This window comes from Neovison vison, chromosome 9, assembly GCF_020171115.1.
Source record: "Neovison vison isolate M4711 chromosome 9, ASM_NN_V1, whole genome shotgun sequence".
Classification (NCBI taxonomy): Eukaryota; Metazoa; Chordata; class Mammalia; order Carnivora; family Mustelidae; genus Neogale; species Neogale vison.
In genome coordinates this window covers 98,568,720-98,712,299 of record NC_058099.1, presented here as the reverse complement: position 1 = coordinate 98,712,299, position 143,580 = coordinate 98,568,720, and the positions used below count along the sequence as shown (strand labels likewise).

General features: G+C 48.6%; 2 protein-coding genes, 1 non-coding gene and 1 pseudogene across 6 annotated transcripts; 1 reads left to right on the top strand and 3 right to left on the bottom strand.

The window, feature by feature from the left end:
* Nucleotides 1-17,408: 17,408 nt before the first annotated feature.
* LOC122917816 lies at nucleotides 17,409-17,554 on the bottom strand. Its single transcript, XR_006386473.1, has one exon. It is a non-coding gene; the product is annotated as a U4 spliceosomal RNA (small nuclear RNA).
* LOC122917835 lies at nucleotides 17,555-17,631 on the bottom strand (annotated as a pseudogene).
* A 34,351-nt stretch (nucleotides 17,632-51,982) lies between these two features.
* Nucleotides 51,983-104,194, bottom strand: PTPDC1 (protein tyrosine phosphatase domain containing 1). 4 transcript variants are annotated; one of them, XM_044266064.1, is made up of 11 exons: nucleotides 104,152-104,194; nucleotides 97,096-97,259; nucleotides 81,414-81,501; nucleotides 68,869-69,040; nucleotides 66,803-66,883; nucleotides 66,466-66,584; nucleotides 65,301-65,438; nucleotides 61,546-62,786; nucleotides 58,300-58,485; nucleotides 56,127-56,237; nucleotides 51,983-53,806 (listed from the first exon to the last, which is right to left on the bottom strand). In XM_044266064.1, exons 3-11 carry the CDS (start codon nucleotides 81,493-81,495, stop codon nucleotides 53,687-53,689), a joined length of 2,250 nt encoding a protein of 749 aa, XP_044121999.1. In that variant the 5' UTR covers nucleotides 81,496-81,501; nucleotides 97,096-97,259; nucleotides 104,152-104,194; the 3' UTR covers nucleotides 51,983-53,686. The 4 variants fall into 4 exon arrangements, with proteins under 4 accessions (XP_044121999.1, XP_044122000.1, XP_044121998.1 ...); XM_044266065.1 differs by having other exon boundaries at nucleotides 51,983-53,803; XM_044266063.1 differs by lacking the exon at nucleotides 97,096-97,259 and having other exon boundaries at nucleotides 56,127-56,252; nucleotides 104,152-104,185.
* A 34,947-nt stretch (nucleotides 104,195-139,141) lies between these two features.
* Nucleotides 139,142-142,086, top strand: BARX1 (BARX homeobox 1). The gene is made up of 4 exons (XM_044264349.1): nucleotides 139,142-139,367; nucleotides 141,012-141,303; nucleotides 141,386-141,470; nucleotides 141,869-142,086. The coding sequence occupies exons 1-4, from the start codon at nucleotides 139,142-139,144 to the stop codon at nucleotides 142,031-142,033; spliced, it is 768 nt and encodes a 255-aa protein (XP_044120284.1). The 3' UTR covers nucleotides 142,034-142,086.
* Nucleotides 142,087-143,580: the final 1,494 nt, after the last annotated feature.

Here is a 143,580-nt window from a genome sequence, read left to right as displayed (position 1 = left end):
ATACCTTAAATCTAGCCCAGGGCTTTGTTCTAGTCTCCAGCCTGAGAAAATTCTCTCCACTTTCTTTTTCTTTGATTTTGTTATTAATTGATTTATATAGTTGGCTGCTCCCTGTTAGGGGCATAGATATTTAAAATTGTTAGATCTTCTTGTTGGACAGACCCTTTGAGTATGATATAGTGTCCTTCTTCAACTCTTATTATATAAGAGTATGATATAGTGTCCTTCTTCAACTCTTATTATTATAAGTCTTTGGCTTAAAATCTAACTTATGTGGTATAAGGATTGCAATCCCAGCTTTCTTTTGATGTCCATTAGCAGGGTAAATTGTTTTCCACCTCTTCACTTTAAATCTGGAGGTGTCTTCGGGTCTAAAATGAGTTTCTTGTAGACTGCATATTGATGGGTTTTGTTTTTTTATCCATTCTGATACCCTGTGTCTTCTGATTGGGGCATTTAACCCATTTACCTTCAGGGTAACTATTGAAAGATAGGAATTTAGTGCCATTGTATTGCCTATAAGGTGACTGTTACTGTATATTGACTCTGTTCCATTCTGGTCTACTACTTTTAGGCCCTCTCTTTGCTTAGAGGAACGCTTTCAATATTTCCTGTAGGGCTGGTTTGGTGTTTACAAATTCTTTTAGTTTTTGTTTGTCCTGGAAGCTTTTTAGCTCTCCATCTATTTTCAATGAAAGTCTAGCTGGATATAGTATTCTTGGCTGCATGTTTTTCTCATTTAGAGCTCTGAATATATCATGCCAGTTCTTTCTGGCCTGCCACATCTCTGTGGATAAGTCTACGCCAGCAAATTTGACAATCTGGAAGAAATGGATGCATTCCTAGAGATGTATAAACTACCAAAACTGAATGAGGAAGAAACAGAAAACCTGGAAAGACTAAGCAGTAAGGAGATTGAAACAGTCATCAAAAATCTCCCAACAAACAAGAGCCCAGGGCCAGACGGCTTCCCAGGGGAATTCTGCCAAACATTTAAAGAAGAATTAATACATAGTCTCCTGAAACTGTTCCAAAAAACAGAAATGGAAGGAAAACTTCCAAACTCGTTTTTTTGAGGCCAGCATCACCTTGAACCCAAAACCGGACAAAGACCCCATCAAAAAAGAGAATTACAGACCAATATCCTTGATGAACACAAACGCGAAAATTCTCACCAAAATACTAGCCAACAGGATCCAACAGTACATTAAAAAGGATTATTCACCATAACCAAGTGGGATTTATTCCAGGGCTGCAAGGTTGGTTTACATCTGCAAATCAATCAATGTGATACAATACTTAATAAAAGACAGAACAAGAACCATATGATAACCCTCAAAAGCATATAACAAAGTACAGCATCCATTCTTGATCAAACTCTTTAAAGTGTAGGGACAGAGCATACATACCTCAATATCATCAAAGCCATCTATGAAAAACCCACCACGAATACCATTCTCAATGGTGAAAAACAGAGCTTTTCTGCTAAGGTCAGGAACACAGCAGGGATGTCTACTATCACCACTGCTATTCAACATAGTACTATAAGTCCTAGCTTTAGCAATCAGACAACAAAAAGAAATTAAAGGCATCCAAATTGGCAAAGAAGAAGTCAAACTATCACTCTTTGCAGATGATATACTTTATGTGGAAAACCCAACAGACTCCACTCCAAATCTGCTAGAACTTGTACAGCAATTCAGTCAAGTTCAGGATATAAAATCAATGCACAGAAATCAGTGGCATTTCTTTACACCAACAACAAGACAGGAGAAAGAAAAATTAAGGAGTCAGTCCCATTTACAATTATAGCCAAAACCATAAGATACCTAGGAATAAACCTAACCAAAGAGTCAAAGAATCTGTATTCAGAAAACTATAAAGTACTCATGAAAGAAACTGAGGAAGACACAAAGAAATGGAAAAATGTTCCATGCTCATGGATTGGAAAAACAAATACTGTGAAAATGTCTATGCTACCTAAAGTAATCTACATGTTCAATGCAATCCCTATCAAAATGCCAAAAAGGTTTTTTTTCCAAAGAAATGGAACAAATAATCCTCAAATTTGTATGGAACCAGAAAAGACCTTGAATAGCCAGAGGAATGTTGAAAAAGAAAGCCAAAGTTAGTTGCATCACAATTCTAGACTTCAAGCTCTATTACAAAGCTGTCATCATCAAGACAGTATAGTACTGGCAAAAACAGAACAAAACAAAAATCACCAGACACACAGATCAATGGATCAATCTCTATTCTTAGAGAGCCCAGAAATATACCCTCAACTCTATGGTCAACTAATCTTTGACAAAGCAAGAAAGAATATCCATTGGAAAAAAGTCTCTTCAACAAATGGTGTTGGGAAAATTGGACAGCCACATGCAGAAAAATGAAACTGGACCGTTTTCTTACACCACACACAAAAACAGATTCAAAATGGATGAAAGACCTCAATGTGAGGCAGGAATCCATCAAAATCCTTGAGGAGAATAGGCAGCAACCTCTCTGACCTCAGCCACAGCAACTTCTTTCTAGAAACATCACCAAAGGCAAGGGAAGCAAGGGCAAAAATTAACTAGTGGGACTTCATCAAGATCAAAAAGCTTTTGCACAGCAAAGGAAACAGTCAACAAAACCAAAGACAACTGACAGAATAGAAGATGATATTTGCAAATGACATATCAAATAAAGAGGTAGTATCCAAAATCTATAAAGAACTTAGCAAACTCAACACCCAAAGAACAAATAATCCAATCAAGAAATGGGCAGAGGACATGAACAAACACTTCTGCAAAAAAGACATCCAGATGGCCAACAGACACATGAAAAAGTGCTCCACATCACTCGGCAGTGGGGAAATACCAATCAAAACCACAATGAGATACCACCTCACACCAGTCAGAATGGCTAAAATTAACAAGTCAGGAAACGACAGACGCTGGCAAGGATACAGAGAAAGGGGAACCCTCTCTGTTGGTGGGAATGCAAGCTGGTGCAACCACTTTGGAAAACAGCATGGAGGTTCCTCAAAAAGTTAAAAATAGAGCTACCCTATGACACCACAATTGCACTACTGAGTATTTACCCTAAAGATACAAACGTAGTGATCCGAAGGGGCACGTGCATCCGAATGTTTATAGCAGCAATGTCCATAATAGCCAAACTATGGATAGAACCTAGATGTCCAACAACAGCTGAATGGATAAAGATGTGGCATATATACACAACGGAATACTATACAGCTGTATACTATACAGCAACAACATGGATGGAACTAGAGGGTATGATGCTATGGGAAATACATCAATCAGAGAAAGACAAGGATCATATGACCTCTCTGATATGAGGAATTTGAGAGGCAGGGTGGGGTTCGTGGGAGGTAGGGAGGGAAAAAATGAAACAAGATGGGATTGGGAGGGAGACAAACCATTAAGAGACTCTTAATCTCATGAAACAAACTGGGGGCTGTTGGGGGCAGGGGGTAGGGATAGGGTGGCTGGATTATGGACACTGGGGGAAGGTGTGCTATGGTGAGTGTTAGGAAATGTGTAAGCCTGATGATTCACAGACCTGTACCCCTAGGGCAAATAATACATTATATGTTAATTAAAAAAAAAAAAAAGGAAGGTAAAAATAATAGCCAAAAACTTCCAAATCTGGGGAAGGAAACAAGATATCCAGGAGCACAGAGAGCCCCCAACAAAATCAATCCAAGAAATTCCACATCAAGACATGTGGGGATTAAAGTGTCAAAAAAAAATGGTGATAAAGAGAGGATTTTAGGGAGCCTGGGTGGCTCAGTGGATTAAGCCGCTGCCTTCGGCTCAGGTCATGATCTCAGGGTCCTGGGATCGAGTCCCGCATCGGGCTCTCTGCTCAGCAGGGAGCCTGCTTCCTCCTCTCTCTCTCTCTGCCTGCCTCTCTGCCTACTTGTGATCTCTGCCTGTCAAATAAATAAATAAAATATTTTTTTAAAAAAAAGAGAGGATTTTAAAAGCAGTAAGAGAGAAAACATTTGCATACAAGGGAAACAGCATTAGGGTACCAGCTGATTTTTCAGCAGGACTTTGCAGGCCAGAATGGAGTGGCATGATATATTCAAAAGATTGAAGGAAAAAAACATGCAACCAAGAATAATCTATCCAGCAAGGCTATCATTCACAACAGAAGACAAAAGAGCTTTCCCCCATGAACAAAAGTTAAAGGAATTAATGATCACTAAGCCAGCCGTACAAAATATGTTAAAGGAGAATGAGTGGAAAAGAAAAACTGCAAGTAGGAGTAAGAAAAGTAGAGGGTACCAAAGCAGTAAAAATAAGTATCTCTGTGAAAATCAGTCAAGGGATTCACAAAATAAAACAATGTAAGGTATGACATCATATACCTAAAAAGGGGTGAGGAGATGAGTAAATAATGGGTTCACACTTAAATGATCATCAACCTTAATACAGACTGCTATATGCAGGGATGTTACATATAAACCTAATGGTAACCACAAATAAAAAACCAGGAATAGATATGAAAAGAATAAAGAGAGTGAAAAGAAAGGACAGAGAAGAACTATAAAACAACCCAGTCAGACAAAATAGACTTTAAAAACAAACAGACTTGTAGTAAGAGAGAAAGAAGCACACTACATAATCATAAAGGGAACAATCCAACAAGAAGAAATAACAATTATAAATATTTATGCCCCTAACATAGAAGCCCCCAAATACATAAAGAAGCTAATGATAAATATAAAGAAATTAATCAGTAGTAATACAATAATAGTAGGGCACCTTAACACTCCACTTACATCAATGGACAGACCATCCAAACAGAAAATCAACAAGGAAACAGTGGCTTTGAATGATCCACTGGACCAGATGGATTTAACAAACATGTTTAGAACGTTCCATCCTAACAGAGCAGAATACACATTCTTTTCAAATGCACATGGGTCATTCTCCAGAACAGATCACATATTAAGGCACAAGTCTCAACAAATTCAAGAAGGTCAAAGTCATACCATGTACCTTCTCTGACCAAAATGCTATGAAACTAGAAGTCAACCACAAGAAAAAAATCTGGAAAGACCACAAATTCATGGAAGTTAAATAACAATCTATTAAAATATGAATGACTCAACCAGTAAATTTAAAAAATTAAAAACAAACAAAATAATAGCACAGATCAATGAAATCAGCATCCTGTACTTTCAAAAGATCAAAACTGATAAACCTTTAGACAGACTCATCTAAGAGGGAAGGGAGGGAAGAAAGAGAGAGAGGACTCAAGTAAATAATATAAAAAATGAAAGAGGAGAAATAACAGGTAACACCACAGAAATTGAAAGGATTACAAAAGAATATTTTGAAAAATTAAATGCCACCAAATTAAACAACCTAAAAGAAATATATAAATATCTAGAAACATATAACCTCTCAAAACTGAATCAGGAAGAAATTGAAAATTTGAACAGACCAATTACTAACAATAAAATTGAATCAGTAATAAAAAAAAAAACCAACAAACAAAAGTATAGGATAAGGTAGATGCACAGGTAAATTCTACCAAAGATTCTACCAAAGATTAGAAAATTAATATCTACTTTTCTCAAACTATGCAAAAAATAATAATAATAATAAGAAAAAAATTAAGGAAAAAAAAAAAAAGATGAGGCCAGAAGGTTTCCAAATTCATTGCATGAGGCCAGCATTACCCTGATACCAAAATAAAAACCAGATAAAGACACTACTAAAAAAAGAGAACTACAGGCCAGTATCTCTGATGAACACTGAACAACAAAGTATCATTAGCCAACTATATCCAACAATACTTTAAAAAAATCATTCGCCACAATCAAGTGGGATTTATTCCTGGGATGCAAATGTGGTTCAATATTTGCAAACCAATCAATGTGATATGCCATATTAACAAGAGAAATGATAAAAACCATATGATCATTTCAGTAGATTCAGAAAAAGCATTTGACAAAGTATAACAACGATTCATGACAGAACCCTTAACAAAGTCAGTTTAGAGGACCCACACCTAACATCATTTTCAATGGTGAAAAACTGAGAGCTCTTCGACTAAGGTCAGGAACAAGATAGGGATGTCCGCTCTCACCACTTTTATTTAACATAGTACTGGAAGTCCTAGTCATAGCAATCAGATAACAAAAAGAAAAAAAAAGGCATTCAAATTGATAAAGAAGAAGTAAAACTTTCACTATTTGCAGATGACATGATACTATATACAGAAAACCCAAGACTCTACACACACACACACACACACACACACACACACACAACTACTAGTACTGATAAATGAATTCAGTAAGGTCATAGAATACAAAATCAATATACAGAAACCCATTGCATTTCTAGACACTAATAATGAAACAGCAGAAAGAGAAATAAAGAAAACAATCCCATTTACAACTGCACCAAAATAACAAAATGCCTAGGAAAAAACTTAACCAAGGAGGCACAAGACCAATATTCAGAAGACTATAGAACATTGAGGAAAGAGATGAAGAGGATACAAACAAATGGAAGGATATTCCATGCTCATAAGTTGGAAGTACAAATATTGTTAAAATGCCATACCATCCAAAACAATCTACAGATAATAATGTCATCCCTATCAAAAGACCAACAGCATTTTTCACAAAACTAGAAGAATCTTAAAATTTATATGGAACCACAAAAGATCCCAAATAGCCAAAACAGTCTTGAGAAAAACAACAACAACAAAAACCAGAATTATCACAATCCCAGATTTAAAAATACACTACAAAGGTGTAGTAATCAAAACAGTATGGTATGGGCACAAAAAAATAAAAGACACACAGATCAATGGAACAGAATAGAGAGGCCAGAAATAAACCTACAATTAATCTTCAATAAAGGAAGAAAGAATATACAATGGGAAGGGTCTTTTCAACAAATGGTGTTGGGGAAACTGGGCAGCAACATGCAAAAGAATTAAATTGAACCACTTTCTCACACCATACACAAAAATAAACTCAAAATTTAGATGTCTGAGCTGAAACCATAAAAATCCTTGAAAAGAGCACAGGCAGTCATTTCTCTGCCATCAGTCATAGCAACACTTTTCTAGATACGCCTCCTGAGGCAAGGGAAACAATGCACGACTGGGACTTCAAGGACAGGAGGGGAGGGAAGGGGAGGAGAGGAGAGAAAAACTTCTGCACAGCAAAGGAAACAATCAACGAAACTAAAAGATAACTTGCAAAATAAGAGAAGATATGTGCAAATGATGTATCCAATAAATGGTTAGTATCCAAAATATAAAAAGCTTATACAACTTAACACCCCCAAAACAAATAACCCGATTAAAAAATGGGCAAAAGACATGAACAAACATCTCTCCACAGAAGATGTCCAGATGGCCAACAGAAACCTGAAAAGATGCTCAACATCACTGGTCATCAGGGAAATGCAAAACAAAACTACAATGAGACCTCACACCCATCAGAATGGCTAAAGCTGAAACAAGAAACAAGTGTTAGTGAGGGTGTGGAGAAAGGGGAGCACTCCTGCACGGTTCGTGGGGATGCCAGCTGGTGCAGCCGCTCTGGAGAACAGTATGGCAGTTCCTCAAAAGTTAATTAACAGAATTAACAAATGATACAGTAATTTCACTATTGGGTATTTACCCAAAGAATACAAATTTGTAGAGATACACACACCTGGATGTTTGCTGTAGAATTATTTATAGTAGTTAAGATATGGAAGCATCCTAAGTGTCCACTGATAAAGATGAAATGGATAAAAGATATGGTATCTTTATACAATGAAATATTACTCAGCCATAAAAAATTAAAATCTTGACATTTACACCAATATGAAAGGATCTAGAGGGTATAATGCTAAGTGAAATAAGTCAGAAATACAAACACCATCTGATTTCACTCATATGTGGAAATTAAGAAACAAAATAGGTGGGGGCGCCTGGGTGGCTCAGTGGGTTAAGCCGCTGCCTTCGGCTCAGGTCATGATCTCAGGGTCCTGGGATCGAGTCCCACATCGGGCTCTGCTCAGCAGGGAGCCTGCTTCCCTCTCTCTCTCTGCCTGCCTCTCCATCTACTTGTGATTTCTCTCTGTCAAATAAATAAATACAAAATCTTTAAAAAAAAAAAAAAAAGAAACAAAATAGGTGAACAGAGAAAAAAAAGAGATAAACCAAAGAACATTTTTATCTATAGACAACCGACAGGGAGGGGGGTGTGAGGGGTGAACTAGGTGAAGGAATTAATCACTTATCATGATGAGCACTGAGTGATGTATATAATTGTTTAATCACTATACTGTACACCTGAAACTAATACAACATTGTATATTGTATACTGGAATTAAAATTTTAAGAAAACACACAGGGGACTTCAATAGCCATTCTCTAAAGAAGACATAAAAATGACCAACAAGTACATAAAAAGTGCTCAACATCAATAATTATCAGGGAAATGCAAATGAAAACTACAATGAAGTATCATCTTCCACCTGTTAGGACGGCCATCATTAAACAGCAATAGATAAAATTGCTGGCAAGAGGGATGCTTGGGTGGTTTGCATCTGCCTTCGGCTCAAGTCATGATCCCGGGGTCCTGGGATTGAGTCCCACATCTGGCTCTTTGCTCAGTGGGGAGCCTGCTTCTCGCTCTGCCCCTTCCCATTCATGCTCTCAAATAAATAAAATCTTAAAAAAAAAAAAAAATGTCGGCAAGACTGTGGTGAAGAGAGAACCCTGTGCATTGTTGGTAGGAATATAAAATGGTGCAGCCACCATGAAAAACAGTATCGTGGTTCCTCCAAAAATTAAAAATAGAAATATCATATAACCCATCAATTCCACTTCCAGGTATTTATCCAGAAGAAATGAAATCAGAATCATCAAGAGGTATCTGTTATCCTAGGTTCGCTGTAGCAATATTCACAATAGCCATGGTATGGAAACCACCTATGTGCACTGACAGACGAATGGATCAAGTGTGGTATATAGGTCATGGACCATTATACGTGAAAGGAGGACCATTTAAGATAATGTGAATTACTAGACAACATTATGTTAAATAAAATAAGCTAGATGCAGGAAAACAAATACTGCATGATCACTTATATGTAGAATTTTAAAAAGTTGAACTTAGAGAAATAGTATAGAATGGCGGTTCTTAGGGGCTGGGACATGTAGGAATGGGGAAATACTGACCAGAGGGTTAACTTTCTTTAACTTTCAATTATAAAATGAGTAGGTTCTAGAAATCCACTGTACGCATGGTGACACTTGATAATAATTTATTACACAGTTGAAATTTGCTATGAGTAGATCCTAAGAGTTTTCAACACACACACAAACGTAAGTCTAGGAGGTGAGGACTTAGCTAGTTTGTGGCAATTGCTACAGAAGATCTGCTTCCATCACACCACCAACTGTACACCTTCTATGTATGTAATTTTGTGTCCCTCTCCGCCATAGGTCATGCTCCTATTCAGGTCTTACCGCAGCCTCCATGAGATCCAGTCTTTAGCATCCTCCGCACAGCCCCAAGGCTCCTCCCTAGCAGATGATCTCAGCACCGTCACTCCTCCCCAACAGGTAAGCACATTTGGGGGCTTGCCCTGGACTTCCCTGAGCTAGGTGGGATCCTGTGAGGGAGCTTTCCTCTCCAAGTAACAGCACACCCACTCACCGGGGCGGACTTCATTCTTCTCACGTAACTCAAGTGTGGAGGTGGCCAAGTACTGGCATTGTCCCCAAAGCTCAGTGATGTCTGAGCTCTAGGCTGGCATGGCATCCCTCGCTCTCAGGGTCACAAGACGGCAGCAGCCGCCCTGGTCTTCACACAACCGTGTCTGAAAATAAGCAGCAGGACACAGCACGAGAGTTTCTCCTCCACAGCCTTCTGGAAGGTACCCTCCACCGCTCCTTACAGCTCACTGGTGGCATCCAGTTAGGACTATCCCTAGACCAAGAGCTACGGTACCTTTCCAGAGGTCCCAGCACCTCCCGTGGGGTAGCCACAGCTCTCCTCCGGCCTTCAGGGCTGAAACACCACCTTGTATCTAGGCTTCCCTGGAAGTTTTGTCTTCTCTCCAGGCTGCACTCTGGGGAAGGGCAGCAAACCTGCCACCCACTGGCCCTAGGCATCCATCAGGCCTGTCCCAGAGAGAGGAGCCTGGGGACTCCCTCCCCAGCACTTCCCCCTACTCTGGCTACACGACTCGTTGCCCTCAGTCCTCCAGGTCTACCTCTTGACAAGTTGATACAAAATGCCAAAGAATAATTTCAAGTACCTGCTTTTGCCACTTACTTTCCAGTGGACTCTGGCATTCGCAGCCATGAAATCTGCCCTGGTCCTATCACTGTGTTTCTGCTTCCATGAGGCAACAAGCTAAGCTTCTGAGCCTAATCCCAGGGGTGGAAGAACTTCCCGTAAAGGGAGAAACAACAGGCTTTAAGGCCTAACACAGCGGTCCGAGTGTCGGGGGTAGGAAGGTCTGGGAGGGGAGCAGCAGTGTATACGTGAACTTCCTACCTTCTGCTTCATTTGCTATGAACCTAAAACTGGCTTTTGGTTTGTTTTTTACAATTTTTTAAAGTATTTATTCGACAGAGAGACAGCGAGGGAACACAAGCAGGAGTGGGAGAGGGAGAAGCAGGCTTCCCGCTGAGCAGAGCCCAACTCCGGGCCTGACCCCAGGACCCTGGGATTATGCCATGAGTTGAAGGCAGCTGCATAAGGACTGAGCTACACAGGCGCCCCAAAATGCTTTTTTTAGATTTTATTTGAGAGAGCATGAGTGGGGATAAGTAAGAGAGAGAGGAGACTCCCGGCTGAGCAGGGAGCCGCAGGCGGGAGAGGGCTCCATTCCACAGCACCAGGATCTCGACCCGAGCCAAAGGCACGTGCTTACCCAACTGAGCCACCCAGGAGCCCCAACCCTAAAGCTGTTCTAAACAAAATGTTCATTTAAGTGGGAGTAAAAGCCTTATTAGCTCTAGTTCTGTACGAAACCAAAAGAACTACACCACAGGACCCACCCAGGCCTCCTGAGCAGCTGGGCTGCTCCCTGGAGAGGTGGAGGCCCCACGGCCCTTCCGACTGGACCTCCTGCCTCAGCTGGAAATCCACTGTCCAGGCATTAATGACAGGCGTGGGCCAGAGCCTGCTCACCTTTTCCACACCCCATTCCCTCCTAACATCCTCTGCTGCGGTTCCCCACACGCCTCCTCCCCCATCTCCTCGCTGGGGAAAAAGGACTGTTTGGCCTGGCAATGGGCCTGCCCTTGCGACCCCACCCGCTGTCAGCAGAGGGATCACCAGGAGGCACTGCCCAGTCATCTTCAAAAGGCTGACGGACAGTTTGTAACCGTCTTTGTGACAAAAAGTGGACATCTGGAAAAGGGAAACGATGTCCTGGAGATGGCAAGAAGCTAGAGCTTTTAGGATGTTGGTCAAGATGCTTCCGACAGGCAGTGGGAAGCCTCAGCATTTCTGACACGGACTTCCCTAACCCACACTCTTCTGGTACTAATAGCGGCTCACAGCCATTACTCTACCCTACAACCCTCTTACTTAGGGAAAACCAGCCTCTAAGTCCAACTAAAATTGTCAGTTACAGGTTTCAAACAAGAGGCAGGACCCCGGCATCCACACCCAGCAGATGGCTCAGGCGGGCCACCCAACTAGCCAACACTGCTGAGAGCACTGCTGGCCAATGTGCAGGGGGCCGGTCCCTCAGCTCCCCTCCTGCCAAGACCTCGACAGAGGACGGCAAACTAAGAAACCCAAAATGGGGGGAGCAAGAACACATGGAAGTCAGTTCAGTGGAATGGAGGAAAAAATGAAGTCTGGTTGATATGGCCCAAGTGTTTCAATGAGGATGGTTAGAAAAGAATTTAGAATACTTCTGGAAGCATAACTAGCAGAAATCTGAAATGTTAATGAAAGTATCACCTCTAATCTTAGTATATAGCCAGTATCAATTCCACTTTCTCGCTCTTTCCCAATGCATTTTTCACTCAAATCAGTGCACACAAAATTTATGTAATTTTGCCCATCAACCGGAATCCTTCAATTTTAAAAGGATATACAACATAAAAAGCATCTTAAGAGCCATATCCAACTATCTCAATCTACAGAGAAGTTTAAAGCCCCAGTCAGAGGTGTGGACTATGCCTGGAACCCACCTCCTCACCCTTCCTCCAGGATGTGAAACTTTAAACTACTGTTCACAGTAGTATGGAGTAAATTAAATCTAGTGCTGGGATGTGAATACACACATATCCCAGTCTCAAAGGATGTTTGAGCCAGACTGGGGGATCAGAGGACAGCAATTTTTGCAAGGTAATGTCCGCTTGAGTAGATGCGGAAAAATTACTCCCAAGAAAGTGGAGGCACCCTGAGCATAAATAACTGTGTGCGCAGAGACACACAAGCGCTTGTACAAATGGAAGTGTTGGATATGCAAGTCAGCTTCATTAATGCACATCTGTGAAGAGTATGATCAGCAAATCACTGTGAATAAAACAATGATCTTAACATATCTTAAAACAAGTCTTCTACAAGGATGGAGATGATTTAAAAATGATTTTAAAACCACAAGTTTTAAAATAGTATTTTATTGAAAACTTAGTGCCCATGTACACATTCAAGATTCACTCACAAGGTTACATACCAGAATGGAGCTCAATGCCAACGACGGGTTCCCACAATATGCAACACACTCTAGAGCCGCCCAAACTTCAAGTCCATCTCCAGACCCTTGTAAGCTAAGTATTTACAAACAGTGTAGGAAACAACAAATATTTTGAGAGCCTCGTTCAATGCCTTCATTCAAGTTTAACACAGGCTACAGAGAGGGAAACAGCTAGTGGTTTCTAGATTAGAAACAGGAACTTGACCAAAACCAAAAAACCTGTTTTTCGAAACTGTCCTGTGACCTCAAAGGGAGACTCATAAGCAACCAGGTCCTCTTCAGAGGCCTACGTGCTCACTAGCTGACCTGTAGTAACCAACACCGGCGCCGCGGTGTGCTCTGTAAATCACGAAGGCGAACACTGCTTCCTGTGGTATTCCTGCCATGTTTTCATTTCTAAGAAAACCCGCAGGAAGAACCATGCTTATACCCAAACAAGACGACAAGAACAGGTTACCGAGGAATAATAAGGCCCTAAGAAAGGCAGCAGGTCGTATAGTTAACTCCTTGTGGGCAAAATCCCTGCCCTAAAACTATGCAACCTACTACCTCTTCCTAGGAACCCATTTTTTCCCACGCTGGTCTTCTACTTGGCAGTTGTACTTCAAACTAACCTGTTAAATCAGGTCATATTATTTGGGATTTATTTCAAATTCACATCAATTAGACTTTCTTCACTGAGGCTATTGGCCATGACCTTGGTAATATTCACAAAAGCATTTGCTTAAAACCAAACCTCTTGTTAAAAAGAACAAAAATGCATTTATATCAGAAGATACAAATCTTAGAAGCACCAGTACCTCCCAGCCCATTTGTATTGCTGGAGCCAAAGACTTTCAAAAACAAAGTATTACCAAAATTTAAATACCTAATTTCACAAAATCTCCAGCCCCTCTTGAGCCACTGGAAAATGAGGTGACACTGTATGCAAATGCTGCTTGCCACCACCCACGGAAGCATTTTAACTTACCAAGTTCCCTTTGGACACCAAGTGTTTCTTAGTTCCAGGCCCCTACTGGGCCCCGGGATTTGAGTTTTTGACCTAAGTGCTTTTACAGAATATATCAGTTCTCTACAACCTGATTTACTTATTGGGCTTGGCTAGAAGATACAGATTCCTCTTCTCCAGACCTTAATTATTCCAACTGCAGAGTGGCCAGGATGTCCACAACAGGGGCAGAACGTGTGTCACAAAACCACCACCCACAGTGAAGAGAAATACCCAATTTATCCGCTTCAGAAAAATAAAGCCAAAGAGAATTTCTTGAACATTCCCACTTTTCTTTGGCACATCAAAAGGCAATGAACATAAAAGGCCCACCCAAGAGAACTGGACATTTTCTCTGTACAAAGTTCCTGCTGCCAATGGCAATGTACTAGAATTATCTTAGACAGTAAGATTCAGGACAGATGGAGGAAACATTTGGGAGGTAACCTCTTCCTCACCTCCATGCATTACCTCTTTCTCTCCTCCCAAAACAAGACAGACAGCAAGTGCTTTCAACGGGAGCTTTTACTGTTCTTTTGATTCTAAAGGCCTAAGGTAGGATATGGTTTGGTTACAGACGAAGGATGAAACGTGGGCCTTTGGGGGTGTTAAAACTCAAGTAGCCCTTTCTAGCATGATCCTTACATTTTCCTTTAAAACAATCAACTATGGATTTCCCCATCTGACAGCTTCGGGGGATTCCCCTTTGTGACAAGGGCCCCTTCAGGTTTGGGGAACAAAGCTGAGGTCTTTGTGACTTACCAGGAGCAATGGTAGGACCCTGAGCCCATCTCTCATTTCCCAGGCTGGAGGTGAAGCTGTCCAAGTCAACATACCAGTGAAACAGTGTTTACTTACAATGTCGCAAAGGCCACCCAAAACCCCAAACTAGGAGTGATAAGCAACCCGAGTCCAGTTCAGCTCAGACAGTGCCTTTCCAGTCTGCATTTACTGCTGGCCCTGGACCTGGCCCTGAACACACGCAGTGGGATGCAGAGCCATCAACCTATTCTTAATTCCAGAGGGGCTTAGTCCCCTGTTAAGATTTATTCTTTCCACTCTGAGATTCTCATTTAAATTTAAATTCCCAGAACACACTATGTGAAATGTAAAAACTACTAGATCACTATATGTACTGTAGGTACACTATCCTACCACAGAAAAAAACAGCAACTGATAAAACAGAATACAAAATCATGTCAAAATTAATTCTTCTGCGTTTTAACATCATCTAGATAAAGACAAAATGCAGCAAGTCTACTCCTCAGGGAAGGCAATAGATTGTATAGTTATCTCCTGAACAGGGTAAAATCACTACCCCACAACTATACAATCTACTACCTCACTCTGACAGAGCAATCTTTTCTTCTGGAATGGAGAACACAGTCTTTTTCAAAAGAAAAATACGACATAAAAATTTTAGCATCAAATTAAAAATACACACTTGTCCTTCTATGTAAGAAATGAGAAACAAGTATCCCCACTGCCATCTGGTCTACTTGCTCAAGTTTTTAATCAGTAAATGAGTCAGCAACCTGCAAAACATAAAAAACGCTGCACTACAGCATTTTTACACAAGTTAGAACACTGTATAATAGTTATCAACTGTCTGTGAAGCCGTTGGGATGTAGATGTTTCTATCACGTTAGGAAAGACAGTAGATTGTATAGTTATCTCCCAGTGGTGGGTGTGACCCTAAAACTATACAACCTACTACCTCATCCCACAGTGAAGAGAAGGTCCGGGGTCAGCTGAACACCATGCGAAGGCGTCCTCCTCAGTCATCCTGGTTTCCCTGTGTGATGAATGGAGAAAAAAATTTCATTCACTCACCTTGAACACAAGTTTAATGGAACAAACCTTCTAAAACTAGCATTTTAAGTTCTAGTTTCATTTATGATCTATGCAGTGCTTTCATTTCCTACTATTTGGTTAGTATTAAATGCTTATTTATCTGAATCTGCTCCTAATGCCGTATGTTTACAAGATACAGAAAGTATTTTCTTACATTATCTCTTATTTGACTATCATCCTGACTTTTTTGTCAAAAATGAAAATTCATAAAATCACCCATCTTTCCATGAGAAACAAAAAAAAATCCATTATAAAGAACCTCTAATGAAATCTAATGCCCCCAAAACCCAGCAGTGCTATACACCTTATAATCTATGATTAAATGCATTAATATATGCAAGAGGATGATATAAAAAAATACACAAAGAGAATCTCTCTTAATCATTCATTCATTCATTCTCCACGACCAGCACGGAACCCAATGCAGTGCTCAAACTCATGAGCCTGAGATTAAGACCCAACTCAGATCGGGTCAGGACACTAACTGAGCCACCCAGACACCCCGAGAACTTAATTTTAAAATTAACTCAATGCTGGGGTGCCTGGGTGGCTCAGTGGGTTAAAGCCTTCGGCTCAGGTCACGATCTCGGGGTCCTGGGATCAAGCCCCGCATCCGGCTCTCTGCTCGTCGGGGAGCCGGCTTCCTCCCCTCTTTCTCTGCCTGCCGTCTTGCCCGCTTGTGATCTGTCAAATAAATAAATAAAATCTTTTAAAAAATAAAATAAACCCAATGCACATAACTCCATGCCAACTAACACTAAGTAGTCTTTTTAACAGAAAATTAACTGAATCGGACTCAGGACCAGCAACCTTCCTCTAGCCAGAAAGGTGCTGTGAGGGTGTCAAAGGTAGAGACCAACATATTTAAGACCTTAGTACAGTACGGGGACGCCTGGGTGGCTCAGTTGGTTAAGCAGCTGCCTTCGGCTCAGGTCATGATCCCAGCGTCCTGGGATCGAGTCCCACATCGGGCTCCTTGCTCGGCAGGGAGCCTGCTTCTCCCTCTGCCTCTGCCTGCCTCTCTGTCTGCCTGTGCTCGCTCTCGCTCCCTCTCTCTCTGACAAATAAATAAATAAAATCTTTAAAAAAAAAAAAAAAAAAAGACCTTAGTACAGTACTTTTGCACTAAGCAATATGATCCCATTAGTTACATTAACAACAGTGCCAAGACAATTCAATGGGGGAAAGGATAGTTTTTTCAACAAATAGTGCTGGGACAACTGGCTATATACACGTGAAAGAATGAATTTAGACCCCCTATCACAAACCATATATAAAAGTTACTTAAGACAAATAACCTATTTTAAAGAAGGGCAAAGGATTTAAACAGGTATTTCTCCAATGACTAACAAGCACTAATGGCCAAGTACACGAGACACTCAGTATTACTTATGAGGCATTAGGTACACCTAGACCAAAGCCACAATAGGATGCCACATTCAGATCCACTCAGATAATTATGATCAAAAGGACAAGTAAGTGTTGGTGAGGATATGGAGAAATTACAATTCCAACCCTCATATACAGCTGGTGGGAATGTGAAATGGGGCCAGGCGCTTTTGGAGAAGTTAGTTGTTCACTAGGAAGTTAGTTACCAAATGACCAGCAATTCCAAATCATAGGTATATTCCCTAGAAAATTAAACACACAAACTTGTACATGAATGTTTCATAGGAACGATACTCATCTGGAGTCATCTAAAACCCAGATTCAAATTCTGGCCCTGCTCACTCACTGTTACATCAGTATACTGGGCTCAACGATCTGTGAGAATAAGAGGAAGATTTATCATGCACCCAACACACGTACAAGTGCCACGTCAAGACCTTCACATGTGCCATCTTCACCTTATTTAACAGTCATCTCTATTTCCATAAGTGGGAACTTGTGCTAAGTGTAGTAACTTGCCCCAAATTACAGAAGATTGCACTGGATCTTCAATTAGCAATAATCGCGCCTCGGATAAACCTCATTGGCTACGATACTGCCACTGCACAAAGCTTGCACTGGATCTTCAATTAGCAATAATCGTGCCTCGGATAAACCTCATTGGCTACGATACTGCCACTGCACAAAGCTTGCACTGGATCTTCAAACTTACTGTACCTGAGCTCATTTCCATTCTATAAGGCCAGATGATCCAAAGTATGAACATGCAGATGACTGTCCCTAAAAAGCCAAGCCTTTATAAGTCAAAATCTTTCCTTAGAACCAGCATGGTTCTTTTAAAAAAAAAAATGACAGCCCCGGGGGTGCCTGGGTGGTTCTGCTGGTTAAGCAACTGCCGGAGCAACTGCTCAGATGGTGATCCCAGAGTCCCAGGGTCAAGTCCCTCATTGGGCTTCCAGCTCCGTGGGGAGTCTCCTTCTCCCTCTGACCTTCTCCCCTCTCATGCGCTCTCTCTCAAATAAATAAAGTCTTTTTAAAAAATAAATAAACAATAAACAATACAAAATAAAATAAAATGACAGCCAACAGTTAGCAGTAAAACCAGCTGGTAGTACTTCTACCCCAATCCTCAACTCCAATCAATTTTTCTCATCTAAAACATGTCTGAGGGTGCCTTTGGCTCAGGTCATGATCCTGGAGTCCTGGGATCAAGTCGTGCCATCAGGCTTCCTGCTCAGAAGGGAGTCTGCTTCTCCCTCTGCCCCTGACCTCACTCTTGCAGCTCTCTTAAACAAACAGAATCTTAAAAAAAAAAAAAAAAAAAAAAAAATTCTGAATCCTCATCAAACATAGGACTCTAAAATGAAATAATTTACTATCTAGGGGTGCCTGGGTGGCTTGGTGAGTTAAGCCTCTGCCTTTGGCACAGGTCGTGATCTCAGGGTCCTGGGATCGAGCCCCGCATCGGGCTCTCTGCTCAGCAGGGATCCTGCTTCCCCCTCTCTCTGCCTGCATCTCTGCCTACTTGTGATCTCTCTCTCTCTCTGTCAAATAAATAAATATTTTTTAAAAATTACAATCTAAAATGTATTCATTTTTCAACTCACCAAGTGTGGCATGCTTACTTTGTACTATTTTTCTTGATCCAGCAATGTCAGTAAGTACCATATTGGTAGAAAGCAATCTGGCCATTTAGACACCAAGGGCTATTAAAATGCTGTCAATTTGAGGGGAAACATACATGAATATAATCCAAATGCTGGGTGTTTATGAACAAGGGGAAGAAGAAACAGCTATTACATAGCATTACTATTTATATAACAGTGGTTCCACCTTTCCACAGTCCACAGCAACTAAAGTATTTCGTATTTCTAAACCAAATTCATGTGTCTATAAATCGGTAATACCAGTACAAAATATTAACATTCACAAACGAACACCATCCCTCACTCTTATATTTTCTATTATACAGAATAAATTGATTTTATGATCCACTGATGGTTCTCAGCCTCAGTTTTCTAAAACACACTGAGAAGTGCAAAATTTGGGAAACTAAAATCTAACACCTGAGAGGAGGCAATTTTTAATTAAGCAAGCTTTCAGAAACAAGAACACAATCCATGTACTAGAACTTATGGATTATAAAGACCCATGGAAATGTTCATTAAGAAATAAGGTTAAGTCGGGACGCCTGGGTGGCGCAGTTGGTTGGACGACTGCCTTCGGCTCAGGGCGTGATCCTGGAGTCCCGGGATCGAGTCCCACATCGGGCTCCCAGCTCCATGGGGAGTCTGCTTCGCTCTCTGACCTTCTCCTCGCTCGTGCTCTCTCTCACTGTCTCTCTCTCTCAAATAAATAAATAAAATCTTTAAAAAAAGAAATAAGGTTAAGTAAAAACGCTACCATGTACACAACCACAACTATAAACTGCTCGGCTACTAGGCATGTCGCTAGCAAATTTTCAGCTGAGATTTTTCCTTCCGTAGTGGGTTTCAGAGACCTGACTGGAATCCCAGCCTTTTATTTTACCATATATTTACTTAATTTACATCAGGTAATCTCTGGGCATTTATTATTTGAACTTATAAAAATCTGACAAATTTTACAGGGCTGTAAGAAGGATAGAAATAAAATACAAAATGCACCAAGTACCATGCTGAGTACAGGGCATGCTCTGTATCTGGCAGCTGCAACCCTCAATTATTAGATTGTTCACTAAAATATTCTTCGACAAGGGGCCCCTGAGTGGCTCAGTTGGTTGAGTGTCTGCCTTTGGCTTAGATCATGATCTTGGGAGTCCTGGGACTGAGCCCCACATTGGACTCCCTGCTCAGTGAGTGGAAAGTCTGTTTCTCCCTCTTCCTCTAACCCTCTCCCTGCTCATGCTGTCTCAAATAAAGAAAATCTTAAAAAAAAGTTCTTAGACAAGATCCTCTTAGTTAAAACTATCTGAATTTATCTTTCAGATAAAATTTTTAGAATGTAACACACTTTTATACCCACTTTCAATGCTTATTCACATACTATCCCAATTTGTAGCCTGAACTACTCCTCACACATTAAAAATTGTAGTCATTAAAAAGTTACAACCGAATTTGGATAAATGTATCATTAATAAACTGCTATAACCGTATAAGAAAGAAGTTCAGGCCAATGACTTTGGGGTTGAGCAGGTACCTAGTGGCTGTTCTTGGACAAACATAACCTCCCCAAGATTTAAGTTCTCTCATTTCAGATTAGGGAACTAACAGGCACACCTCACAGGATCATTTTAAGAACTGGGAACATAGGCAAAACACCTTCATGACCCAGAAGTACTCAACAAATCCTAACTATTCTTCTTACTAAATTAAATCAGTTTAAGAAACTGTCTCAGACAATAATTTTCCTTGCCCAGATTTACTTGTGATAGTCAGAAATACTTATGTTCAATGTAAAACTTGCTTTGTCAACTTAAAATGTACTGTGAGGAGGCTAATTATTCATTATTAATAAGCTTGTCTGCCTGTATCTGTACTAATATTAAGGTTCCAGAACTACAAGATTCAATACTTAATACATTTTAAAATCCACTTATATTTTAGTAAATCATACTATATATCAAAATAGTTAACATACTACTTACACAGCCAACACTGTGGGTTGTTTTGGTTTTGGTTTGTTTTTTTTTTTTAATGATGAGTTAGCCAACATACAGTTCCTCATTAATTTTTGATGTCATGTTCAAAGATTTATTAATTGCGTGCAGCACCCACTGCTCGCCACAACAAAGTCAGAGTTCTTAACCCGCACCCACAGCAGGCTTCAAGAAGCATTACAGTAACCTCCAGAAATATTTTTCTGCAATAATCTGTAACTTTTACCACATTTGCAAGAAAGTCTGTGGCAAACAGTTAAGTATCGTGGTTCAAAAAACACATTTGAATATACATTTGAAGCTACATGTTAATGAAGTAAAATATGTAAATTTCACCTTTCTATTTCACAATTTTACAAAGACCCTATTTTACACAAACTAGCTTCTAAAATTCTGAAAATATACTAAACTTAGTCCAGTAGCAGTCATGCTCTACCTTCAATACACTTCATACTTATTAAGAGTTCTGGGCAAAAATGCTGATTTTCTAGAAGTCTAGTTTCTTAGACTTTACATTAATTTACATACTCCTATCAAAGTAGCTCAGAAAGTTTATTTTTAAAAATCCATACTCATATGCCCTTCTATGTATGGTTGAATAAATTTCACTTTTGACAAACTTCCAAACAAATAAAGTAAAACATTTCCTTCAGTCCTGTCATTGTTTCACTTGCTGGTAACCAAAGAGAATACCGGCTACTTTGCGAAGATTTCCTTCAATCTCAAGTATTCAGTTGAATATCAATGAAATCATTTATTTGTTGATGCTGGCTGAATAGTAAAACATTTTCATTTATTTGACAGAGCATATTGCACTATTTTCAAGCAAAGAATCAACTCCAATATAAGCTGATATAAAATCGACAAAATATTTTCAGATATAAGTAAGTTTTGCTAGTGAAAGTTAACCCAATTCTAAGATCTCAATTTCCTACCCTACCAAACACTGCGCTGAGGATCCATGTCAAGTATTAAACTGTGAAGTACTGGGTCTTATTTTCCAAAAGGACAATTTCCTTTCACTCACTTAAACATACAGCAGGTACATAGATGCTTTTTTTTTTTTTTTCCAAGTAGTCTCCACAACCAGTGTGGAGCCCAACACAGGGCCTGAACTCAATGATCCTGAGAAAAAGACCTGAACTGAGTTCAAGAGTTGGATGCCGAACCGACTAAGCCATCCAGGCACTATGACATGCTTTTAATTAGACAAAATATGTCAATTCTGAAAATTTTTAAGAAAGTAACTAATACCAACTCAATTCCTGGATTTCCTTTGTAAATTTTCCAGTGCTGCATGTTAATTTGGGGCCAACCTCTCTGCTAGCACAAGTGCATTCTATGGTACCCCTGTATAACTAATAAATTTCTGCTACAAACACTACAATGCATTCAAATACTAAGAGTGAGGCAATGTTCCACTTGGGTGACTTATTCTGCTTAACAATCCTCATATATACACCATTACTTCTCAATCCTTTAAAATCTCTTCCGACCTTTCATTATATTGATATGTCCCCAGGTTCAAAAATCACTACATTATCTACACATCCCTAAAAACGAAGAAGTAGTAGGTTCTGGTTTTTAAATCTAGATTCCAGTTTACTATAACTACCTATATTCTAGTAGACAATTCATAGCCTACACTGTACAAAAGTGAATTCTAAGAAAAATCCTCCCTTCCATACATTATATCATGTAACTGACCAAATAAAAACACACCTACCAAGTGAGCAGGAAACTGGTATAACTTCCTAATAAATACTGACACAAAGTAAAAAACGATGGTTTCTTAACAGAACAAAATACTCCCAAATCATATTCATCCTTAATATGTCATTTTAAAACAGATCATCGAAAATCTCCTAAAATATTTCTAGAGAAGCAAAAGTAACACTTATCAGAAGTGTAGTTATCAGCTGCTCCCGAATACTTAAATCTTAGACCTAGAAAGAGCCTAAGAAATCACCTGATGCAATTTCCTCACATTTGAGATGAGGCTATAGAGACAGGGTACATTTCTGATGATAATATGAAACTGCCAACAGCTAGAGAAAGCTAATGTTTAAAAAGCAACCAGACAATCCACTAGAATTACATTATCCACTCAGTAGCCATTAGCAACCTGTCACTACTGAGCACTGGATTCCAACTAGTCCAAAGAGAAATGCGCTGTAACTGTAAAATACACTCTAGACTTCAAAGATCTGGCACCAAAAAAAGGAGGAGTGGCTTTCACTGTATCTGGTTATTTAATGAAGTCCACTCTTAGGTGATTGTGCAATGCTTAGAACACCCACACAGGCAAAGGGCAAGAGTGACCAGACCTCCTTGACTCCGATCTTAAGGTCACATGAGGCAATGTTGACAACTCATTACTGGGGATCCAGATTCTTCTACACTTATATAGACACACACACACACACACACACAGATCACTGGAATTAATATTCTGGGACCCTTTACTGTCTAAATAAAAGCTGCTCAAAATATTAAAAATACTAAGTGATAAATTAACAGGGCTTATAGTATTCCTTGCAGAAGACCAGTACTATAAATGAGAAAAATACCCTTTAGAAGCGCTATTTTTCGAAGTTTTTTGACACGCCAGAAAAAGAAATTTTACAGGAATATATGTGCATATAAGTGAACCAACTTTCATGTAACACCCTAATATTTTCTATTCTGATTTTTAAAAAATTCTAGCCATCACCCACTAAAGTGATTTCATGACCCAATGAGTCAAGACCTACAGTTTGAGACAACGGAGTAGAGCTCTTAATAAAGAGTATTTCCCACTATTTGTAAAACTATTACTGTATTTGCTTTGAAAAGAAAAGGCACAAATAGCTAACATGCTGTACTCTAAACCAAGAAATTCTAGTTCATGCTAACAGGAATAAAATGCTCTTAAGGTGTAAAAAAGACCAACTTGTAAAATATTGATCTCTTCGTTCCATAGGTCTGAACTCATTTACAAATTTCCTTTTATTTATGAACAGGTGTTTTCCCTTACACCTCCATAATTCTTGAATCTCTTAAATTTAACAGTTTGAACTTAGTGGAGAGGAGGGAAGGACCTACAGCCGTTCCATCATTAAGAAAAACACTAACTATCCCTGCAAAATATCCAAAAAGGGTTAAATTCTTCCCCCACATTAACTGTAATTGCCCGTACCCAAGCGACACATTTAAAAATACTATTTAGGGGCGCCTGGGCGGCTCAGTGGGTTAAGCCTCTGCCTTCGGCTAGGGTCACGATCTCGAGGTTCTGGGATCGAGCCCCACACATCGGGCTCTGCTCAGCGGGGAGCCTGCTTCCCCACCCCGCCCTCTCTGCCTGCTGCTCTACTGGTGCTCTCTGTGTCAAATAAATAAACAAAATCTTTTAAAAAAAAATTTTAAATACTGTTCAGTCATACCTGAACCCAGGAGAGATCAACATTTGTCTACTCTCAAAAAACTCAACAAGCTTCAAGACTGTATCAATCAAATCCTCACAAAACCCAGAGTAACCGCAAGTCTTTCCTTCCTTAACTACACATACTCCCTGAATGCACAGTAAATGAACCTAAAGGCCAGCCAGCGGAAAAAGCTGGATTCGGACAAAACTACATACCAATCTAAAATCCGACCTCAAATCGCATACTACTGCATGGCTTCAGGGGCAGGGGCAGCTCAGTGAGCGGCTAACTTGAGGAACCGAGCGCCCAGAAAGCAGCACGTTCGTCCGGTCTCCTGATTTGCTGCGGGCATCTCACCCCCGCGGCCTGGACGCCGTCTTTCGCGGGCCGACCCTCCCGCAGGGAGAAGTCCGCCACAGGAAGGGCCGGAGCACCGAGCACACCCTCCCCTCCCCTCGGATACACACGGCAGGGGGCCAGGCCCTACTGTAGAAGTTGGGACACCCAAGGCCATCGCGGGCCAAGGACAGAAAGGTTACGCATTCCTCACCCGGGGCCCTTCGGGGACGAGCCCTGGCCAGCCCGCGTGCAGGGCGAGCGGCCCGGCTTCGGGGATGCGGCCGCCGGCGGGGGCCCGGGTTGCCGAGCACGAGTCCGTCCCCCGGGATCCCACTTCCTCCCGCCGCCCGCCCCGCTCCCCTGCCAAGGACAGTCGCGGCGGCGGAGCCGGCCGCACAGCTGCTCCGGGACGGAGGTTGCGCTTGGCCGGGCGGATTAGGGGCAGGGAGCCAGCCCAGGGCCCGCCTGCACCCGCCCGCACCGGACCTCCCCCAGCACTTCCTACCTTCCCTCCTGCATCCCAGCCCCCAAGGCCAAGGTCTCCCCGGCCCACAAACCTGATAGCGGAAGTGACGTCAGGGGGACCTGGCCGTTCCCACAACCAGTCACGCCACAGCGAGAGGCGGCGCCGACCAATGGGCGCGGTCCGGGGGTGGGACTTCCCCCGCCCAAGTTTGATTGAGGCGAGGGGGAGGGGCGGGGTGAAGAATGTGAAGAATGACCCCTCCCCCCGGTCCGTGAGGCACTGGGCGGGAAGCAGAGGGGGGTTGGGGCCGGCTGACCGCGCCACGCGGCGCCCATCCCCCGCTCGCCCGCTGCCGCTGCCTCTGCCACCCACGGTCCCCGCTCACCACCCGCCCGTTCCGGCTTCAGACCCCCGCCGGTCTTCCCGCAGCGCTCCCATCTCCCACCGCCACTAGGGTTCGGAGGGAAGGAAAATGGCGACGGGGCTGCGCTTGCCGTCCGTCTTCGTACCCACCTCGAGCTCGCAGAGGAGGCCGCCGCCCGCCGCCGCCGCCCTCCGCGAGGACCGCCCAGCCCTCGCGCCCGCCGCCCGCCACCGCCCGAGAGCCGCGCGCGAGGACCCGGATGGAGGCGCAGGCGGGCGGGCCGCGGCGGCCTGAGGGAAAGCAGCGCGGGCGCCGGGAGGCCGGGGCGGGGGCGGGCGCGAGGACAGCGCACGAGGGCATTGGCCGGGCCGCTTGACTGACGTGTGCCTCGCCCTTTCGCCTCGGCCGAGACGGGCTCGCCGGGCCCCCACTGGAAGGCGGCGGCTGGGCCCGCCCCGCGCTGGGCGGCCGGCGGAGGGACGGACGGGCCCGCCTACCCTGTCCGTAACCCGCTACCTATTGGACGGGCCGGAGAGTGGCAGAGGCGCCCCGCCCCCTGCGCGTGATGGACGGGCGCCGTCACGTGGCGCCGACCGAGCGCCCCGCGGAGGCCGGGCTCGGCCCATGCCTCAGTTTACCCGTTTGTGGCTGAGGCAGTCGTGTCTGCGGGCTGTCCCAGCTTTCTTAGATTCTTGTCTTCGGACGCTTCTCAAAGCGAACCTTAATCGTCCCACTTTCAAGTTAAACCTTCAGCGGAGCTGCCCCGCGCGCGCGGCGACTTTCTCGGGCCGGGACCCGGGGCGCGCGGTGCCGCTGCCCACGCGGGCGGGTCTGCGCTGGGAGCCGCCCCCGGGCCCGCGGGGCTCCTTCCCGCTCGCGGGAACTCGGTGCGCACGGTGTGAAACGAGCGGGTCGCCTCTGCCCGGTGCGTTCACACCTCCCAGCTCCCGCAGAGCTGCCCGCCCCACGTGCCGGAGGCGGGGGACAGATCCGTGGGAGCCTAGGGGAGGGCACGCTTGAGCTTGGGCAGCATTCCGGGAGGACTCCTGGGAGGAAGAGGTGCTCAGGCCGGAGCGCGAGCCCACTGAGCCGGCTGCATTCCTGGCGCCCTGATGCGGACGCCCACCGGGCACCCAGTTATCAGGTGCGGTGGGCTTCAACCGCGTGGCCCAGGCTGGACGCCCAGGTGCTGCCGGGGACGACTACTAGGAGCCCCATCGCACTAGGAGTGTGCCTGACATTTTCTCCACTCCCCTGAAAGTTCTCAGGAACTTTGGTAAAGTGCATATGAAATACATTACTCTCTAGTTTCCCGTCCGGGCCAACCAAGCAACTCCAAAGTCCATGATGGAAAAGATTAATTGGAAAAACCAATAAAGAAAAGAACTTACTGTTAAAAGACCAATGACAAATTGGAAAAACGATTTTGTAAAATCTATAACTGCCAAAACATTAATTAAAATGTCTAGCAGTTACGAGCAGGAACCTGAACCAGACGTTGCGTTTAAATCCCAATTCTGCCTTCCCCGACTACACCACGACACAGCATTGGCCACACTGCTTACCCTTTCTGTGCTTCGGAAGATAAAATGGGGATTCCAGTAATACTGAGCTTACAGAACTGTCCTAAGGTTTAGGTGAACCTACATTACCAGTACTTAGAACTGGTGCACATAAGCACTATAGAAGTGCTAACGTGTTATCCTTAATATGTAACCTGGATTTTCTTTTCAGATCAATAGGAATAAAAGTGGACAGTCCATTAAAACAGAGACAAAGGATATGAACTGGCAATTCACAGAAGAAATAAAAATGACCAAAAAATGTGAAAAGATACTGGCCTTCACTAGTAGTCAAATAAATACAAATCACAGCCCTTTCCAAGTTACCACTTAAGTGTGCCATGAAAAACTATGATGGTAATGTAGGTCTCTACTGATTCAGGCATTACCAGGGTTATATTGTTAAGCAGGAAGTAAGGGTACAAAATCATGTCTATGGTATGACCCCTTGAGTCTTAAACATCAGTTAGCTCTGGAATTACTGGTGGTCTTTATTGTCTTCACCTATTTCTGATTTTTTTTTTTTTAAGATTTATTTGTCGGAGAGAAAGAGAGAGCTGGGGGGAAGAAGGGACAAAGGGAAAGGAAGACAGAAGCTTAAGCAGATTCCCTGCTGAGCCTGGAGCCTGGCGCAAGGCTCCACACAGGGCTCCATCTCACGACCCTGAAATCACTACTTGAGCCAAGACCAAGTGTCCGACACATCGGCTGCACCACCCAGGGGCCCCACCTATTTCTGGATTCTTAGCACTATGTGCTGTTTTCATACTCAGGAAAAAATATAAAAATTATCCAGACATAGTCAGTTGTTCCCCAATATCCATTTTTCTGCAATAAACAGGAACCCGGGTTTTAGGTAACGGAAGCAGTAGAGTGTCCCAGGATGGAGCCACGTGACTATGTTCTGTGTGGTGAGATGTGGGCAGAAGGATGGGTGAGGTTTCTGGGTTCTGCCCTCCAAGGAAAGAGCTTGCCTCTTCTCTCCCCCTCTGATTCCCAGTGGGCTGGGTGTAGTGTAGCGGAGAGCCACCTGGGGTGAACCCCAATCCGCCAGTGGTATCACAGGGCATCCTCCACAAAACCTTGGACTGTGACAGAGACACGACTTCCATCTAATTTGCGCCCATCAAGTGTGGGGACACTTCACAGCAAGCCAGCCTGAGCGGGTGGGTATGCCCACCCCGTGTCTCGTTCTGCAGGTGGGTCTAGGGAAGGTGGAGAGGGCATTTTGTAGAAACACCCTGCAGCTTTTGGGATAGAGCAAGCATGGGTGAAAGTCCTGGTGTCTGTGTCCCAGGGCTCCCTCAGGCACAGACGCTGCATTCACTTAGATCTCAGCAGGGGAGCGCTGTGGAACACCTCAGTGACAGACAGACAGGGGGGAAGAGGCAGGAGGAGCACGTATCACGGGACACAAGCAGAAAGAGCTGCTGGCAATGCAGACCAGCCTGCAGTCATCCTTGGGTCCAAGTGGGAGCTTGTGCCACGGCCTGGCCTCAGCCTCCCTCCCCACTCCCCATGCCCAGGATGACTCAGGCTCCTTGGAATGCTTGTCCCCCTCTGGCAGGTCCTGTCATTCAGACAGCGCTTAAGTCTGGCCTGCTCAGAGAGTCCTCTCCTGACCACGCAGACTGAGCCCCCCTCTTTGAACACACCTGGCCCTCTTCACGCTCCCTGAACCTGGCCTGCTTGTCTGCATGTTCGTGGATGGGTCCCCGTCTCCTAGAACAGGGCCCCATGCGCACGGTAGGTGCTCAGTCTCTTCGTGTGGAATCCAAAGGGAAGCGACAAGGGCAGTTCCCCGTGCCTGAGCTTGAAGGACACCAATGGTGGAGAGGTCACAGTGCAATCCAGGTCGTGGGGGCCACAGCCAGCAGACAAGGTAGAAAGGCAGACAGAGTGAGCAGAAGACACGGAGTTCTGAGAAGACCTACAAACTCCCATGGGGCCCCCAAGGCCCAGTGTCCCTGCAGCCCTGCTGTCCCGATCCCACTGCTGGCTCACACCTCTCTGCAGGCAGCCTCAGAACAGAACCCACTGTCCACCCTTGTCTGGCAGCCGAAACTTGAACTAAAACAAACACAGTCCTGGCAGCTCCCTGTGACGCCGTCGGTGCCCAGGTGAGACTGGGGGTGTCTTGGGCTCCCCTCCTCTGCCCTGACACTCAGCCGGGTGCAGATGAGCAGCTTGTCTCCGGGCTGCCTGTTCTTCAAAGCTCAGTCTTCTCACCCTTATACGCCTGGGTCCCCGCCAGCAGAGCTCTGGTATGTGTCCATCGGGAGGAAGATGTCTGGCCAGGGCCTCCTGAGGGCCCCCTACTCTGCCTGCCTGTGGCTCCAGGGGCCTCCTGCTTCCTTGCACACCCCCTGGAGAAGTGCTGGCCTGGGAAGTCACGGTCAGATGGGGCAGAGCCTTCGCTTGGCCAATGCTCCCCAGAGTCCCTGGAGGAGGGGCAGCTATGAAATTGTCCACCTCCACCAGAGGCTGCAAACTGGTAATGGTCGGGAGGTCCCATCTGGTCCACAGAAGGGCTTTGTTCCACCCACGCGATGTTTTAAATCTATTTTTAATTAGCTGACAACTTTCAAAAGAATCAAGACATTTAACATAAAAAATCTGGATTTCTTGCTTTTCTCAAAAAAACCCGGGATCTCTGGCTACACTCAGCCTACATTCCAACAGGACAATCTTTTCTTTATGCACAGAGTGGGCTCTGCTGTTTGTCACAGTAAACCACCCGCCCTGCCCCCTGCCTGCTTGATTTTTATTATGAGTCTGGCTCCTCTGAGGTCAGCAAAGTTCACGTCCCCACCGCCTCCTCTGTGGGGCATGGCTCAGGCCCGGCTTGGGTCTAGGCCGAGCAGGATCCTTTCCTGGTAATGTATCAAACAGGAACAGGAGGAAGAGACCTCACCCACCCACCCACAGCCTCAGCCCCAGTCTGTAAGGAGGGGAAAAGTCATTCTGCAGAAAATACACAAAACAAGTATCGAAAACAGAGAAAGAAGAAAGTCAGGGCTGAGTCTCTGTCGACTGCCATCCTTGAGGCCACCCCACCCTGTGCTCGTGCGTTTCAGATGTCCCCGGCCAGGAGGCAGTGGAAGCAGGCGGCTTGAGAAAGACCTCTGGAACACAGGCGGCCAGCTGTGGTTTTGGACAAATCCACAGATCTCCGCCCTCCCCCAACCCCCTGTCCCCAGCCCCGTTTCTTCACCTGTGCCATGGGACTCTGCTGCTAACCTTCCCAGGTGGATTATGTCATTACATGAAGCCTTAAAGGCAATGGTCGTACATAATTGGGGTTACCAAGGATTCCATAAGCACTTACTTTTAGGGCAAATGTTTAACTAAGCACAGGTGGGCTGGCATTAAGAAGCGCCCCCTCCCTCCTGAAGAACAGCCCCAGAGTCCTTTAAGGAGACATTTCTGGGTCAGCATGGCGTTTGAGGTCTCTGGGGTGGGCTGGAACCAGCCAGGCCTCCTCCTGCTGGACTGGGATTCACATTACGTCCCACCCCTCCAAGCAGTGTGTCATCTTGGGCTAGTCATCTCAATTCCTGGACCCTGAGGTTCCTCCTATGAAGCAGAGATAATAAATCTCATCTCAGTGACTTTGAGACTGGAAATAACTCCCTTGCAGAAAGAGTGCCTCGTAGTGATACTAAGCATTCAACAAATTGTGGTTATTATGATGGACGTCAAAAGGCCATGGGCGAGAGCCAGCCAAAGACTTCACTTCTGGAGAATCACTGCCGTTGTGATTTCTAGTATCCGAGGCGCAACAGAGCCAGGAAAGTCATCAGAGCACAAAGCCGTTCTGTTCAGCTGTGCCAAGAACTCCCTCGTGCAGCATGCACCCCACAGCCAAGCAGGGGCCCCCGCGATTCAGAACCTCCGAAGTGAGCTTCAGGCAACAAGCTGTTACAGCAGATTTCCACTTAAAAAAAAAAAGAAAGAAAGAAAGAAAGAAAAGGAAAAGCTTTGGATGGTCAACTAGCAATGTAAGTCCCCCAAGTCAAGAGAGAAACCACAATGCAGAAAGAATCTTTTTTTTCTTTTTAAGAAGTCTGGCAACTTTCAAGCTGCAGCCAAAATGACGAAAGCTGCCGGCATTTTGAGGCCACAATCCTGTGCTGTGTGGCCGATCCCCGCACCCAGCCTCACTCCCCTGTGCACGGGGGATGGGGAAGAAAGCGGTCAGATGGGCTCTCGGGAAGCTTTGTCTCTTCCTCCGGTTTTGGCCCCACGCCTGACCTGCCTGGCACAAAGTATCCTCAAACACTTGCTGGGATCGGTGGCCCTGGGTGCCGTGGCTCGCCTGCCAGGAGCTGGCCAGCACGGGGTCAGTCTCCGGGGGTGACAGAGGCAGCCGGGTCTGTTCCTTTGATGACCTCTTTGAAAATAACACCCGAGGGGCACCTGGGTTAAAGCCTCTGCCTTCAGCTTGGGTCATGATCCCAGGGTCCTGGGATCGAGCCCTGCATCTGGCTCTCTGCTCAGCAGGGAGCCTGCTTCCCCCCCACCCCTCTGCCTACTTGTGATCTCTGTCAAATAAATAAATAAAAATCTTAAAAAAAAAAAGAAAAAGAAAAAGAAAATAACACCCGATGGAAACAGTGTCCGCAGCGGGGTCCTGGGGGGGCACAGTGCCCCCCAGTCTCTGCCTGTCCACCTTGAGCCTCTGGTGCTCACGGAGAAACCGCACCGCGCTCGAGTGTTGCCGCCGGGGCGTCTTTGTCGGTGGCCCAGCGGCCGGGCTGCCCCAAGTTCCCGGGCAACTATCTCTAACATCTCCGACTTGGAGGAGTGCTCGCTCCCCAGCTGCCTTTTCCAAGTGGCTCTAGGGCACTCCAGTGGCACAGACTGTGGCCCGCGTGTCAGCGGTCCTGGCTCGGAGCTCCCGGAGGAGCTTCTGCCTGTCCTGCAGGGGCAGCGTGAGCGCGTCCTTAGGAAGGAGCTCGGGAGGGCGGCCGTGGGCACTCTTCATGGCATGGTCTCCGCCGCCATCCTCCGTGGACCACGGCCTCCTCAGGTGTGGCGGGCACCCGTGGTCCCCAGCCCAGCACCCATTTTTCACCTTTCCTACCCAAAGAACCCTGAGCCCTGCCAGCGGTCTGTAGGAACTAAAAATACTACGTTGGTTTCCTGCTTCCCTTGCAGTTAGGGGTGACCAGGCGTGCGACCGAAGCAGAAGTAGGAGTGGCTGGGTGGGGCCTCTGGGAAAGCGGCTGCAAAGTGGGCAGATGCCTCTGGGACAAGTCTCGACCCCTGCCCATCCCCTTCCTCCGGCCGGTGCCCCTGTGGGCAGCATCCTGTGACTGTGTGACAAGGGCGCCCCCAGCATGGCCGAAGAAGAGGGCAGAGCCTCGAGGGCACCGAGCAGCCTGGGCAGGCTCCCCAGCTCTGACATCTCAGTCAGAAAACAGAACCCTTAGTTTTTTTAAAAAAATCATCACTCTTGAGCTTTCATTACAATCAAGGGCAGATCCTTGTGGAAAGAATGGCCAGATCGAAGGATGGCCTGAATAACTTCGAGGGGAATGAAATCTCAGACCCGCCCACTGGGATCGTTCTAGAAAAGGTCAAGATCTCCTGCCCTGGACTGGCCATGGCCACAGCCCCTCCGTCTTGGCCCACCCGCCAGTCACCCACTCCTCCCGTCGAGCTCAGCTGCCGCCAGCTCTGTGGCCCGCCGTCCGCCGCGGGAGGCGCGGTCCCATCCTGCAGCCCCCAGCGTCTTCTCGGCCCTGACGGCTGGAGAGCCCCGCCTCTGCGATTCCTGCTCGCGGAAAAGGGACCCGGGTCCTGCAGAGGACAGAGTGAGAGGTGAACAGCCACACCCGGCACGCAGCAGGCCCTCGGCAGACCGGGCTCGCCCTGCCCACACCTCCTCTGCTCTGGGGAGCGACCGGTTCTTCCAGCCCTGCGCGTCCCTGCAGTCCTGCACGTGTCACCACCGGTCACCATAGCACGACAGGAACACATCCCGACCTTGTGAGCCGACCTCGAAATGACACCACTCTCCCATCCCACCCATATCAGGAGTCACCATTTCCAAAGCCATCTTCAAGTTGCCAGTTTAGTTGAGAAACAGACGTGGCTGCCTCCCTCATCGCCCCGAGGGGCCGGCCCGGCGAGCGCCGAGACGTCTTGTTTGGCCACTCGAGTGAGCGTCCCGCGGGCAGCCGACGCAGCACGACCGCCACGCAGCAGAGCCCGCAGCACAGACAGACACGCCGCCCGAAGATGAAGGGACGTGGAGCGGGGTGGGGGCAGGCGGCCGTGGGCTTGGGGCACCCCAGGAAGGCATCTCAGAGAAGCTGTCCTCAGAGGCTAGGACCAAATAATGGTCAAGCCCTGGTCTTCGGACACAAAGCCCGAAGGACGTCCGAGAAGCAGCCTGCGCTGAGGCTGGGGCACAGCAGGGCTCAGAGGGGGGGCCTGGCGGGGGAGCGGCTGGGGGGAGCGGGAGGGGGGCCAGGCCGCGGATTTCTTTATTCGCAGTCTGTGGACCCCTGCCACCAAGTGGGGATTTTGATTTTGAACAAGGGAGTGGGATGAGTGAAAGCGCTGGCGATTAGTGGGGAGCCCCCGTGGGAGCCACTGCAGCGTCCAGGCCCGAGATGAGGAGCGTGGGACCCACGGGGAGGCCTGAACCCCGTCAGGGCCGACACAGAACGCGGCACCGCTGACCAGGGACCCGGGGAGCTGCACAAGTGGGCATGGCCAGGAGAGGCCATGGCCACTCCCGCGGGGCCACAAAGGGTTAGAGCCACGGAAATGAAGGTGTTCTGGGATCGTGGCTCCCACAGGCAAGACAGAGCAAAGGGGATGAAGAACAGGCCGGTGAGCTCGCCCGTACCCTTCCCCCACCTGGGCCTTGCAAGATGTTAAATATCTCTTTCTCTATAAGTTTTTAATGTTAGTTTGGTGGCTCTTTGGCTTCCAAGAAAACTTACAGTTCTGTGCTATATAAGAAATGTTAAACACTACAAATTGTGGACTTTTTTTACACTTGTAAAAGGATCTATTTTGTGATAAATATAAAATGATGTATTTTCTAAGTATTTTAGGCTTTGTAGAGAGAACAGAACCACAAATACAACAACAAAAAATTTAACACAGACTCCAACACTGAGTGAGTCATTTGAATTCTGTTTCTATGATAAGGAATATGTGATGCAGTGAACTTACTTTGTACTGTGACAGCAACTCCCATGGAGACACTCACGAGAGAGGGGACTTGCTTATCTCCGAGCCGTGGATCCCATTTAAAATACAGCTGGCTTCTCGGACCCCGGAGTGAGCTGGGAGCGAGATGAGCAGGTGGTCTGGAGCGGAGCCCTCCCACTCAGCGGGGCCTGCGGGGTTGGTCGGCCCCTGAACTTCCGTGTAACACGTCCCCAGGCCTTGGACAGAGCCAAGATACTAATGACCCCTGCCCACCGGTCCATCCCGCAGGGCCATGAGTTCACGGAGCAGGACGCCTGTGTCACTCGCCGTCGGACACCTGGGGCCTAGCACCCAACAGGCACCCAACAGGCACCCAACAGATACAAACATCCAAGGGAACGAAAGAAGGAGGTGGCGCTTCGTTGACTGATGACGCCCGAGGCTCGGAGGAGTGCCATAAGCCCAGCTCTTCAAAACACTCTAAGTTTTTAAAACAACTTTAGTGCTTGTAACTAACATGCAAAAAGCATACAATTTGATGGGTTTCGAAGCTTAGAGGGCGAGGGGAAGCCATCACCGCAGCCAGGGTGGGGAGCGCAACTGTCCCGCTCGCCCTTGGCCGCAGCCTCCCTTCCACCCCACCATGGCCTCCCAGCAGACCCTGCCCTCCCTGCATGTGATGAGGCAGTTTCCAGGATTCTGTATAAATGGAATTGTGCTCTTTTTTGTCTGCCTTCTTCACACGGCGATTTTCAGACACATTTACAGGTTATGTGTACCGTTGTTTATGCATTCATCTGGATGTCTGCATTGTTTCCGGTGTTTATTACAATAAAGCAGCTACGAGTGTTTGTGGGCATGTCTCTGTAGGCATCTATATTTCCTTTCCTCTTGGGTATTGAGACCCAGCAGTGGAATGACCTGATCATATGTTAACTTTTTAAAGAAATGGCCAAACTGTTTTCAAAGTGTTTGCACCATTTTACGTTCCCCACAATGATGTACGAGAACCCCACTTCCTCTGCATCCTTACCAACACTGATGTGGCGTGAGCAGGATCTCATTGTGACCAGTGACGCTGAGAATTCCTTCATGCGCTGTCTGCCATCTGTATACCTTCTTTGGGGAAGAGTCTGTACAAATACTTTGCCTTTTCAATTGTTTTCTTGAGTTGAGGGGCGCCTGGGTGGCTCATTCAGTTAAGCCTCTGCCTTCTGCTCAGGTCATGAGCCCAGGGTCCTGGGATCGAGTCCTACATCCCCCTGCTTGTACTCTCTCTCTCTCTCTCAAATAAATTAAAACCTTAAAAAAAAGAAATACTAGAGAATTACAATACTATGAATAACAAAATAAAATTCTTATTTACTAAAATAACACAAAACAAAGCACTGAATAAATAAATCAAGAAAAAGAGAGAGAAAATAAAAACATTAAATCAGAAATGAGAAGGGAGAAATAAATTGAACTGAATCCAATGAATATTTTGTTAAATAGACGACTACTTTTTTTTTTTTAAAGATTTTATTTATTTATTTGACAGAGAGATCACAAGTAGGCAGAGAGACAGGCAGAGAGAGGGAAGGAAGCAGGCTCCCCACCGAGCAGAGAGCCCGATGTGGGGCTCGATCCCAGGACCCTGAGATCATGCATGACCTGAGCTGAAGGCAGAGGCTTAACCCACTGAGCCGCCCAGGTGCCCCTAGACGACTACTTTTAATTAAATGTAAAATCCAGATGACATGGATAATTTCCTGAGAAACAATAGCTTAACATGATTGACCCCACTGGAGAGAGACAGCTTGAGCAGAAGTTTCTGAACAACAAAATAAAGTTACTGAGGAACGAGCCCACTCAAAATCGCGTGGCCCCATTGTTCCCAAAGAATTCTACCAAATCTTCAACTTGTTCCAGAGCATGGGACGTGAAAGACTTTGGAGTGTCTTTCATGAAACAAGAAGGACGTTGAGACACAGTTCTGAAAAGATGGTGTCAAAAGAAGAAAATTTACAAACAAACACGACTTACAAATATCAGTGCAGCTCCAGTGGGTATCACACTAGGGGAGAAACTACAGCAGCACATTGACGTAACACCGTCCCGTGGCCAAGTGGGATGTGTTCAAGCGTGAATGTTGTGTTTTCGCTTCGATCCCGTTCAGAACAGCTAGTGGTTTCCATTTTGGTTTCTTCCTTGATTTGCGGGTTCTTTAGTTTTCAAATACGTGGAGTTGTCCCAGAGATCTCTGTGGTTGAATTCTAACTGAATTGCATTACGGCTGGAGAAGCACTTGGTGTGGTTTCAAGCCCTTCAAACAGGGGGACTGTCTTCACAGTCTGTCTTGGCGAACTGTGCGCTCTGCGGCTGCTGGGCAGCGTCTGGTCTGAGTCTGCGAGACACCTGCTGAATTCCCGCCTACTTGCTCTGCCAGCAACTGGGAGAATCATATCGAAAATTACGGATTTGTCTATTTCTCCTGGGACTTCCATCAGTTTTTGCTCTATACATTTTGAAGTATTAGATGCACAAAGATAGGACCACTATGTCCTCTTGATTTGTTGATTCCTTCATCAGAGTGAAGTGACCTTTAAGGCACGGTGGTGCAGTCGGGTGAGCATCCCACTGTTGATTTCAGCTCTGGGCATGGTCTCAGGGTGGTGAGATCGAGCCCCAAGTTGGGGTCTGCACTCAGCAAGGAGTCTACTTGCGGTCTCTCTCTCTGCCTCTGCCCCTCCCTGCCCCCTCCTTTTCTTTCAAAATAAATAAAAATCTTTTAAAAAATGAAGTGATCTTCTTTACCTCTGGTAATACTCTTTGGTGTGAGATCTCTTTTTGGACTTGTTCCTTCCCATTTTTTACTTTTAACCTGTTTTTGTGTGCCTTCCTTTTTAAAGTGTATTTATCACAGGCAGCATATGGTTGTGTCTTGATTTTTTAATCCATTCTGGCAATCAGCATTATAATTGGAGGATTTAGATCATTTTCATTGCATGTGATGTGACTAGATTTGAGTTTCTTCATCTTGGTATTTGTTTCTATTTGTCTAATCTGTTTTTTGTTTCCTTTTTCCTCTTTTTCTACCTTCTCTAGGATTGAGTATTTTTCTGTGATCTTGTTTTGTTTCCATTGCTGGTTTATTCTGTATAATTCTGTCTTTGCCAGTGTAGTGGTTGCTTTAGGGGCTGATCCAATTTGTCTTTAACTTGTCCCATTCTGCCTCGGAGGGATGTTGCCGCCCTTCACACACACACACACACACACACACACACACACACACCTGCCCTGCCCTCCCACCTTGCCCCGCCTGGCCTTTGTACTCTTCTTGTCCTGCATTTCACTTTTACATATTGTAAACCCCACGATATATTGTTGTTTTTAAACCAATTATCTTTTAGAGAGGTTCAAATAATATAAGAAAAACCTTTGAAAGTTGTGTTGGCTTCGGGTGCTCTTCATTCCTAGGGGCAGATCCAGATTTTCCTTCTGCCTAACGGACTCTCTTTAACACTTTTTGAAGTGTGGGTCTGCTGGTGAGGAATTCTTTCAGATTTTGTGTGTCTGAAAAGACTTTTATTTTGCCTTCCTTTTTGAAAGATATTTTCAGTGGATATAGAATTTTAGATTGACTACTTCTAAAATTTTGCTCCACTGTCTTCTTGCTTGGATTGTTTCCAATGAGAAATCTGATGTCATCCTTATTTTTGTTCTGTATGGAGCATCTTTCTCCCCCCTTTGGTCTCTTCTAAGGTATCTTTCTTCATCACTGGTTTTCATCACTTTTTTTTTTAAATTTTATGCATTGGTCACCTGCTGAGACTTGTGGTCCCCAAAGAGGCTGCATATCTACACATTGGTTCTCCATCGCTGAGGCACGTCTGATTGACTCATTACCCCATGTCCCAGCACTATGTGCTCAGGACCTGCCATGTCCCTGGCCAGTGACACCTGCAAGAAGCATCATTCTTCGGCAGGTATCAAGGGCCACCTGCCCAGGACACCCTGGAAGGTGGAGGACAGAGGTGATCGTAGTCCAGGGATGCTCAGCTGGTCGTTCAGCAGGAGCACACGATGCTGGGTCCTCTACGGAATCCTCACAACGACCAGGTTAGATGGTAATTGTGCGAGGAAGCTGGGAAGCTTCCAAGATGCTAGGTAATGTGCCCACATTACTTAGACACGCCACCAGGAAGGGGCAGCACTGGAATTAGAAGAAGAGCAGAGTCCCTTCCCGTCTGCTATGCCAAGCCTCCTGGGGCTTGTGAGGAGGCCTGGCTGCGGCGTCTGTAGCCTGCCTGGTGAGACGCCCGTCAGCCCATGGCATTAGGCACATTAGACACATACGCCTCCACAACGTCAGGCCCGCTATAGGCTTGAGGCAAGCACAATGTGGGTGGAAGGAAGACCCTTCACTTTCCCTCCACCAGTGGGGGTCCAGGACGAGCACTCACGCCTCGGCAGGGGAGATAACCACTGACCACGCTGCAGAACCACTGAGAATTTGTGGCAGATGAAACTGACTCTCAGAGGCATGAGTCCAAACAGCGATGCCAAACGGCACACTCTTCTCTCGGGCCTCGCACTGGTGCGGCCGGCCTGCTCAGAACTGCCACGATGCCCTCGGAGGAGGAGGGACAGTGGAAGGAACACAGCAGAGGCTGGAGTGGCCTGGCAGCCCAGGAGGTTGGCTGAAGTGGGGGGTCACAGGGACACCCTGCTCAGTGAGGTGGAAATCCAGGACCTGCAGTGGAGAGCCGGGAGCCCCTGGCACCATGAGACTGTGTCTTGGGGCCGCATCTGTGCTCCTGGAGTTGGCTGCAGAGCTTCAAGCCGGAGCCAAATTATGAAGACCAGGGAATCATCCTGACTTCCTTCAAAGAAATCACTAGCTTAGTTCACGCCCTGCAGTTAACAAAGCCGCCGAAAGCTGGTGGGCAGTGCCCTGGAATCGGGGGACAAGGAGCACCCCAGCCCTCCAGGGTCGTTGAGGGGCTCAGATGCGCTACAACTGAAGCCGACTGGTGTTATGTCCAAGTCACACCTGAGTTTCAACTGACACGGGTTCGTCCTCAGGTGAAGGGGACCTGGGGAAGACTACACGCATCGAATTACCTTTAAGGTCCCTTGACTGGGATCTGGGATGCAGAGGACACAGAGTTTTGCCTGGGTCGTGTGCAGACACGTGTGCTCATAAGCGCATGACCTTCTGAGTGTTGTACGGAACACAGCGAGGGCTCTGTGCTGGCCGCTATGAACAACATGCTCAGCTCTCCAAGAGGAGCGGGAAGCAGCAGGAGGACTGGCAGATTCGCTGGTCCCCCTCCCCCACCCTCTGTCACTGGGATGACGGGGGGGGGGCAGCCAAATCCTCAGAACATCAGACCAACTGCTTGAGTCCCACTCTCTGTGGTCCCCTAAATCCTGCCGTGGGCTGCGTGGCAGATTGACATGCGCGTCCCGTCCCTGGGCTCCAGTGTGAGGAGCGAAGGGTCGTCAGCGCGGGTGTGGAATGTTTTTGGAAAGGAATCTGATGCTATACTCCTCAGCAAACACCTGATTTCAGCTGTAAGGCTGCTGAGTGATTTTGGCCATTGGGCACCTTGGCAAGAATAAAGTTGTAACTGGGCACCGGGATGGTGGCGTCCCCATGCCCTTCGCACACTGGAGCGAGCTGGCTGTGCTCCATGGTGGGGACTGTCTCTGGCACCTCCTCAGACTTGCCCTGCACATTTTCAGCCAGCATGTCCCTCTGCAACTCTTTTCCTCCCCTTTCCTTCAGAGAGACGAGCTAAAACACAGAGGCGCAAGCCTGTGGCAAGTGCCCATCACCAACTGTGATGTCACCACGGGGAGGAGACACTGCTCTCCAGCCCTCTCCTGGGTAGCCTGTGCCCCGCCCATTGCTGGGAACGCTCCCAGGTGACGAGGACGCACAGGGGAGCACGGGTGGGGAGGAAGCAGGGCGCCTCAACTAGGCACCGAGGACCCAAGTGTATTAACTGCATCTCTCATTTGCCACGTTCGGTCTGGCAGACCCTGGAGAGACGGGCCATGCCTGGGGATGGTGGAGGATGCACCTGGGGGCTGCCTGCACGTGCAGACCAGCCCACACGGAGCCACACCACAGCCTCGGTCGGCGCTCGCCCCCCAGTCAGTGCGCCTGCCCTGGTCGCCCAGGGTCACCAGTCCCTGGGCCCAGAGCCCGCTGAGGTCATTCACCCACTAATCCCAGACCTACTGCACTCTGCCTTGCCTGCTCCCTCCCGTGGAAATAAGGTAACTCGCCGGCTGACGCCAGCATTTCACCATGTGGCCCCCTGTGGCAAAGCCACCCCTCAGGGGACTGTGGGTAGCGAGCTACCTTCTGATCTGACGGCCTCCTGCCACCTGCCCCCTGACTAGTAATAAAACAGGTTTTGAAGCACAACAGATGAGCCGGTGCCACCGTCACAGTCCAGCATCTCAGAACCCACCTGCTCAGCACACTTTCCCTCAGGTGGGCTATATGGGGAGTGAGAGGGGAGGGGACGGTCACCCCGGTCCCCCTCGGGGCGGGGCTCTGAACGCTGAGGAGGACACACATGCCACACAGCTACCCTCGGGTCTCCAGCCAGACCAGCAAAGCTGCTCTTCCCACCTGCGCCACTTGGGAGTTGGCGTGAGCGAGTACGTGCTTCTGCGTCTCACCGGAGGAGATGCAGTAACGGAGCCCGGGGTCGGGGCGAGCTCGAGTCAGGAGGCAGTGGGTAGTGGGTGTGCGCGCACGGGGGCCCGGCAGCGGGAAGAGGAACGGCTGAGACAGCACAAAGAAGCCGAGAAAGACGTTGCGTGGAAGAAACTAGTTAGAAATAACACGTGCGCGTGCCCCGGCCGTCTGGGCTAGCCCTGCTCCCACGCTTTCCTCTGGGGGACATCCCACACCCAGGCTCAGCGTGGGCACCCTCGATTTTCCAGAGTCTGGTGGACAAACATCGGCGAAACCTTGTTTTACAGGGAATCCCTTTGTCCCTACTGTTCAGCGTGTGGCTTAGACCCACATCAGCAGGACCAGAGGTGGTGTGAAGCCTCCCGGACAGGCGCTCAGCTGGCAGAGGAAGCCTGCACCAGCCACGCCCACAGCTGGCAGTGTGGGACATTAAGGACTGAGCACACTATTTAGTACTGTGAGGTACCACAGGAAGAACTCTCTAGAACAATTTCCAAGGAGATGCCTAGGTAGGCCTGGGTGGGGGAAGGTAAAGCAGAGGCCATGGCTTTTGCTCTCCATCTTTTCTAAGGTTGACTCTTCAGCCTGATATGTGCTACTTTGAGAGAACTTTAAAACAAATACAAAATAAGTGAAAATTCCAAGTTGAAAAATGAAAAGCATAAATAAATCCAAGCATCTGGTGCTTTGCAACCACTGCCCTGGCCGGCAGCCTCGACCCCTCCCCCATGCCCGACTGATGACTATTGAGGGCCAGCCCCCGTCTGCAATAGGTCGCCCTCTGCTCACGGGTGATCCGTTCCATCTGCCTTTCTTCCTTCCTTCCCTCCACAAATACCGAAGAGATCTGGACAAGCCCCATTCGTGGTTCCTGTGCTCCAGCTCGGGGGAGAGACGAAGATCGGGTCCCACCGGATGTGTGGCGTGGATTATGGTTCCCAGGTCCACACTGCTGGCTCCCCACTGCCCACAGGACAAAATACAGAGTCCACAGAGGGCCTCACACCTCTGTCTCTCTGACCCCAGGACCACAGACTGTGCCCTGGTACCCGCCTGTGGGAGTCAAGAAGGAGCAGCACAGGTGTGAACAGCGCCACACACACGGGGCAGGACGGCACGGCGCCCGGGGCCTGTCCACCAGGCCTCTACATCAGGCCACGGACATAGCCATGAGAGACACATCACCATGCACATGCCAGGCTTCCTCCAGGGCTGTCCCCCAGATGCCCAGGGCACCAGCACGTATCGGGGGCAAACTGTAGCCCACCTGCAGCTTCCTACTGTATAGCTCGCTGGACGCAGGTGCATTTTGTATTTTTAAGACACAGTAAGAAACAAAAACAGGAACACACACTATGTAACAGAGAACATATGTGGCCTGCAATGTCTAAAATACTTACTTTTAGCTCTTTAGTGAATCTATGGACCTCTCTGATGCAGAAGAACACCGCGGGACATACCCAACCTCGTGTGCACGGCTGGCTTGCTCTGGCTCCGGCTGCTGGGGTCCCGTGCGGGCTTTCCCCTGGCCTCTGACACGCCGCACTGCTCACGAGTGAGGCCTGCAGACGGGGGCGTTCCCGGGGAGATGCACGGCCTCCTCCCACTCCTGAACGTGCTTGCAGGACCACAGGCAGCGGGGAGAAAGCCATGGAAACCCACCGTAAGCCCTTGGCCTTCATTCGACAGGCACAGAGCTGGCGCCCAACATGCAGATGTGTGACGGCCACGTGGGCTCCATGGTGCTGCCGCTCTGCGGGCTCTCCTCTCTCCTGCTGCTCCTCTGCCTTCAGCCCTTAAAGATTTACTTGTTAAATGGATCAAGAAGATGGGGTATATATATATATACAAGGGACTGATACTCAGCCATCAAACAAACTGAAGTCTGGCCATCTGCAGTGAGGCAGGTAGATCTAGAGGGTACTTTGCTAAGTGAACAAAGTCAGTCATGATCTCGCTTCTATGTAAAATTTAAGAAACAAAACAGAAGGGGAATGGAGGGAAAAACAAGATGAAACCAGAGAGGGAGGCCAACAGTAAGTGACTCTTAGCTCCAGGAAACAAACTGAGGGTTGTGGAGGGGCAGTGGGTGGTGGGGGATGGGGGAACGGTGACAGGCATTAAGAGGGCACGGGATGTGACGAGCAGTACGTGTTACAGGAGACCGACGACCCAACAAACTCTGCCTCTGAAGCTAATAATACAGTATATGTTAATTGAATTTAAATTTTTAAAATGAAAAGAATTATTTATTTGAGGTGGGGGAGGGCAGAGGGAAAGAGAACCTCAAGCAGACTCTGCGCCTAGCACGGAGCCTGCCGCAGGGCCGGATCCCATGGCCCTCAGATCATCACCTGAGCCCAAACCAAGAGTCAGGACGCTCACCAACTAAGCCACCAGGTGCCCCTGAAGTGGCCGTTTGGGCCATTTGTAAGTGCACAGCCATCCACACCATCTGTCTCCAGGACTGTCCCGTCTTCCCAAACTGAAACTCTGTTCCCCACTGAACAGTGTGTGGAGAAGGCTGGACAGCCTCCAGGACCGAGTCACTCAGGGGGCATCCTGGGGGCTGGAGGGGGTGGGTGCAGCAGAGTGAGCCCGTCCGGGCAGGCAGGGTCGGGGAGACAGAGCACCAAGGAGAGAGGGCAGGGGTCCATGCTGCCTCTGGGGTGCATGGGGCGTGGAGGCCAGCAGCAAGAGTGTGCACTGCGGGGACAGGCCCAGGTGCCAACCTAAGAAAGGCCAACCCCTTTCTGCCCCTCTGTCCTCCCTCCTGCCTTGAGGCATTCTGGTTTGTGGGGTTTCCCTCTGCCCCTTCGGTACACCAGCCCCTTTCTGTGGCATAGACTTCCCTGTGTTCCCCTTGGATGTGACCACCAGGTGCCTGCCGGTCTGGGAGTCAGATTTCAATCAGAAGGTGCCCTGCTTTCCAAGACCCCAGAGTCTAGGGGGGCACCAACACGCAGACCCCCAGGCCCTGCCGCAGCCATGAGTGTTGTCCTAGGAGAACCGGTCCAGAGGCCACTCGGCCTGGAGCCTGGGAGGCTATGCAAGGAGTCGGGGTGGGGGTCCCTGGGATGGGCCCAGGAGGATAAATGTCACGGGAAGAAGGAAGGAGGGACTCAGAGGTGTGGGGGACTTGGAAGGCGATGCAGAGGATGTGATGAGACTTTCTTTAGAAAGGCTGAGTGTGTGGGGACGGGCACCAGAGGATGGAGCACAGACCACACGCCACAGGCCGGAGAGGAAATGGATGGTGGTTGTGGACGAGGAGCGAGGCAGGGGCCACAAAGACATGGAGCCAAAGCCCCGACTTTTCACCAACAGAAATGCAGGCTGAGCTCCCAGGAGAGCCTGCTGGGGCTTGGCTAGGGCATCGTGTCCTAGTCACAATTGCCCAAACTGGCACCAACCTGAGGGTTCCTGGGAGAACGGACCCAAGGCCGTGGCCAGTTCATGCAGCAGGAGCTTCTGAGCCACAGACGGAGCCACTGCCGATACACGCGGTGGCACAGGCACATCGGTGGGGGCTCAGAGCCTGCCGCTGTGTGACAGCTGAGAAGGCAAAGCCGGAGGACAGAGCGGTGAGCTGTGTGGGGACAGCGGGGACCTCCTGCACCAGCCGCTACCGTGGTCGTGGCCACAGGACTGCGTGTTTGCAAAACTCGGAACGTGAAAGGGCATTTGACTACATCATCTCAATATACCTGCCTTTAAAACAAGCAGTCCCTGGGTCGGGGGAGGTGGTCGAGCTACGGAGCTGAGGAGGGGCTGGACCACCAGGCCCAGCTCTTGGGGATGGCGGGGAGGGGCTCCTCCAGACCGGCTTGGCCCTGGGAGCTGGGCAGGGACACACGCTGGTGCTCCATCTCCTCCGGTCACCCTGTCAGCGCTCCAAGCCCATAACATCCTCAGCAAGGCGGGCCAATGTTCCTGCCCGCCCCCCTCCCCAGAGTGCCAAGAGCCACCTCCTTATCTAGCCTCGGCTCGGGGTCAAGGGAGGATCCCAAGTGAGAAGACAGGCCCCACCTGCCTGGAGCCCGTTCCACATCACTCACCCCCGTCCATCTGGATTCCCCGGTTCCTCGGGGAGGGGACATGCCCTGGCCTGGCCGGACGGCAGCGCCCTGCCTGCTAGCGAGGGGCCGGCCTCCAGGACACACTTCTGTATCTTCAGGGGAGACATGTGCCCGCTCCAGGCTTGCGGAGCCCCTGTGGCAGCTGGGGGTGGGGCGCAGGGGGCCCAGGACTCTCCAGGACCTTGGGCACAGTCAGGGGCCCAGCCTGGGGAAGACGAGGGCCTGGAGGCCACACTGAGGAAAGAAAGTCAAGAGATAGGCTGTTTGTGCTCCCCTGTGCTTGTGGATTTAAAATACTGGACAGGGTGGGGAGACCCCTTTGAAATTTGGCAGCAGAATGACCCCAGGCCCTCCAACAGTCCAGGGACAAAGAAGGATTTTTTCTCAGAACAACGGGCCAGAAGCACCTCTGCACACTGCCACCTTGTCCAGAATTCCCGTCCCTCCATTTCCCAACTTTCCGTGGGCCAAGCCCGTGTCCTCCCTCTTCCCAGAGAAATTTGGCTCCGAGGGCCCACCGCTCCCCAGAAGAGCCGGTCCTGCCTCCCGGGGCCACCTGCATCCTCAGGGGGACGGCCTTGGATCCGTGTCACCAGGGCCAGGGCTGGAAGGGGCCGCGGGGAGGCCCGCGTGAGGGACGGCAGGGGGAAGAATGAACATGGTCCCGTGTTAATTCAACTTCCTCCTCTCCCGCGCAGACACAGAACTTCTCAGGAGCCATTTCTTGTCTGCCAGCAATTTCTTTTGCACACGGGGTTTCTTCATGACTCACAGTCCCTGGGCGGCGGCCAGGAGGCTGTCAGAATTCCCGGGGGCGACTTCCTGGGGCACCGGCAGTGCCCTTGGGGCGGGGGGCGGCAGCCCGAACCCGCTCCAGAGGCTTCGGAAGCTCTGTGGTTAAACCGCGGGTTCCGTGTCTTCACACCAGTTTGCGGATGCCAGCTGCCAAAGCTCTTAACTGTTGAAAAAGTAATTACGTGGCTAAGGCTGCGAAGTCTCCTCCGAACCTTCACCCAGAGAAAGCAGGAAGACAGACATCTGGCCGGAGAGTGCGCTCCGAATGGGCGGCGGCCGAAGTCCATGCCGAGCCGGAGCCGAGCCAGAGGCGAGAGTGGCCTTCCCCGAGCAGCCGCGCAGCAGGGAGGCTGGGACATCTGTCAGAGAGCAGATTTCCCCAAATCAGTCCTTTAGAAATCTTCAGGAAACGCATTTCACTTCATGCAGAGCTAGTTTCAGGTTGCAGAAACAGAGCTCCCCTGCAAAAACACGGCCACTCCGAGGCTCTCAGGTCCAGCTCCGCGAGCGCCAGAGACCCGCTGTGAGCGAGCCGCTGCTTCTCACGTGGAAAATGCAGCACGGTTCCGCTGTGGGCAAACTCGTGTTACAGAAATTCAAGTACAGTCAGAGCTCCCGTGCCCCTGGAACGTGATGGCCCGTGTGTCCCCTCCCAGAGAAAACGCACATGACCATGCCAGTGTTCCTCCTTCCAAGGCACTGTTTCCTCTTTTACAAACGTAGTCTATTTTCTGGAACAGAAAAATTGGCACACAGTATTTAAAGTGTGCAACTTGATACCTTCTGACATGAAACCGTGAACTTCACCCACGAACCCAGGGGCGCAGTCACCACCGTGACGAGGTGCATCCCCCCACACTCCCGGGCCACCCCTGGCCCTGGGCGGCCGGATCTGTGCCTGGTCACGACACACTGCTCTGCATTCCCTAGTTTTGTGTACAGGAGGTCACATGGCACGTACGCCTTCCGACCGGCTTCTTCCGCTCAGCGCCATGAGGCTGAGTCATTCCTGCTGTCGCATGAATCAGAGTCCGCTCATTGTATTGCCACATGGCGTTCCACATGTGGATCTGCCACGATGGGGTTTTCCACCTTCCTGTTCATGGACATTTGTGCTGTCCCAGTTTCTGGGTATTCCACACGCAGCTGCTACAGACACTGCTGTACCAGTCTTTGTTGGGATGCACACGTGTGGGAACGGAATGGCTGGGTCACCCCCCGCTGAAGCCGCAGCCAAACTGCTTCCAAAGTGCGCCCCACTATATGTCCCCACTCACAGTGTGAGCTCCCACTTCTCCGTATCCCTACCAACACCTGGGGTACCCCGGCTTCTGCACTGTCAGCATCTTACAAGGTGTGTAGTGATATCTCTTTGTGGTTTTCATTTGCATTTCTTTTAATTCCAGTACAATTAACATAGGGTACTCTGCTAGTTTCAGGAGTACAATAAAGTGATTCCACACTTCCTTACGTCCACTAGTGCTCATCACAAGTGCTTCCTTACTCCCCGTCACCCGTTTCACCTACCCTCTCACCCCGCTCTGGTGACCAGCAGTGTGTTCTCTGTAGTGAAGAGTCTATTTCTTGGTTTGTCTTTTTTTCCTTTGTCCTTTGGTTTTGTTTCTTAAATTCCATATGAGTGAAATCGTATGTTATTTGTCTTTCTCTGACTTATTTCACTTAGAATAATACTCTCTAGATCCATCCATGTCGTTGCAAATGGTAAGATTTTGTTCTTGTTGATGGCTGAGTAATATTCCATTGGATATGTATGCCACATCTTCTTTATCCATTCATTAGTCGATGGATAGTTGGGTTCTTTCCAGAATTTGGCTATTGTAAATGGTGATTCTATGAACATAGGGATGCACATACCCCTCTGAATTAGTGTTGTGTTCTGTGGGTAAATCCTTAGTAGTGCGACTTCTGGGTTGTAGAGTAGCTCTATTTTCAATTTTTTGAGCAACCTCCATACTGTTTTCCAGAGTGGCTGCCCCAGTTTGTTTGCATTCCCACCATCAGTGTAAGAGTGTTCCTCTTTCTTCGCATCCTCGCCAACACTTGCTGTTTCTTGTGTTGATTTTAGCCATTCTGAAAGGTGTGAGATGGTATCATTGTGGTTTTGATTTGTATTTCCCTGATGCCAAGAGACGTTGAGCATCTTTTCATGTGTCTATCTTTTGTCCATTTTAAAATTGGATTATTTGTTTTGCTGTTGAGTTATATAAATTGTTCATACACTTTAGATACTAACCCTTTATCAGATATGTCATTTACAAATATCTTCTCCCATTCTGTAGTTGTCTTTTAGTTTTTGTTTCCTTCGCTGTGCAGATTCATTTGGCTTTCTATGACTAATATATTTTTTAAAGATTTTATTTATTTGATAGATAGAGTGAGAGAGCGCAAACAGGCAAAGCAGCAGAGGGAGAGGAAGAGGCAGGCTCCTCACTAAGCAGGGAGTCTGATTTGAGGCTCGATCCCAGGACCCTGGGATCATGACCTGAGCTGAAGGCAGATGCCCAACAGAATGAGCCACCCAGGCGCCCTCTATGACTAATATTGCTTAGTATCTTTTCATTCACATATTTGCCAATCCTGTAATTTTGGTGGGTATTCAGATCTTTGGCAGTTTTGTAAGTTTGGGTTACTTTTCTTTTATCTTGTTGAGTTTTGAGAGGTTTCAGATAGTCTGTTATCAGACACATGCTTTGAGAAAGAGTCTCCCCTAGTCTATGGCTTGCCTTCATTTTCTTCACGGTCTTTTGAAGAGTTAAGTTTTTTAATCTTGGTATAGTTCAGATTATCAGCTTGTTCTTTAATGGACCGTACTTTTGGTGTTGTATCCAACAAACTTTTGATTAACTTAAGGTCACATATATTTTGTCTTAGAAATTTTATAATTTTAGACTTTACATTTAAAAGTTGATTTTTGTAGATAATGCAACATATGGATCCAAGGATTTTCCATTGTTGTTATTTTGCTTATAACTGTCCAATTGTTCCAGCACCATTTGTTGAAAGACTGTCCTTTCTCCCCATTGCCTTTTCAACCTTTGTCCAAACTCAGGAGTCCATGTGTGTGGGGGTCTCTCTCTGGACTATCCTGTTCCACTGATGTGTCTGCCTATTGTTGTATTAGAATCACACAGTTTTGGCTAGTCCAGATTTATAATAATTCTCGAAATCAAGTAGTGTTACCCTGCCAACTTTGTTCTTTTTCGAAGTTCTTTTGGCTGTTCTAGGTCACTTGTCTTTCCATACGGAATTTCAGAATCGGTTTGTCAGTTTCTTCAAGAAAAACTCGCTTGGACTTTGATTAGGATTGTATGGACTCTAGAGATCAATCTGAAAGGAACTGGCATATTAACAATCTTGACTTCTCCAACTCACGGACAGGTGTATCTCTCCATCTTTTTAAGTCTCTCTTGGAAATATTTTGTAGTTTTCATGTGTAGGTGTGGTGAGTGGAATCACGCCACCCTCCTTCCCCCTGCTCCATTATGTCTGTGTCCTAGTCCCCAGAGCCTGAGACGGGGACGTTATCCAACAGGGACAAATGTGAGCAAGTCACAGAACACACACTGCATTCTGTAATCTGTATGATGTTGAGAGACATGCAAACCCACGCACTGTGCTGTTTGAGGTGACGTGACAGAGAAACACACACAAGGGATGGCGGAAGCACTGAGGACTGCACTGGTCCACTCGGGCTGCTCCAACAAACACCACAGCCCAGGCTGACCCAATAGAAATTTATGTTCTCATGGCCCTGGAAACGGGAAGTCTGAGGTCCAGGTGTGGGCAGGAGAGGTTTCCCTGAGGCCTCTCTCCTGGCAGGTAGACGGCCATCTTCCCTGTGTCCTCATGTGGTCATGGTCCTGTGCATGTCTGTGTTCTCATCTCCTCTTCTTCAGAGGGACACTGGTCATGCTGGATTAGGGCCACCCTAGTGACCTCGTCTTCCATCTGCAATGACCCCATCTCCAAATACAGTCACACTATAGGGTATCAGAGGTCAGAACTTCAACATGAATTTCAGGACCTAATCCAGCCTGTAATACCCCTCTGTCTCCTTGGGCTGTATGTCAAGTAGCTGAATTTGACTACAATTAACACATTCTGTTCCAAGGAATTAGAGATGAGTTTTGAAGGATGTTCAGAATTAAGTGAGTGACAATGTTGAGAATTAGGATTCCAGTACTAGTTCCAAGCATATGCTAAACTTGGGTCCTGACAGAGGACGAATGACTGAATAAAGGACCCCGTGTGTCCCAGCATCAGTGGAGCACCACGCACAGAGGAGGCACGGCCTTGCCTGATGAAAGGAATTTCACGTTGGTCTCTTCCACTTGTTTTGAAGCCCACTATGAGCATATAGAATATTGTTAGACAATAACTGGTCGCCTAATTAAAACTTTGTTAAAGTAATTCAGGAACTGTCACCTACTTGTCTCAGGAGCATTAAATTTAATATTAGGTTGGACCACAGAAAATGGCCACATTTGATCATTTTTGACCTGCAGGTTATTTCACATGGTTCAGTTTAATTCAATGTCTGAGTAATTTTAATTTAATTTAATTTTTAAGAGAAGAAAGAAAACAAGAAAGCAACTCACTCAATCAAAGCCAAGGAGTATTTTCGGGCTGTAATCAAATGGCCATGTAAATAGGAAACTATTCCAAAAATATAACTTCTCCCCAAAGCAGGCACTCTTAAGGGTCAAAAAAGTCTTTTCAGTTTAATCAACAAAGCCAGGAGGCAAGCACATACCAACCTTTTGTTGTGATATGCGCTGCCGTGGACACAGGAAACTTTTATTTCCAGTGCACGACAAGGCCTTATGATCGCAAAGTCTGGTTTGGACATGGTCTTGCACGACTGGATGTTTTCAGCGATGGCTGACAGCGAAGGTTTACCCAAGCCACGCTGCTCAAGGCCTCCATCATGATCACTCACAAGTCAGTTTTACGGCCAGTATTGCGCTAGTCAAAGGCCAGCTCATGCCTAAAAGCATAACTAAAACAGAACATACAACTGCGTCCCAGGATTTGTTAAATTTTTCTCTTGCCACATTGTCTGTAAACAATTTTCAACCATCTAGCATTGAGAAGGCTCCTTTATTTTCTTTCAAATTTATCTACTTAAGAGAGAGGGAGAGTGAGCAAGAGAGAGAGAAATAGACGGGGGCAGAGGGAGAGGGAGCAGCAGACTCCCTGCTGAACAGGAAGCCTGACACGGGGCTCGATCCTGGGATTCCAGGGTCATGGCCTGAGCTGAACGTAGATGCTTAACGACTGACTGAGCCACTCAGGCGTCCCGAGTAGGTTCCTTTAGAGAAGGTGATACTCTTGAGCCATATTCATAAAAAGCACCAAAGGGAATGTCATTCTTGATTTACTTGCACTGAAAATATATCAACCCTTGTTCATGTGAAGCAAGAACAAAGATGTCCTAAGTAAACTGTCAGATTTAATCGATCCTGAAAATCACCTTCAGATATTGGGAACTTGGGGTGTGCACTCTGTCTGCAGTGTATCGTGTCCAGAGATGTCCTGAGATGTCTAGAGAACTGGTTGAAACCGCAGGCAAGCTCATGAGCAGGAGTCCTCCATTGATGAGAAAACAGAAACTTCTCTGAAGCATGACACGTTGTTTTGCACGGACTCTGGCATGATGGAAGCACACGCGCTTCCGGAGATAAGACTGAGGAGCTGGCCGAAGACACGACCAACCATATCACAGGGCGTTTCTGAGCTCTGCAAACAGATAAAGCAACCTCAGAGTCAGCAGCACTTTGGCGCAGAGGGCATCAGCGAGCTCTCAGATAGAAGGAAAACCGTAAGTGGCCGCAAGTCCCGCACTTCCTAAGTGAGACAGGTTGAGCTCATGCGACAGTAACACAGCAGCTCAGCTAGCTCCAGAGGACAGAGAAGATGGGTACTCTCACTAAGTGACAAAGAACACGATGCTCTAGGGAGCCACCACAGAGCCCAGGGGTGACAGGGCCCATTGTCCCAGCTGGGCCCTCTGTCGGGAGCACCAGAGGCAGGCAGGTGGCTTGGGAGGGAGACAGGCAGGACTGGAGTCGTCAGTCTGGGACTCCTTCAACAGGCACATATGAACAACACTTCTCCCCGGTATGGAAGGAGCCCAGACAATGCACAGGCGCACCCATGGCCATCAGTTCTGAGTGTGTGCTCCTGACCCTTCACACTTCTGTTGAGCTGAACCCCGAAGTTCTTCTGGAACTATCCTTTGGGCTGCAGAGAACTCCTCACCCACTCAAATGTAGAAAGGCAGGAACCCTGCTGGCCTTAAATACTCCGCGCACCCGCTCCTCCTCGAGCTCGCCTCTCTCCTCCCGTCCCCACCTGCTCATCTGGACAACAGAGCTGGGACCGACCAGAGCCTGGCTGACGTCCAGCCCACGACCCAGTCCGCCCGTCAGGACCGTCCCGTCACCAGCCACAGCTGTGTCATCAGGAGCTCCAAGCTAAAGATATACGAGGGTTGTGGGTTGTTCTTTTCACTTTTATTCCAATACATACAAAGCCTGCAGACAGCCTGAGTCACTGCTCCAACCAGCTCTCTTCCTCAGTCTGGCGCAATGCCATGGTCACATCGGGGCTGCACGGGACCATCTCAGACACACAGGCCAACAGCCACCTGTCCAATGAGCCGTGCTGGCACCTGCCCATGTGAGACTGACAGAAATGACAGTGAATATCTTTTTGGGTAAAAAACCCATTTTTTGTAATGTACCTTTGGATAAAATGTAATCTTTTCTTCCTTTCCCTTTCAGGCACTTAAAAATGAGACATTTCAGGAATGGGTAACCAGTTCATTAAAATTCACTGGATCTGGTTTCCTAAGAAAACTGAAACAGTGTGGGAGGCAACAGCACTTGCCACCAGAGTTCCTAAGACCGACAAGGATGACGACATTCCCGATGCGCCAGCGCCTGATTAGGAGGTGCAGGGGGTGGGGAGACTCATCCGTGGTTAGCCTCGCTTCCCCCGAAATTCTGTCTCTAAAATTAAGTCAATGCCTTAGTATGAAATCAGTTAGATGAGTATCACATTTACTGGGAAAAATGAGGGCCCTCCTTGTGACCTGACCTCTGGCACTGCACACACTCATCACAGCTTCCACTGCTGAAAGACCGTTCAGTCCACAGAGAACTAGTTAGGCTGTAACTAGTTCACTTGTTTCTTATCTCGGGCCCAAGGGTGAGTGCGGTCTACACGCACCACATTTAGTTTAAGACTCTTAGTTCTCCGAGTGACAAGTGGCCGCAGACAGGGCCCTGAGATGACGGGGTCCACGGAAGGGCAGACGTGGGAGGTGTGGGCTGGTGGTCACGCTGCGGCACTGAGCCTGTACCCGCCCAATGGTCCTCCCTGCGGAGTCGAAGCAGCTGCCCACACTGCCCACTGTGGCCTCTGTTCCTCTGTGAAGATGCTGTTTGGTGGCCATCGGGCTGGATGTGCTCAGAGGCGCTCCTGCTTCCTGTGACAGCGGGGTTCGGCACGGGGGTCTGGAAGCCTAACCAGGAGCAAGTCTACTTCCTGTGGTAAAAAATCCCACCACCTCAGTCAACCTTCAACACAAAACTAAATCACTAAATCACTCTGAGAAATCCTGTGACGTGTTTATAAAAAAACAAAAAATCTGTAAATTAAAAAAAAGCCTTAAAAAATGTCGTATCAATAGCCTTCTTATTAACAAATACAAAACAGCTTAAGACACTTTGTGACGTCCTTAGGTCCTGGATCAGGCGGATGGATCCACAGTGAGGTTTTACTACTAGAATCACCTATTTGGTAAAAGCTCCAGCAAGGATTCCACTGACAAAATAACTGCTTTGGAAAAAAAGAGTTACAACTGTTTCCAAAATGTCAAAAAGAATAAAGATGTAAACACCACATACTTACATATTAATAGAACAATATTAATTCAGTTAAATAAATATAAAAAAGTGGCACCAACGTTACGGCAATTTTTCAGCACAAAAATGTAGCTTGAGGATATTTTAAAATAAATAGTTGTTTCCAACAGAAATGAGCGTTCTTAGCACAAACCAAACCAAGAGCGTCTGAGATAAAGTGCTATGAGACGAAGCGGCCCCAGGCTCCAACCTGCTCATCTGTGCGCAGAAAAGCCATCTGGGTCCCCGGGTCTGAGGTGTCTGCCAGTCACCAAGGAAGCGCCGGGAAGCGTCACTAAACATCAGGCTGAGGGCCATCTTTCATCATTTTCCTGTTTTCTTCCAGTGTGTGCTTAAATATTTTCTTCAGGGTGTTGTAAACTACTGGTCCATTTTCAGAGTCCAAATTAACCTGCTGACAAAGAATGAATAGACTCAGGACACAGTAGCAGAATTTTAATCAGCTGATTTGGGGAGAAGAGAAAGGAGGGTGGAAGGGCGCCTGAGTGGCTCAGTTGGTTAAGCGACTGCCTTTGGCTCAGGTCATGATCCTGGAGTCCTGGGATCGAGTCCCACGTCGGGCTCCTTGCTAGGCAGGGTGTCTGCTTCTCCCACTGACCTCTCTCTTCTCATGCTCTTTCTCAAATAAATAAATAAAATCTTAAATTAAAAAAAAAAAAGAAAAAAAGAAAGAAAGGTGGAGAAAAACTCTGACTTCCAAACACAATTATATACAATGCACAGCATACACAACACAGCTCACACATCAACACTAACTGAAAGACTGTATTAGAACTGCCAATCACGTCAATACCAAACTTATGAATGAAAACTCAAAAACTGAAACCCCCAGCCTAGATATGTGTCCTCATAGGTTGTGATGAAGCCAGGCAGCTGTGAGGGCAGAGTGTAGAGTCTGGAGACTAACGGCCACGGGCACAAGGGAAGGCATCTATCAAAACAACACTCACCAGCTGTAAGGGCTGCCCTGTGGCAACCCCCGCCCAGAGCCCCGCTTTCCGCCAGCCCAGTTCACACCCAACCTCTGTGACATGCACACCACAATGCCCACCGCCTTGGCGTTTCTGGGAGCTGTGAACATGAGAGGCTCACGTGTTTGTTGGCCAAAGAGAACTTTCATGGAAGTTCGTTGCTTTGCTCTACAGTGGGGACACCCTGAATCCCTGTATTTGGGCTGTTGGCCCAAGTTCAGCAGGCTGCAGGGTCGAGTGATAGGAGGACAGAGAAGCAGAGCAATTCCCACTTGTCTGCGCACTCCCACTCCCAACAGAAACTGTGGCTCCCTGGGCAGTGCTGCGGAGGGTCTGGGCCTGGCCAACATGTTTGTGGACACAAGACAGCTGGGTCAGAGACAAACAACTCTATGACACCAGACAGCATGTGTGTCACAATCACACGGTCGTCCTCGCCCTCCAAGGCCCCCATCCCCCGAAGAGTTGTGGGCCGCACAAGCAGGGGCTCTGCAATCTAGCTGGTCTTTCCGAGTGCAGGTGACCCCAGTGTTTGCTGAGGGGTCGCAGGCCTGGGAAGCTCTGGCCGAAGGGAAACAGGACCCTTGTCACACTGGAAGCAGCTGCTGTACAGCCTTCTTGAAGAGCTGGCCCAGAACGAGAGTGGCCAGGCCCTCTGTTCATGAGATGTGTTACAGGGCAAATGGCCATAAATGTCTCCCAATCTTTTCAAAGCTGGATTTGGACAACTGCTATGTTGAACTTTCCATCAGGATCCCCCTAAAAGGCCAACAGAAATGAAAAAGAATTCCTACCACATTCAGAGAAACCAATACTAAGGATTTTTTCAGTTAAATTCAGAAATTTCAATACATTGTTTATCCTACCTGAAAAACCTCTCATTAACATTAATAATGGTGTGAATCAGTCACTTTGCTAAGCACCCAACCGCAACCCTCCCCAAGGGCTGGTGGCCTCGCGGTCTGTGACGACATCCGTGTAAGGTGCAAAGGACAACTGAGCTGCTGGCTGTGGAAACTGCTGAGAAGAGACCTGGAGCCGCGAAGCTCCCGAGAGTGACCCCGAGAGTGACCCCGACGCTTGCCGGACGCCTGCAAGGGCATGCTCTGGAGTGCTGCGGGGAGCCGCGGCCAACTGCACGAACCGTCAGCGGCAGCATCACTCCTGTTTACCGCAGACGGGGAGAAGCTGGGCTCTGGGCCCCAGGACAGGGTCACGTTCCCTATGAGAGGAACCAGACTGAAAGGCTGACGGGAGCCTTTTCTCCCGGCACAGCCCTGGTTCTTGCTTCAGCCACGACGGACTGCTGCAAGCCAAAAGGTGCGCACAGAAAAGAAACTCGTTTATTACCTTCTGCTTTGATTTGCCAACTAGGGCAGGGTCCCGGGTCACTGATACTGAGTTCTCAGGGGTCAGTTATGTGTTTAGGCCCAAAGTAGAATGGGCTCACCCAGAAAAGAATCTCTCCTACTTGGCACATGATTTAAAATCATTTTCTCCATATCCACTTGTTTCTGTATGAAAGCTCTTTGTTTCAATGTTCCCCTTTAAAAACCCCACAGTTCAGTTTTTTCTAATATCACTGTTGAGAAACTACTATTTTTTGGCCAATGTCTACGACTACGTTTGAGAAGAGTCCAACACATTTCCATTATGGAAAAACATACTGAATTTTATTTTAGAGCAGATGAGGGGCCTCTGGATTCTGATCTGCGCTTATGCCGACAGCAGCATGTGACCCACCTTGGTGAAGGCTTTAATGGCGCGGGCGAGGATGGCTTCTTCCACGTCGGCAGGGATCGCCTGCAGGCTCACGACGCAGTGCAGCACGCAGAGAATGGTCTGGTGCTGGCCCTGTGTTTGCAGAAACTAAAATCAAACAAGTGGTTTGAAAAATGCCTTAAGACATAAGCTGAAAGGAACTGCACAGCCGGGAGCTGATGTGCGACCAAGTACGCGTAACCACAAATACCAAACTCTCTACCAAGGGCTCCCCCAATGCTTCCTGTTAGGTGTTCATACAATCTGAAAAGCTTTCGGGGAGATACAATCAAAGTTGCTTAGTTGGTACATAAGGTACAACTGGATATGAACACAAGTGCAATCTCAAAGCAAACGTCTTCCTTGCACTGAACTGATGAGAGGACCCACCCGTTTCTGCACACACTGTTTCGGGTCCGCTGACAGAGGCTGACGTGCCACGGCGGTACACGGACTAGTGGCGGGTGGCCAGCGTCGGTACGGGCACGCCCTGCCTATGGCAGGAGCTGCAGACGGAGGACAGAACTTCAGGGGAAGGTGCCCGAGGAACGTGTCCGACTCGACGCCCAGTGCTGATTTAGAGAAGCAGAAGAAACCCTTCACCTCTGGAGCCACCACGTGTCGGCACACTCGCCCGAGCGCCACTGACTACGTTTCTGGGAATCTACTCTGAGGGCCTAACCGGAACCACAGAAAACCTGCAAGCACAAGCGGTCACTACAGGGACGGCTACCAAAGTAAAAACCTGAAACGATGTAAACACCCCACGTGTGGGGGTCGGGGTAAAGGATGGGGAAGGTGCGGTGGGCGCCTTGTGCCAGATGGGTGTGAGGTGTGCAGAGCCACCGGAGTTCAAGTCCTTCTCTCACACACACTGCCTGCCTTTCCTGAGAGACGGCCTCATGCTGGGCCGTGGAGATGAACGGAAGGGAAAACAGAAATTATGACCTGACGAGGGCCTGGCCGCTGCCCCAGGGGTGACCTCTCTCATTCCCTCACACAGGGGAGAGAAGGCAGACTACGAAACAGACTCTGGATCCAGGGCATCCTCATCTGTGAAGGCACATGCGCATGTGTATGAGCATCTGTGTCTGTGTCTAAAAAATGAAGCATACGAAATGTAGTGATCCGAAGGGGCACGTGCACCCGAATGTTTACAGCAGCAATGTCCACAACAGCCAAACTATGGAAAGAACTTAGATGTCCATCAACACATAAATGGATAAAGAAGATGTGGTATATATATGTAACGGAATACTATGCAGCCATCAAAAGAAATGAAATCTTGGGGCGCCTGGGTGGCTCAGTGGGTTAAGCCGCTGCCTTCGGCTCGGGTCATGATCTCAGGGTCCTGGGATCGAGTCCCGCATCGGGCTCTCTGCTCAGCAGGGAGCCTGCTTCCCTCTCTCTCTCTCTGCCTACCTCTCTGCCTACTTGTGATTTCTCTCTGTCAAATAAATAAATAAAATCTTTAAAAAAAAAAAGAAATGAAATCTTGCCATTTGCGACAACGTAGATGGAACTAGAGGGTATTATGCTAAGTGAAATAAGTCAAAGAAAGACAATTATCATATAATTTCCCTGATAGGAGGAAGTTGAGAGGCAACATGGGGGGTTGGGGAGGTAGGAAAGGAATAAATGAAGATGGAATCGGGAAGGAGACAAACCATAAGAGACTCTTAATCTCACAAAACAAACTGAAGGTTGCCAGAAGGAGGAGGGTAGGGGAGGGTGGTTGGGTTATGGACACTGGGGAAGGTGTGTGCTATGGTGAGTGCTGTGAAGTGTGTGAACCTGGCAATTCACAGACCTGTACCCCTGGGACCAATAATACATTATATGTCAATAAAAAGCAATAAATCATTTAAAAAAATGAAGTATATGGTTGTCCTTGACCATAGTAACAAATGCACTAAGTTTGACAGAAAGGACTTGCAGATGTTCACGGTGGGGCCGCTGGGATTACGGGTGTTCTCATCCGGCTTCGTATCTTCAACATGGGATGCTGGGCGTGCATTTCTACTTACCTTGGAAGAACCTAAATCAGGCCCAGATATGGGATTCCATACAAGTCCCCTTCTTTAGAATGGACTTCTGTGCACGAAGCCTATGCTAAGGCCCTTGGTTAACTTTAACCGCCCCACAGCCTCTTTACCTTCTCTAGCAGAGAGAGCGCATCCGCGGTGTCCGAGCGGCTGCCGAGCAGCGTGTCCACATCCTGTTTGGTGATCACGGGCTCCTTCAGCTGCTCCACCCAGGACCACATCAGACTGCACAGGACGAAAGGGTCCCTTTCGCCACATATTCTTTCCCAAGCTCCATCTCGGGAATTTAGTTCTTTCTACAAAGAAGGGAAGAAAAAGGAAAATGAAGAGAAGGAGAGGGGAGGGGAGGGGAGGGAAAGGGGAGATGGAGGAAGGAGGAGGGAGAGGGAAAAGGAGAGAGGGAGGGAAGGGAGAAAGGGGAGGGGAGGGGTGAGGAGGAGGGAGAGGGGGAGGGACAGGGAGGCAGCACCATTTGAGGTTTGATAGCCCTCAGGCTGTCCACGAGTGACAGTCTTAGGCTCAGCGTGGACAGGGACCCCTCCCAGTGCCCCCAAACTCCAGGTGGCACATAGGCTGAGATGCTGAGTCTCTCCAAGCCTCAGTTTCCCTCTGTGAAGCTGACCCCTGCCCCACGTGTGCATTAAAGCTCCCTCAGAGAGAGGGCTCCGTTGGCCTAAATGCTAAGCTCTCTACCCCACTCTGAAACCACAGATACTGTTCAGGAAGAGGGAGCCTTCGTTTTTAGGTTCCTTGGAACAAAAACAGACATACTGTGAGGAAGCAGAACGGCAGACAAGAAGGCATATGTAAGGCAACATTCACAAATTACCCTGGGATGAGGAAAAGCTGACTAAACCTTCAAAACGGGCCCCAGAAAAGTGCTGAACAGTCTGCCGCTGTGGCAGACACACCTGTCTCACGTTCCTTTCCACAGTCGCATGCAGGCCCGGACACAGAGTCAGCCCCACACCCTGAGCCTGGACAGCGGAGGGGACGAGCAGCAGTCCCCTGGCCCATGTCCCATGTCCCAAATGCTCGAGACAAGTTAAAAGCAGGAGGCCCTAACAATTTACCTCGCAGAGAGCAGCAAACAGGAAGAATTCTACCTTCTGATGGGGCTCAGCTTTATGCGTTAGTAAATAAAGTGCATGTGTGCGACAGGAATAAGCACCAGAATCGCACATTCATTCATTCACGCTTCGGGTCGTTTCACAAGACTCAGACGGGGACAGCCTGTAGCAGGCGGCCTATCCAATTCCTACAGCACCGCAGCAGGGCCCTGACGGCAGAAGTGTGGGCCCAGGGAAGAGGGTACCTGGCCAGGAGCCCAAAGCAGCACGGGGCAGGCGGCGTTCCCTGGGTTTTGCTTGACCCCTGACGTGATGCTCCTGCCCTGCTGCCAGGGTCCTCTGGCTCTGGGTTCCTCTGGTTCCTCTTTATTCTCTCATAAAGAAGCCACTGTGTTTAGCTGTGTGGAGGCCCCGGTCCCCACGGGTCACACAACAGCCGATCGGCTCTGCCGTAACCAGAAGCTCGGCAGAGCAGCACAACTGAGGCCCTCCCAGGAAAATGCTGGTTACTCTGATTTCTGAAATCCTCTGGGGCCTGAGCAAACCGTTAAACCCATGAGCTGCATCCCGGCCCGGCCACATTCAGGCCACATGATCCTGAGCACGTGTCTGGACCCCTGTGACCCTCAGCTTCCCTATCTGTGATCCTTAATTCATAAGGGTTGTGAAGATTAAGGAAGAATCTTAGGGTATCCTCTGCTCTCCGGGTCAGAGAGCAGGTGATGCAGGTGATGCAGCAGCCAAGAGAGGTCCCAGCAGGGGCACGGGCAGCGCGGTGCCGCCCAAATCATAGCTCTGGACTCCTTCCAGAACTCAGCTAGTTTTACTGCTGAAAGACCCATAATAAAATCCAGAAAGTGAAACAAAGGGCAAGCCTATCCAAACCAAAGGGTCATGTTCATCTCTGGAAAATGCTTTTGTATTTTGTGCTCCAACGGTCCCACCCACTAGGCTGACCTCTGAGGGGTCCGACCACTAGCTCTCCTGGCTACGGTGTTGCAAGGGAAGGGCTGGCAGACTGAGCAGCCAGAAGGACCCAAAGTCCTGTTCAGTTTGGAATAAGAAAAAATACTTCACGTTGTGGGAAGTCAGTATCTGTACGTATTTGCTTAGCGAACACCTGCCGTTCTGACAGACGTGCACGTGCTCTGCAGTCCCACAGCTGTAAGTGGGTGCAAGGCTCTGGCCTAGTTTTCCCACCTCTGCATCTGGAAGGTTCTGACCCTCCTGGAAAGTGTACATGCCTTGCTTAATTAATGCAGAATACAGAGGAGCAGAAACACAGATAATTCGCGGGACATTACAGACTGACGAGTCCAGATTTCACTGAGCCAGGCCTGCCCAGGTCAGCCCCACATTTGGGCAGTTGACTAGTTTCTGGTAACTAGGTGGTTAAGGCCTTTTGGGTACACCAGTTGTTCATTCAGGGCGAAGAGCACAACTGATTTAAGACTGTTTCGAATGAAAATACACCATAAAGAGGGGTTAAAATTTACAAATGCACATTCTAATGTAAGTAAAAGCCCAGGAATGGACCCCAAAGACACAACTTTGGGTAAAACAAATGGCACAGGCGTGCCTGGGTGGCTCAGACGGTTCAGTTTCTGACTCCATTTCGGCTCAGGTCGTGAGCTCAGGCTCATGAGACGGAGCCCCAGGTCAGGCGTGGTGCTGAGTTTGGGACCCTTTCGCTCCCTCTGCCCCTGCCCCCACACCTCTCTCGTTCGCTCTATATAAATAAGTAACATCTCTTTAAGAAAACTAACACCACAAAGGTACTCTGCGGCTCGCCCCCAGGGCTTTGTGGAATCTGACCGTTGCCACACGGGAGCGCCGGGAGGTCTGCAGGAAGGGGAGCCCAGCGGACAGCAGCCATCGCGCGTCCTGACCTCATTCAACACTTGCGTTGGGGACTTTGGACGAGAGTTTTCTCTGATTTTACTCATGTCTCTCGGTCAGTGATTCTCCAAGTGTGGCTCCCCACCAGATTCAGGTTAGAGATGCTCAAGTCAGTTCCTGTGTGGCCTGTATGTCCCACAAAGCCAGCAGGAAAGCAAGAAGCTGCCACAGGCCTGGGCATCAGTGCCCTGCTCGGAGGACCCGGCTAAGTGCCAAGCACTGCGCGCTCTCTTTCACACAGACACTGAGAAACCCTGGGGTTCCGAAGTCAGGTATTACGGAAACAGATCTTCAAATTCCCATAACCCTTCAATTTGGTAAAACGTATTCCGTTTTTGCTCTGACATAAGTACCCCCCTCATGCATAATTAAATGAGATACAAGTACCTGCCACATTTCTACCTTCCTCTTCACCTCCTCCTTCTCTGCGAACTCATCTAAGCTTGCCAGGGCTTTGGCTGCCAGTACTCTCCTGGCTTCGGCACTCAGTCCCGACTGCACAACACCGTATGCAGCAGCTGCGGACACATCTCTACCGTCCTGGGCTGGGCTGCGTCCACCAGAAAAGGGTGCTTTGGAGCTGAAGCCACAGTCCAGGGGTCTGCGGGGTGTGTCGGAGCAGCAACCGGCGGGAGTTTCGTACTGACAGCGGGGCGCTTGCTGGGGAAAACTGTCTGATTCCGTCAGGCTATCTGCAAGGTTCAGTGTAACTGGCTCCCTAGGGTTGTATGAACCTGAAACACCCGACGAGAAGGTTCTACTCCGCTGTACTTCCTTTGCAACAGTCTCCCTATGGAAAAGCGGTGACTCCTCATCTTTGAGTCCTTCCAAGCCTCCAAATTTAGCCTGATTCCAGAAAGAGAATGTATTTCGGACAAGCGTTTCCTTACTTGGCTCAAGCTGTGGAGACTGGGGGGTGTAACAGTGGCTTACGGGCTTCTGCGGCCCAGGGTTATGGCCAAGCAAGGCCTGGGCAGGCCCCGTCCACGGAGTCTCCCCGTGCTCCAGAAGCGTCTCAGCCCTCTTTAAATCCGAGTCGCTGTAGCTGAGTCGCCTTTTCAGGTGAGTCAGGGGCTGAAGGCACTCGACATTCCGCCTCTTCCAGAGAGGGTCAATCCCTTGCTCGCTGGAAAGAATCACATCCTGATTCTCAAAATCCGTGGCCACCGCGGTGGCGGGGAAGCAGTCGGATGCGTCGCTGCCCTGCCTCAGCAACTCCTTATCCAGCTGCAGGGTGATCATCTCAGAAACCGTCTTCTCAATCTCGGCGGACAGGCTGGGCACTTCTGCCACCTCTGCCGTCACCACTGGCCTGTTCTCGGCTAAGTCCAGCAGCAATTTGCAGACGAGGTGGATAATTTTGGGTACGTGTTTCAGGAGTCGGGCCTCATACCCGTGCAGCAGATGCCGCTGGCGAATAAGATACTGTGCTAAAGTCACGGCATGCGCTTTGGGGTCGCAGCAAGAGAATATATTGCGAAGAGGAATCAGAAACTGAGTAAACTCCCTTACGCAGAGCAGCTGTCCTCGAGTTTGTATGGAATTGGGTCGCTTTGCCCGAACAAATATAATTGCTTGGTCAGCGGTCATTCTTGTTGCAAAAACCAAGTAACATGCTATTAAAACGCCTAGGGGTGAAGAAGAGAAGACTGGTATGAAAAAGTTTATAACTTATTTATTTACCACTCTCTAAGATTTAGATTTTGAATATGCATTAGGAAACCATATAAAGGACCATTTTAAGGACAATTATAACTTACTGACTTCTTGTACAAGTGTTTATTCACTTGTCTATATGTCCCTTCTCCCCCAAGAACCCACAGTTATCTCTGTACCCTGAGAGGGAGTGAGTGTGCACGAGGGGATGAAGGAGTAAGAAGGGGTGAGGGGACGAGGGAGAGAGTGTGGTGAGGGGGATAAGGGAGACAGTGTAGTAAGGGGGATGAGGGAGTAATAGTGGGTGAGCGGATGAGGGAGTGAGTGTGGTGAAGGGACTCGAGAGCAGTGAGGGGGATGAGGGAGTCAGAGGGGGTGAGGCAGTGGTAGTGTGGTGAGGGGGATGAGGGAGTGGACAGGGGTGAGGGGGATGAGAGAGAGAGTGGTGAGGGAATGAGGGGGAGTGTGCTGAGGGGGACGTGGGAGAGAGTGTGGTGAAGTGTTGAGAGAGAGTGTGGGGGGGGATGGGGGAAGGAATATGGTGAGAGGGATGAGGGAGACAGTGTGGTGAAGGGATTCAAGAGTAGTGAGGGGGATGAGGGAGTGAGCAGGGGTTAGGGGATGAGGAAATGAATGTGGGTAAGGGGGATGAGGGAGAGTGTGGTGAAGTGTTGAGGGAGAGAGTGTGGTGAGGGGCTGGGGGTGAGTGTGTGGTGAGGGGATGAGGGAGTAAGAGGAGGTGAGGGGATGGGGGAGAGAGAGAGAGTGGTGAGGGAGAGAGTGTGGTAAGGGGGATGAGGGAAAGTATGTGGGTCAGGCAGATGAGGGAGAGAGTGTGGTTAGGGGGATGAGGGGTGAGCAGAAGTGAGGGGATGAGGGAGAGTGTGGTGAAGTTGAGGGAGAGTGTGGTGAAGTTGAGGGAGAGAATGTGGTGAGGTGTTGAAGGAAGGAGTGTGGTGAGGGGATGAGACAGAAAGTGTTGTGAGGGCCTGAGGGAGTGAAAGGGGGTTAGGGGAAGGTCCAAACGGAGCGTATGGATTGACCGGAAGGAATATTTTAAAAGCAATTCAGAGCAGGAAATAGAGCAGGATTTGCTTTCATCCCTGTTAAAGTTGGTCTAAAGAGGATAAGGAGCCCAAGCACAGTTCACTCCATTACCCACCCTGACTGCACACTTACTTTCCACTTCTGCCATCTTTGCAGAATTGTTGCCACATTCCCAGCCTGGCATTCTTCCTTTTCAGGCATTTTTTTCTTTGGGGATTATTCATATTGAAGTTTATTTCTGGACTTTTGTCTATACTAACAGTGCTTTTCTCCAGACCAAGATATAACTTTATTCTATAAATACTTTTTACTAAAGGAGACAACCTTAATGTTATAAACATTATTCTTGTTAATTAATGTTAAATTAAAATGAATAACATAATGGTGATGATTAATCAATTAACCCAACTTTGACAGTTAACTAATATCAAAGTGAAAGGCAAATCAGCAGACATCTGTGTGATTCACCGAGTTTGTTCATCACGTTACACATGAAAATCAGGACCTCCGCAAACTGCATGGTTCCCAGTAGGGGCATCGTCCCACAAATCTTTCTCACCAGGACTTGGCACTTTGGTGTAAGAAGTATCCGCAGTGCTGTCACATGGAATCACCAGGAATAGTGAGGTTTTCGCTGGACCCTAAGAGCTGTTGTTCTCGGGCAGAACTGAGCCCCCGCCCCAAACACACTCCCAAGCAGGTGGGAGGCCTGGAAGCAGGTACACAGGCACACTGTGGGCAGTGTTGAGCTCAGGAGTCTGGCTGCACCCGATGACAATTTATATTCTAACCTTATGATATTTATTTTTGTCCCTGTATCAGCACTGCACTGAGACGTGCTGCATTTGTAAGTAAACTCATTGATTTTTATATAGAATTTTAGGCACAGAGAGATTCCCTCCACAAATAAAATCCTTCCAGCCATGAATTTAAAACTTGGCTCTGTCACTTACTCAGTGTAGCAAATTACTTAACCTCCTTCAAAACTGACATTGTTGTTAAAGACTTAAAAAAAAAACAACAGCGAGTGTAAAGTGCTTAGAACACAACAACTAAAACAATGCTTTCTATTTTCATTATTTTGGTTAAGGAAAATTACATTTTTATAAGACATTACCTAGTATAAATAAAGCATTAGGGTTGTTTCCTTTGAAGAACAAAAACCAGGGTGGTCACTTGGTGAGGCTGTAGAAACCCATCTGTTCAGTAAATATGACGACTTTTCTGGCTTAAGTTTCTCAAAAACACTCTCACAAATAAAGGATCACTGAAACTACTTATTTAAGATATTTCCAATTTTTTTCAGTGGCTTCTACCATTTGACTCCAAAACTTTGATAGGATTCTGAAAAATATTATCCTCTAGAATTATGAAACACTATTCTTTACATATTTAAATATGCTACAAGACAATACATCTACTTCCTAGAATTTATTTACCTGTTCGACCAAGCCCTGCATGACAATGGACTGCTACTTTTCCTTCTTGTAAGGCAAATGTCATCACCTTCACCATATCCAAGATGGTGGTGAGTGATGCTACACCATAATCCTTCCATCCAAAATTGTAGAAATAAACTGGGCAATGAAAAAAAAGAAAACAGGAAAAAACAATTAACATACAGGAAAAGTACTTGCATAGCCATCTGAAGAAGGTGAGTGAATTCATGAAAAGTGTAAAGCTGTAAGACTAGAAGCAGAGGTCTAAAATAATAGGGTTTTTATATTTCCAGTAAGTTCATTGTTAACATTTCTTACAAAGCACACTCTATATTACTTGAGATATTTCCTGCTAAAACTCAGCCAGAGAGAATTAAGGTGAAACAGGATTGCAAATTAATAAAGTCCATGAACTCGGCCCAAATTACTCAGCTACAGAGAGAAAGCATGGCACTTTGTTTAAGCATGGAAATGCGTTTAAAGGACTGATAAATGGCACAAGGTGGGTACATTCAGATTTCCCACCAGCAGAGACAAAAAGAGCTAGACACACAGTTCTTAAAAACAAGTCGCAAAAGTGGCCAGGGTTGGTCCCTTCCAGCCTGGTTCTGAATGGCACACGTTTGGTGGACTCGGTCCCTAGGCTCCCAAGACTGGGAATTCTGGGGCTGTTGCATGAAGAATCCCTGCGTCCTGCCCAGAATCAGAGCTGGGCAGCAGTGAAAGCATGAGTGAGTCCTGAGTTCCAATCCCGCTGCTGTGTGTATGCTGTGTGGCCCGGACGAGTGGGAACTCGCTAAGCCTGCGAGGCCCATGTGTGAAGCAAAAACAGGGACTACTGAAGGTGGGGGGGCCCGAGCAGCAGGGCCAGTGTCCTGTTATGGTAACTAATGCGGGCATTGTTTCTACGGGGCTCCTCCCGAGATCCCTCTCCCAGGACAAAAGAAATCCTGTACTTTCAGCAGCACCACCCGAGAAGAACGAGAAGAACGGTGGCATTATCTAGAATCAGTCAGCTCATCTTCCCTGTAGGGAGCCCGCCGCCCCCACTCTGCTCCCCCACCCCCTAAAAGTGGTCATTCTATCACCCTGTGATGAAAGAGCTGAGCAGACAAGTCTGGGTGCCCTTCTTGGTACCTCATGAAGGGGAGGTGGAGGGACTTACTGCCAGCCTCCATGAAAGCTTCAGGAAGGTATGTGAAGCCACTCTCTTGTTCCAGAGGGTTCCCACAGCTGGCATGCTCGCCAGGGCGCTGCAGGTTGATGACTGTTTTTATGCCGTGACTTACAGGAGAAAAGAAAAAAGTTATCATATTGAGAACACGTGTTTAAAAAAATCAAGCATTTTTGACATTAATAAACATTATTAATCACTCTTAAAACCTCAATTTCCTAACTGAAATAAGCTCTCCACTGCCTATTGTTCGACTATTTGGAGTCAAAAGCAACGGACGAGAAAACAAGAACTGGCTTAGTGAGTGTGTCAACGACATGGCATTTACCTTTGGAATTGCTCAATGAGGCCATACTTCTCGAGGAGCTCCGTGGACGGGCGAGCCATGGCCAGGATATTCTCAGTGACCCTAGGAGGGGGGAGGGGCTGGTGAGACACACAAAACTTGGAATGTTCCAGTTCTAAAAACTAAGAGAATGAGATATCAAGTCCCTACTTTTTCTTTGATTTTAACAATTCTAGACACAATTTTCTTATACAGATTCTGGCTTCAATTTTGCATCATGAGGGCTCTAAGGCTCCTGAATCTCTGGGAAAAATTCCAGGATATAAAGTATTCATGGACTCTGGCAGTGTGATTTCAAGGACTCTCATGAGACTCTAGTGGGTATGGTGGAGGAACCTCGTTGGGCAACAAAGGTAATTCTGCCCCTCAGTTACCTATTATGTCAAGTAGGGGTAACGCCTTCCTCACAGGGCTGGCACGAGAATTCAACACAATGTGGGTGTAAGCCTTTAGCACAAATCCTGGCATGTGGTGATGAATAAATGCTGAGTTATTCTAATTCAGCAAAACATATGGGCTTTGGAATCATTTGGGACTGGTTTCAAATATTGGCTTTTCTACTTCTAGCTGGATAGTAGGTTACTTAGTCTCTCTGGACCTCAATTCCTTCATCAACAGATGACATAAACCACGTCTGCTTTCCAGGAGCTTTATGAAGATGACATAATAATTTGACAGTGTCTAGCACAGTGCCTGGCCTGAGGACAAATGGACAGAGGCCCCCCCAACAGACAGCTGCCCCTCCTCAGGAGTCTGGTGAAAGACATGTCAGGCAGTCTGTCAGGAGCTATGGGTCACATGAGCCTGACGAGTAACAGAGACATCAGCCGAGCAGAGCACAATCCAAAGATATCACGTCCCCTGCTGGGGACTCCCCCAAATTCAGTAGTACTTAGCATAAGATGAGGAGAGAAGTACCATGACACCATGACAGATGAAAAAGACTCAGATGTTTGGTCAACAATAAACCAAAGATATTATTGTGATCTCGAGCCATATTATAGGGAATTTACAGTCTGACCACACCTCAGGCCTAGTGCCTGACTTCGCACAACACTCTTTAGACTAGAATACGATCTATAGGGAATGGCTGGGACCATAGACCCCAACTCTAACACCACGCACAGGCTGCAAGTTAGGTAGGCTGGTCGACAAAAGTCTAGCTTGGAAATGGATTCTTGCTACAGAAAATGATTCACTACTAGAGTTCTTCAAACCATGAATTCTGCTTTGTGGGTTTCCAAGGTGATTTGGGAGGATGCCCAGGTGGTTCAGTCGGTTAAGTGTCTGCCTTCAGCTCAGGTCATGATCTCAGGGTCCTGGGATCGAGCCCCACATTGAGCCCCACATTGGGCTTCTTGCTCAGTAGAGAGTCTGCTTTTCCTTCTCTCTCTGCTCCTCCCCCCACCCCCACCACTTGTGCCATCTTGAAAAAATGAAAAATCTTGAAAAAACAAAACAAACAAAGGTGATTTAGCTTGATTATCAGAATTCATCAGAGATATCACTGCATCAAAAGAGGTCTACTTGACAGTTTACTACGAATAACAAGAAGCAGAAGGATTCACCACAGGAGTCACATCTGTGTCCCATCAACCACGCAGGTACCTTATGCTGTCTGCTGAGCCAACAACGCGCACGGCTCTCTACTGAGGCACGCGGGCGGTGTATCTGATGGGAACAAAAAAATGAGGCTGACGTGTACCTGTGTGAAGCTGACAAACCATGTATGTACCTCCTGCCTTCTCAGATTTAGAGCTGAACACATTATTTCTGGTGACGTCTGATATTTAAGAGCTATCTCACTACCATTTCTTTAAGGTACTCTACGTAATCATTTCACTTAATTAAAAAACCCCTGTGGGTTGGTTTTGTTATTTCCACTTTACAGATGAGGGTCTGAGTACCTGCGTGAGCTCATCAAACCACAAGGCCGGGTGCGGGGTGTGGGGTCCTGGGACTGCAGCCCCCCACGCTCCCTCCTCCACAGCCACTCCCTGCCGCGGACTCACTGACCACTAGGAGTAGACCCCCGTAATGGCACTTACCATGACGAGTAGACCCCCTTAATGGCCTGCTCCTGCTCACTCCAGCGGGCCGGGTTTTCATACTTGCACGCTCTGCCACCACACGCCATGGAGCAGGCCATGTGTCCAGGAATCACATGCCGCAAACGCTCTCCGACTTTTGTATACTTCGGTGTCGGACGTCCTGAATTTCCTAGAACACACAGGACGGGAGGATTCAAAATTCCACTCTCCGTGTGGAATAATAACATGAGAAACAGCTTCCATATTCTTTCAGGACTGTAGAGGACAAGCTGGTGCTACATTCCCTTCATTTTGTCAGAAATAAAACTCTTTCCTTCTCATCGGAGTGTGTGATCTCTTAATACAGAAAAGGCTTTCATGCACAGTAATCTCTACCTGTCATTCAGGTGGTGTAGAAGAAGAAACTATAAAAGCACATCTTTTATAACGAAATGAGTTTTTCCAAAAATTACATTTTCAATGCAAAAGCACAAAACATTCAATCCCTTTATCTCCTATTACATGTCCGCTGGAGCTCTTAGTATCACAGACAGTAAAAAGTACAATGTAGAATTAACTGTCAACAGCCTGAATTGAAACTCAAAGCTGTGGCAATCTTTAAGGAGGAAAAAAGCTTTTACTTTTTCTCTGGAGGCAAGTTGGGTTTCTTTCGGCACAGCTGACAGAGGCCACTGCCACCATCACCTGGAGAGAGGACGAGGAGAGCGTCTGGGCGGCCGAGCCGCGCCGGCCCTGCTGCAGGATGGGGTCCGAGGAGGAGTGCCGCCGGCCCTGGAAGAAGGCGCTGAGGAAGGGCAGGGCCGAGCGCCGCCTGGGCAGGTCCTGCATGGCTGGGCTCCCAGCGGGAAGAGCTGCGGCCGGCCGAGTGGATGGCAGAGGCAGCCGGCGAGATCTGGCAGCCGTCGGGGATAGGCTGACTTGTTTCCATGGTGACGAACAAAGAAACTACTGATTCCCACTCAGGGCTGTACAGGCGAAATCCCACATGAATGGATTGCATTTTGGACAGATTGTTCAAAGAGAGGGAGGAACATGTATTTTAAACAGATTATACTAAATTGCAACTACTCTGTTTTGTTTCTCATACACAGCTGAAAGATCTGCCAGCTCAAAGAATGACACGTAACGCACTGTAATGAATTTAGAAAAATGCGTTTATGACACATTTTGTGTCTTTTACACACATGTTGAAAGGTTTAAATTGTTATTCCTTTCATATCTATTCTCTGAACAGTCCGAACAAACTTCTCTTTCTACTCCTCCCTGGACCAGGGTGGACAGGAAGTGAACTGTAATGAAGCAGAATGTGTAGCACACCTCATAACAGTATTAAAACACCACTCAGTTCTTCAAAACCAGAAAGTCCCCTATGATTTTCCTGACAGAACTATTCTAAAAAAATACTTGGACAGAACACATAAAGACATCTGTAGGGCTGATCCAATCAGAAGACACGGGCTTCCATACTTTTGCCTTCAGAGTGTGAAAACACAGATTCTGGCCGTGCCTCTCACTCAAAGATGCAATTCTGTGCCTTTTGTCACTGCCTGTGGGGGAAAGGAAGCTTCAGGAATATCTTAGTGGAGGCATGTGGAAAAAATGTACTAAGTGTCACATTCTTCTCAGGAGCTGGATGAGGAGGTGGCTGCGACTCGAGGATAAAGGACACAAAGAACACAGAAAATCCAACACTGACGTCCGCCTCCTCCCTCGTGAATGTCAGGCTCGCCCCACCCCGTCTCTGTGTCTCCATGTCTGTCTGTCTCTCCAAACGGTGTTTCAGCCATGTGCAGACAGAAACAACCTCCTGCCAAAGGTACGGCTCGTTTTTGTCTGTTCAGTTTTATTTTAATCATCAGTAACGCTGTAAGCACTTGCCCTTTAAAATGCAATCCCAACTGAACAGGCTCTGTCAGATAAGACACAGAGAAGCTCATTTGGTGCCTAAATTCCTTCCTGAGCCCTGGGGCATGTCCTTGTTCACATACTCTGATGGAAAATAAGTTTTTTGATGTTACAATCCAAAAAGCAAAGCTTCCACAGAGCTTCACAGGAGACAGAGGAGTAGAAGATGCCGCACCAAGGGCAAGCAGGTGCCTGGAGGCTGACGGCCCTGAGTACTCCAACTCAGGGGTCTGCATCTGCTATGTGGGGCAGGAGTTCCAAGCAAGTCTCTGAGTGGGGGCTCATGGGCTGGGAGCCAGGGACCAGGGGCCTGCTGGGACAGTGCCGGTGTGAATGGATTTAATCGAGGCGTGAGACAGTGCAGGAGTGGACAGATGGCAGCCAGGGCGCTAACAAGCTGTCTGAAGCTGGTTCACGCAGCCCGTGCAGAAACCCAGCAGCCGAGCTCCAGTGGAGCTGAGAAGCATGTAAGGCAGCGGCCGGAAAGTCTCCACCCGCGAGTGGGAGATGCCCCACGACTGCAGCTCTAAGGACGTCCACGGCCCAGGGCCCAAGTGGCATTGCTCTCAAAGGCTCCAAGAATTAAAATAAATTTGACGGCAGTCAGCCTTGTGTGCTGATGCTGAGGAAGGGCTGGCTAAGTACCATCTCAAGAACAATTTCTGCTGTAGAATCTTAAACACGGGGCTGACCTCCCATACACCTAGAACCACTCCGTGGACTCTGTCACTGGACGTTTAGGGACCCCGAGTGCAGGTCTTCAGGGAAGTGGCGCCAAAGGCAGACAGGAGTCTGAAAGGCAGCTGTACCCTCCCTTGAGTGCTCACCCCTGACTCGAGAGTGCGGGGGCACACCTGCTGCTCAAGAGGAGCCCTGTCCACCTGCGGGTGTGGGCATGACAGGCGGGATGGACGCCTCCTTCCCCCAGCCATGGCAGGACTGTCACCCAGTCTTAGGCTCCAGACTACCCACTGGCAAAATGCCCGAATCGTGGCCAAATCCACCTCTGAAAGCCAGTTTTCACTGATGCTAAGTGGCTTTCCAACAGGGAAGCGTACCTTTAGTCCCACCCCTAAGACGGCACTGACCTCTCTTCCTGCCTCTGTCTGCAGACATGTGGACTTTCTGTGAACACGTCTTCCTGCTTTTCTAAGCAGACGCCACACCTTCCCGTTTGCTGTGTCTCACAATTCTCTAATGGATGCACGAGGATCCTCACGCATAAGCGGGTGCACCTAAACTTATGTCCTCATTCTCTTGCTATTGGACATTTAGGCCATAAACCATGAGCTTATTTAAAAATAAGACATTAGGGGCGCCTGGGTGGCTCAGTGGGTTAAAGCCTCTGCCTTCAGGTCAGGTCATGATCCCAGGATCCTGGGATCGAGCCCCATGTTGGGCTCTCTGCTCAGCAGGGAGCCTGCTTCCTCCTCTCTCTCTCTCCGCCTGCCTCTCTGTCTACTTGTAATCTCTGTCAAATTAAAAAAAAAAAATCTTAAAAATAAAAGACATTAAACATCTCAGAACCCAAATATTCATATCCACATTTCTTCTTCAGCAAATTCCTAGGGCTGAGGTGGCTGCAAGCAGAATTTTCAAATCTCATATTTTCATATCGGTGAGTCTTTACAGGTTTCAACAACTATGTACGAAGACGCTAAAAGAGGTAATATTTTAAAAAACTCAACACAGGTTTTTTTTCCTGAATTCATAGAGAAATACAGCATTAAAATAAGGATTGAGAAAAGCCATCGGCAAGAAGCTTTGTTTCAACCTCCCTGACCTCCAAAATCTCACATCTCCTTAGTTTGTGGCCTTTGAAAACCATGTTTTTGTTCACAGAATGTTGTCAGAAAACAAGTATGAAATAACTTTAAAGAGATTATTTTCAAATTCTCAGAAAAGAAGGTATTGTATTTGTACCAAACTGCTATTTCTGTATTCGTTAAGAAAGCATATTTGTAGAACAACCTAAAAATCCACTATAAAATTTAAGTTGGGATAAGTTACAGGTTGCTAATGATGAGTTGTTCAGACTCTTACAAGTAACATTTTAATACATAAATTACCAGCAGGATAAAAAAAACAGAAGCCTTCTCTTCAGATAAACAGGAGCCACAATACTATTTTAATTCCTATCTCATGTGATGTTGTGATACATAAAATGGAGTGTTCCAGAGTTAGAATAATTTTGTGAAGGGTCACGCTTTTGCAGACACTTAAAAGGTAGAGTATTTTTTCTGGCAGCTACAGAAAGAACGTCAGTTTCTTAAATTCCTTGTCCCTCCACAGTTATAAATTTATTTGTGGTCCACACAAATCCACACTACTGCTATTTTCCCACTTACCTGCTAACAACTCAACTGTTTCTCACTCCTCTGACAACACGTTCTTCGAAATACATAAGACGACAAATGCCCGTTTTCTCCGTCCCACGAATGCAAACTCATGGGTGCGCTACCTTGCTACTGTTCTTACCCTTCTCATTTCCAAATATACTGTCTCTAAAAAGAAACTAGGCTCCAAGAAAAAGCAGGAAAATAATACAAAGGATAATCCTTGTGACCAATCCTATACGCCCCAAGCTGCTGTCACCAACAACACACAACGTTGTGCTGTGTGCTCCGGGTTTCCATGCCCTGACACCTTCATGGCCACTGGCCTGACTGCAGGCGGCAATCGGACCTTCCCCAATTCAAAATCATGTTCAAGGATCCAAGGGATTCCCTGGACACTGCAAGCGTGAGACTGTCCACCCCTGTGGTAAGCGCAGCAAGCAACAAAGAAATCCACTGAGAGGACCCCAACAGCTCGGTCTTTTCCTCCTTAAGCCCCACACGCGGTGGTAAGAGCAGATGTAGAACCCCAAGCTCCGGTCATTTCCGCTTAGACTCAAGATTTTGAAAAGGGCTGGGAACTTCCTATTTGAACAAACTCAGGTGACCGTGACCATGGGCCCGAGCGTGCAGTGGGAGCTGGAGGTCCACCTGGCCTCAGCCCTAAGTCACCAGAGGAGTTCCTTCAAGGAGCAGCTTCTGCTTGCCACTGATTGTGACAGGAGTTCATTTCATGCAAGGCCACTAACCACTCCGTTGCTGGATGGCTCAACGCGTTAGTCAGAGCCCCTTGCTCTGTAGACACTGGCTCTTCTTTCCTCCGAAAACTAAACCGAAGCATCTCTTCAACTTTGCAAGATCTTCAAATATCTGAAGACAGAACTTCTCCACAACTCGCCCTCCTTGGGCTATAGCTTCTTTTTTTTTTTTTATTTTTAAGATTTTATTTTTATTTATTTGACAGAGAGAGAGATCACAAGTAGGCAGAGAGGCAGGCAGAGAAGGGGGGAAGCAGGCTCCCCGCTGCGCAGAGAGTCGGATGCGGGGCTCGATCCCAGGACACTGGGATCATGACCTGAGCCGAAGCCACTGAGCCACCCAGGAGCCCCTGGGCTATAGCTTCTTAACTGTCCAAGCATTCCTGTAGACACCATTGTCTCCACGCCCCTCACCGCAGCCCCTGCTTCAGAGGGCCCTTGGTCCCCCTTCACAGCAACACCTCTGAACAGCTGACGGCAGTGGCCACTGGCACCTCACCTGTCTCAGTCCAACCCGTGTCCTTGCCTCCATAACCCACCGGCAAATGCTCCACGATCTCTGATGGCCTCCGGAGAGTTTCTGTCTTGGTGGACCACTTAGCAGCATGCAACGTGGTTAGACAATTTGGTTTAGTTTAAAATGTTTTTTGGAAAAGAATTTACCCTCTATTTTGAAGCTATCTCAAACTTACAGAAAAAGACATTTTTTCTTGAACCATCTGAGAATAAGCTGCAGGCACGCTGCCCTGTTAACTTCAAATAATTTAACATTTATTTCCCATGAAGACATCCTCTAGACTCCCCCAAATCAGAAGATGGCTGATACATGACCAGTCTCTTCTGTCCCTCAGCCCTCGCTCGAGCTTCCCTGATGGTCTCAGAGCTCCTCATGGTGAATCGTGCCACACCGTCAGGGCCACATGCTGTACTGGGTGCCCCGTGTCTCACTCATTCACTCCAGAGCAAGCTCTTTGGTCTTCCCTGGACTCCTGAAGGGTGCAGGCCCGTTATTTTGCAGAATGTTTCTGTTTCCGCATGATGAGACCCAAGAAGCCCAGGTGTTCGTGGCCGAATGGCCCCCGGGAAGGAAGTCTGGGAACCAGGTGTGCTCGTGGCTCTGAGCACGCTGCTGCCGGGAGCCCCCCATCAGCAGACACAGCTAAAGGACATGTGCGCCGTAGACACGCACATGCACATTCCACATGTTCACGTCCACGTTTATTTCTACATGCACGCGTATATATACAAACAGAAAACCAAGAGTTCACCCTACACTACCAATTCCAACCCAACACACACGGGTCCCCCATCTTTTTGTAATGGTGAAAACCCTGCTACTGTCACCTTTAACTGGGCCCCTCTATGTGACTGATGTCCCCACACTGCTGTTGCCCCCTCCTCCATATGGATTCCCTCCCAATGTGGGCTCTAACACCCCAGCCAGGCTGCTGTTGCCACGACCTGTGTGGATGCCCTGCCTGTGTTCCGATACCTTGAGGGCTCTAACACCCGAGCGGGGCCAGCCTTGCACACCCGCCGTCCCGTGCGGCCTCATGACGGCTGCCCCGCTTACCCTGCCGGCCTCCAGCACTGTAGCCTCGCTCACCCACTCGTGTGCGCGCCTACTTCCTGTGGCCCTGCCCATGGCCTGGGACTGACTTGTTCAGGAAAGAAAGGGAAAAGAAAAAGATGAGAAAGCGCCTTCCTTTTTCCTTTTGTTAATTGTGGTAAAATATATATGACTTAAAATAGGCCATTTTAGCCAAGTTTAAGTGTACAGTACTTTAACTGGCATTAAGAGTATATCCCCACCGTCCATCTCCAGAACTTTTTCATCTTCCTAAACCCAAACTCTGGCCCCATTAAATACTAACTCTCCATCTCTCCCCCGACCCAGTATCTGGCACCCACTCCTTCACTTTCTGTCCCTATGAATCTGACCGTTTGGGTCCCTCACAGACGTGGGCTCATGTAGTATTTATCCTTTTGTGTCTGGCTGATCTCACTCGGCGTAGTGTCCTCAAGGTCCCTCCATGCTTAAGCAGGCGTCCGGCTTCTTCGAGCTGAATCCTAACCACTGCACGTATGTGCCCACCTCTGTGCGCTGGTTCCCACTTTCGGCTATTGTGAATGCTGCTATGAATGTGGGTGCACAGACACGGGCTTGAGTCCCCACTTTCTGTCCTACGGTATATACCCTGAAGTAGAACCGCTGGGTCATGGAGTAATTATTTTTTTGTTTTCTTTCTTTCTTTTTTTTTTTTTTAAGATTTTATTTATTTGTCAGCAAGGGTGGGGAGAGAGAGCAGAACCAGGGGAAGAGGCAGGCAGAGGGAGAAACAGGCTTCCTGCGGAGCAAGGAGCCCAATGCAGGGCTTGATCCCAAGACCCTGGGATGACTGGAACTAAAGGCAGACACTTAACTGACTGAGTCACCCAGGCATCCCCGGAATAATTCTTTATTAAATTTTTTGAGAAACTGCCATATTGTTTTCCACAGTGGCTGCACCATTTATGCCAAGCAACATACTAGGACTCTGGTTTCTCCACCTACTCCCCAACATTGTTCTTTCTGGTCTGGTTGTTTGGTAACAGCCATCCAAATGGGTAGGCAGTGGAATCTTATTGTGGTTTTGGTCTGCATGTCTACAATGGTTAAAATAAGCTTCTCAGGTCCATATTGGACCTCTCTTTGTCATTTCAGAGAAGCATCTACTCCAGTCATTTCTTTGTGTTTGCTCACTGAGTTCTAGGATTCTTTTTGTATTCTGGAAATCAGCCTCTAATTAGATGGATATGTGACTTGCAAGCAGTCTCTCCCATTTTACAGAATGACTTTCCTTTCTGCTGATGGCATCTCTTGTTGCAGAAAAGTTTTAAATTTTGATGAAGTCTGATTTATCTCTTTCTTTCTTGTGTTGATTGTACTTTTGCTGTCACAGTAATTGTTAGGTGCCAGACTCACAGGCAGAAATGGGTCCGGCAATAAAAGGGCAACAGGAGGGCTCCTTGTATCGACGGTGCTGTTGCATATCCTTTTTTTTTTTTTTTTTTTTTAAAAGACAGAGAGGGAGGGAGAATGTCTGAGTGACGAGTGAGCAGGGGCAGAGGGAGAGGGAGAAAGAACTGCAAGCAGGTTCCATGCCCGGCACAGAGCCCGACATGGGGTTCGATCCCATGACCTGAGCTGAAACCAAGAATCAGACACATAACTGACTGGGCCCCCCAAAGTGCTGTCCTGTACCTTCACTGAAATAACATTGACATCCTGGCTGTGATATGGCACTAGAGGTCTGCAAGATGTTACTAGTCATGGGAACTGAGTGACGGGTCTTTACTATGACAATTGCATGTGACTGTACCATTATCTCAAAATTTTAATTAAAAGTGTATACATAATCAAAATAAAAACAGCTCTGAGGCAGGCCTAAGTGAGGGCCATGTACCAGAGGGCAGCCCCAACATAAGGAAGGTAACTACAGGCGACCCTTGAGCGATTCGGGTGTGAACTGCACGTGTCCACCTATACGCACGTCTATGGGTAAATACAGTGCAGTGTTGTAAATGTATTTTCTCTTCCCTGTGATTTCCTTAATATTTTTTTTCTCCACTTTATTGTAAAAATACAGTATGTGATACACAAAATGTGTGTTAATCAGTGGCTATCAGTAAGGCTCCCAGTCAGCAGGCAGCTGTTAGTAGGTAAGTTCTTGGGCCGCCAGAAGTTATCTGTGGCTTTGCATCCGCGCTGCAGTCAGTGGTCCCCACCCCCATGTGCCCAAGGGTCAACCGCAGCAGAGTATGGCACGCGGCCTGGCGGGCTGCAGACTGTGCGGGCGAGCTGAGGCAAGCCATGGCAGGCCATCCAGGGCTGGGAGACTGCTCAAGAGAAGGAGGCCTGAGGAAAGAAGGAAACTGGGGATAATGACAATGAGGTTTCTCATTCCTGAAGAGGGAGTTATAAACCTAGTAATGGGAAAAGCTAGGATGATGGTATAGTGATGGAAGAGAATGGGAAGTACCAATACAAACTCAGAGTTTCCACCACATGGAAACAAATACACATGTAAAAGCAGGCAGACATCTGTGCACACTTACCAACACACACTTCCTAGCTCTGTCCCCCAGGGAGCATGGCGACTACAACGTCCTTGCAGCAGTGAGCAAATTTTGGGTTTCCCCACTGAAAGGACCAGAGCTCATTGCAGATAGAGGTGACTTCAGGGCTAGGACAGGGAAAGGACAGGGAGCTGGGCCAGGAAGCAGGCACGCGGAGACGGCTCTGCCGGGAGGGGCTCTTCCGGGCCAAGTGTGGTACAGCTGAACATGAAAACAAATGACAGTAACTGATCCATTTCCCTGACCAGAACACAAATCCACACTGCAATGAAGAGACAACCGGACCCAGAAAGGGGAGGACAAAGTTCCTCCCTATAGGAAAGCTCCGGCTGAGACACACAGAAGCAATGCCAGAATCAGGAACGTCCCACTTCATTATCTACCATCAGGATGGTTAATTCAGGAGGAGCCTCAAAGCGCCGAGCAAGAGCTGGACAAAGCGGGGTGGTGACACTCTCCAAGACCTTGCCACAAAATAGGAGCTGTGAGCGAAAAAGCACGATTCATAACACATAAATTTCAGCAGACGCCACTGTTCTGAGTGATCAAACTTGACGCCTCCAGGGACCGTCTGGGTCTCCCGATGGGATGCAGCAAGATCACTTCTGGATGCTTCTGCCAAAAATGTATGATCTTAATGTTACTACAGCGTACGGGCCGACAAACGCCAAGTGAGCAACATACTGCAACAGAACTGGCCTGGAATTTTCCTGAAGGTCCAGAGAGAACCAGCAGCATCTGATCACTGCAAGGAACTGAAAACACATGACAAGTGTCCTCTTGCTATTAAAGGATATTATTGGGACAGTTTATAAAACTTGAATGAGGGTCTCTGGCTGAATAGTATATGGGAAATTTTTTTATGCTTTTCTGTGAGTTTGAAATTATTTCAAAAGAACTAATGTCACAAGAGAGACAACCAGACACCACGGGCATCCTGATGGAAGAATACAGACCTTTCATTAAATATGGTTGTAAGTAAAGAAAACTTGATTAGACTCTATGTCCCTCTGCCAGTTCAGTTTATAGAAAACAACGTGTGAATATAATCAACAAAATACAGATTGTGGCAAACTCCATAGGGCAAAAAAACCTGGTTTCTTTAACAAATAAATTAAAGGAAAGAATGAGAAACCCTCATGCAAGAGAGATGTAAGATACATACCAACCAATTCTAAAATACTGACTTCTATTGGGGTCTGGTGTGAACAAAAATACACACATCTATGAGACAGAAATTTGCGCAATGTTTAGATACTGATAATGCTGAGCAAGTGTTAAATTTTTTAAATTATGGTAATGGTGATATGGTTAAGGAATGAAATGAAGTAATAGGAAGTCGGGAAAGGAGGGGAGGAAGTGAGTGAGCAGAAATGTTAAAGCTGGGAGATGGCACATGGTAGGGAAGGGGACCTCAGTGGCAGGGTGGCACCTCCATGGGGGATGGCACCCACGTGTGGGGGTGGTACCTCCAAAAAGATCAGAACCTCCACATATAGTATTCTATATACTTTCATGAATGTTTGAAATTCTGCCTCCCCGCAATTTTTTTTTGAAAAATAGAACCAAGATTTAAATCTAGGTTTGTCTCATTCCAAAGATAGTTCTTGCTGAGTTTTCCACTTTCCTTTACAAATAATTTAAAAACTTTACTTACATATCCCCTGATTTCCCCATGATTCATTAGCCAATAATAACAAAATACATCCCATCCCAATGTTAACCCAATATAGTATAACTGACTACCTTTATAGAGGAGACTCACTCTAAAAAAGTTAGATGCAGGGGCGCCTGGGTGACTCAGTGGGTTAAGCCTCTGCCTTCGGCTCAGGTCATGATCCTGGGCTCCTGGGATCCAGCCCTGCATTGGGCTCTCTGCTTGGCGGGGAGCTTGCTCCTCCCCCCGCCCCCGCCTGCCTCTCTGCCTACTTGTGATTTCTGTCTGTCAAATAAACAAATAAAATCTTTAAAAAAAAAAAAAGTTAGATGTAAAGTTTCTTATTTTTTTCAGATTTTTCCTAATTAAAAATTTGCTACATGAATGCAATGGGAAAAATTTCAATGACAAAGATGGTTTTAGGAAAGGTAAAATGGCTCAGTGAGAGGACCGCACCCAGGCGGTACAGCCCTCCCTGGGCATCGGGAAGCGTGTCAGGCTCCCTGGTGGTCACTGCAGTCTGGGGCACGACTGGATGCCATGGGGGATGCAGGGATGCTGTCCACTGCATCCGGCGCTCTCCTGTACACTGAAGACTTCCCTGCTTCAGAAGCCAAGAGAATCCCTGGTGGGAAACCCCGGCTAAGAGGGGACATTTCAACAGAAGAAGGGAGAGGTGGAAAGGTTTGTCTGACTGTTAGGCTCGCTAGCTGGAGAGTCCCTTAGGAGAAAACACATCACTCTACAAAGGAAGCAGCAAGTAGGCACTGTCCCTGCACTGGTTTTAGACAGTGCTGCCTTCTCAAACCACGGAAGCTAGCACACAGTAAGTCTGGTACACAGACGCTGTCCACAAAAGGCAGTCAACAGCCGCCCTGGTGCCCCCAGAGTCAGGCACAGCAGGGACAGATGAAGGAGGACCTGCTAGGACCTGGCATTTGGGCAAGGTCTCAGGAGGGAGACACTCCTTTTCCTGGTAAAACGACAGCTCCCCCTGGTGGCGTGCCTGGATTTTTACAAGAGCACAAGCCACCCAGCACCAGTTTCTATCTTCAGATCCTCACATCATCTAATGCCACTTCCGGGGACAGTCCGTCAAAGCTCCCTGCACAGGAACATTGAAGTGAACAGCGAAAACCTAGAGGAGGCAGCAGGAAAGCCATGCAAAGGGCACTGCCAAGAAAAATGATTCAACATCTGGTTCACTGCTGGTGGTAGCAGCAGGACCAGCGGGGCCAACGTGGCAGGAAGTCAGGGTGTGCCCCCAGTTTAGCACCTGTGGCAGCGCGAAGGAGTGAGGGCACGTGTGGCAGCAAGAGCCCCAGTCAGCACCCTCCCTTCCTGGGGCTACCATGAAAAGACCAAAACCCTGGGATGGGGCAGAGGAGAGAAAACAGACCGGGAGGCACAGGGTTCCTCTCCTCTGCACGGGCGTCTAGTGACATTTGTGAGAAAGGAGAGAGGAAAGAAAGGAAAGCGTGACTCACAAGGAGGTGCTGGATGACAGGAACAGATAATTTCAGCCTGAGAGGACGATGCAGGAGACACTGTTTGCAATGTTCCTTCTCAAGAGACCCGTTATTCCAGATTTTGAAAAGGAATTCCAACAGGTCAAAACAGGGAGGCAGAAATAAACACAAGCCATAAACAGCAGCTGCACTTGGGTTCCCAGTATAAGGCCTCGAGCCTTCTGTCATGTCTACTCACACCATTGTATTAGATGGCGCTTTGCACAAAGAGGCAACAAGTGTGTCAAAGCATTCTCACCTTTCATGTTTGCAGCATATGCACTGCTACTCACTAAACTGGAATACGGTTCTTCATTTCCAGGTACGATTCCTGCAGGCATGGTAGTCTGTTGGGGGAAAAGAAAAGAGTAGCTTCTGAGAGTTTGCCTACGGGATGTTCATTTATGAACACACACACACACACACACACACACGGTGGAGTACTATTCAGCCATTAAAAAGAATGCGATCTTGTGCTGAAATTAAGAAACAAAGAGCAAAGAAAAAGAGAGAGAGACAAACCAAGAAACAGTCTCTTAACTACAGACATCACACTGGTGGTACCGAGGGGACATGATGGGGGAGGGATGGGGAAACAGGGGATGGGGAGTAAGGACTGCCCTTGTCATGATGAGCACTGGGTGATGCATGAAGTGTTGAATCACTGTATTGTACACTTGAAACTAATATAACACTGTGTGTTAACTATTTGGAATTAAAATTTAAAACTTACTAGGGCACCTGGTGGCTCAGTCAGTTAAGTGTCTGCCTTTAGCTCAGGTCATGATCATAGTCAGGGTCCTGGGATCGAGTCCCACATCGGGCTCATTGCTCAGTGGGGAGCCTGCTTCTGCCTGCCACTCCCCCTGCTTGTTCTCTCTTTGAAAAACAAATAAAATCTTTAAAAAAAAAAAAAAAAGGAGGGGCGCCTAGTGGCTCAGTGGGTTAAGCCTCTGCCTTCAGGCTCAGGTCATGATCTCGGGGTTCTGGGATCGAGCCCCACATCGGGCTCTCTGCTCAGCAGGGAGCCTGCTTCCCCCCGCCCCGCCTGCCTCTCTGCCTACTTGTGATCTCTCTCTCTCTGTCAAATAAATAAATAAAATCTTTTAAAAAATAAAATAAAAATAAAAAATATATATATATTTTTAAAAAGGAGAGTTTCTCCGAAGTAACATGTAAATCCCAATTTAATAATAGATAATAGATAAATGCTATCCCTTTGTTGCAGGCTGACAGTATTGCTAAAATATAATAGTTAATCTATAAAATTAAAGATGGCCCATCTTCAAAGAATATCATATGTAGAGGAGCCTGGGTGGCTCAGTGGGTTAAACCTCTGCCTTCGGCTCAGTTCATGATCTCAGGGTACTGAGATCGAGCCCCACATCAGGCTCTCTGCTCAGCAGGGAGCCCGCTTCCCTCTCTTTCTCCCTCTGCCTGACTCTCTGCCTACTTGTGATCTCTCTCTCTCTGTCAAATAAATAAAATCTTAAAAAAAAATCATATGTATCCAAATGTGACTATACTAGTATAAAAGTCATCTTAAAAATAGTAAAAGCTTAAAAAAAATAGTAAAAGCTATGTTTACTTGTAAAGCATTTACATTTCTATTGTTTAAATATTAAATTTTAATTTAATAAAATAACACGAATACATGCTTTCTATGAAACAGTGATTCTTCTACACTGAGAAAAGCAGTGGAAAAATGGAGTTTTCTTTAATGGTCTAATTACCTGAAAGTTAATATATGCTTAAACTATTCATTTTCAAAGATCTGTGACATCTCATAAACATCGGTTTGGGAAACGGGACTTCCAGACCTTTCAAAGTCTCCGAGTTAAAACAAAACTCGAAAGCATCAGTGCGGGCTCCTCTTCCTACTCCTTGCAGGTGTCACCACCGGCTTTGATCTAACCAGTGTCGCAGCCCCCCAGCTCCGCTGCCTGACACAGTGACCAGCCCTCCTCTTCCACCAAGCGCCAGCCCCCACTCCTGTCCCGCTGCCCGTCCCAGCTTCCTCCAGGAAACCCCCACTCCTTAGCCAACAGACCGCGACCACGGACTTCTCTCCCTTGTCTCCTCAGACTAACTGCGGCCAGCTCGACAGCAGCCTTCACTGTAAGCTGATTTAGTCCCATCACTAACGTGACATCTTTCCGAGGCTTCTACCTGCCTCTCTGCGTACCACGAGGCCTTTCTTCTCTGGCTGGTGGGAACACGAGCCACTTGTGCCCCTCTGAGAGCCCTGAGAATGGGACTGTCCACTCTTTCCTGCGTCTGTCCCCGGCCTTGGGTAGTGTGCACAGATCAGCCCTCAGTCAAACACCAAGGCCGGCGGAGACTGCAGGCCCTCTGCCTGTGTCCACGGCCCTCTCTGTGCCACCCTCTTCTCCCCGGTGCCCTTCATCTCACCCTGGCTCTCGGCGCATCCCTGAGGCTCCTTCTAGGTGTCCTCCCACGCGGCAGCCTGGAAACTGCTTCCAGGGAGGCAGACAGTGCAATCTGGGGCTCACCATGTCTTTTCTCTCCTCTCAGGGATCACTGTCCTAAGTTGCCTGCTTTCCACTGTGCAAAACCCCATTTTTATATACTTTATCTGGTTTTCTAGTTGTTTAAGGCAAAAGTGCAACCCTGGTCTCTGCGATTTCACTGTGGCTGGAAGCAGAAACCCCTTGGCCTTCTCCGCGTAACTGGCATCCACAGGAAGTCTGCGGGTGTTCTCTGCGCGCTAACTGCGTGAAAGCAGGGACGGATGTGTCGCCCAGCTGCGGGCAACGGACCGAGGACACGTGGGTCCGCTAAAGCCATATCGTACAGTCAGAAGTTCTGCGTTTAAACCTTGACTCTGCTCATTGCCAGCTGTAGGAACCATTTTGAGCTTCAATTTTCTTTTCTGTAAAATGAGGATTATTGTATCCTTCTCAGCTTCTTGTGAGGATAAAGAACAATTGCGTGTGTATTTCTAGCACAACGTCTGGCATACACGTATCCAATGTATTATTGTTATTTTAATTTGCAAACCAGCATCAGAGTATTTTGTAAGACTTTTTGTAAAGTAGTCCCTTGACTACCTAGAAAACAGTCCTGCTGGTAGTTAGTAATGGTTGACTTTCTCAAGAAGATTTACGAAACATTAACTTCATTCACAACTGAATTCATTTCATGTGCCTGGTTGCAGAGTCAGGAGAAATGGGGTTTGAACAGTAATCCTGTCATTTCGCTGCATGATCATCTTTAATTTCATTTCCTGCTGCTAATGACAGATATTTTGCTCGCTCTATCCTACAATTTGCTTTCATCCCAAGATGTTCCTCAAAATGACTCAACATTTAGGATTAATCACAGGCTCACTAATTAGTACCCAATACTTAAAACTCAGAACAGGAATGGACGATCACTCATACTGTACAGTCATCACGAAGAAAGAGTTTGACAAAAAGAATGTTCTCCTTCATAAAAAAGCCATTTCACATGACAGACAGGCTCTGCAGTGACCTGAGGAGTGCTGAGGACACTGCCTTCCCTTCCCCCTTCCAGACAAAAAGCCTGCACGTGTACTTTGGGGCGTAGCGGGTGGGGACCGTGTTAGACGTGCCTGCAGTGAGGCGTGCAGCAGCCTCCTTCCGCGGTGTGCAGATCCCTTGCGCTCCGCGGCCATCAGGCTCAGATGTCTGAGGTGGGACATCTGGGAAGGAGTCAACCTGCCCTCCACCTCCTCCCGCTGCAAGAGGCCCTCTGCCCACATTAAAGACACAGGCCAACAGGATTGCTTTCTACATGGCAATCGTGGTAGAAGAATTTGAGTTTGAAAAATTTAAGTTTGTGTGGGCAAAAATAGAGATCTCCAAGTATGTGAGTGAACTTATGAAAGCTATATACTTTTATGTCCACAAATAATATATTAATAATAACTAAAACACATAAGCTTACCGCATGCCAGGCAGTGTTCCAAGTCCCTTCTCTGCCTTACTCAATCCTCACCACACCACCATGTGGTGAGTACTACTATTATTCCAATTAAAAAAGAAAACAGACAGTGTATTTTTAGAGCAGTTTTAGGTTCATAGCAAAACTAAGTGGAAAGTACAGAGGATTCCTCTGTACCCTTTGTCCCACCCCAACATGCACAGACCCCCTCACCATCAACCCCCGCACCCGACAGCACACTGGACACAGCGGATGAGCCCACACAGACACACGCGTCGTCACCCACAGTCCGCAGTTCACCTTAGGGAGCACTCTTGCTGCTGGAACTCTGGGGATGTGGATAAATGTATAAGGACATGCATCTGCCATCACAGGATCACACAGAGAATTTCTGCTGCTCGGTCACCCCCTTCTCTGTCCCAAGCCAACAACTCCTGATCTGTTCACTGTCTCCACAGATTGGCCTTTTCCAGAATGTCAAATTAGCAGCATCATGGTATGTCACCTTTTCAGATTAGCACCTTTCACTTAGTGATATGCATTTAAGGTTTCTACACATCTTCATGGCCTGGCATCAATTTCTTCTTAGTGCTGGATAATAGTCTATTATCTAGAGGAATCACAGTTTAATTACCAGTCACTTGCTGAAAGACATCAAACTTGCTTCCAAGGCTTTGCAGTTGTGAATGAAGCTGCCGTGCGTACTCATGTGCCGGTGTCCCGTGCACAGGTCTTTCAGCTCTTACAGGAACACCACGGAGCATGACTTCTGGACCATGTGCTAAAAATGTGGTTACTTTCATACATTATTCCCATTTTATGGATTAGAAAATGAAGGCAAAGAGAAGTTAGATAATTTGCCTACAGTCACACAGCTGTTAGATAGCAGAGCAGGGCTCTGAATTCACACCATTCACTCCGGAATCTGTGCTCTCCACCACCACACACACAGCCTCTCAACAGGAAAGACTCAAACTGGATAAAAGAAATTTCAGTATCACTGTATGCATTTTTAACTCTGCTACACTGATAATTCCTTAGCTTGCAAGAAACTTTTCAGGCCTCTCTATCCACAGCAAGATTTTCAAATTTGTTCTGCTTTGTGCACTTTGATAATCCTTTATCCAAATTTTAATTCACTGCTGCCCCAAAGACAAGAGTCAAGAACAAACTCCCTTTACACATTTTGGCCTCCTCCTTATAAGAGAAATGCAGCTGGTCCGACTGTATGGTCATGAATCCACACACGCATGGACAGAGCAGTTGGCACTTAACAGCTCTACGATCTTAAGCACATTTGCCAACATCTCCGAGCCTCACATCTGCCCACAGTCATTGCAAAGGTGACCTGCAAGCCCGCACACAGACTCATTCTGGGCCTGACTGTAATGGAATTCAGTCTCTCCTCAACAGAGCAGCCAGAGTGTCCTTGTTAACTGCAGCCAGGTCATGCTCCCCCTCTCTTCAAAACCCATCTAGCCACCCTGTTTCTAATTCAAACGAGCTCCCCTTCCCTGTTTCATTGTGCCCCTCAGGACTTTTGAAGAAAACACACCTAACATGGCACATAATTTACTGATTTATCCCTTTTATTGTCTGCCTTCCATGACTGCTCCATGCCTTCCATGGAATGTCAGCTCCATGAAGGCACAGAGTTTTGTCTACTTTGTCAACTTCTGTATAAAACATGGCCTGGCACATGGTAGGTCCTCAGTAAAGAGGTACTGAAGGAATACACCAATTCCTGTTCAGTCAAAGGCAGCTGCCGCTACCACCACCACTGTTTAATCTCACCAAACCTCAGCCTTTTCATCTGCGAAGGGGAAGCAGTAAGCATGCCTTCCCTATGTCAAGGTTGTCGCTGAGACCACGGAAATGACGCGACGGCCCCACCATGCGAAGGCAAGGAGTGGTATGTTCCTTATCTTAATTTTTCTGATCATATGTGTATCTCCAACTTCTTGCAGGTCTTCAACCTGACAGACGTGTGTTCCTTCTAATTCACTGAGGGGTGGGTCTGTTTAATTTCAACTCTGCCCAGATTCTCTCTGCTTTAGGAGGGCTTCCCTAATACCAATTATCCATTCTCTTACATCCCCTTATCATGTAGGGCTGACTAAAGATTTACCTAGTGGCTGGGATGTTATAAAACCTAGCTTCCTGATAACACACTAGTTTTTTGTCTTTAAGGAATCTTTACGATTCCACATGTAATAAAATAAATAAACAGGGGCTCCTGGGTGGCTCAGTGGGTTAAAGCCTCTACCTTCGGCTCAGGTCATGATCTCAGGGTCCTGGGATCTAGCCTCGCATCGGGCTCTCTGCTCAGCCGGGAGCCTGCCTCCCCAACCCCCTCTCTCTGCCTGCCTCTCTGCCTACTTGTGATCTCTGTCAAATACATAAATAAAATCTTTTAAAAAAAATAATAAAAACAATAAACAAACAAAAAGCCCAATTTTTCTTTTTTAAAAATTTCTTTTTTCTTTTTTTAAGATTTTATTTATTTACTTGAGAGAAAGAGTAAGCCGGAGAGCACATGAGCAGGGGCAGAGGGAGAGGAAGAAGCTAACACCCATCCTGAGCAAGGACCTGACACAGGGCTCGACCCCAGGACCCTGGAACCAAGAACTAAGCTGAAGGCAGATGCTTAACCAACTGATCCACCCAGGCAAACACCCCCCCCAAATATCTTTTAAATGGAAACATCCTCCCTTCTCAATCTGCACCTCAAAAATAAATGAGGAAACTAGATAAAATTCTTTTCCTCCTGAAATTACCCCTGGGGGCAGGCAGGCAATATTTTTTAAAAATGCTTTTTCTTTCTTGACATCACTCCAGCCTTTCTAGCAAGCTAAGTCCTCACAGAAAGGACTAAGGGCTGCCTTCAATATACTGATGTCTGACAGTTTGCTATGAACTTCACCCGCTTCTGTGATCTCACACCTTGAATGCACCTCAGGGAAGGCCCCTGGGCTCTCAGGAGACTCATCACAGATCAGGGAAAAACAACACCAGAGCAGGACCTTCTTTTTCATCATTTAAAGAAACGTGCTGTTTGGTTCAGAGTCTTCAGAAAACACATTATGATAGAACAAATGGGTCAAATGTTAACAGTAGGTGTAGCAGATTTTTGCAAGCAAGGTTTCCACCATCGCTGTGCTCTCCCCACAGCCACACGAGGCTCATTCCTACAGGTCTGAACCCACCCACATCAGTGTCACCACCACAGATCCTTCGAACTCATCAAGATGTCAACAGTTACTGATTCAACACCCATCGGAAGGGTTTTCTTAAAAAACCAGACTGCTGGGCCTTACTCACAGAATTTCCACTTAGTAGGTCTGGGTGGGGCGGATAATCTGCATTTCTACCTGGTTTCCAGTGATGCTTTGAGAACTGCTGTATTAAGCAAGCCATTTGCATTTAACTAACAGCCAATGTTCATACAGGTCACTGTGAAGGTGTGTCTCCTGCGTTCTCTTCAGCTGGCAAATAATAAAACCCGCCTTTTACAATTCCTTGGCCGATCCTCACAAAATCCCAGAATGCATTAAGAAGCCCCACATCATCAATCAAATCTAGAAAAAGCTTCATATTCCTGGGTGAGACCTGGGTACTAATGTTGCTCCCCAAATCCTAGTTTGGACCAAGTGATCACCTGGAATCAGGTCACTGCTCTGCAGGTGGGATCAGCAGGAAGAAAGACTCCCCACAGCAGCCACTTTTGGGTCAAGCACCAGATACCACACCATTTTGGATGGCATAATTTGGAATCTCAACCAACAAATATTTGTTAATTATTCCTTCTACTAAGTATATAAATATTGTAGATACATAATTATGTTCACATTTAAATACATTTCTATGACATATTATTTTAAAAATTTTTTCAATTACAGGTAGTTCAAGTTCTTTTATAGGCACCATTAAAATATTTCTGAAATTCATATGGAGAGGGGAAAGACCTAGAATGGCCAACACGATACTTAAGGAGAACAAAGCTGGAGGACTGACACTAACCAACTTCAAGACTTACTATAAAACTACAGTAACCAAGTGTAGAATTGGCCAAAGCACAAAAATATAGGTCTGTAGAACAGAGAGCCCAGAAATAAACCTGCATAAACAAAGTCAAATGATCAAAGACAAAAGCAACACAATGGAGCAAAGACAGTCTCTTCAACAAATGGTGCTGGAACAACTGGACACCCACATAAAAAATAAACTAGACACAGACCTTACGCTCTTCATGAAAATTAACTCAAATGGATGGCAGACTTAACCATAAAATGTAAGACTGCAAATCTCCTAGAAGGTAACCCAGGAGAAACCGTGATGACCCTGGGTGTAGTGATGCCCATTTAGATACAACACCAAAGGCACAACCTATTTAGAAAATAATTAATAAGCTGGACTTGATTTAAAAATTCTGCTCTGCAAAGACAATGTCAAGAGAATGAGAAGATAAGCCAGAGACTGGGAGAAAATATTTGCAAAAGACAAATCTGATAATGACTTATTATCCAAAATACACAAAAAAAAACCCTCTTAAAATTCAACAGTAAGAGAACAAACAACCTAATTGCAGAAATGGGCCCAAGACCGTAACAGACACCTCACCAAAGAAGATATACAGATGGAAAATAAGCATGTGAAAAGATGCTTCACATAATATGCCACCAGGATGCCAATGAAAACACTGAGATACAGCTTCACACCTACTGGAACAACAAAACTGTGGAGCAAAGGCAACACCAAATGCTGATGAGGATGTGGAGCCGACAGGGATTCTCATACACTGTGGGTGAGAATGCAGACTGCTACAGTCACTTTGGAATGCAGTTTGGTGGTTTCTTATAAAACTAAATATACTCTACAATCTAGCAATTGCATTTCTATTTTTCCAAAGGGGTTGAAAACTATGTCCACACAAAAACTTGCACATAGATGTTCACAGCAGCTTTATTCATAAAACTTGGAAGCAGCTAAGATTCTCTTCAATGGATGAATAGATAAACTATGGTATGTTAAAATAATACAATATTATTCAGCACTAAAAAAAGTGAGCTACCAAGCCATGAAAAGACAGAGAAATCTTAAAAACCTGTCACTAAGTAAAAGAAACCAATCTGAAAAGGCTACATGATATATGACTTAAATATATGACATTCCGAAAGAGGCAAAACTACAGAGGCAATAAAAAGATCAGTGGGGCTGGGGGAAGGAGGGAGGGATTAATAGGCAGAGCACAGATTTTTAGGGCAGTGAAAATGTTCTGTGTATTATAATGATGGATAAAGTCATTATGTATTTGTCCAAATCTACAGGATGTCCAAATCCACAGAACATTAAGAGTGATCTCTAAGGTAAGCAGTCTGGGTAACCATGAGGTGTCAATGTAGATTCATCATTGTTAACGAAGGAACCATTCTGGTGTGTGAGGTTAATCACATGAGCATGTGTGTGGGCAGGGGATATATGGGTAATCTCCGTCCCTTCCTCTCTAGTTTGCTATAAACTTAAAACTTCCCTAAAAAAATAAAGACTTTTTAAAAATGGACCCAAAAGCATAAAGAAAAATATAAATTGGATTCCATTTGAATCTAAAAATGACCTAAGTATATGCTGTCTACAAAACCACACTTTAGAGTCAGTGACACAGGCTGAAAGAAAAAAAGATGTCAAAATAGATACCAAGTAAGCAGTAACCTAAATAGAGCCAAGATGGCTATATACTGTCTAGAATAGAGTAAGACAAAAATTGTTACTATAGACACAATAAGGACATTTTACAATGGTTAGAAATCAATTCACCAGTAGGATATAATGACTAAATATCCATACACCTAAGAACAGAACCCGAGGGCGCCTGGGTGGCTCAGTCGGTTAAGCATCTACCTTCAGCTCAGGTCATGATCCCAGGGTCCTGGGATGGAGGCCTGTGTTGGGCTCCCTGCTCAGCAGGGAGTCTGCTTCTCCCTCTCCCTCTCCCTCTGTCCCTTCCCCTGTTCATGCTTTCTCTTTCTCTCAAATAAAACCTTAAAAGAAAAAGAAAAGAACCCCAAAATACACACAGTAGTGAAAACCTGAAGAGAGCAATACACAAAGCAACAGAAATAGCTGGAGACTTCAGCATTCCACTTTCAATAACAAACAGACCAGCAAATAAACAGAAGACTTAAAGGATACTATAAAGTACCTAGTTGTAGCAGACATCTACAGAACACTTTAAGCCCAACAAGAGCAGAATACACATTCTTCTCAAGTGCACAAAGAATATTCTTCATCTTAATCTCACAAGACAAACTGAGGGTTGCTGGGGGGAGGGGGTTTGGGAGTGGGGGGTGGGGTTATGGACAATTGGGGAGGTTATGTGCTATGGTGAGTGTTGTTTAAGTGTGTAAACCTGGCGATTCACAGACCTGTACCCCTGGGGATAAAAATACATTATATGTTTATAAAAAATTATATATATGTATTTTTTAAAAAGAATATTCTTCATAGTGGACCATATGCTAAGTCATAAAACAAACCTTGACAAATTAAAAAGAACTAAAACATACAAAGTACCTTCTTAGAAAGAAAGAAAGAAGAAAACTTAAATCAATAATCTACCATTTCACCCTAAGTAACGGGAAAAAGAGAATAAAATGAACCCAAGTAAGCAGAAAGTAGGAAATGAAAAAGAGTAGAGTGGAAATAAATAAAAGAAAGAGGACAAAAAATAATGGAGTCAATCAATAAACCCAAAATTTGATTCTTCCCAGGAGTGCCTGGGTGGCTCAGTGCTTGCCTTTGGCTAAAGTCATGACCCTGGAGCTCAGGGATCCAGCCCCTTGCTGGTTTCCCTGCTCAACAGTGAGTCTGCTTCTCCCTACTCCTCTGTCCCTAACCCTGTTCCTTCTCTCTCTCTCTTTTGCTTAGTCTCTCTCAAATAAGTAAAATCTATAAAAAAACAAAATTTGGGGGCGCCTGGGTGGCTCAGTGGGTTAAGCCGCTGCCTTCGGCTCGGGTCATGATCTCAGGGTCTTGGGATCGAGTCCCGCATCGGGCTCTCTGCTCGGCGGGGAGCCTGCTTCTCTCTCTCTCTCTCTCTCTGCCTGCCTCTCCATCTACTTGTGATTTCTCTCTGTCAAATAAATAAATAAAATCTTTAAAAAAAACAAAATTTGGTTCTTTAATAGAGATCAAGAAAATTGGCAAATTTTTAGCTAGACTAACCAAGAAGAAACTCACATTAAAGAGTAGAAAGGGACACTATAATTAACCTTATAGAAATAAAAAGGATAAGAAAATACTATGAAGAAAAGTATGCAAAAAAATAACAAGATGAAATAAATTACTACAGAAACTACCAAAAAATAATAGAAAAATCTGAACAGATCTATAACAAGTAAAGAAATTAAATAATTTCAAAAACGTCACACAAAGAAAAACCAAGCCCAGACGGTTTTACTGGTGAGTTCTACCAAATATTTTAAAAAGAATTAATGCCAACACTTTTCAAACTCTTCCAAAATATAGAAGAGGAGGGAACATGTCATAATTCATTTTATGAGTACAGTATTACACTGATATTAAAATGAGAAAGCTATCACAGGAAAAGAAACTGTCGACCAATGTCTCTTTTAAATACAGAGGCAAAATCCTCAGTGTTAGCAAACTGAATCCAACAGCATATAGAAAAGTATATATATACACCATGAGCAAGTGGAATTTATCTCAGGAATGCAAGGTTAGTTTAACATTCAAAAATCAATGTAACATATCAATATTAAGATCAATGTAATGTATCAATAATAAAAACAAAATCCATGCGATCATCTCAACAGACAGAAAAATCACCTGACAAAATCCAACATTCTCTCACAGTAAAAATATTCAATAAACTAGCAGTAGGAGGGGAATTTCCTCAACTTGATAAAGGGCACCTATGAAAAATCCACAACTAACATCATGATTTACAGAAAGATGGAGGGCTTTTTCCTAAGATCATGAATAAGATAAGGATATGTACTCTTACCATATCTACTTAACATTGTAATGGAGGTTTCAGTCAGTGCGATAATGTAAGAAAAAAGAATGAAAGACTTCTGTATTGAAAAAGAAGTAAAACTATTTCTACTTGTAGATAGTATTTTATATTTAGAAAGTTCTAAGGAACTGACTAAAAAAACTACAGAACTAATAAGCAGGTTCAACAAGTTGGCAAGATAGAAGATTGATACATAAACCCAATTTTATTTCTGTAGCTTGAATTAAAGTATAGTTTTATTTCTACAAACTGTTTAAAAATGCTCTTTTCAAGTTGAATCAGTTCCCTCTACTCCTAATTTTCTGAGAGTTTTTAATAATGTATCACTGTTTGATTGTGTCAAATGCTTTTTCTCAATCAATTGATATACATATATGATTTTTGTCTCTTTAACCTGTTGACACAGTGGATACTCTGAATGATTTTTAAATATTGAACCATCCTTGTACCTTCTCTCAGCACTGCTTTAGAGGGCCCACAAATTTTTTTTAAAGATTTATTTATTTATTTGACAGAGATGACAAGTAGGCAGAGAGGTGGGGGGAAGCAGGTTCCCCGCTGAGCAGAGAGCCTGAGACCATGACCTGAGCTGAAAGCAGAGGCTTAACCCACTGAGCCACCCAGGCGCCCCATGCCCACAAATTTTTGATATGTTGAGATTTTGTTCAACTCTATGTATCCTCCCCAAGACAAGCACATCCAGTCTTGTCACTTTTATTTAACACAGTATGGAGGCCAGAGCAATAATACAAGAAAAAGAAGTAAAAGACTTTCATACTGGAAAGGAAAAAGTAAAATTATGTTTATTCAAGGATGACATATTATCTACATAGAACATCTGATGCAATCCACAAAAAACCCTATTAGAAATAGTAAGCCAATTTAGCAGGACTATGGTATACATATCAATATATAAAAATTGATCACATTCTTATACAATGAGGACAAATAACAAAATTAAAATTAAAAACACACATTAGCATGGAAAAATATGAAGTATTTAGGGATATATCTGAAAAAAGAGATAAGCTTGTATACTGAAAACTATAAAGCACTACTGAGAAAAATTAAAGACCTAAAAAATGGGTGGGGAGGGGCACGATCTACCGTGTTCATAGTTCAGAAGACTAGTTAAGATACCAGTTTTCTCCCTAATGACCAAGAGAGCTATCACAATCCCAACCAAAATCCCATAAAGCTTTATGCAGAAATTGAAAGCCAATCATGAAACATATGGAAATACAAAGGATCCCCTGTAGCCAAAACACCACTGAAAAAGAAGAAAAAGTTGTCCATCTAACACTACTTAATTTCCAACAGCAGTAATAAAAACAGTGAAGTAGGAGCTTAAAGCCAGATAAATGGAGCAATGGGACAAAAAAGAAGCTCCAAAATACACCCACACCTGCAGGACAACTGATTTTTGACAAAGATGCAAAAGCAAGATAAGATAAATTACTAAATAAAACAAGGCAGACAGAGAACAGTACATACAGGTAACTCCATTTATATGAAGTAAATCAAATGCCTCTTCAGCATCTCTTCTTTGCTCCATCTCTGAGCTAACTGGAACTAATTCCAAAGACACTAACCATTTGTCCCAATTAGATCAGCTGCCATTCTCCTTATGGGCAAAATCTCCAAAAGATATTGGCAGAATCCATAGTGTACCTCCTTCCGAATCTCTCCCCAGAACCAGCCAATACTGCATAAATAAAGCAGGCCTTCAAGTTATCAAGTCCATCATAGAAGATCACGAGGATCAGAGCCTCATTATCTCCGGCATCAGACTCTGTAGTATCTTTAGCTCACCTGTAAGAACACTCAGTGGCTGAGAATGAAGCTCTGTCAGGAACCTGAGCAACAAATACCACCGATATCCCTCAGCACCCTGCTGTTCTATCACCTCACATACTGACACCCAACCCCACTGAAACCAAATTGTTCACTGTAACTGATCTATGCAGTGCATTTTTTTAGTATTCTAGTAGATAAGGATAGCCAAAACCTTTTGCTTCCACTTGGGAAGAATTAAGATCCATCTGGACAGTTATACCCTAGGACTTCTCAGAGTCCTTCTTACTGTTATAAACCTTAAAGGCTGATTCGGACGACAGAGGTTTTCTGCAGGCTCTACTTTGTTCCTGTATGGAAACGATCAGCTCTTCTGCTCCGCTTCTCAGACTCTTCACAGGAAGGGAATGTTCATCTGTTAAAACTTTTACCTTTAAAGGGACATAAAACCTCCAAAGAAAAACTACAGTGTGTTCAAACCCAGGTTGGATACTCAGGGCCCCTGATCTCGGGACCAGGACTAGATTTGGATCCTGAACATGCCTAAACCTAAAACTGAACCCCAATGACGAGGTTTTCTTGGACTAGCTGACTGCCGTCGACACTGGATCCCAAACTTTCTCCTCCAGCTCAACCTCTACTGCTTTACTGAAAAATCAACAAACCTGACCCTGTTATTTGGAAAGATCAGAATGACAGAGCTTTTGTGACTTCAAGGAAAAGGCTAATAAGGCCCCTGCCTTTGGACATCTTAACCATCAACTTCCCTTTTTCCTCTTTGTCTGTGAGAAGGAAGGAATGCCCCTGGAGCGCTCACCCCACCGGGGACCCTCATCGCCCTGTAGGGCATTACAGCCAACAACCGGACCCTGACTATGGCTCAGGTGTAACCCCCCTCGCCTCACAGCCATTCCTGCCACTGCCCTCTTAGTTAAGGCCACTGCAGAAACAGTCACAGGGTCCCCTCTAACCATCCCTGCCCCATGAAGTAGAAGCCCTCCTGAATTCTCCTCACACTCAATGATTTTCAGCCAGTCACCTGGCCTCCTGACATGCTCCAGCTAAATGCTGCCCATGTAACTCGTCCTCACTGCACAGACTTAACCCTGTTACACTTCTCCCCTCCCTCGTGACTGCTTAATGCTGACAGATCACCTTTTGACACCCTGTGACAATTTACAGGAATTTCTCTGCAGATCAAATGCAGATTTTTAATGGGTTACTGATGGTTCTTATTTAAAGGATGAAACTGTTAAATATCATGCTGGGTCGGCCAAGGGAACTCCCTTTGAAGTCACTGAGGCAGCACGTTTACCTTTGGCTACTTCAGCCAAACAGGCTGAATTATACCCCCTGACTTGATACCCTAGTCAAGGGTAAAATAACAAGCATTTACATCAAGAGCTGGTATGCTTTCCAGCAACTCTTGGCTTTGAAATACTATAGAAACAGTGAGGTTTACCTTCAATGGAGATAAAATTTTAAATGGCTATATCCAAAATTTATTACATGACATATTTCCACTGGCTGCTCTGGCCATTATTAACATTCCTGGACATTCTGCATATGACTCCCTGGAGGCCAAAGGAAACCACCTCACTGATATTTTGGGTGAGGGGGAGCTGCTCTCAAGGAAACCAACAGCCAGACCTCTATCACGGGCCAAAGGAATAGTCTCCCAAATGATAATTTGGAAAAACTAACCAAAGATCTCAAAAATTGGTCCCAGAAAAGGAAAAATAATATTAGAAATCAAATAATTGTTGGTTTGATTAAAAGGGAGAACTCTGGTTTGGGCCAAATAACAATCTGCCCACCAGAAGTTCCAAAATTCCCAGTACTTACCACTGTACATGCTTTAAAGCACTGGTCTCCTGACACCGTAACAGCATTCACGAACCAGCACTGGGGAGGGGAGAGCTAATAGGGCCACAGAAAGTGCCTACTTTGCTTGTCCCACCCGTTCCGAGCCCAGTTCGGGGAAAACTGCTCTGCTCCCAGACTCTGGACCACCTGCTGGGCCACTCCAGTTTGGCAAGTGGATCCCCTACAGCTTCCCTATCTCAGGGACAGACAGACATTTCAGTCGTGGTCTGTATGTTTGGTCACCGGACCGAAACGTTCCCTTGTAGACAGGCCACTGCTTCTCATGTGGCTAAAATTCCGTGAGAAAGAGAATCCTTACCTGGGGACCCCTCTCCAATGTCCCCGCGATCAGGGAACCCCTTTTACTGGGCAGGAGCTTCGGCAGATCCTCCTTGTCGGCGGGCGCTACGACACTTGCCCTGTGTCCGCCGTCCTCAGTGCTCAGAGTGTGTTGAACTCACTGATGGTGTCATGGAGTCTCCACTGGGAACATGTGTGGAGATCATAATATAATTTGCAGTTGCCATATTACTTTTTCTGTTGTGTATAATTATTTTTAAGTTTTGCATTTTTTAAAATAGGTTCCACATGCAACATGAGGGCTTGAACTCACAAACCTGAAATCAGGTCCTGAGATCAAGTATTGGACCTTCCACCAACTGAGCCAGGTGCCCCAAGTTTTGCCTTTTATTGCCTGTTAAACTTTTGCAAAAACGATGTGCCCAATAAGGTGACACTAGCTCATGCTTCAAGATGATTTCCAATACTTAGAACCTTGAGAAGACAGAATTTAGATGGGAAATACCTGAGAGTTTCTCCCTCCTCACCTTCCTTGTTACTCAACTATGGCCTTAAGTGCTTTCCAAATGCTAAGCACCTTCCCTCTGATGTAGGACAGGACAACCAGGGAAAGTCCTCCCTGGCACCAAGGGACAAAGCAACTAAATACAGAAAACCTGACTCGGAACCAGCGATGCTTTGGGGGAAAGATGTCCATTAAAAGAGGGAAATGAGGGGCACCTGGGTGGCTCAGTTGGTTGAGCATGTGCCTTTGGCTCAGGTTGAATCCAACAAACTGACTACATGAAAAGGGCAAAACATCATGATCACATGGGGTTAATTCCAATGCAAGGCTCATTCAACATTTGTAAATCAATCAATGTGATTCATCATATTAATGGACTCAATGAAAAAAAGACAGGATTGGGATTCTGTGGCTCAGTCAGTTAAGTGTCTGCCTTTAGCTCATGACCTGGGGAGCGTGCCTTCCCACTGCCCCCCCCCACACCTCCCCCTGCTTGTGCTTTCTCCTGCTCTCTGTCAAATAAATCAAATCTTTAAAAATAATAATAATAAAATTAAAAAATAAAGAAGATAGGATTATATTAATATATGCAGCAGAAAGTTCAAAACCCATTCATGATAAAAACTCTCAAAAAACTTAGAAGGGAACTTCCTTAATATATTAAGACTATTTTTAAAAATCACAGCTAACATCATACTAAACAGTGAGATAAGTTTTCTCCCTAAATGAAGCAAGGATGTCCTCTCTCACCACTTCTAATTCAACTTCATAATAAAAGTCCTAACTAGTATAATCACACAAGGAAAATAAGAGGTACACAAATTGGATAAAAAGAAATACAACTGTCTTTATTCACAAGCAACATAACTGTCTATGCAGAAAACCCCAAAGAATCTACCAAATAATTCCTGTACGTAATAAGTGAATTTAGCCAAGTTGAAAAGTACATGATCATGATCTAAAAGTCAACTGCTTTTCTATATGCCAGCAATGAATACTTGGAATATGAATTTTAAAAAACAACACATTTATAATAGCAGTCCCCAAAATTAAGTTCCTAGGTGCAGAGGTAACAAAATAATGTACAGAATCAGCATTCTTGAATTGGAAGACCCAACATACTAAAGATGTCAATTCTCCCTTAGCTTCATGCAATTCCTACTGAAGTCTCAGCCAGCTTTTTGGAAACATACTTAACCTTGTTCTAACATTTATATGAACAAGTAAAGGTATTAGGACAGCCAATTCAATTCTAGAAAAGGAGAACAAAGTTGGAGGACTCATACTACCTGATTTCAGGACTTACTATAAAGCAATGACCACAAAGGGGCAAAAGAATGGACTCATCCACCAACGGTACATAACAGAGCTTAGAAACAGACCCACAAAAACACAGTCCATTTTGACAAAGGTGCCAAGACAAATCAATAGAGAAAGAACAGCCATTCAACAATTGATGCCAGACACTGGAAGTACATGCAAGAAACTAAACCTCACACAAATATTAACTCGAAACAGATCACTGACCTATATGTAAAATGCAGACACTATAAAATTTCTAGAAGAAAACACAGGGGGAAATCTGCATGATCTTGGGTTTGGTGATGAGTTTTAAGTACAAAGCAAAAGCAAATTTATGAACAAAGAAACTTTCAAGTTGGATTTAATTAAAATGAAAACCCAGAACTCTGTCAAAGCCACTGAAGAGGATGAGAAGACACACTGGGAGAAAATATCTGCAAATCCCACATTTGATAAAGGACATGCACCCAGTGCATATGTCAAGAACTTTTAAGGCTGAATAATAAGAAGACAACTCAATTTTTCCAAATTGGCAAAATGAGAGAGAGGGTAAGGAGAGAGGGCGGGGGTGGGAAGGAGAACATGGTGGCAGGAAGGACAGGTTCCAGGACAGAGAGAAGATGAATTTAACATTTGCAGGAGGACTAACTACTACTGTTTCCTGCTCATATATTGGTTGGGTCATTAGAGATATTACAGGTATCTACGTATAGTATTTCTATTTAAGAAAAAAACCTGAAAAGGCCATCAGTGTTTATAAATTGTGGTTGCTGTAGTATTTTCCTTATAGAAAAGAAACTGGTATTAATTTGAATTCTTTTGAGAGTAAGAAACGGTTGTGCAAATTCTAACACATTCTAATATTTCTCATGGAATACAAACCAGTTATGTTTCCACCAAGTTAGGTTTACATGTACTGAGCTGGAAAATTGACTGTAATACAGTAATAAGTTAAAAAATGAAAGCAAATGCAGAGTAATAATTTTAGTCTAGCTACATGTATCTCTAAAAATTTTCAAAATGATAGAAAAATGCATTTGTGCATTAGAAACATAGGGCGAAACTGGCGGCACATGGGTCAATCGGCTAACACCAGTTTTAAAAGATTTACATTTGGACCAAGAAAGCAAGTGTTTATCTTATTTTATTCCTTTATACACTTCTGTAGTGTTTGAGCTTTACTTTGAAATTAAAAATAAAACCTTGTTATTTTATTTTACTGAAACAAAAAAAATGGGCAAAAGATCTGAACAGATACCTTATTAAAGATCTACAGATGAAAATAAGCATATAAAAAGATTCTCATTTCGGGGAAGCTAGTTAAAAACATAATGATATACCATTATACATCTACTAGAATAGCAAAAAACAAAAACTCAAGAAAACCAGCAATATCAAATGCTGTCATGGTGGAGAGCAACAGGAACCCTCTTTCCCTGCTGGTGGGAATGAGTGCGGCCCGGTAGTACCATTCGGAAGGCAGCTACAGTGGTGGATACGTGATGCTATCCATCTGTCAAAACCCCCAGAACTATTTTAGAGCATGAAGAATAAACTTTAATGCAATATTTTAAAATGCAAATTAAAAAATCAACTGGGGAGTGAAGAGAAGGGGGATGCAGACTATGACAAAAGAGTTTCATTGTATTATGGGACACTTGGGTGGCTCAGTCAGTTAAGTGTTCAGCTCCTGATTTCAGCTCAGGCCAGTCTCCGGGCCATGGGATTGAACCTAGTCAGGCTCCATATGCAGCGTGAAGACTGCTTCAGATTCTCTCTCTCCCACCCTGCCCTTCCCCTGCTCATGTGTGCACATGCTCGCTTTCTCTCTCTCTCAAATAAATGAATACATCTTTAAAAAAAAAAGAATTTAATTGTATTTCAAATATATAAATATATAACATAAACCCACAGGAGAAAGGGACCTGTGTAGTTTGGAAAAGACTGGAAACTGAAAGACAAAACAAAAGGAACTATACATTCCCACTAGAGTTGGAAACTCTGTTTCTCATGGAGGTGCTGGTTAATGATTTTGATAGTGAACACATATAATGGGGCTGAAAAAAGAAGTAAAAACATGGTGAATGGCAGAAGCCAGGTTTTTCACTGCTGGGAGTAGGAGGTTACAGATAACCGGTAAGTAAAGGGGCAAAGGCTTAGAATGAACTGTGGAGTTCTGAATTAGAGTCTGAGACATCATTGGGAACTTCTATTCAGCTTACTACAGAAACTGAGGAGTAAAAGTAAAAAGAATAGAGATGTATGCACACACAGGAAAGTAAATATACAGATGTTTATTTCCTAGCTCTTCTCACTCATAGGACCTAAAAACAATGACACCCCAGTAGCAATGAGCACATCAGAGCAAATCCTGGATTTTAATACCATTCTCCAGTAAAAAGATCCAGAGACCCTGCTTCTCTCCCTTTCCTTCTGCCCCTACCCCTGCTTACATGCTCTCTAAAATAAATAAATAAACCTCTAACAAGATAATTTTAGAGAGGCGCCTGGGTGGCTCAGTGGGTTAAAGCCTCTGCCTTCAGCTCAGGTCATGATCTCAGGATCCTGGGATCAAGCGCATCAGGCTCTCTGCTCAGCAGGGAGCCTGCTTCCTCCTTTCTCTCTGCCTGCCTCTCTGCCTACTTGTGATCTCTGTCAAATAAATAAATAAAATATATTTTTTTAAAAAGATAATTTTAGAGACCACAAAGATAGATTTTTGGGGTCACAATTTTCTAGGTGTCCATTCTAATTGCCATTAAAGGAAATGATTTCCAAGAGAGAATAACATTATAACTTCTTAGAAATTAAGCCAAAGAACTATCAAAGCATTGACATTTTTATGGAACAAGCATAAGTTACATCTCTTAGATCAACTGCAAAAATACTTCAGACCTAAAAATCTTCAGTTGTGCTCATTTATTTTCCTAGAGTTTCCTATTTTCTAACACAAAAACTACTTTTATATTTTTAATTGCAATTTTTAAAAAAGATTTTTAAAGCTTTATTCATTTGAGAGAGAAAGAGAGACAGAGAGAGCACAAGCAAGGGGAGAGGCAGAGGGAGAGGGAGAAGCAGGCTCCCCTCTGAGCAGGGAGCTCAGCGTGGGGCTAGATCCCAGATCCTGAGATCATGACCTGAGCCTAAGGCAGACATTTAACCATCTGAGCCACCCAGGCATCCCACACAAAGTACTTGTAACAACCTTAATTGAGACTCAAGAGTTTTTAGAATTTTCCAACCACTATTTTGTTACAAATTAAACTCAGTGAGAAACAGAGTTCCTTCTCATGTTAACATTCAGAGGCTGTACAGTTTTATTGTTCAATCTGCAATTACCTTGTTTTATTGGTTTTTCCCCCCCTATTTCTGTAAGATCAGGGACCTTCTTTGCCTTCCTCGATATATCCCCTCCACTTAACATAAGACCCGATACTAAAAAGTGTTCCTATGTATTTACTAACAAATGGGTGATTTTAGTCATAGAAAGGAAAGTGATTAGGAGTTTAATAGTCCATGCCCTCTAATTTATCAAAAAATGTAAAAGGTGGCTCCTTATTATTTTTATGGATTTTTTTACTGCCTCACACAGAGTAGATTCTCAAAAATAAGTTGCCTATTTTTTGAAAATGAAAATGACATTGAATATTATAGCACGATTGGAACTCACAAATCTGCTCTAAAAACAGTGAAGGAGAAAGAGAACAGTAGAAAAACAGTCGTCTTAGTATTCTCCAAGGGTTTTCTACCCACTGTCTCAGATAAAACCCTGGAGACACTGTCCCATCTTCAAGATGAGCAAAGTGAGAATCCTCCAGGAATTCCAAGGCCCAAAGTCAAGAAAGTGTTGGAACTGAAGATTAGAATATCAGTTCTTCCTTAAACCAAAACCCACATTATTTCCTCTACTCCATGCTGCCTCACAGGAACCAGAAAAAAATAACCTATTTTTTTCCCCAGTAACAACACATTAAGTGCATTAAAAGACAGAGTTTATATTTGCAAAGAAATATTTTGATTATTCAACTTTTTAGAAAAGGTGAGTAAACTAAATAATTAAATGTATCTTTTGGTAAGACTGAAGTGCTGTGAGAAAGAACAGCTGAAGTCACTAGAAAAGAAACATTCCAACGTGTACATTTTCACACCTACTGTACAGCTTACTTTAAAGCTAAAGAAAATCTTCAGATTCTGAGGCATTTTTAGTTGGCAAAAAGGATGAGATGTGCCTTAAAGAAAACCGTAATTTAGGGTCTGTCCTCAGGATAATTTCCAAATTTCTTTTCTTTTTTTTTTTAAGATTTTATTCATTTATTTGACAGAGATTACAAGTAGGCAGAGAGGCAGGCAGAGAGGGGGAAGCAGCCTCCCCGCAGGACCCTGAGGTCATGACCTGAGCCAAAGGCAGAGGCTCAACCCACTGAGCCACCCAGGCGCCCCAATTTCCAGATTTCTGCATGAAACTTTCCTGTGACCCTGAAGGAGACTGTTCGTTACAGCAGAGCGACGCGGCAGGGCGCGCAAATAACTGAGCCAGACTGGCGGCCTCGGGGGTGAACAGTGGCTTCTAGACGCCTTTCCACGACGTGCTGCTTGAAGAGAACTGCCTTGGGCCTGGATTTTTCCGTGAGGGTCAGAGGAGCATGGAAGGAAGCGCTACACAGACTGAAGGGAAGGGAGGAGGGGAGCAACCCTGAGAGCGCTTTGCCAGACCTAGCGCACCTGCTCAGGACCCCCGCAAGGCCCGCAGCGGCGTCCCTGCCAGGCCAGGGGAGAGATGCAGCCCCTGAGCGCCGGGTGCCTTGCACCTGGGGACCCGCGAGGGGGAGAGTCCCCGCACCTGAGGACACCCACACCTGGGGGCACCCTGCACCTGGGGACACTCACACCTGGGGTCCTCGGCACCTAAGAACACCCACACGTAGGGGCCCCCGCACCTGAGGACACCCACACCTGGGGGCCCCTGCACGTGAGGGCCCCAGCACCAGGGGCGAGGGGCGGCGCCGGCCCAAGGCGCCCGCGGCGGGGTCGCGCGCAGGGGGCTCCGGGGCCGCAGACGGCGGGCTTGGGTTTCTATCCCGGCGTCAGCTTGCCGGGTGCAGATGGCGGAACGACCCCCGCCCCGCGTCAGGCCCCCTTGCTCCTCACCCGCTTCCCACCCGCGGCTGACGCGTCGGGATCCCGGCTTGGGCGACACAGCGCGGACGTCCATCTCTCCGGAGACGCGCCAGGCCCACCGGCCCTCCCTCCCCGCCCTGCCGCACTCACCGCGCACAGAGAGGACGCTTCCGCAGCCGCCGGCGCCGCCGCCCCGCGCCGCGCCCCCAGCTCACCCCTCAACCGCCCGCTCCCGCCCCCGCGGCCGCCGGCGCAGGGGCTGAGAGTCGCTCCCGGGCCGCGCTCGCCGCCCCACCCTCGCCGCCGTCCTGAGCCAATCGCCGCCGCGCGCCGCCGCACGTGACACGCATCAGCCAATGGCAGCCCAAGGCGGCCCGGGAGGCAGCCAGCGACTCTGCGCGCTTTCAAAGCCGGCGGCGGCGGGGCGGCGGCCGAAAGGAAGTGGCGGGGGGGCGGGGGGGTCCGGGCTTCGGCCCTCGGGTGTCCGCGGGACGGGCAGCCGGGACCTGGGTCCCGCTCTCAGGCCATCCCGCTCTGACGGCCGCGCTCCCACTGGCCAGCGGTGTGCCCGGGGACCCCCGCGCGGGCGGCAGTCCTGGGACCCGGCGGGGCCCGGCCGTCGGCCCCGCACCTGCTGCCCGACACGCGGGAGCGTGTCACAGAACCCCCGGACGCCCGGCCCGAGCCTTACCGCAAGGCTGCCTCTCTCCCTCCTGAGAGGAAGGGTCAGTCAGGGACCCCGGGACCCCGGGACCCGGGCTGTCTCCGCTCGGGCTGGGCTTCCCACCGCAAATCTGGGGCGAGACTTGGGAGCTCGGCCTTGCGGAAGCCCCGCCTGGCAGCCTCTACTTAGCACCTCCCTCAGCTGGGAAAGGGGGTCCGAGCACGTGTCTGCCCTCAGGGAAATCTTCCATTAAAGCAGCGAAGGATGCATGCGGTCGACGTCGAGTAGCGGATCGCTAGGTCTCGTGGGGCTGTTGGTTCGGTCCCGGATCTCGCAGCTCAGTACGCACAAGGCCTTCTCCGGCACGTGCTGAATTACGTCCGGGGCGAGGGCATGCTCTGCGGCTGAGCCCGTACTAGATGCTTTACGTGTCTTTTCCTAATGAACTCCCAACACGCCCGCGACAGGCATTACTAGCCCCGCGGTGCAGATACCTGGTGGCAAACCAGAGCGCAGAGGGCTCTGAGATCTACCAAGGGACCTGGTATCAGCTGCTGTGCGGCGTCACAAGCACAGAGACTAAGGAATATAATTTTGTGGCTAAATCGAGGAGGGCCACGCTGCTCTAGGGCTGACAACGGTAACAAGATGAGGACAAGGCCACTCTTCTCGCTCGAGAAGCAGACCTCACATAATAGACCGATGTAAAAATATGGTCAACGGCTAAACAATATAGTAACATTGTAAAAGGACTGGTCTTGGACAAACAGTAGAGTCTGAAGGAGAGTTGAACAGCTGAGCTTGCTTTTTCTCAGCGCTGTCCAAGGGAGAGTACCCATACTGGGTTTATTAATAAGCAAGAGGACTGGTTTCCATGGCTCTCCGCTACTTGATGCTGCAGTAAGCATTGGCGGTTAGTCGGGGAAGCTGGACATTATCCTGCCTGTAGGGAGCCCACAGTCTATGGGAAGAAAGTTAGGAGCACAGAGGACCTGAACTTATCAGGATAACCCTGAATGGTGTGGGAACGTGTCCATCCTAGAGGGGAGACAAAGAAGGAGGGAGTTATCAGAGAAGGCCTCAAGAGGTGATAACTGAATGGGGTTCTTGAAAATGAACTGGAGGGGACAGGCTAAGTGTAGGGAATGATAGTACAAAAGTATGTAGGGGAAAGGGTGTCACATATATGACAGCTGGGTATGAAGAGAGGACTAGAAGGGCATCGTGAAGCGTCAGATGGTGCCTGTCATGATGGGTCATGTATGCTAAGGGGTTTGCCTCCTATGGCCACCAGTGTAGGACCCTCCTTGCTTTTGGGGGAGTTACTCTACCTTGTGTGCAGTCTTAGTGGCATTCTTAATTGAGATACTCTCTGCTCTCCCAGCCAATGGATGGGCAGTTGACTCAAGGTAAGCTAATTGGATGGTCGACCAGAAGTGCGAGGGGGAAGTAGTGGGATGGGGAGTCAGGGGTTGAACATCCCCACTGGAGAGCAGGCGAGGTGGCTGCCTTATGGATTCATGAAAAGTGTACAAAATGGGATGGAGAGCACCACAGAGGGTAAGGCATCGTGTCGGCTGTTTCTTCAGCCCACTCAGTAGTAACCTGTAGTCTCAGTTCATTTTCACATCACAGGACTGGCTATGAAGACTATATTTTTAGTCCTTGGAAAGATGTACTTACTTTGATCCTGTTTTCCAACCCAAAATTAAATACTTAGTATTTTAAATCAGCACTGTTAGGGAAAGTCTGGACTACATAGACATCATTTCTCTGTGACAATTCGGATGGGGTGTTCCACCAAAAATTTTCTTTGACCAATATGTGCAAATGTCCCATCCAATTTCACCCTCATTCTATGTTCTCTGGACAACTTTTCCCGGGTTTCGACGGAAAAGCAAGTTTCTCTAGTGGAAACATGGCTACGGCGTTATTTACATTGCACACAAATTCTTTAGGTTTGTAAATTTCTAAGGGCTTAAAACGGTTGCAACCTCCCACCCAGAAGGAAATAGAACTAACTGTCCAGGAGAATGACCTTGGAGACACACTAGGGTTGTGATTCCAAGACACAGCTGGTAGCTGTGCTCCAGGCTCTCTTCTCCTCCAAATCCCATAATCCTAATTTACACTGAGAACCTAGCTTTGAGAGGATGTGGGAAGTAGTTTCCACAGCTGCAGCCAGGACGATGGAATGGAAACCGTGCGTGCCTGGTCACTTTGGCCACCACACCAAGACGCCCCTCAGTGGGCTGGAAGAGGAGGGATGACAAGATCTCTCTGTCCTTCGTCCTCCCCGGTGAGCCTGTGGGCGCAGAACCTAGGTGGAGTCCATGCACTTCACTTATGATGCCTTAAAATTCAAGGCACATTCTACTTTTTAAAAAGTGAGACTATTACCACGTACAAACCCTGATTATAAGCACTTTTACATTTCTCAGCAAATAATACCGGCTTTCTAGTCAAAACACTGATAAAGGAAGAAAAACACAATCAGAGAATTAGTTATCAACTCAATGTAGTCCCATGAGCCTGCGTCATTCTTTCCCAGCGAATAAAGTTGTAGATTTTATGCGCAGATGCATTTTCTGATGGTGAACGTGGATTAGAACTGACATGCATTAACATATACTTTCTTACCTTTTCCCTGCTACCCTAGAGTAAAAATATCATTGTGAGAAGCCTATCACACACAGAATTCTGAAGATGCAGATGAAAAGGTTATTTCTCATCTCTCTAGCAACTTCTTGGTGTGCGTGAAAATGACTTATTTGATCCGCCAGTGAAGCTTCTTAATTATTCTTCTGTAAGAGGAAACCCTGCCCAAATGGGTATTAACTTTGAAACACGGGAGCCCTATCAGTGCTCTCGGATAAAGAGCAGTAAAGTTGAGATAAGACGACAGCGTGGGTGGTACGGAATGAAAACACGGCTCTGTTAAGTTCCAGGAGGGCCACTAATTAGAGCCACTTGCAAGGAAACTCTTTAATTTGGCTTTGATATGTGATACTGTGTCTCCGGTGACACCTTCAAAATAATGCTTTTTCTTAGGGCATCAAAAAGTTGCGAATTAGGTTACATTAAAATGATAATTTTTTTAGCATTTCCATTTATTTTAATCCCCACTTCTGCTGTTTGGGTTTTGTTGTTGTTGCTGTTGTTGCTTTCCAGATGTGAATCTTTGAAAATTAGTGATTGGCTGGAGTAAGTCAGTAGCCTGGTGGATGAATTACAGCATTAATAAGAAAATTCTGATGTAAGTATGAATCTTTAAGCCATATTTGCAACCTTCCACCATATGCATTCTTTGGTTAATATTAAAGCAGTTTAGGGGCACCTGGGTGGCTCAGTCGGTAAAGCCTCTGCCTTTGGCTTAGGTCATGATCCCAGGGTCCTGGGATCGAGCCCCATGTCAGGCTTCTTGCTTAGTGGGGAGTCTGCCCCTGCCCCACTGACCTACCCCTGCTCATGATCTCTCTCTCACTCAAATAAATAAAATCTTTAAAAAATATGAAAACCGCTTATTGCATAGCATCATCTCCAGTTATGTTCTTCTGAAGTATATACTGTACTCACTGTTTCCCCGCCTCTCTGCATCCCCCCAGTGCAATGGGGGAAGATGAAGGGACAATCACTCTTGAACAGACAGAGGGCTTGTATTGAAGCAGATGACCGTTAGCTCAGCTCCAGTGTTCTCTTTTAGGTGGAATGAATGTTCTGGCACAGCAGTCATCAAGCTGTGATTTTGTTTCCTTATAGTCATTGCAATTGTGTTTGAAATAGCCATAACGCAATTTCCTCAATTTACTATGAGCAATTTTTAGCAGTGCAAAAGCTCTGATTGCAATTTTTTTCATTTTATTTCCTTATATACGATGGGCATTCATGTTTATATCGACAGACTACCTTAATGAACACAAATATGTCACATTATCTTTAAATAAATGAATGTCAATATGTTCCAAGGCAAAAAAAAAAAAGTTATATCATCATGACACAAAATGACACCATAATAGGTAAACTCTGCTCCAAGCTCTTGAATATAGTTTTTCTTTAAAAGTAGGAATACATCTATCTTCAATTATAAAATACATGTTCATTGAAAAAAACAAATTTGGGGGTATCTGAGTGGCCCAGCCGGTTAAACGTCTGACTCTTGATTTAGGCTTGGGTCATGATCTTGGGGGTCCTGTGACGGAGCCCCATGTTGGGCTCTGCACTCAGTGAGGAGTCTGCTTCTCCTTCTGCCCTTCCCCCTCTACTCCTTCCCCCACTCCCCCTCCCGCCTGCTTGCACTGTGTGTCCTCAAGAGTGTTTTTTTCTCTCTCTCATCAATTAAATCTTTATTAAGTAAATAAAGAAATTTCAAGAAAGGCAGAAGAGCATGGCGAATACACATAGAAGTTTATATCATCCAAGACATTTTTTCCATGAATTGACTCAAACTTAAGTGCAATTTTAAAAATAAATAAAGTTTCTTTATATTTAGAAAATAGCCATCCAGAAAGTTAATCCCATTATACTTCCCCTAAGAATGGGCGAGAGTGCAGGTTTGTGCACATACTTGCCAACAGCGGCCTTATCCATAAATGTAAGCTTTGCCGTTTTAATGGTAAAAAATTATATCTCATCATTTTCGTTTGTATTTCTTTGATTGGTGAGGTCAAACATGTTTATGCTTATTGGACATTGTTATATGAACTGTCCTTAAATGACTTGTTCATTTTGCAATTGTGAAAGCACTTTGTTTATTTCCTAATTTACGTCACTATTTTGGGGAATCGTTGGCCATAGAAAAATTTTAAGCTTGGGACGCCTGGAGGGGCCCAGTCAGTGAAGCCTCTGCCTTTGGCTTGGGTCATGATCCCAGGGTCCTGGAATCGAGTCCTGCATTGCACCCCCTGCTCAGGAGGGAGCCTGTTCTCCTTCTCTCTGCTGCTCCCCCTGCTCATGCTCTATCTCCAATAAATAAAATCTTTTTTAAAAAGTTTTAAGATTTTCTCAGAAACCAGTTCTATTTTTAGAACATTTTCTTAATGCTTTTTGCCATTGATGTCATGCTTAGAAATACCTTTTCCACATCAGAAGTGTAAAAATCTTCACACCTTGTGATTCTAAAATTCTTCTGGTTTCATGTCACATTTTAAGTTTTAATTGTCCTGGGATGATTGTGCTGTAAGATCGATTGCTTCAGTGATGACCATGACAAGGCTTGGGTTTTTTTTTTTCTCGAGTTATTCCAGATGAGCAACTCCAGAGCTGTTCTGAAGATGAGTCACTCGTGGCTGCAGATTTGTGGGAAAACAGAACAAATTAGCGCGGTGGAATGTCTCCAACATGTGGTCTCTGAGTAATTTGATTTCCAGTAATATGCACTTTTCCCTGAAATTTTATGTGTGTCACTTCTGCTGTAATAACATGAGGCATGAGGACACACTTGTTGACAGGACTGACAACAGGAATAAACCAACATGACAGATCAGGACGACCGGGGACAAGTACCAAACCGCAACAGCCTTTACCTAAGAGGCCAGAATGATCTTGCCACAGCACTACGGCTTTCGGGACTACTGAGACTGTCCGAGAACACGGTTATTTCTCGCTGCAGGGGGAGGCTGCAGAACAGAGCAGGTCTCCCGGGGGCACTCTCCTGAGAACCCTGATTCTATAAGAAATTCTGGAGACCAGAATGTGAGCTTTGCTGCCTCTTAGATGCATGAATGTGTGAAAAGAAGGAGGAAAAGCGAATAAAAAAGTCTGATGCTGGGGCTTATCTTCCGGGGACCCTCAGCACTTAGCGCCGTGTGCGGTCGCCCCCCCCCCCCCATCCTCCTGCCGGGCTCAGCCCCTGGCTCGCAGCTCCACGACTGGCGTGTTCTTAGGCACTTAGTGAATGTTTATGGAATAAGTGATTGATGGGTTGAGGAAATCAATGTGTAGGTATTTCAAGAGGGAGCTTAGTGGCATTCCAACAATCAAAGGAGCCCATTTGTGGAGTGCCTGCTCCTTGAGTAAGTGCTCTGCACACTTCGTCCGCTCAGCCTCCACGAGGCCCCACAAGATAAGAATACTAGGATCGCTCCCTTTTACACAGACAGATGAAGCTTCCAGAGGAACCGACTTATCCGATTAAGTGGAGGAATCAAGGTCTAAAACCCGGGATGGTCTGATTACAAAGCCCACTCGGTTTCCCGATGCTCCCTTACAGCCTCTGAAAAGTTCACAAATCACTGTGGCCGGGAAACTCCGGCCATCATGCCCAGCCATGGGCACACCTGAGGCATTTCAGGAGGGTGTTCACGTTCCAGAATGGACAAGGCCCACACCCACAGATGGCGCGAGACCCCGTGAGCCAGCAAGAGCTCCTTACTCTGCCGCGTTCCTTCAGCTCGGCCGCTGGCGAGGGAGGACGGCACTGGGTCGGTGGGCTGCTTCCTTCTCAGCCCCGCGGCTGTTTCCAGACCCGGCGTGAACTTGACAGGCTAGCTTGGGATTCCGAGTGGCTGTGGGTGCTGGCACACTCGAATTTAGCCAGAGCCTGATCCTTATTAAATCTGTTCAAAAGGCCACCAGCCAATACGGGGGGAAACAGAATGTACTAGAAAGAGCGGTGGATGGGGAGTGGGAGGTCTGGGTGGGGCTCACTGGCTTTCTTACTAATGTGAGTGATCGCGGGGAGGCTGGGGGTGTCTCCAGGTCAAAGGATTCACCGCACGCATGTAAGCTCGTCCTTAAGACAGAGAACGACCAAGACTGAATTTTTTAAAGGAAATGGGCGCTCTGAGTGAAGGCAGGAGCACGGGGGCACTGAGGGCCGTGACCGCGGTGCGCGCACTGCGTGCGGGTTTTCTTCGAGTTCAGTATTTCCTGAGCTTCCTCCACCGGTTTCCATCTTCAGCAGAAGAATGTGCACCGGTGTCCACCTCCCGGCATGGGCCGTGTGTTGAAAGGTATCTGTAAGGCCAGAGTACACTTCTTTTTCCTTTCTCGGCCCTGTTGCCTGGATGATCCGGTCACATTATTAAATCGACAGAATTCCATTTAAAAGCAGAGCAACATGGCTTTGGTTCTATTCGGCCTCGCAGGACCCCAACTCTGCTTGTAGAACCCCATCTCACGTCTGTGGACAATTTCTCTTTCTGAACGTGGAAATGGCCTAACAGGTAGAGTAGCCGCTCCTTCAGGTGTAACTAAGGAAACGCGAGCCTGGTGCGCAGGGCAAGTCCCTCCCCCGGCCGTGCTGTGTGCGTCTCCGACGCTCCCTGGGAATCCCGGATCCCGATCTTGGGGCCCAACTCCAGTCCAGTCCAGCATTGTGGACGGAGGAACCAAGACCCGAGAGAAAGGTTGGGACCCCACTTCTGCCCTGGATCTTAAAATGGATGTCAGCTTATTTGTTGTCATTATACAGATGCAGTTCACGGAAATCAGGCCCCACGCCCCCCAGAAATGCAGCGCAGCCCCGGGGTGGGAGAGGGGTACCGAGGAGTGGCTGAGGGGAGGCGGGAGCACAAGGCTGGACCTGCTGGGCCAAGTGCTCGGTCTCTCATTCAGGGGCAGGGGAAGCCGATAAAGAAGGGCATTGTTGGGGCACCTGGGTGGCTCAGTGGGTTAAAGCCTCTGCCTTTGGCTCGGGTCGTGATCTGAGTCCTGGGATCGAGCCCCGCATTGGGCTCTCTGCTCAGCAGGGAGCCTGCTTCCTCCTCTCTCTCTGCCTGCCTCTCTGCCTATTTGTAATTTCTGTCTGTCAGGTAAATAAATAAAATCTTAAAAAATTTTTTTTAAAAAAGGGCATTGTTGGTTGAGATTTGGAAACACCTTCACAACTACATTTTAAATTTTGTATCGATGTCTGAAAGAGTCCAATCACACTTTAAAGGTATGAACTATTATTATGTCATCTTATGGCAAGAAATTCATCGGATGCTAATCAAGACAAGAACCAGAAGCAACAGGCTTCGCCAGACTAAAGAGACGGCGGGTTCGATGTGTATGGAAATCCTGGCCTGCAAGCCTTGTGGGGCGTGGGACACGTGACCGAGGACCCCCGGCCCGGAAAAGCATACGGGGGCAGTAGAATCCTTGGGACAGATGGTTGGGAATCAGAGTTTTCAAACTGAACCATGCAAGATGAAGATTTAAACTGTCTAAAGAACATTTAAAAATGTGCTTTTAATGTTGATGTTCCTCTTTCGTTTTCTTTTATAAAGAAATCCTGAGACATGAGGGTGGGCAGTTTGGGGAGCCCTGGATGGAGAGCCTCGCCGCACCAGCTGGGAGGCAGTGATCCCAGTAGTTGACCAGGGTGTCTTGTGAGGACCGAGGAGAAGGGACCAGAGCAGGGAAAGAACGGGTCTGCTCTGCAGAGTGAGCAGCTCTCAGAGAGACACAAGGCCAAGTGTTCCCCCAGACAAGCCCGTGCATGCGCGATTTGAGCCAGACTGAAGCTGGGGGCCTGCACAGAAGTCCCCTGACCTGCCCTTCAGTTACTTTAGTGCATTACAACACTGGAACCTCCTCCTGGGGGCAGGGTTTTCCAGCCACTTTCTGATGTGGTCCTTGCCTTCTTCAGATGCGTGGATCACATCTCCAAGCCCTTGCTGCTCCCAGGCAACACGAGAAGGGCTTCGTGGCCTTGGCCTGCCCATGCTAGCACCCTCTCCCCTCCTGCCCATTCCCTTGTGCCCTCAGACCTGGCTGTGCCAACTCCAGGCAGTCTTCCAGGTGCGCGCGGCCCCTCCTCACCTTCGCCGTGCCGCTCTCCCAGTCAAAGACGTCCCCTCTCCTTTCCTGCTTCGTGATTCAGCTCCGTGACTGGACCTCTGCGCTTGTGCATGCTCCAGCCTCTGAAAAGGAGGGTGTCGTTGTAGTGCAGCTGACAGTGTGTTTTTACTTCTTTGCAAAGGCTAGATCGGGTGGATTTGTACCCACCGTGTGGGCAAGCTCAGGGGGTTGACTGCCCACGGTTCCACAGCTCGTTAGTGACAGGTCTCCCAGCGCAGACTTGTCCCCTCCCCGCTGTGAAACAGACCCCATCAAGGAAATGGGGCCATAAGAGACAGCTTCTTTCTTGACCGGCTCCCACCCTGGTCTGCCCAATTTACTCTTACCCGGCCCAGCAGGAAATCTTTTTTTTTTTTTTAAGATTTTATTTATTTGACAGAGAGAGAGCAAGAGAGGGAACACAAATGGGGGAGAGGAAGAAGTAGGTCTGTCCCACCAGAGTGCCTAATGCGGGGCTCGATCCCAGGACACTGGGATCATGACATGAGCCAAAGGCAGACACTCAATGACTGAGCCACCAGGCGACCCCAGCAGAAAACCTGCTTATGTGGCCCAGACCCAGATTTCAGGTTGGGGGATGCATTTGATGCTCTGAAAATGTCATTTCTCCTGACATTTGTGGAAGAAATGAAAGCCAATTAACCACTGACTTTGTTGATTAGCTCACAACCTAATTAGTGTTAACAGATGAAAAAGGCAGCAAACAGAGCCTTTTCCTGATGTTCCAAAGTGGGAGCTTGGGTCAAAGTATGTTCAGGACAGAAAATGGGGAGATGGGGAGAAAACCTTGCTAGATGCTGGAGTTCTTGCCCGGCGGGTGATGGAGGGCAGAGGGGGAAGGCCAGGAAGAACCTGCCCCTCCCTGAAGGTTTCCCAACCACCTTGACTCTGGACGGTTGAGAACAGAAGCACTGGACGGATTTCTTCCTCCCTGTACTTTGCTGCCACGTTTATGGGAGAAAACAGGGGGATTTAATCTTTTTTGCCAGCGGATGGCCTTCTGTTGGCTTTGTGCTGTGTTCTCACATCTCCTGCTTTAGCGACCGACGATGACCCGCGCTGCTTCCTGGAGCATCAGGCGTTGCCGGGGACGCTGGGCCAGCTAGCACATGCAAGCCGCTCGAGGGCCAGGCACCACTCGCCTGGCTGCTCCTGCTCCCCGGTCCACCCAACACCGATCTGCCTCAACCACCAAGCATGACTGAGAGGGGTTGAGGGGAGAAGCGAAGACACTGGATCTGCCCAAACCTTTACCGTTTGTGTCTCTCTGGCTCCTTCCCGCTGTTTCCAAGATCCTTCTTTGTCATTTCAGTCTCGAGAAGATCTTTCAGAGCACTCTGCTGGGGACTGACTTCGGTCTTCCTTGTTTCGGAGCCTGTCTCGCTCTCCTCTTTGTTCCTGACAGGTTCCCCACAAGGGGGGGGTGCAGGATTCCGGGCCCCCAGCTGTCTTCTGTCCCCGCTCATAGGGAGACGCGCCGCATCCCCCAGCGGCCGCTGTTTCTGGCGCGAGTCAGCCAGCAGGTGGCCTGTTCACTCTGCAGACGAGGCCTCGTTTCTCCGGCCACCTGAGATTTCTGCTTCTGTTTTCCGTCTGATGGTGGTGGGTTCTGGTGTGGGTTTCATTGAGGTTATCCTGTATTCTCCTCAACTTCTCCCTTCTGCAGGTTAATGTTTTTTGCTAAATTTGGGGAATTTTAGCAAGGATTTCCTTGAGCATCTTTCAGCCCACCTTCTTTCTCCAGATGAGATGCCAGTATGTCCATGGGCGATTTTTGTCATCGTTCCACTGGGGGCTCTGTTCATGTGTTTCTCCGATCCATTTTCTCATCGTTGGGGCCACGTAATTTGTCCTTCCACCTTTGAGCTCACTGACTCTTTCCTCCGTCCTCTCCTGTCCACCTGCCACTCGTCCGTCCGCTGAGTTGTTCATTTGTAGGTTTCACGCCTAAATGTCTCCTCTGATCTTTCTTTACATCGTCTACTTCTTTACTTAGACTTTCTGTTTTTCCATTTGTCGCTAGCAGGTTCCTACTTGCTCACTGGAGCATTTCTGCAATGGATCCTTTAAAACCCTTGCTGGATAATTCCAGCATCTGTGTCTGCTCCGTGTTGGATTCTGTTCACTGTCTTTTCTCAATGACGTCGAGATTTGCCTGGCTCTTGGTTGAACTGGTGGTTTTCTATTATATTCTGAACAAATGAATATGTTCCAAGATGCTGGTTCTTATTCAAATCCTTTGTTTCCGCTCTTTTCCAACTTCTGTGTGCCTTCTGTGTCACGGCCTAAACGGTTATGATGGGGACGTCTGGGGCGGGGGGTCAGGAGTGGTGCGAGGGACATGCAGGGCCAAGCCAGCCCTTTCAGGAGCAGCCGAGCACTTAGGAAAAACCATGTTTCCTTTTAGCCAGAGCAGAGCAGCCCAAGTCAGGGAAGGCAGCAGCAAGGCAGAGACAGCATCTTTTCCAGATCTGCCCTCAGGGAGAAAGCAGGGGAGGAGGTCACCTCCAGAGAGGGTGCTGCCCTTCCTCGCAGGGCTTTCTTTACTAAGTAGAGACTGCAGATTCGGGGCCAGAAGTGAATTCTCTGGAGGTGGGGACAGGCTGGAGGGGCCCCACCTGGAGCCTTTCTTCCTTCTGGGCCCTGCCTTCATTTAGTTAGCATGCTCAGCCTTCCTGCTGAGTAAGTGTTGAACAAATACTTTAAAACCACCCATTTAAATGGTATCAGGTCATCAGCGCATCTCCACCCGGCCCTGTGCAAGGCCGTTGTTGCGACCGTGTAATGTAGGACCACTGTTTTTGACGCTGTATTTGCCACAGTCTTATCAAGAAAACAGAAACCCCAGCAGGAGTTTACACAGAAACATTCATACAGAGAATTGGTTACCAGTGAGGTTAGAAGGTCTAGAAGAGCAAAAAGGAAGAAACGATAACCAGGACCCCAGGGGTCGCCATCGCTCCTGCTCTGGGACCACCATCCACTCCTGGGGCAGGTGCTGGGATGCAGAGTCGCCCTGCCCTCCCTAGGGTCCTGGGAGCATGGCGATGCCCCTCCCGCTGCAGAGCAACCTCGGTCAGGACGCAGGGGTGGGCCACAGTGACAGCAGCAGGAATCTAGCATCGTGACCACCCACCACCTGTGTCCAAATTGTGATCCACAAAGAATAGAATCCTCACACTTTTCCAGCAGGACGTGGTCATGCTTTGTAGGGGACTCTCCCTCCCTTCTCACGCCCAGGAGGGGACGCACAAAGTCCCATTACTCCCCATAATAACGTCTTGGAGGTTCATTCCTGTTCTAGCTCAAAATCCTACCTGGAAATTTTGTGACTCCCCTCCAAAAGTCATGGAAATTCATCACAGCCAAAATTGCTGAGTAAACAGTAGGAGGAGGAAAACTCGGTTTACACACCCCACCCCAGAAGGAAAGCCACCAAGAGCTGTGCGTTGACGGTGTTCGTTTGAACGGCTGGTCCCGAAGCCAGAGTCAGCATCTGTCAGCTCCCGCCGCCCCGGGGCATGCTCTCTGCTGTCAGCCGGCCCTCGGCGGCGTGGGGTCCGCACCCCATATCGGATGGTTTGCATTCCTAGGAGTCTTGCTTTTCCTGAGGTCATCCTTTCCCGCTAACTTTTAAAAAACAGCCTTCTTGTGGCATAACTTACAGGAATCATATGCGCTCGTCAAAGCGTAGAACTTTGAGTCTTGAACAACGTCCAGCCACTGAACCGGCAGGACTCTACCCCCAGCATCCCAGAAGGTTCTGCGTGCCCCCGGCCTCTCTTCTCCCGGAGCCCACCGGCTGACACCGCGCCGGCTGAGCCTCCGCACCGTCCCCCGTCCCGCGCCGCGCGCCCCGCCGTGCGCCCGTCCTGCCCCGCAGCGCGCCTTGCTCGCGACCTTCTGCTGCGGAGTGGCGCGCTCCGAGCCGTCGACGAGCCCCCGTCGCTCATCCGCTCCCCCGCCGGTCCGCACCGGCGCGGCTCCTCTGCTGGCGCACGCGTCAGGGCTCCCCGCTGCCTCGGAGCCGCAGACTCACCCCGAAGCACCTTCGCGGAGCGCCTGGGCTCCGAGCGCACGTCCCCGGCCTGGGTGTGAGGTCAAGCCTGGTCAGCAGAGGGCGCCAGAGGGCCAGCGCTGGCCCCTGGCAGCCGCGGCTGTATCCGCTTCTCGCTCCCGCCACATCCTCCGGGAGCCGCCAGGGGGGCTCCGTCCGCCCCAGGCACACGCTCAGAGCCCCAGAACGCATGTCCCCGAAATCTCACGGCCCCCGGAACTGGCTTGGCGGCTCTGCAGCTGCAATTCACCCCGCATGAACGCCTTGCTCCTGAGACCATGTGCTGTGCTGGCAACGAGAAGGCGAACCCAGACCGCTGTTTCCTGCTGCCCAGAGACGGCAGGTGACCGCTGGCCAGGCAGCAAGCAACACCCTGGGCCCTCCTGGGGGGTTGCAGCCACACCTCCCCTGATGACGTGTGAGCCCCAGGCTTGAGGAAGGAACCAGGACTCCCTCCAAGTCCGCGCTTCCCTGTGCGCCCCGTACCAGAACAACGTGGCCTGTGTGTTCTTCCTGTGAGAACCGGGGTCTGTTTATCCAGCCATCCGGTTCCCTTTAGAGATCCCTTTTCATCTTTGCATTACTCCCTAATCACAGCTTGCCGATTCCTCAGACTAAACTTCCCCTTTAAATCGCTATGTGGTTTCTGTGCCTCGCTTGGATCCAAACTGACAGAGGACTGTGCTGGGACTGTACAGATGGAATCTGGAGGTCGTTGGGTGCCCTCGGGCTCCTGTGCAGTGCTGAGCTCCTCGCCCAGGGGAGGTGAGAGGCTGGGAACCACGACACACTGTGGACCACAGCGCTGGACTGTGAGAACAGTGGCTGCTGGGTTTGACGGTTAGAGCAGAAGTGGGTGCACTTGAGCTCTTTCGGAGAGAAAACGAGGAGATGGGGAGGTGTTCATCTTGGCCCAAGCCATTTCTGAGAAGCACAGAGGTCCGACGTAAGACCCAGTAGAGCATCATTTCTTAGATGGAAATCGAGCACAGTATTTAGCGATGCAGGTTGCTTAATGTCGACAGTGGAATTCAGTCTTGTCAAGTTTCTCATGTAAAAGTTAGGGTATTGATCAGGAAGGAATGGGATCTTGAAACTTGACAGTGGAGAAACTCAGAATGGAGAAATCTGGCTGGACCCGGAAGAAACTGGTGATATGGAGCCCACAGTTCCCTCTCAGCCTCCACCAGCAGCAGAATTGACGCCTTCTGCTGTCCAAGGAGAGGCTCTTCTGCGTTATGTCCCTCTGCTAACTTTGCCGGGGCAAACGCCTCCAAGAGGGAGCCTCGTTCCATTCAAGACACAGCACAGCCCCTCGCCGTTGCCTGTAAGCCCACAGTCAGGTCAGAGGTCAGCACATCTCTGGGAACAGATACACACCGTGACCCGGGAGGGTACAGGTTCAACATCATGGCAGGAAAGGCCAAGTGGTCCACCCACACCCTCTGCTCCCCACAGGCTGGTGCACAGGAAGCACACCCCCTCCCAGGAGACTGAAGAAACCAATGCTGCCCTCAGAGCCCCGAAGGAAGCCGGTGACACCCGCAGTGTCCCCATTGCCCTCGACGACCAGACGCATGTGGGAGCTCCTGAAGGAGGACAGTGGGCTGCCGCAGACCCAAGTGGCTGGTGGCTCCAGTTCCGGCCACTGCCCCAGCCACGGTGGCTGTACTGGGCAGGTCCCTGAGGCCACTGGCACCCACTGTGCAAAGGCATCCCTCTCTACCCATCTGTGGGGCACCAGACACCGTCTGCGCTGCTGCACGGACACCTCGCATATTTCAATATTTTTTTCAGTTCAAAGTATTTCTGAGTCGAAGCCCTAAGCTCTGGTGACTTCTCTGGAAGTGGGGTCTTTACAGGTGTGACTGCTTCTAATGGGGTCGTTAGGGTGGGCCCTCACCCAGCAGGACCGAGGAGAGGTCAGGGCACAGACACCCATGGAGGGACAACCGTGTGAAGACACGGGGAAGACGGCCTAGGGAGAAGAAAGGCCTAAGGGGAAACCGACCTGCCGGCGCTGGACCTCAGACGCCCCCTCTGGGACCGGGAGACCACTGTCTCTGATGCTAAAGCCTCCTGGCATACAGCGCGTTGTTACCGCTGCCCGAGAAAACCAACACAGCAGGGACAGAAAGAGAGGAGAGCACTTCTGTTCCCATTCCCTTGGCCACATCTACTCATGAGGTCACACAGGGACACAAAGGAGGCTGCAGGGTGGCTGTGTCCCAGTTTTGGTGGACAGCTGGTCAAGCCCGCCACCCGCCTCGCTCTCGGCTGAGGAATCAGGTGGAACCTGCGTCAGGAGAGTCGGGGGCAGACAGTGAGGTACAATCCATCACCATTGTCTGTCTGTCCTCTCTCAGCTCATACAAGCTCACTCTTCCCACGTCTCCCGGCTGCGGAGACGAGTGTCGCGACCAGACAGTCTGGGATGGGCAGCCTTCTCCGAGGCATGCTGCCTGACTGGAACCTGGCTTTACCAAACCAGCTACACAGGGCATTTGGGGACCTCTGGACTTTGAACCTGGGCTGGTGAACTTGTAGTCTGCTTGCCCATCACTCTCCCTCCCTTGTGCCAGCCGTGCCCAGAGGGTGATACCCATTCATCGTTTAAATTTGTTTTCAAGAATGGAAAGAACAAAAGCAGCCCCCCACCTTCTGTTCTTCTCTGGTCCCACAATTAAACTCCCCAGATGTGGCCCCTATTAAAATAGTATCACCAGTGTCCTTTCAGTTTTTCTCTGAACAATAGGGATCTGGGGGAAAGACAGAAAGTTTAGCCTTGAGCCTGAGGTACTCTTGGACATCAAGGTGTGTCGGGGGGGAGTTCTCCTGGGGGCAACTGAGGAAAGAGGTTCAGAGCTTAATGCAAGCATCTGGACTAGATTTTTATGATATACCCTCAGAAACTTGACTTGGATTTGCTAGCAACGGTCCCTTGAGTGAATATTAGTATCTAGTTCCTGGATATTAATAGGATAACCGTGTCCCTAAGCTTAGGATGCCTAGCTGGCCATGCCCTTTCTAACTAGGCATTTGCATGTGTCATCGTGGTAAATCTCTGTTGTACAAAGTTGTTGGAGTTCAAGGATCCTGCTGCCTGGCTTCATTACGGGGTGGGGAGGGTCCTGTTCATGTTTCCAGCCTTGGCGTTCAGGAACTCCAAGTCAGCCTTGACTACAGGAATGTTTTCAGTTATGTGGGTTTCACCACTGGGCACAGCCTCTGCCATCTCAGGCTCAAAAGATATTACTAGGAAGAAATCAGGGCTGAGTTTTATTTCCTGTAACAGTGAACCAGCTTGTCTCGAACTAACCCTCAAACCAAGAACGACTATAAAAAGACATACCCAGTACAAATAAGTGTCTTTGGACAGCATTGCAAAGAGCCCAGGGAGGGGAGCCCAATGTCTGGTACATTTCCCCCTCAAGGTAAGTATCTGCCAGTTACAAACGCTGCTGCTGCTGCAGAGGCTGTGAAGCTCACTGTTGGTGACTCCATGGGCCTGGGGACAATTGTCATTCAGAGGTGGCCAAGGAGGGGAGGATGTCCAATGCCCCAGGCTCTCTACTGGGTCCCTGGAGGGGTACACTCTAACGAAAGGGAAGACAGGAAGCGGATCATTAATCACAAGGACAAAAGGCAGCTTCAAGGCAGTCCAGTGTCTCATGTCATAAGGTAGTCTGTCCCTTCCTAATGGCCCGCTAGAAGCAAAAGTAAATCTCTGTGTAAGAAAGAATCCAAAGTCTCAAGCTGTCTTCATAGTTTGTAAACCACAAAGGTCTGGCACTTAGCCAGATTTAGGAAGGCACACAAAAAGACAACAATTGACCAAAAATTAAGAGGAAAAATCTAAGACTGAAGACAGACCCACAGAAAGCCCTGATACTGGGATTATCAGACATGAAATTTAAAATACTTAAGTTTTGTATTTCATGTCTTCAATACATCCCATAAAAACACAGAAAATTCTTCTCAGAGAACTGGAAACCATTAACAACAATCAAACAGAAATTCTAGAATTGAAAGCCGTAATAACTGAAATTAAGAACTCAGTGGATGACATCTACTCCTGTCCATGAAGGATTAAATGTTATGGGAGTTGCCCTCTGGCCATACAAAAATAGAACACTTGAGAAAATGTCTGGAGCAAGAGTTTCCAGGCTTTATAAAGCAGGTAGCACAGGACTGAGAAGTGAAAGGTTGGGCGAGCCCCACAGGTGTCCCAAATCACTGTCTGGGGTGATGTCTGTGCAGCGGAGCAGGACTCAGAGGTCCCACTGCACTCAGGACACAGATGGTGGCAGCAAGAAAGTTAGACAATTCAGGACAGAGTGCAGAAGTGCTGTAGACAGAGTTCCAGGCATCTACAGAGGCATTCCACCAAGTCTTTGTTAAGAGTCCTCGTGCATATAGGGGAGGAAACTCTCTGAGAGCAATGGAAGAGATCCAGAAAGCAGTAGACAACAATTCTTGGGAGTTTAGATCGGGCTGGGAATAGTCTTTGTTCCCATAGTCCTCATACTGCCTGGGATGCTGAGCAATGTGTTCTCAAGGGCCATCCTTAGTAGCAGGGCTAAATTATCCCTAGACCCAGAGCTGCTCTGAAATCCCTGTAGTAAATCTTTTTTTTTTTTTTTTAAGATTTTATTATTTATTTATTTATTTGACAGAGATCACAAGTAGGCAGAGAGGGAGAGGAAGGGAAGCAGGCTCCCCGCTGAGCAGGGACCCAGGACCCTGAGATCATGACCTGAGCTGAAGGCAGAGGCCTTAACCCACTGAGCCACCCAGGCGCCCCTCCCTGTAGTAAATCTTAAAATCAAAACTTGAAAGGATTGGATTCATCTGCAAGTAATTGCAGACAGAACAAAATGCAACACTCTGTAAAATAACATAATGCTATGCAGCACTGAACAGCACTGCAGAGCTGATAATATCCTCAAGCAACCGGAAATGCAGAGAAGCAGGGAAAAGGACCCACAACCAAGAGAAAAATCAGTCGATACAAACAGACTGAGAAGTGACAGGTAATAATGCTAATGGATGAAGATACTAAGCAGCTATATTAAAAATCTTGTAACTGTGTTCAAGGCTGTAAAGGAGAATGTGAACATTGTGAGGAAAAAAATGGAAGGCGTGAAAAAGACCCACGTGGAAGCTATACAGATGAAGACTGTGACACTGAGGTGAAAAATAAACTGGATGGGACTGAGAGCAGATGAGATTCTGCAGAAGGAAAAATCAGCGACCTCACAGCTTGCAATTTGGGCGTATCCAAACTAAAGTACGCAGAAAAAAACAATACTCAACCCAGGAATGTTAGTGAGCGGTGGGACAATATTGGGTGGTCTGACAGACTTGTAATTGGAGTCCCAGGAGGAGAGGAAAAACGTAAAAATATTTGAAGACATTATACTTGAAAATTTCCACATTTGAGGAAAATGACAAGCTCAAACATCCATGAAGCTCAGCAAATGCTAAAGGAAGAAATATAAAGACAACTCCACAAAGGTACATGATAAGTGAAGTCGCTGGAGACGGAAAGGCACATTGCAAGACTAGAGGTGACAGTGGTCTTCTGTCCAGAAACCGCAAAGACCAGAGCCCAATACAGCACCACTTTTAAGGGCTGAAAGAAAAAAAATATGTATCAACCCAGAATTCTATACCCCATGAACACATCTTTCAAGAAAGATGAAAGAAAAGCTGAACTATTCACCAGCAGACACGAACTATAAGAAATGTTAAAGTTGCTGCTTCAAGAACTACCAGAACCAGGAAGAAACTGTGTTCCTCCAGAAAAGTAATGTAGAACATCTACACTGGCAAATTGTACATATATTCTAAATACATTTTTCCTTTTTTTTAAATCTCCTTAAAGGAAGATGGATTGTTTAAGGCAAAAACCAACAGTGTATTCTGCGGTTTACAGCATATGCAGGATTAAAATGTACAACAACAACACGCAGAGTGGGGGAGGGAGGTCATGCACAGTTGACTGCTGTAAGATTCATATATGACAAAGGAGATAATATAATATTACCTGAACATAGACTGTGACTGGTGTAAACCCTGGAGTGACTAATAACACAAAACTAATAACACAAACATACTGAAACCACAAAAATTTTTTGCCCTAAAAGGAGGCAAGGATAAGTAAAAAGGCAATAAAGGAAAATAAAAAAAATCTATTTTGTAGATTTTAAATCCAACCATATGGGTAACCATATTAAATGTTAGTGGTCTAAATGCTCAGACTAAAAGTCAGAGATCGATTAGAAAAGCAAGACCCAATTAAGTTTCATCAACAAAAAAATCCATTTAGATATAAAAACACAAGCTCTCAGCCTGGGTCATGAGGAAAGAAAAAGAAATACAAAGCACTGAAATTGGAAAGGGAAATGCAAAACTGTCACTATGTGCAGAAACATGGTATTATACACAATAAACCCTAAAGACTCCACCCCCAAATTTCTAGAGTCTATAAATGAATTCATTAATGTTGCAGGACACGAAATCAATACACAAATATCTGTTCTGTTTATATACACTAATACTGAGCTAATGGAAAGAAAAATGAAGAAAACAATCCCAGGGTTCCTGGGTGGGACAATGGGTTAAGCCTCCAACTCTCAATTTTTGTTCAGGTCATGATCTCAGGATTGTAAGATTGAGCCCTGCATTGGGCTCTGAGCTGGGCGTGAAGCCTGCTTACAATTCTCTCTCTCCCTCTGTCCTTTTCCCCCTAGCCCCACTTGTGTGTGTATGTGTGTATGTGCGCACCTGTGCTCTCTCAAAGAAAAAAAAAAGAAAAGAAAAGAATCCCATTTAAAACTGCATCAAAAAAGAATAAAATACTTAGGAATAAATTTAACCAAGGAAGGACCCGTACACTGAAAACTATAAGAGAGTGATGAAAAAAATTTAAAAAGACACAAATCCATGGAAACACATTCCATGCTCATGGATAGGAAGAGTTAATATTATTACAGTGTCTACCTCTCATACTAATACGATGCTGCCTCGACACCTGTGGGTCTCACCCACTCCTCTATCCGACCTCCCACAACCTGCCTGACAAATAACCTTGCCTCTGCTTGCACACCTGCAGTGTTAGTGGGCTCCCTACCATACCAGGCTTGCAGTTTCACGGGTACACAGTTGGCCCTGGGAACTTCAAGTCTGTTTCTGCCCGCAGGGGAGGAAGGGAGGCCTGGCGGTCAGTGAGGGCTGTGAGCGCTGAGGTTCAAGCTCCACGCTCACTACAGAGTAAACAGGCAAGTTACCAACGTAGCTCACCTCAGTTTCCCTACCTAGAAGGGGGAGAAGACCGTGCCCAGCCCCCAGGACCGTTGTGGGTGGCTCATGGACTGAGTAGCTGCAGGGAGGAATGGGTGGGTCCTGGACAGTGACATCTGGGGCAAATATGACATCAGCACTGGCAGGCACCTGGAGAGCCATCCAATTGCAGATGGGGAAACTGAGACCCAGGGGTGGAGGGGTACTTGGGCTGTGTAGACAGCAGTGACGCATGTGCGGTGGTGAGGATGTGGAACACGGCACACCCACGTGGGACCCAACAGCTCCTTTCCGCAGCACGAGGATGAGTGTCTGTGGGCCCTTTTATGTGGGAGGCCCACACAGGGAACACAGTTGCTGTTAGGACTCCCGCCTGAACCCAGGGTTCGCGAGCACTGGGTCCCAAATGACCAGGGGTCACCCCTACAGGAGCGCTGGTAAGCACATCTGAGTGGGGCAGCTTTCATCTCTGGGGGCAAAGCTTCCTGCAACGTGTCTCCCTCCCAGGAACCCCACGCAGAGCCAGCCCGCGCTGACATTCGGGCCATCGGCGCACCAGTGTTTACCTCGCAGATAACAAGCTCCAGAGGTCCAGACGGGTCAGAGGGGGAGGGCGCTGGGCAGAGCTGGGTTCAGGCCCCAAGATGGGAGAGAGGATTCCAGCTAACAGGTCGACCGGGCCCGGCGCCGCACCCAGCCTGCCTGAGCAGCCCCACCACTACGTGACAAAACTGTTTTCTGTTACAATCACGAAATGACTTTAGTCATAGCCTCCATCATGACAGTAAAGGAACTCAGTTGACTTTCTCTGAACTACATGCCAGTAAAAAAATATATTATCACACAAAATAGGAAGAAGCCAGTGGGTTGATACCTCTAACCGACTTGAATGCACTTTTTCCAAGGGGAAAACCTTCAGCCTATATACTGGTCTGTTATGGTTTAATAACCTTTAAATAGAATTCAAATAAGTGACATAATTTTAAAGGAATAATAAATATCAATTTCAAAGATATCTGAATGCAGTAAAGTAGTTCACATACAGAATAAATGTACACTCACAAGCAAAATGATTACGCTTTGCGATTTGGACCATTGTGGTGTCTTGGAGTGGGGAGTTGTTTGTTGGTTTGGTTTGGCTTGGTTTCTGAAATCATTCTTGCCCCCCATTACCTTTTTAAGTTTTTATTTTGAACTATATCACAGATTCAAAGGTAGTATAGAGAGGTCCCTGAGTGCCTTCTGGCCATTCTGCAAGTGGTGACAACTGAGGTTGATTAACTGTAGTTAACCAATATCCACAGCAGGAAGCTGGCATTGGTACATGCTGCTGCTCTTGGCCATTTTTTAAAAAAAGACTTATTTATTTGACAGAGAAAGGGGAGGGATGGCGGGAAGGGGAGGAGCGGGCTCTCTGCTGAATGAGGAGCCTGATGCGGGGCTCGATCCCAGGACCCTGAGATCGTGACCTGAGCCAAAGGCAGATGCTTCACCAACTGAGCCACTGGGGGGGGCCCATTCTTTACCATTTTTTAAAAAAGGGTTTATTTATTTATTTGACAGAGATCACAAGCAGGCAGAGAGGCAGACAGAGAGAGAGAGAGAGGGAAGCAGGCTCCCTGCTGAGCTGAAAGCCCAATGTGGGACTAGATTCCAGCACCCTGAGATCATGACCTGAGCCAAAGGCAGCTGCTTAACCCACTGAGCCACCCAGGCGCCCCCATTTAATCACAGGTTAGTAGCAACCACTGTGTGCAGGACATAGAAGGGTTACCCCTCACCTCACACCTTCCACCGTCGGAAGGTTTAAACACCAATAAAAACTCCCAGCACTCTCACCGAACGGCAGACTTGAAGGAGCTCAAGGTTTATCTTTGTCTTTGTGGTCACTGTGCTTTCCAGAGGGACACTGACTACCCTGGGTGTCAGGGGTGTGCAGTTCCACTGCGCCATGACTGCCCAAGGTCCCAAAGCCCCCCACCCCTCAAGATGGATGTGAATGCCTGGGTGGCTGCAATGTCCCAGTTCTCCAAGCAACTTCCACATAGGCCACAGTGGTCACGAAAAGACAGAGACTAAGCACGTGCTCGCCTGGAAACTCTGTAGTGATTGTTTAGAACTCAAACCAATGAGGGGCGCCTGGGTGGCTCAGTGGGATAAGCCTCTGCCTTCAGTTCAGGTCATGATCTCAGGGTCCTGGGATCGAGCCCCCCATCGGGCTCTCTGCTCAGCGGGGAGCCTGCTTCCCCCTCTCTCTCTGCCTGCCTCTCTGCCTACTTGTGATCTCTGTCTGTCAAATAAATAAAGAAAATCTTAAAAAAAAAAAGAACTGAAACCAATGGAAGATTTGGGTTACCCTGTTTAGAATAGCGGTGCATGGTAGCAATAAAAAGCAGATCATCTTATACTCAGCTTTGTGATTGTTCTTAAATTCTCTGCAGATAATGTACCCCTGGCCTCACCTGCTGCAGACCCTGCCTTGGCCCCCTGCCTCGGCTCCTCCCTTGGGCTTCAAAACACCTTTAGGCCCAGGTTGAAACTGAAATTCCAGTCTGGACCTTTTACCTGGGATGGATGTTAAACCTATAAATGAGAGGTTCTAGAACAGGGCTGCTGCTTACTATTGTGCAGCGCAAGGGTATCAAGCTCGAGGGCAAGCAAGGGGCTCAGCCCAGCCTGTGCTCTGCTGCTGCTCCATGCCTACCTGCAAGACAGTGCGTCTTTATCTAATCTGCATGAAGATGCTCTGTGGGCAGTGCTGGGTAAATTGTGTCCCACAAAGAGACATATTGAAGTCCTAACTCCCTGGGGCCTTTGAATGTCACTCTACTTGGAAACAGGGTTTTTGCAGATGTAATTTGTTGAGATGAATTCAGGCTGGATCAGGGTGGGTCCTGACTCAGTGACTGGAGGCCTCATGAGGAGGGAGATCTGGGGACATGGACTCATGGGAAGAAGGCCACGTGACCACAGAGACAGACACTAGAGCAGCCACAGCCACCAGAAGCTGGAGGAGACAAAGACGCGTCCTCCCTTGGCCCTCAGGGGGAGGGCAGCCCCGAGAAGACCCTGATCCCGCACTTCCAGCCTCCAGCTGAGAGAACAGACTGAGCCCAGGAAACCACAAAGCCAGTGACGGCCCTGTTCCAGAACCTTCCTTGTGGGCATTTTTAAAGATCAGAACTACCCCAGCCTCCTAGAAACATGAGGTTCTCAGCTGAGATGGAGGAGAGGCTCTGGGTGCTCTGACCCAGCTGCACGCCTCCCCCGGCCGGGCTCCTACAGGCTGTGTGCAAGCCTTGGAAGCCCCTACCTACCTGTACCCACCCTGGGCCCTCCAGGCCACGGACGGACCATCCAGCTGCCCAGGGCCAGTTTCCCTGCACTGTCTGTGTGGGATGCTAGTGGATATAGCGTTGCGCCCTGACTCTTGGACACACGTCCTTGGGGTGGCTCCACTGCCACCATCCCTACCGCGCTGCAGGACACCTGCCGCGGGGCTGTGTTCAGCTCCGTGCCCCTCCCATGGCGAGCGCACACGGCATCTACACAGCGGCATAGGGACGTGGCGTACTCAGGGCCTTCCTGATGCCTCATGTGCTCCCCTGCACGGAGTGGGCAAAGCCCCCCAACGGGGACTGCTGAGCTCTTCCTCTGGCCAGGAGGACAAGGGAAGCAAGAGTAGGAAAGCCAGGGCGACCAGACTCTGGCAGAGGCTGAAGTCTGCGGCAGCCAGGGAGGGGAGGCCTCCTGTGGGCAGGGCAGCATCTGCAGGGCAGTGGGGTGGGGGGCTGAGACAGTGGGTAGGGACAGAGCAGGCTGGCCCGGCGCACCAGACCCCAGGTCGGAGGACAGACGTAAATGCCACGTGCTACCTTGTCTTGCCTCCCAGAGCCCAGGAGAGTCAACCAGGCACGGGGACAGAGGAGCTGGACACCCTGGCCCCACGTGTGCGGCCGCCAGCCCTGCAGCCTCGGACAGGGTTGGGAGCAGCCCCCCCCTTTCCAGGGGGGCTTCCTCGGACTCACTCTTATGCACAGCAAGATGGCCTCTGGATAGCAGGGTACCAGGTGACCAGAGTGATGTCCTTTGTTCTCTGCCCCAGGCAAGAAGTGGGAAGAGATCCTGGTCCCTGTGGCCAGCTTGCTGCTAAAGGTATCAGCCTGTGCGTGCGGACCAGGCATGCGACGGTCCCTCAGCAGGGCGGACTCCCAGCTTTGCCCCCCGCGTCCCAGTCAGGGGAAGGGTCCCCGGAGTCCTGTTCTCTCATGTTCTCTGTCTCTCCCAGCAGAAGTCCTGTTGGACCACACAGGGCTCCTTACTGAATCGGAGTCTACTGCTGCCTAACAAGTTCCCGTAAACAGAGCAGCACGGGCTCGTCACCTCAGCACGTCTGTGGTCAGGGGAGCAGGCAGGGTCCTCCGCCGGCGACTCACAGAGGCCCAGCTGCGGGCCCTGCCGACCACGGAACTGCTCCGGAGCTCACTCAGGCTGTCGGCAGAGTCTACCTCCTTGCTCTCAACAACTGGAGGCCACCCTGGGGTCCTGGCCCCGTGGCCCCTCCGTGGACCCCTCAGCACGTGGCAGCCAATTTCTAGGCCTGCAGAACCGCTCTGACTTCAGGGAGGCCCCGTCCCCCAGGTAGGTCAGGTCCGGGATCATCTCCCCTTTGATCTATTCAACACAACCAGTTAGGGACCTCAATTACATTAGCAAATGACTTTTGCCTGATGGTGGGTAGTGGACAGGCAGACCACAGGTCTGTCCCCAGTCAGGGCTTACACAGGGCATGTCACCAGAGGGCGCTTGTGGAATATGGCCGGCTCTGGGTTTGTTCCTGCTCAGAACGCCAAGAAATACATTGTATTCTAATCTGTAATAGAAACATAAAACAGCAAAACATTTAAAAACGGAATTTCCGAATGAAGGTAGATCCCTCAGGTGACATGTGCTGAAAGGACGTTCTCCCCCCTTGTTTTGATGTGGCACATCATCTGGGAAAGGGGTCCACAGAACAGGATAAGCTGGACAACATCCGTCTCTCCAACCCCATTTTGCTCTGGGAGAACAGAGGCAGTGAATACCTGCAGGACTCCTGGACAGTTGTGTGGGTTGTGCACTGAAGTACCCTTTACCACGCAGGCAATGCACCCCTGAGAGCTACGCAGTTTGTCCATGGCCATCTTACTCCAGCTTAAAGCAGAGGTCTCTGGACCTTCCCTGGGCCTCCAACAGCAGTCCCCAGGCACCAGAACAGTCTCCAGTTGTGACCCCCTGGCTGAGGACACTACTGTGTGTACCACTGAATGCAAAACCATTTGGGAAGCGCCATGTTTCTGGAACAAGCCTTTCAGTTTCCAAGCAGGTGACTACCCAGACCTCTCAGGAGGGCCTGGACCCCTCTCTAAGCTTCCATTTCAGACAGGTTTCCAGCCCCACCAAATGGTGCTCCTATGGGTCCTTGAGCCCACCTGATGCACCCCAACACCTGCTCAGCTCCCTCCTCCCCTAACGCCTCCTGTGATTCTCAGAACCGACTGCTCTTCCTGAAACCACCATGTGTGGTCATCCTCTGTCTCTCTTAGACACCCCAGCTAGGCCCCCAGTTAGGGGCAGCACAGGGCCCGGCCTGCAGAAGAGGCCCAGTACCCTAGCTGCTGTGCCCCCTGCATGGGGTGCCCTGCCAGCTGCGTGCTCTCTGGGTGGAATGGGGCCTGCCTCCCAGGGTCCCTGGCCAGCAGGGTCCTGCTGAGCTCAGATCTGCACCTGCTCAGCAGATCTTCCCCACCCTGCCCGCCTAGGGGAGCAGGAGCGGCAGCCTGGGGAGCCGCAAGGGATAAGGGGTCTAGACTTCAACACAGTGAGTACCACGTGCTTTTAGACACCTGGCTGGAGGTGCACTTTGGCAGTGAGGGCCACTAGTCTGAAGCCCAGGAGCACTCAGGGCTGCAGAGAATATAGGGGTTAAGTCAGAAGGCGGAGGAGCCCCCGGAGGCCGTGGTGGGGCTCTGGAGGGAACGCTGGCTCAAACTGTGATTCTGCCAGTTTAGCAAATGAGGTCGCCTCTCTGTACCTGCTTCCTTACCTAGAACTTTGGGGTAAAGGTGCCCTCCAGTGGAATTCAGTGAGATAATATTGGGGGCTGGTACTCAGAGGACATGCTCCTCAGACAGTCCCCAGGGTGATTCCAGTTAGGGAGCACACGCAGGAGCCCACAGCTGGGTGCTGAGATGTCCCTTCTCAGCAGCAGGGGACAGAAAGCATCCATGGCCCTCGGGACAGAGCACGGGGCATGGGGCTCCAGCCTGGCTGCAAAGGCCCACTGTGGCCGGCACTAAGTCTCCAAACATGTAAAAACCGACATGCGCCGCCAGCCCACTGACTGGAACGTGAACACCCTCCATGAACACCCTCACGTGAACACCGCTGTCTACCGCTCTCCATGGCTCCATGGCTCCACTGTGCTCCTTGAGGACAGATAAGATGCCTTTTCCTCTGTCTCCTTAGCATCCAGTAAGCGTCTGGTACATAAAAGGAGAGAGTGCTCTGGCTTGTTTTTCCTTTGGGTAAGCAGACTGTCCTAGGGAGCCCAGTTAGGACTCCATCTGACCAGCAGAGGGCGCGAGAGCCATTGAAGATGCACGTGGGGGGTGGGGGGCGCTGTGAGGCCCTTATAAGAATGAGATTTCCTGGAAATATTTCTAGCAAGAAACACATTTATAATAGCTATTTCTCTGTCATATTCTTTCCCCTCGCCTATTCCTTGCAAGATCTGTCACTTGGCAGCTGCAAAGGCCTGCAAAGTCTCAGGGCTTGGGAAACTTCCAAAAAATCAAGGCTGTGGCCCCCTTGCCCATCCACATTTCAGCAGCTGGAGAGGATTTAGATGGAATTGAACAGAGATGGGAAAGGACAGGCCCTGGAGGGAGCACTCATACCCACGGTGGCCTTTGTCCTTCTAGAACTGTCAGGCAGGTCACTGGGCTCTCAGTAGCTAGGGTTCTCAGAGGATCCAGCTCTCAGAGTCTCTTAGGGCTACCACTGAAGAGAGTGAGCACCCTGTCACAAGGAGTATCCAAGGCACTGGCAAGTGGGCTGAACAATCCCTAAGGGCTACTGTGATAGTCTGTCTATTAAATGAGCTGACAAACAGACACATGAAAAAGTGCTCAGCATCACCCGACATCAGGGAAATACACATCAAAACCACAATGAGATACCACCTCACACCAGTCAGAATGGCCAAAACTAACAAGTCAGGAAACGACAGATGCTGGCGAGGATGCGGAGAAAGGGGAACCCTCCTACACTGGTTGGTGGGAATGCAAGCTGGTGCAGCCACTCTGGAAAACAGCATGGAGGTTCCTCAAAATGTTAAAAATAGAGCTACCCTATGATACCCAGCAATCGCACTACTGGGTATTTACCTTAAAGATACAAATGTAGTGAGTGATCCGAAAGGGCATGTGCACCCAAATGTTTAAAGCAGCAAAGTCCACAATAGCCAAACTATGGAAAGAGCCTAGATGTCCATCAACAGAAGAATGGATAAGGAAGATCTGGCATACACACACACACACACACACACACACACACAATGGAATACTATACAGCCATCAAAAACCAAAATCTTGCCATTTGCAATGATGTGGATGGAACTAGAGGGTATTATGCTAAGTGAAATAAGTCATTCAGTGAAAGACAAATATCATATGATCTCCCTGATATGAGGTATTTGAGAGGCAACATCAAGGGTTGTGGTGGGTAGGGAAGGAAAAAATGAAACAAGATGGGATCGGGGAGGGAGACAAACCATAAGAGACTCTTAATCTCAAGAAACAAACTGAAGGTAGCTGGTTATGGACAGTGGGGAGGGTATGTGCTATGGTGAGTGCTGTGAAGTGGGGCAAATAATACATTATATGTTAATTTAAAAAAAAAAGAAAGAAAAAAATGAGCTGACGATTGTCAGTCAGCCAGGTATAAGACAGTATTGGCTTCGAGAAGACTTTAAATCGTTGAGAAGTCAAACATGGTCATAGGGGATGAACCACATAATTTACATATCCCAAGCTCCAGTGCTATAAAACAAATGGGTGCTTTTGTGGGGGGAAAAAACAGAAAAAAATTTTTTTTTGTCTTGGATCAGGTAACATTTCTGGTGTGGAAGCACGTGTTTGTGCGAGGAGATGGTAGGCTTCAAGCCGCCTAACAACTGACAACGGGATTACATTCTCAAATGGCCAGAACAAATAAAAATAAGAATAAGACTTCATTACACGTGAAAATTAAATCAAACTCGTGTCGGTGTGCAGAAATGAAGTGTGGCGGAACACAGCCTGCATGCATGCCCTCGGCCGCGTCCGTGCTGACGGGCAGAGTGAGGCAACAGCAACACACTGTCTGCGTGGAAAGCCGGACACTGACCTTACTGGCCCTTTACAGAAAATGCTGGGGAGCCCCATGGGGTTATTAAAACTGGCAAGGAGGACGATTCATCCAGTTCACCCCTTTCTTTGTCTCATTTGGGGACACTGAGGCCTGCACAGGGAGTGGGCTTACTCAAGGGCAGGAGCAAGGAAAGACCAGAAAACAGGGTCCTGGGCTCATTGTGGAGTCCTTTGCGCTCTGCATTTGGACATTTGAGAGTTAAGCCTCTGAGCCCCTTCCTGGCACCCAGGGACGGGTCCAGGATCCTGCATGAAGCACAGGTGGGGGGGGGCAGAAAAGTGGGAGCTCCTGACCCCATCCTTACTCAGACCAGCAGGAGGGAGGAGCACTGGCCTGTAGTCTGGGGACTGGAGGCCTGGCCTGGCCTGGTCTCTGAGGTAGGGCAGCTGTGGCCTCTGTCCCCTGGAGCTCCATCCTCATCCCAAGTCTTCCAGGGAAGGGGTTTCTGTGTCAGGGATGAGGGCAGCACGTTGGAGTCCCTACTTGAACAGGACAACGTGATCTGGCCTCCCACCTGCCGCCTAACAGAATCTGGAGGAGCCAGCAAGCCCCTGGCAACCACCCTGGGGGTTGGGGTTACTTGACCTCAGCCCGGCCCCCTGGGCAGCCTCTCCACTGACTGGCTGGGAAGGAGACCCCCATCCAGACACACGGACCACGGATGCCTCCAACGGTTCTGTGCCTGTGTATCTGGTACCTGGGGGGCCACTCGTGAGTGCGACCCCTCCCCTTATTATTAGGAGGACAGTTGTGGCTTGGCTCCTTCCTTTTTACTAAAAGAAACTGGAAGAGGGAGGGCGAGGGGAGCCGAAGGTGGGTGAGGTGGAGAAGGAAGAGCTGGAAGGAAAAGGAGGAAAGACGGTAACTGAATGGAGGGAGGGGAGGAAGCAGGAGAGCAAAGAAGGAAGGACAAAGAAAATGAAAGAAAGGAGACCTGGCCGGAGGCGCCAGAGGATCTGGCTTCTGTCCCAGGGCCTCTCCTTTTCTTCCACCTCAGGGACCAGTGACCCCGCGAGTGGGTGACCTGGCACCCGCTGGGATGAAGCCACAGGACCCTGGGCTGGCGAGCACTGACCCTCGCTCTCCCCAAAGGCGGAGCAGCTCTGAGTCCGAATGTGGTTCCAGACCCGCACCCCGCAGGAGTCAGACCCAGTCTCCTCGGGGCCTGGCGCTGAGTTCCCGGTGCGCAGCACCCAGAGTGCAGCGCACATCTCTGAGTTCCCGCAGACGACCCACATCTGGCCTCGCTGTGGTCGCTTGCGGAGGGGCCCCACCGAACGGAGGCCCCAGTGGCCAAAGCTTCCAGGCCCCGGGTTCGGACTCCGGCACTGATCAGCGCAGCTGGGCTGCGTTCCAAGGTCCCTGCGTGAGCCAACAGCACCAGGGGAGGGGTGGGCAGGAAGCGGAGGTGGCCTTTGTCTCTGCCTGTCCAGCAGGGTCGCCCTGGGTCTTCTCTGGGTCAGGCCAGTTATTACCTGCCTATAATCTTCTAAAATTCACACTTTTAAAGAAAACCACACGTTTAACAAAAATAACCACAAAACAAAAATAAAGTAACACATTCCAAAGGAGCAAGTTTTGTAAAATACCCGAAAAGGGATAATTTGAAGGAAAGAGGGAGGGATGTGTCTTAAGGCACTATCTCAAAACCCAATTCGAGCCCCCAGCTCACAGCGATTCGAAACAATCCAAAACGAAAAGTCCACACTTGACATCGAAATTTTCATGAAGTAAGGTACCACAGAGACCGGCTTCTCCAGCGAGACAGTAACTCGGCGGTCCCTGGGAGATGGGACCTTCGAGCGGGAGCACCCCGAGATTTTCCACATTGAAGGCAGGCCAGACGTCGCCAGTCTCGAACTTACGCATCAGGCGGAGCAGAGCGCCGGCGGCAGCCGGACGGTGCGTTCCTGCCGCTTCCCACCTGAGATCCAGCGGATGCGCGGGTCCTCACCGCCTGCCGGCCCCAGGCTGGGGGCCATCAGAACCGAAGACTTCCCGGAGGAAAGGGGAGAGGTGCGGGGCATCGAAGCTGCGTTGCGCGTGCTCCGGGAGCAGGTTGGCGGCGGGGACGGGGGCGCGGAGCTGCGGAGGGCCCGTCGGGATTCGGTTTCCCGCTCTGGGGACCGGGAGGAGGTGTGGGACTCCGCGCAGGCAGCTGCTGGGCGATCGCCTAGGAGCTGAGCCAGGCAGGTCCAGAAGCCACCTACGCTCCATGCCCGCCGGACGCCGTTTTTGCCTCGTAAGATCCCAACGCGCGACCAGGAGGAGAGAAGCCAGGACACCGGCCGAGGTCGTGTGGGGGTCCGAGGGGAGCTGGTCCCAGGCCCCTCCCGGCGGTGCAGAAACACCGCCAAGGGCTGCCAACCTCGCCCAGGCCTGCGCACTCGAGTCTCCGCTGCCCCCGAGTCTCAGCTTCCCCCGGCACGTAGGACCCCTAAGGCGAACGACTTCAGAATCCCACCGGGAGGCTCCGGGGGAGGAGGAGGCTTGGCTGGCGGAGGGGGAAAGTCTGGAACCTGCGCACCCGGGCAGAGGGGGTTGGTTAGGGTGGGAGGTAACCCCCTTCCCCCGCGTCTCCCCAGCAGCTCGGCTGTGGGCTCCGGAAGGGCAGAGCAGTGGGGAAAAGGGGCCCCAGACGGCGGCGGGGCGGCGCCGGGACCCCCCTGCCACCCGAAGCCCCTCGCCGCCCGCCGCCGGGAGAGGGTGGCTGGCCTCGGGCGCTGAGGTCACCTTTTCCACTGCGCCCGCCACGAGCGGACGGTTTCCGGGATTTTCGCGGCGGCGGCGGCTGGAGGCCCCAGCCGGGTCCCAGGCGTTGGCCAGGCTGCTGCACCCCTGGGGTGGGGGCTGAGGGGCTCGTTCGGGGAGGAGGGACCCGCTGTGAACCCTTTGCCGGCCAACAACGCTGCAGTTCCGGAGCAGAGGAGGCCCTGCCGCTGTGTGCGCACATTTTTTCGCCTAAAAGGGGTTATCTGCGGGTCTGCTTTGGGATCGCACCGCGCGGGTGGATCTCGTCTGGCGGCGGGGTGGAGGCGGGTGTCAGGGGCCTTCCCGCCCCTGGGAGAGTCTGAGGGGTGACCGGCCGTGCTCTCTCAGTACTTTGCGCCAGCCGAGGCCTCCGACTGCTTCCCCAAGGGCAATCTCCAAAGAGCCCCGGGGCCTCATTACCTGCGTCGCGGCAGACTTCACTGGGCCATTGAGAAAGTGCCCTGGCGGGGGTCCAAGAGCTAGGGGAGGCACTCTGGGCCTTGGCACCTGTGAAATGAGGTGCGGGCTGGGCTGCCCTGCTCTTCCGATTCCCCTAAGTCTAGAGATGAGGTCTCACCCTGAAAGTGACCTCCTTTCCCCAGGCCTGACCTAGGAGTCCAACTAGGGGTCAAATGGGTTTGGTGACTGTTGCTCACTGCCCAATGTGACCCTGAAGGGGTCTTCTTCTAAAGGACCTGAGACCCCCCCCCCCAAGAGCAAATGCATGGAGAAGAGACGGTTTCAAGCTGGGTGGAGTCCATCAGGGGCCCAGAAGGAGTGAAGGGATAGAATGGGGATGGCTGGGCCTAACTCGCAAACGAAAGCACCCCCAAGTTATGTCCTTGGAAAGCCCCCAAAGTGGGGAGAAGCAGGAGGAGGGGTAGCGAGAGAAGGGGAAGAAGGGGTGGGGGGAGATGGCAGCGGCCAGTGGGCCCTACAGCGGTGGCGGGAGCTGAGAGGGGAAGAGTGTGAGTCAGATCTACGCCAGCAGCAACAGCAAAGAGGCAGAGGCCCTAGAGGCCAGTGCGGTCCAGGCTGGGCTGTCCAGTGCCGAGGGAGACACTGACTTTCCTCCCTGGGACTGGTGGCAGTGCGCGCCCTCCACTCCATCATGCAGCCTCTCACGGGGAGGGAGGCCTGCTCATGTGGGTCATCCTCTGTGGGTCCCACACTGTCCCCTTCCAAACAGCCACTGTGTGACTCACAGGACCACCCACACATGGAGCACCTGGAGGCCACCTCTCAGACCTGACGATGGCGGTTGGTTACGTTCAGGAAGGGGCAGTGCCAGCAAAATGCACTCAGCCACTGTGGCGAGGGGCAGCTGGGGCCTCAGAGCCTCTGGTAAGACATTCTCTTTGTCCCTGTGGACAAAGAGTCTTGGCCATCTACTTAACGAAAGGTCGAAAGGTCGAGGGCAGGTGCCAGGGCTTGGGACTGGCCTCAGGATCTCATTGCCAGCAGCTGGGGCTGGAGAAATTGCATCAGCTTGCAGAGAGAAGGGCCATGTCTATGGTAGGTCCTACTCTGCTATTTCCCAGAAGCAAACACAGAGGATGGGCAGAGCTCACGTAGTGGGAGAAGTGGGGAAGTGGTCCAGGACCTCAGCAGAGGGCTGGGAGGGGAGGGCTGGCACTCTCCGCAGCCTCCAGAGATACCCATTGATGCCACTGGAAACCCATCCGCCTTGCCCAGACAAACTGTGCACTCCTCCCCAGCAGACCTGTGGGGCACATGGGTGCAGGACTCCCTATTCAGTCAGCAGGGCCTCCCTGGAGCCCCATAGAGGCAGCTCCTCAGGACAGGTCAGGAGGCTGAGGCCCAGAAGGAACAGTGACTTGCCAGGAGGGGCAGAGCCCAAGAGAGAGAGACTCAGCAGAGAGCTGGGGAGATTGTTCACCCCACAGCTTGGGTTTATATTTCTGCAGTGACTCAGGGGAGCCAGGGAAAGTCGGACCTCCCTCAGTCACGTGTGGGCACTCTAAAGCTCAGAGACCCGTAGGGTGATGCCGGAGTTTGTCCTCAGGTTCCCAGGACAGCCTGTGGCCCATCACCCAGCTCAGCGCTGTGCTCTTACTCTAAAGCTGGGAAAAGGTGGAGCTGCAGCGTTTCCTTCCCGGGTGTCCGTCTCTTCCTCTAAGTAAGGGGACAGGACCCATTCCACCAGAAGGGGATCGCCAAGGAAGATGTGTCCCTGCATCACTTGGTCGTATAAGCACATCCGGGCTGGACCACCTCTCACCGCAGCTCGAGACAGATTAGGCCGCGTCTGGTAAACTGAGGCGGGAGTGCACAGGTGCGCCCGCTGCTCTGAGAGCCGCACACCTGCCCGCGGCTGCACCCACTACGGCGGGTGGCTCCGAGCGCGGGCCAGGAGGCTGCGCATGGCTACTTCTTTCCCAGCCATGCTGCGCGGACTTTGTCTCTCCTTTCCCGACCTCTCCAGGGCTCCTTATCCCCCGGCCAGGCCGCTGCCTTCCTAGCGGTCCGGTCCCCGGCCTTACTTTACTACCCATGCCCGGGCCAGCCTGCCTCTGTGCCCTCCGGCACGTCGCGGCCCGCTGGTTCCCGCGCTTGCGTCGGCCTCTGTGTGCGCACGTCTCGGCGTCCGTGGCACCCTCTCATCGCTGTCTCGCGTCTTGTGTGGCCTCGCCGTTTCGCGCTGGCCCCTCTCTCACCCTTCGCTCCCATCTCTGGGGGTCTGGTCTCCGTGATCTCCCGCGCTCTCCTTCCTGGGCGTGCGCTCCGCTGGGTCCCCTCGGTCTCGTCGGCCCGCCCCTCTCGCGGCCCCCTCCATCCCGCCTCCTTCCCCTCTCCGGCCTCCCTCGGGCTCGGCCTGGGGGGTGGGGGCGGCGGCGCGGGGCGGGGCGGCCGGGCGGGGCGGGGCGGGGCGGTGACGCGGGGCCGGCGGGGCTAGAGGCGCGGCGGCGCGGGGCGGGGGCGCAGTCCCGGGTCCGACCCGCCGAGCCCCGCGCGCCCCGCCCGCGCCCTGCGCCTCCGCCCGGTCGGCCGGCGGGGGAGGGGGCATGAGCCGGTACCCGCGCGCCGCCCGGAGCTGCGGGCCGGCCTAGAGCCCCGCGCGGGCCCCGTGCCCGAGCCGCCACCGCCACCGAGCCGCGGGCGCCGCGATGCAGAGGCCTGGGGAGCCCGGCGTCGCGCGCTTCGGACTGCCCGAGGGTTGCGCCGACCACCCGCCGCATCGCTACCGCAGCTTCATGATCGAGGAGATCCTCACCGAGCCGCCGGGGCCCAAGGGCGCCGCGCCCGCCGCCGCTGCCGCCGCCGCCGCGGGCGAGCTGCTCAAGTTCGGCGTGCAGGCGCTGCTGGCGGCGCGGCCCTTCCACAGCCACTTGGGTACGTGCGGGGCCGGGTGTTGGGGGGAGCGAGTCGCGCTGCCTCGAAGACGCAGCTCTGGGCGCAGAGGCTCCCAGGGCACGATCCGGCCAGGGAAAGGAGGAGCAGGCGCCCTGCCGCGCAGTAAGCAGGCCTAGTGCCCGCGGGCCGAGCCGGCTCGGAGGGAGTCCGTTCTGTCCTTCACCGCCGACCTGGGGCCTCCAGTCGGGCCCCGAGCCCGCATCCCTAGCGCGGGAGCAGACTGCTAATGTCAGACTGTGGGTCTAAGAGACCTCAGGCCTCGGACTCCCAGGCCTAACCCGCAGAGAGCTGGTCGTGAGTGGCCGCGGCTGCCCACGGCGGGTAAGCCGGACCTTCGGCGCAGAAGCCCGTGTCTCCAAGGGCTGGTAGCTGACGCTCGTCCCGGGGTCTCATGTGGGGCAACCCACGGCCTCTGCCGCAGCGCTGAGTCCTGTGGGCCTTGTCTCCTGACGAGAGGCCTGGCTGTGCGCTGCTGCCTGCCTGGCCCTTTCCGTCCAGGTCGGCTGGGCCTCCTTGGATCTTGAGCTGTCTGCTCTGGCTTTTTCTGCCGCCACCGGTTCTCTTCCGTACTTGGCTGATCCTGCTTTTCCTGCCTGTTCTCTTCCTCGGCACCCCTTCTTCTTCTGGCCTTTTCCGGTCTCTCTCCGCCCGTTGGTGAACTTCTCTCGATGGGGCCTGTCTGCCTTCCCTCTCCCACCCTCCCCCAAGGATCGCTCGTCCCCTCCTCACCTTCGCCCGCACCTTGCCCGGCCCTGGACGACTCCAGCGGGGCGCGCACCCGCGGCAGTAAGATGCCTGCCCGGGAAGGGAGGCCGCCTATGTCCCAGCAGGCGCACCGCCCTGCAAACAGCCTTGCTCTGCACCCAAAATCCAACATCCAGGGCCCCGCCAGCGCGGAGGGCCGCAGGGCCAGTTCGTTCGTTTTAATACAGTTCTGATGCAGCCCCTCCGCCGCTTTTTGCACTGTTGCTAACAATTCGTTTGAAGCGGGCAAAAAAAAAAAAAAAATCATCATCATAGGACTGGTGAAAAATGAAAACGTCTTCCCGGGAAGGGTCTAAACAGAGAAAACAGGAAGGAGAATTTCCTGATGCGGGGGGTGCTTGGAGTTTCCGGGAAGCGCCCACCCCCAGCCCCCGCTAGCGACCCCAGCCTGCCAGCCGCGGGGCTGTGGCGCCCGCACCGAGGAGCAGATGCGCTTACGCAGTTAACATTCTGGTTTCGGACGCAGCCATGCCGACTTGGCTGGGGCAAAGGCTCGCCTTCTTGACTCGCTTCCGTTTCTTCTTGCTTTCCCCTTTCTGCGAAAGACACACTGTGCTTCTTGGAGCCTCGACCTTGTTCACTGAGAATCCAGGAGGCGGCTGGGGCCTGGGGGACAACAGGCAGAGGCCCGGGTTGGGGAGGTCCCCCTCTTAGACGGGCGGGGACTGAAGCTGGCTTTGAAGAGGGTCACCCTAGGCAAGCGGCGCAAATCTCGCGCTTTGTGGCCCGGCAGGAAGGTTTCACGCTGGGTGGCACTGGCCAGCTGCGGCGAGCACTCCCGCAGCGCACAGTGCGGGGGAGCTCCAGGAGGAGGAGCACGGCCCAAGTTCACCAGCTCCGCACTCTCTCTCCCTGCAGCCGTGTTGAAGGCGGAGCAGGCGGCGGTGTTTAAGTTCCCGCTGGCGCCGCTGGGCTGCTCCGGGCTAGGCTCCGCGTTATTGGCCGCAGGGCCTGGACTGTCCGGCGCCCCTGGCGCGCCGCACCTGCCTCTTGAGCTGCAGCTCCGCGGAAAGTTGGAGACGCCGGGCACCGGGGAGCCGGGCGCCAAGGCCAAGAAGGGGCGTCGGAGCCGCACGGTGTTCACTGAGCTGCAGCTGATGGGCCTAGAGAAACGCTTTGAGAAACAGAAGTACCTCTCCACCCCAGACAGGTAGCGGTGGGGCCAGGCTGAGCCCAACGGGTAGTGGGAGGGGTCTGCTTGCTCTGCTGAAGGTGCACCCTATTCTTTCCAGAATAGATCTCGCTGAATCCCTGGGCCTGAGCCAGTTGCAGGTGAAGACGTGGTACCAGAATCGGAGGATGAAATGGAAGAAAATAGTGAGTGTGCTTGTGATTTTCCGCACCCCCCCCCACCTGTGCCCTCCCGGAGCTCCCATCCTCACCCCCTCCGCGGAGACTTCTACCCAACTCTTCTGGTTCCCTCCATGCCTGGTGCTCGCAGGGACTCTCTCTGCTCTCTCCCTGCCTCTGGGTGCCCTAGTACAGCCCACATTCCTTTGTGCTCCGCTGCATCCTCAGGCCTTCAGGCTGTCTTGAACCCCTGGGCTCGACCCTTCGGTTGCTTTTCCCCAGCAGCGCTCAAATGGCCGCCATTTCCCCGGACTAGGCGCGGCCTCAGATGGCCTCCTTGTGCCGGGCAGGCCCTGCCGGGGCACGGGGCTCGCTGACCCGCTCCTGGCTCCCAGCTCACGGCCGCGGGGCCGTCCTATACGCAGGTGCTGCAGGGCGGCGGCCTGGAGTCTCCCACCAAGCCCAAGGGGCGGCCCAAGAAGAACTCCATTCCCACGAGCGAGCAGCTCACGGAGCAGGAGCGCGCCAAGGACGCAGAGAAGCCGGCAGAGGCGCCAGGCGAAACCATCGACAGGAGCCGCGAGGACTGAGCGCGCAAAGCGTCGACCGAGGCTCCTTCCGCCCGCTGGAAGCCGAGAGCCGGCCCTTCTGCGGCCACGCCGTTTATTTTATAAACGTTTTATTATTACCTTGAATGCGGACAGTTAGGGGCCAAGTAAGAAAGGACACAGACCTTGCAGCCAAGCCCGGCCCCAGTGTGCTCCCAGCCCTGACCTGGAGACTCGTGTCCCGCGCAGCGGACGAACACCTGGTTCCGGAGCTCCGCGCGCATTCACGCCCCGCTCCTCTCCCGCACCCCCACCCGCCTCGGCCGGCCCTCTGCGTCCTGACGCCGCGGGCACACACCAGCTTCCGCCTGTCGGGGACCCCACCGCCCGGCTCAGGCCACTACCGCCCGACAGGGCGCCCAGAGAGCCCGAGGCTCTACCCTGAGTCCGGGTCCCCCACGTCGCTGGGGCTCCTACCCCTCTCTTGCGAAGACAGTGATTTTTTTCCCCAATAAAATATTTTATGACACAGCGGGGCTTGATGAAGGGGTTTCTGAGTCTGCGGGGCTGGAAGAGGGGGGTCGCGGGAACGTAAGGGGGAACACTCGCACTGGCTTCTGAAACATCCTCTCCCAGGGCTTCGTGGGAACGAACTGTGACCTGCCCCACGGGCTCGGACTGGCAGGACAGGCGGACCCGTTGCTGCAGGATCTCAGGAATCGCCTGCTCTCCGTGTGGGTCAGGCTGAGCCTCCTCCCCTAATTTCCCAGGCCAGGGCTCCGGTGGTAGCACAGGGCTCGCCCAGAGGGGCTGGAACCCCAGGCCGCCACGGAGCTAGCTCGGGAAGTGTCCCGGGGCTGAGAGCCTCTTCCGGTTGTTGATTCCGTCTTTGGGGACTTGAAGAACCGCCTGTGAGGTTCTCGAGATGGTACCGGCCAGCTCTTCGTGAGGCAGAAGAGAAGCCTGGGGTCCAAGGTCCCCACAGAGGCGCGCCACCAGCCCCGCCTGCCACCGCGTCTTCAGGTTCTGCGCGGTGCACGCCCAGCGGTGGCGCCTAGCCCGGAGGTCCAGCTGCCGGCAGCAGGGGCACCTGACCCAGGCAGATGACCCAGATCCTCCCCAGTTCTCGCCCGGCGCCCTTTATAGGGGTGCAGCTCCATGGCGTGTGCCCGCGGGTGTCCTCTCCTCACGGGAAGGGCTGACTTCTGTCCCTCTAGGTTGGACTGGGCAGACCTGTGGTATCCTGTCCTTGCAAATCCTACGAAGACGATCAGGGCATGGGGATGGAGAGATGGCCACTTTGCTGGTTAAGGCTCAGGGAGAGACCCCATCTTGGCCCTGCAGATTCCGAGTGCGACCAGGACATAACCAGGTCCTCCAGGCGCAAATACCGGGGAGAGAGGAACAGCATACCCAGATTCAGGTTTGGCATCTTCCAATGTGAAAACGACGGTTATGGCCTCCACCTGTGGTGGCCACGGCTTCCCTCCAAATTGCAGCTTCAGCGTTCCCCTGGGGGAAAATAAGTGATTGGATGTCTAGTCCCCGAGCACCGCAGGTGTCGTTGGGTCAAGGCCAGGAGGAGTAAG

Excerpts from the sequence above, each read along its gene's own strand:
- PTPDC1 (XM_044266063.1), bottom strand. The coding sequence starts at position 81,495 with ATGCCTGCAGGAATCGTACCTGGAAATGAAGAACCGTATTCCAGTTTA. Across the intron at positions 58,486-61,545 it reads GGAAGGTAGAAATGTGGCAG|AAAGAACTAAATTCCCGAGA; the intron begins GTACTTGTATCT and ends CCTTCTTTGTAG. Across the intron at positions 56,253-58,299 it reads CGCTCTCTCTGCTAGAGAAG|TTTCTGCAAACACAGGGCCA; the intron begins GTAAAGAGGCTG and ends GTTTGATTTTAG.
- BARX1 (XM_044264349.1), top strand. The coding sequence starts at position 139,142 with ATGCAGAGGCCTGGGGAGCCCGGCGTCGCGCGCTTCGGACTGCCCGAG. Across the intron at positions 139,368-141,011 it reads GCCCTTCCACAGCCACTTGG|CCGTGTTGAAGGCGGAGCAG; the intron begins GTACGTGCGGGG and ends CTCTCCCTGCAG. Across the intron at positions 141,304-141,385 it reads TACCTCTCCACCCCAGACAG|AATAGATCTCGCTGAATCCC; the intron begins GTAGCGGTGGGG and ends TATTCTTTCCAG.